This window comes from Mobula hypostoma, chromosome 9, assembly GCF_963921235.1.
Source record: "Mobula hypostoma chromosome 9, sMobHyp1.1, whole genome shotgun sequence".
Classification (NCBI taxonomy): domain Eukaryota; kingdom Metazoa; phylum Chordata; class Chondrichthyes; order Myliobatiformes; family Myliobatidae; genus Mobula; species Mobula hypostoma.
In genome coordinates this window covers 138,593,158-138,737,336 of record NC_086105.1, presented here as the reverse complement: position 1 = coordinate 138,737,336, position 144,179 = coordinate 138,593,158, and the positions used below count along the sequence as shown (strand labels likewise).

At 44.1% G+C, this 144,179-nt stretch overlaps 2 protein-coding genes across 3 annotated transcripts; one reads left to right on the top strand and one right to left on the bottom strand.

Moving 5' to 3' along the window:
- Positions 1 to 67,654: 67,654 nt before the first annotated feature.
- On the bottom strand, positions 67,655 to 114,977 carry cops3 (COP9 signalosome subunit 3). Of its 2 annotated transcripts, XM_063059304.1 has the most exons (14): positions 114,847 to 114,977; positions 110,514 to 110,637; positions 109,564 to 109,818; positions 95,439 to 95,568; positions 94,599 to 94,711; positions 94,452 to 94,501; positions 92,689 to 92,781; positions 88,367 to 88,546; positions 84,831 to 84,971; positions 79,499 to 79,672; positions 76,790 to 76,876; positions 74,024 to 74,137; positions 68,713 to 68,793; positions 67,655 to 67,996 (listed from the first exon to the last, which is right to left on the bottom strand). In XM_063059304.1, exons 3-14 carry the CDS (start codon positions 109,616 to 109,618, stop codon positions 67,943 to 67,945), a joined length of 1,272 nt encoding a protein of 423 aa, XP_062915374.1. In that variant the 5' UTR covers positions 109,619 to 109,818; positions 110,514 to 110,637; positions 114,847 to 114,977; the 3' UTR covers positions 67,655 to 67,942. The 2 variants fall into 2 exon arrangements, with proteins under 2 accessions (XP_062915374.1, XP_062915375.1); XM_063059305.1 differs by lacking the exon at positions 84,831 to 84,971 and having other exon boundaries at positions 114,847 to 114,973.
- Positions 114,978 to 115,236: 259 nt separating this feature from the next.
- Positions 115,237 to 141,250, top strand: LOC134352107 (5'(3')-deoxyribonucleotidase, mitochondrial-like). Its single transcript, XM_063059306.1, has 5 exons — positions 115,237 to 115,856; positions 123,415 to 123,515; positions 123,606 to 123,666; positions 129,059 to 129,173; positions 139,231 to 141,250. The coding sequence occupies exons 1-5, from the start codon at positions 115,584 to 115,586 to the stop codon at positions 139,368 to 139,370; spliced, it is 690 nt and encodes a 229-aa protein (XP_062915376.1). The 5' UTR covers positions 115,237 to 115,583; the 3' UTR covers positions 139,371 to 141,250.
- Positions 141,251 to 144,179: the final 2,929 nt, after the last annotated feature.

Genomic DNA, 144,179 nt, shown 5'->3' with positions numbered 1-144,179 from the left:
ATGACAATATAATGCACACTAAAGAATTTCACAGCTTTAGAGCGTGTCTGCACACTCTCATGCATTGAGTTGTCGCCAGATGATTGGCTGATTCGATACCTATATTAACAGGTGTACCTAATAAAGTGGCCTCTGAGTGTACATTTATGAAATTATCGCCAGTGGCATTAAATACTAATAAGAGATTTTGCAGTCCTAGTTTGACGAGAGTTACATAACACTGAATTTTAGCCGTTAAAACTGATGTAGGATTCAGAAAAGGTAAGACAAGGGAAACATGCACCAGTACTCACAGGGAGATCAGAAGTTGAGAGGGTGAGCAACTTCAAGTAAGGGCGTCATCACCCTCATCTACAAGCAGAAGAGGGAAAGGGAGGACATTAGGAATTGGAGGTCCTGAATGTGGGTTACAAGATCCTGTCCAAGGCTATCGCCAACAGCGTCAAGTCTGCTCTGGGACAGGTGATCCACCCAGACCAAGCCTGTGCTGTACCGGGCAGGAAGATCTCAGACAGCCTCGCGCTGCTGAAGGACACCATTACCTACGTGCAGGACAGGGGGGTGAACACCTGCCTGGTCAGCTTGGACCAGGAGAAAGCCTTCGACAGGATATCGCACACGTACATGGCGGACGTGCTCTCCAAAATGGGATTTGGGGAGGGAATCCGGAATTGGATCAGACTGCTCTACACAGACATCCGTAGTGCAGTCCAGGTCAACGGGTGGGAAACAGACAGCTTCCCCATCAGGTCTGGAGTCAGGCAGGGCTGTCCCCTCTCCCCTGTCTTGTTTGTCTGCTGCATTGAACCCTTTGCGGAAGCCATCAGAAGGGATGAGGGCATAAGAGGGGTGACGCTGCCAGGCAGTGGAGGGACCCAAGTGAAAACCTCCCTGTACATGGACGACGTCACCGTCTTCTGCTCTGATCCAAAGTCAGTTCGCAGGTTGATTGGCACCTGCGAACAGTTCGAGCTAGCGTCGGGGGCCAGGGTCAACCTCATGAAGAGCGAAGCCATGCTCTTCGGCAACTGGCCCGACCGATCCAGCGTCCCCTTCACCATCAGGTCTGACCACGTGAGGGTGTTGGGGATCTGGTTCGGAGGGGCTGAGGCATGCAACAAGAACTGGCAGGAGCGGACTGCCAAGGTGAAACAGAAACTGGGACTGTGGGGAGGGCGCTCCCTGTCGATAACGGGCAAGAACCTGGTCATCAGGTGTGAGGTGCTCTCAGGGCTGCTGTACTTGGCACAGGTGTGGCCCGTCCCCTGCTCCTACAGCTCGGAAATCACCCGGGCTGTCTTCAGATTCGTCTGGGGATCCAAGATGGAGCGGGTGAGACGGACCGCCATGCACAAGTCCCTGGACAACGGGGGCAAGAACATCCCCAATGTCACCCTCGCCCAGCTTCGTGTGTGGCTGCATCAGGTTGTGTGTAGAACCCAGGTATGTGGGCACCAAGTACCATTATGTGCCCAGGTTCTACCTGTCGCCCTGGCTACGAAGGATGGGTCTGGCCCCACTCCCGCGCAACGCCCCAGTCAGCTGGTCGTTGCCGCCATACCTGTCCTTCGTAGAAAAGTTCTTCCAGGAGAACGCCTTTGACCACAGGGCCATCAGGCAGTGGTCAGCACGTAATGTCCTGCAGGCACTGCAGGAGAAGGACGTGATGGACAGAGTGGGGTGGTTCCCTGAGCAGACTGTCCAGTTCACCTGGCAAAATGCCTCATCGCCAGACCTCACCAACAGGCACCAGGAACTCGCCTGGCTGGCGGTGAGAGGGGCCCTCCCAGTCAGAGCCCTCCTATACGTCCGGAACATCGTCTCCGCACCACGCTACCCACGGGAGGACTGCAGTGAGGAGGAGTCTGTGACTCACCTCTTTGCACACTGTCAGTTCGCAGAGAGCGTGTGGAGGAGGATGGACGGGCTAGTGTCACATTTCATCCCCAGCAGCTGCATAACAGAGGGGACTCTCTGATCTACGGGCTGTTCCCAGGGACGCACACGGAGACCAACATCCGGTGCTGCTGGCAGATCATCAACTCGGTGAAAGACGCTCTTTGGTTGGCCCGAAACTTGATGATCTGCCAGCACATGGAGATGTCCGTGGCAGAATGCTGCCGACTGGCACAGTCTCGGCTGCAGGAGTACGTGCTGAGGGACGCACTGAAACTCGGTGCAGCCACCGCAAGGGCCCGGTGGGGAAGGACCACAGTTTAGGTTTCTCCACCCGTGGGAGTGGGAGGGGTCGGTGGGCGGGGAGTATACCCCTCAACAATGATATGGTAAGCTGAACTACTGGAGTGCCACATGGGTGGCTATAAATACGGATATATACTGACTATAATGGAAACGTATGTAAAGGATGGAAAGTTATTGAATGGTTTATTGTATACAATTTATTTTTGAACAAAGCATATTTTGAAATATAAAAAAAAAATCAGTACCTCTGAGAATCTAACCTGGGCCCCACATATCAATGCGGCTACAAGGAAGGCAAGACAGCGGCTATTTTTCATTCGGAGTTTGAGAAGATTTGGTATGTCACCAAAAATACTCGCAAATTTCAAAAAGGTAGCATTTATCATTAAGGACCCCCATCGCCTTAGACATGCCCTCTTCTCATTGTTATTGTCAGGAAGGAGGTACAGGAGCCTGAAGGCACACGCTCAATGATTCAGGAATAGCTTCTTCCCCTCTGCCGTCCGATTTCTGAATGGACTTTGAACCCACGAACAATGCCTCAGTACTTTTTTATTTCTATTTTTTGGACTACTTATCTAACTATTTTATATATACTCACTGCAATTCACAGTTTTTTCTCTATTATTATGTGTTGCATTGTACAACTGCCCACAAAGTTAACAAAATTTCATAACATATGTCAGTGATATTAAACCTGATTCTGGGTTGCTGCCACATGATTGACTGGTTAGCTATTTGCCCTAACAAGGTGTACAGGAGTACCTAATAAAGTGGCCTCTGAGTGTATATTTATGAAATTATCGCCAGTGGCAAATACTAATTAGAGATTTTACAGTTACATAATCCCCAATTTTAGGCGTTAACAGCATGGCATTATTTACGTCTACCTTACCACCTGCCAGTTTCTTGTAGACATTAGCTGCTGATTCATTCACTGGCCATTGAGATTCACACTCCTTGCAATCACCGACTTAAATCAGCCTCTGGCAAAATAAGCCAAGTTCAATCAGACGTGATAGACTGACAAGCAAAAGCGTTGTTGGAAATCTGATCAAACATATCAGTCTGTCAGCCTCAGTTCCATTTGTTTATCTTCGCTGAACGCGTTACAACTTCTATTCCTTCCCTTGTCTCCGCAATGGATATAAACGGCAGGGAGCTGGGGCTAGACCATAAAACACACTGTAGGGGCAGAATTACACCATTCAGCCCATCGAGTCTGCTCTCCCACTCCATCATGGCTATTCTATTGTCCCTCTCAACCCCATTCTCCTGCCTTCTCCAAATAACATTTGGCGCCCTCAGCAACCAAGAACCTACCAACCTCTGTTTTAAATGACTTGGCCTCCACTGTCACCTACAGCAATGAATTCCAGATTCACCACCCTCCAGCCGAAGAAGTTCCTCCTCATCTCTGTGCTAAAGAAACGTCTCTCTATTCTGAGGCTGTGCCCTCTGATCCAAGGCACCCCCCTCTATAGCAAAAATCTCATCCATGTCCACTCTATCTAGGCCTTTCAATATTTGATAGGTTTCAGTGAGACTCCCCTTATTCTTCTAAACTCCAGTTCAGACCCAGAGCCTTCAAAGGCTTAACCCTTTCATTCCTGGAATCATTTGTGTGAACCTCTTCTGGACCCTCCACAATGCCAGCAGATCTTTTCTTAGATACAGGGCCATTTTGATGATCCTGTTGCCTAGAAATGTACCCCCAGTCAGTGAAATGCAACACTTCGCATTTTGTCTGGTAGCCTCCAAACCTGAAGGCATAAACATCGATTTCTCTGACTTCTGGTAACTATTCTCAGGGCCACCCTCCTATTTCCCCTCTTCCCCAGCTCGCTTTCTCTCCATTCTCCTTTCACACCTTCTCTTCTCCTCCCCCAACCCTCACGACTTACTCATCACCTCCCTTTGGTTCCCCGAGTCCCTCACTTTATTGCATGGTCCCCTATCCTCATCTTCTTCAGCCGTTTAACCACTTCCAACTATCACCTCCCGGTTCCTTACGTCATTCTCCCTCCTCCACCAACCCACCTATCCCCTCACCTAGTCACATCTATCATCTCCGAGCTTTTATTCTTCCCCACCACCCACCCCAATCATTTTGTTCCTTTCTTTTCCGGCCTCGGCCGGAGATGTTGACTGTTCATTTCCCTCCACAGATGCTGCCTGAACTGCTGAGATCCTCCAGCAATGTGTCTGTAAGTGGCTCTTAAATTCTGCTCCTCTCTGAAATCTACTTCGATGCTGACAATTGTCACAACCAACTGGGTATAAAGTTCCAGCATTTATTTATCTGTTTTGGTATCAATTTTGAACCTGAACTGTAAAGAATAGTAGTCATAGTCATACTTTATTGATCCTGGGGGAAATTGGTTTTCATTACAGTTGCACCATAAATAATTAAATAGTAATAAAACCATAAATAGTTAAATAGTAATATGTAAATTATGCCAGGAAATAAGTCCAGGACCAGCCTATTGGCTCAGGGTGTCTGACCCTCCAAGGGAGTAGTTGTAAAGTTTGATGGCCACAGGCAGGAGTGACTTCCTATGACGCTCAGTGTTGCATCTTGGTGGAATGATATAGACTGATAATCGACTGGTAATCCAGAGGCATAGGCTTCAAATCCAATGGCAATCCTCAGTTTAATCATTAGAGATATAGAGCACTATAGCATAGAAACAGGCTCTTTGGCCCATCTAGTTTGTACCAGCCTGGTCTTCTGCCTAGTCCCATTGTTGGAGGAATGTGCGTATCCACTATCTCTGCTAACAGTCCACCACCCTCTGAGTGAAGAAGCCCCCCCTCAAATTCCCCTTAAATATTTCACCTTTCACCCTAAACCTATGACCTCTAGTTTTGGTCTCACCCAAACTGAAAGGACAAAAGTCTGCAAGCATTCATCCTATCTATACCCCTCATAATTCTCTATAAGATCTATAAAATCTCCCTTTCCTCTCCCGCTCTCCAGGGAGTAAAGTCCTAACCTATTCAGCTCTCCATGGCTCAGGTCCTGTAATTTTTCTCTGTATACTTTTAGCAATCCTTCAAATTCAGCCTCACTAACATCTCATACAACTTTAATGAAACATCCCAACTCCTATACTCACTGCCCTGAATGATGAAAGCCAATGTGCTCTCTGTGACCCTATCTACCTCTTGATGCCAGTTTCAAGACATTATGAATCTGTATTCCCCTCTGTTTTACCACACTCCTCATTGCCCCCACTGTGTAAGATCTACTCTGGTTGGTCCTGCCAAAGTGACTACCTCACACTTGTTTGCATTAAATTGCATCTACTATTTTTAGCAACACACACAAAAATTGCTGGTGAACGCAGCAGGCCAGGCAGCATCTATAGGAAGAGGTACAGTCGACGTTTCGGACCGAGACCCTTCGTCAGGACTAAAGAAGAGATAGTAATAGATTTGAAAGCGGGAGGGGGAGGGGGGAGATCCAAAATGATAGGAGAAGACAGGAGGGGGAGGGATGGAGCCAAGAGCTGGACAGGTGATTGGCAAAAGGGATATGAGAGGATCATGGGACAGGAGGCCTAGGGAGAAAGAAAGGGGGGGGGAAGGCCAGAGGATGGGCAAGGCGTTATAGTGAGAGGGACAGAGGGAGAAAAAAGAGAGAAAAAAAAAGGGAAAAGAAAAAAATCAATAAATAAATAAATGTAGCAGCATGCTACACACAGCGCTAAAATAACCACACGATTATTCAAACTTTTTATTCAAACTTCGCGGCCTGCTTTAAAGCCTTCCCATTCCCGCACTCCCTGGGCGGGATTGCTGTGGGGAATGCATATTCCCAGACCCTTTCTGCGCGCGGGATTTTCCCCCTGCTGGTGAAGATGGCCTGGCGCCCTTTTTGGGGCCAGCCCTTTGCCTGCGCGCGCTGTTTCGTGAGCCAGTTCGTGTGTGCTAGAAAGTGGGTCGCCACATAAACCCCCCCCCCCTCAGAACCGGCGATACCTCCCCCAATGTCCACAGTCTGGATCGGCCTCTGTTTGGGAGGTCTGCCCCTGCGCCGCGGTGCCTGAGCCTTGACCGGCTGCGCCAAGTCCACATGGGCCGGTTTGAGTCAGTCCACCGTGAAAACCTCCTCTCTCCCCCCAATGTCCAGCACGAACGTGGACCCATTGTTCCTGATCACCTTAAACGGCCCCTCGTAGGGCCGCTGTAGCGGTGCCCGGTGTCCGCCCCGTCGTACAAAAAGAAACTTACAGTTCTGCAGGTCTTTGAGTACGCAGGTCGGGATCTGTCCGTGCTGTGAAGTGGGGATGGGGGCCAGGTTACCGAGCCTCTCCCGTAGTCTGTCCAGGACTGCTGTGGGTTCTTCCTCTTGCCCCCTTGGGGCTGGTATGAACTCTCCTGGGACTACCAGGGGTGCGCCGTACACCAACTCGGCCGACGAGGTGTGTAGATCCTCCTTGGGCGCCGTGCGGATTCCAAGCAGGACCCAGGGAAGTTCGTCCACCCAGTTAGGCCCTTCCAGGCCGGCCATGAGAGCCGACTTCAGGTGACGGTGGAAACGCTCCACTAGTCCGTTCGACTGTGGGTGGTAGGCAGTTGTGTGATGTAGCTGTGATCCTAAAAGGCTGGCCATAGCCGACCACAGGCTGGAGGTGAACTGGGCGCCCCTGTTGGAGGTAATGTGGGCCGGTACCCCAAAGCGTGCTATCCAGGTTGCGATCAGTGCTCGGGCACAGGATTCGGAGGTAGTGTCGGTGAGCGGGACTGCCTCTGGCCATCTGGTGAATCGGTCTATCATAGTTAGGAGGTACCACGCTCCTCGCGACACTGGCAGGGTCCCCACGATATCCACATGGATGTGGTCGAACCTCCGGCGGGTGGGTTCGAACCGCTGCGGTGGAGCCTTGGTGTGCCGCTGCACCTTGGCCGTTTGGCACTGCATGCACGTTTTGGCCCATTCACTGACCTGTTTACGAAGTTCATGCCACACGAACCTGTTGGCGACCAGCCGGACGGTTGTCCTGATGGAGGGGTGCGCTAAGTTGTGAATGGACTCGAAAACCCGCCGGCGCCAGGCTGCTGGGACGACAGGGCAGGGTTGGCCGGTAGCTACGTCACATAGTAGGGTCCTCTCACCTGGGCCTACGGGGAGGTCTTGGAGCTGCAAACCAGAGACTGCAGTCCTGTAACTGGGGATCTCAGCGTCTGCCTGCTGTGCCTCTGCCAGCGCTGCATAGTCCACCCCCTGGGACAGGGCCTGTATGGTCGTTGGAAAGTGCGTCCGCCACGACGTTGTCCTTTCCCGAGACATGCCGGATGTCCGTGTGTGTATTCGGAGATGTAGGACAGATGTCACTGCTGGCGGGACGACCAGGGGTCGGACACCTTCATGAACACAAAGGTAAGCGGTTTGTGGTCAGTGAACGCGGTGAAGGGCCTACCTTCTAAGAAGTACCTGAAATGCCGGATTGCCAGGTATAGTGCCAATAGCTCCCAGTCGAAAGCACTGTATTTGAGTTTGGATGGTCGTAGGTGTTTGCTGAAGAACGCCAGGGGTTGCCAGCGACCCTCGATGAGTTGTTCCAGCACTCCACCGACTGCTGTGTTGGATGCGTCCACCGTGAGGGCAGTAGGAACGTCTGTTCTGGGGTGCACTAGCATCGCGGCGTTTGTCAAGGCTTCTTTGGTTTTAACGAAAGTGCCTGCGGCCTCTTCGTCCCAGGTAATGTCCTTGCCCTTACCCGACATCAGGGTGAACAAGGGGCGCATGGTTCGGGCTGCTGAGGGGAGGAAACGGTGGTAGAAATTCACCATACCCACGAATTCCTGCAGGCCTTTGGTTGTGTTGGGTCGGGGGAAGTGGCGGACCGCGTCTACCTTGGCGGGCAGAGGGGTTGCCCCGCCTTTAGTAATCCTGTGGCCCAGGAAGTCGATGGTGTCGAGTCCAAACTGGCATTTGGCCGGGTTGATTGTAAGGCCGAATTCGCTCAGTCAGGCGTAGAGTTGACGGAGGTGGGACAGATGCTCCTGATGACTACTGCTGGCTATGAGGATGTCGTCCAAATAGATGAATGCAAAGTCCAGGTCGCGTCCCACCGCGTCCATTAGCTGCTGGAAAGTCTGTGCGGCATTCTTTAGACCGAATGGCATTCGGAGGAATTCGAGAAGGCTGAATGGGGTGATAAGTGCTGTTTTGGGGATGTCGTCTGGATGTACAGGGATTTGATGGTATCCCTGGATGAGGTCTACCTTGGAAAAGATCCTTGCGCCGTGTAGGTTTGCTGCGAAGTCTTGAATGTGCGGCACAGGGTAGCGGTCTGGCGTTGTAGCCTTGTTCAGTCTGCGGTAGTCACCGCGTGTCCTCCAGCCCCCCATTGCCTTGGGCACTATGTGCAGGGGGGAGGCCCATGGGCTGTTGGACCGTTGTATGATCCCCAATTCCTCCATCTTCTTGAACTCTTCCTTCACCAGTTGGAGCTTGTCCGGGGGAAGCCTTCGAGCACGGGCGTGGAGGGGTGGTCCCTGGGTCAGGATGTGGTGCTGTACTCCGTGTCTGGGCATGGCTGCCATGAACTGTGGTGTCAGAACTGATGGGAAATCCGCCAGGACCCTGGTGAATTCATCGTCGGACAGCGTGATGGAGTCCAGGTGTGGGGCTGGCAACTTTGCTTCACCCAGGAAGAACGTTTGAAAAGTCTTGGCGTGGACTAATCGCTTTCCTTGCAGGTCGACCAGCAGGCTGTGGGCTCGCAGAAAATCCGCCCCCAGGAGTGGTTGGGCCACGGCGGCCAGTGTGAAGTCCCACGTGAACCGGCTGGAGCTGAACTGTAGCCGCACCGTGCGGGTGCCGTAGGTTTGTATTGTGCTGCCATTTGCGGCCCTCAGGGTGGGTCCCGGTTCTCTGTTGCGGGTGTCGTAACTCGTTGGAGGTAAAACACTGATCTTCACTCCGGTGTCGACCAAAAAGCGGCGTCCCGACTGCTTGTCCTGGACATACAGGAGGCTGTCCTGATGGCCAGCCGCCGTAGCCATCAGCGGCGGCTGGCCTTGGCGTTTCCCAGGAATTTGCAGGGTGGTCTGCAGTGGCGGGCCTCCGTGCCCCACCGCTGGTGGTAGAAACACCATTGTTTGTTGGGCTCCTCACTCCCATCGCCGGGTTTTGTAGGCTCTGCTGCGGGGTCTGGTCTGGTCTGCCGTTGGGCACACGGCTTGGTGATCTGTGCGACGGACGCCCCTCTCTCCACAGCACATCTGCCCGGGCCGCCACCTCCCGGAGGTCGTTGAAATCTGCGTCGGACAGCAGCAGGCATATGTCCTCGGGCAGTTGCTCTAGGAATGCCTGCTCAAACATGAGGCAGGGTTTGCGTCCTTCATCCAGGGCCAGCATTTCGTTCATTAATGCTGATGGCGGCCTGTCTCCCAAACCATCCAGGTGCATTAAGCGGCGTGCTCGTTCGCGCCCTGAGAGTCCAGAAGTCCTTATGAGCAGAGCTTTGAATGCTGTGTATTTGCCATCCTCCGGGGGCGACTGTATAAACTCCTCAACTTGTGCAGCTTTCTCCTGGTCAAGGGAGCTCAGCACGTAGTAGTAGCGAGTGGACTCTGAGGTTTTCTGCCGAATGTGGAATTGTGCTTCTGCTTGTTCAAATCACAGACGGATTCTCAGCGGCCAAAAGCTTGGCAGTTTTAATGAAAGTGTGTGAACAGATGTGGCGTCGGTCATCTCTGGTCCAAATATCGTTTGGGCCATCGGGGTCACCAATTGTAGCGGTGTGCTACACACAACGCTAAAATAACCACACGTAGTCGGTGAGTTAGAGTTGTGATGAAAGAGATTTATTCAAACTTCGCGGCCTGCTTTAAAGCCTTCCCGTTCCTGCTCTCCCTGGGCGGGACTACCGTGGGGAATGCATATTCCCAGACCCTTTCCGCGCGCGGGCTTTTCCCCCTGCTGGTGAAGATGGCCTGGCGCCCTTTTTGGGGCCGGCCCTCTGCCGGCGCGCGCTGTTTTGTGTGTGCTAGAAAGTGGGTCCCCACATAAATAAATAAATAAGGGATGGGGCACGAAGGGGAGCTGGGGCATTAACAGAAGTTAGAGAAGTCAATGTTCATGCCATTTTAAATCTCTTACTAGCTCTTCTTTCAGTTAGTCCTGATGAAGGGTCTCGGCCCAAAACGCCGACTGTACCTCTTCCTATAGATGCTGCCTGGCCTGCTGCGTTCACCAGCAATTTTTGTGTGTGTTGCTTGAATTTCCAGCGTCTGCAGATTTCCTCATGTCTACTATTTTTAGCCCATTTTTCTAGCTGATCCAGATTACTTTGCAGGCTTTGGTGTTCTCCCTCTCTGTCCACTATGCTCCCAGTCCTGGTGTCATCTGCAGATTTGCTGATCCAGATTACCACATTCTCATCCAGATTGGGGATGACAAACAACAATGGACCCAGTACCGATCCCTGCGTCACACCACTAGTCTCAGGCCTCCATTCAGAGGGACAACCATCTACTACCACTCTTTGGCTTAGAAACAGATGCCGTTTGGCCCCTTGAGTATGCTCCGCTATTCAATAAGATTGGGACTTGCAGCCAATCAACCCACCAACCCGCACATCTTTGCGATATGGGAGATGGGGAGAATGACAGTGCCCGAGGTCGGGATTGAACCCGGGTCCGTGGAGATGTGATTCAGCAGATCTACTGACTGTGCCATTGTGCCAGCCTGTTCAGATAATGATGCCTCTGGCTCAGGACCTTTGAGCTTGGAAGCAGGCTGCAGCTCCATGAATAACATGGACAACCAGGGTCATAGCAATTGGTGGCACTACCCAGTACGTTATCATTGGGAAAGGAGCGTGAAGATAGGAGGGGACAAATATCTCATAGAATGAGGAAGTTCCTCCAGTCTGTAAAATAATGAAAGGTTAAAATCCGCTTACCCTCTATTTCTGGATTAAATTCCTCAATAATATGGATTATGAAACCAGAACTGGTAATTTTTTTTTATTTATTCATTTACAGGATGTGAGCATCACTCAGTTCTATCGCTCATCGATTGAGCAGAGGACAGGTGGGTGTTCGGTGCCATCTGTCCGCGTCTGACCGGTCTTCCCCCTCCCTCTCACTAGCTGCTGTCAGAGGAACGTGCGGGAGTCTTGGGATCTACGTTGCAAGGATTGATTAGCGAGATCAGTGGACTCGTCTTGGAGGACTTTGAGGTCCATGCTGCCTGTGCTCTGGATTTTTGTTACTTTTTTTTTCTTCAAACACAAGAAAACCTACAGGTGTTGGACCTCCAAAGCAACTCTCACAAAATGCTGGAGGAACTCAGCAGGTCAGGCAGCATCCATGAAAAAGAGTAAACAGTCAACGTTTCAGGCCGAGACCCTTCTTCAGGACAGAGCTGAAGAAGGGTCTCGGCCTGAAACATCGATTGTTTACTCTTGGTTTTTTTTCGCTGTTTCGGGGCAGTTGATGCAGACTGGGGTGCTTTCATGAAAAATGGCTCTTAGTCCTGCAGTGCGCTAATGGTGTAGAGCTGAACTGAACTAATCTGAATACTACAGGATTCCCGGTTTGATATGCCATTTGTTGTTTGCTCGCTTTTTGCTGTTTGCCCAATTTGTTATTTTTTTTACACACATTTAGTGTTTGATGTTTTCTTGAACAGGGTCGATGGTGATTATTTGTTTCATGGCTGCCTGCAGGAGGACAAATCTCTAAGTTGGATTCTGTATATGTACTTTGATAATAACTGTGCTTTGAATGTCCTGGTGTTTGATCTGTACTGAAATCAGACGGCACACCCAATTTATTTCACGTGTCTCTGACTTCCCTGCTGCATTAAGGGAAATGAACTGCAAACATCAGGAAGCCATCTCCCCAACTCCAACCTGTGCCAATATAAACATAGCTTAAGCCATCTTTCATGACCTGTCCTGCTGTGGATTGTTTCCAAAAGTAGTTTTAGCTATCATTGGTCTTTTGAGTTTCGGGGAAGGAAGGAGGATGCAGGTTCAAAGTTCAGAGATCAAAGCAAATTTATTATCTGAGTACGTTTGCGTTACATATACTACCTGAAGATTCACTTCCTCGCAGGCTTTGCAGCATAGCAGTTAACGCGATGCTATTGTAGCTTGTGGGGCCAGAGTCTGGAGTTCCGTTCTGGAGCTTGTGCGCTGTCACTATGGAATGCGTGGGATTTGTCCGGGTACTCCAGCTTCCTCCCACAGATCAAAGACGTACCTGGTTTGGCACCGTACTGTAGGCCGAGTGGCCAGTTCCAGTGCTGCATCCTTCTGTGTTCCGGGTTGGTTAACCGGTCATTGTAAATTGTCTTGAGATTAGATTAGAGTTAAATCGGGGGTTGTCGGGGGTTGCTGGGCGGTGTGGCCCGAAAGGCTGACAGGGCTTATTCCGCACTGTATTTCTAAATGAGTACTTAAATAAATTTACAGGAAAAATAAGAAATGCAATAGAATTTATGAAAAATTATACATAAACGTACATAGTGTGGCAAACAACCAATGTGCAAAAGAAGGTCATAGTTTAAGAGTGAAAGGTGAGGCAGAGGAGGCGGGGCGAAGTTAAGATGGCGCTAAACGGCGACTTCTTTGCTTGCATCTTCGGAAACAGCTCTACTTCTATCTCAAAAACTTTATTTTTCCCTTTCAGGGTTCTTTTGAAGACTCTGACCTGGAGTTACACACTGACTATGGTTCTCTGCGGGAATGGGACCCGTTCTCGGGGTTTCAGGACTGGCTGTTGTTCGGCACGCCAAGGGTTCGGCCTGAAAGTCTGGCTCGGATTTGGAAGCCTAAGATCTCAGGGCTCTGGAGACGGACGGATCGAGGGTCAGTGTCACGGCAGGAGACCCGTGTGTCATGGGGGGGATTCGGAAAATCTACTGCTGTGTGCCTGAAGACCCGGGATCTTTGCGATCTTCAGGCACGGAGCTCAGAAAAAGCGACGTAATGGACTGTTAACATCATAAACCAGTGAGTTGTTTGTTATGTCTCCCCCCCCCCACTGGGAAAATGGAGACACCTCCTTCTCCCTCATTATGGAGAGAGAGAGCCTGTGGTATGTCGAATGCCGGGTGAAACGTGAAGCCTTTGGGGTAACTGCAAGTCTGTGTCTTTGCTATTGCTTTTCTCACACTCGAGTGCTTGGTGGCGGTACCAATGTTTGCTTCCTCTTTGCCGGTGGGGGGAGGGGGGATTGTTACGCACAAGAGGGAGGGGAGCTGGGGGGGGGGACTTTGGGGTTCTTACGTTTAACTGTCATCCATTCCTTGGGGCACTTCTCTGTTTTCGTGAATGTTTGTGAAGAAAAAGCATTTCAGGATGTACATTGTATACATTTCCCTGACATTAAGTTGGACCTTTGAAGCTTTGAAATGTTTCAGGGGACATGAGAGGGAACTTCTTCAGTCAGAGGGTGGTGAGAGTGTGAAACGAGCTGCCAGCAGAAGTGGTAGACGTGATTTTGATTTCAACGTTTAAGAGAAGTTTGGATAAGTACATGGATGGGAGGGATATATAAGGCTACAGTCCGGGTGTGGTTCTATGGGACTTGCAAGAACAATAGATCAGCATGGACTAGATGGGCCAAAGGGCCTGTTTCCCAGCAGCCGTGCTCAATGACTCCAAGACAAACTGTGCAAACAAAAATAATACCGAGAACATGAGTTTTAAAGAGTCTTTGAAAGTGAGTCTGTAGGTTGTGGAATCAGTTCAGAGTAGTGGTGAGTGAAGTTATCCGTGCCAGTTCAGGAACCTGGTGGCTGTAGCGTAATAACTTCCCGAACCTGGTGGTGTGAGGTTGAAGGCTTCTATACCTCCTGCCCGAAGGCAATACCGAGAAGAGAGCATGTCCTGGGTGTTAGGGTCCTTGATGATGGATGCTGCTTTCTTGTGGCAACGCAACATGTAAACATACTGAACGGTGGAAAGGGCTTTGCCAGTTCTGCCCAGGGCTGCAAAGTAATATGACCTCATTAGGAACTCAAACCAAATTACAAGCATTGATGCAGCTCACTGAATGGCCTCTACTTCAGGAGATTGTAGGTTCAAGACCTCTTCTGACGCTTAAGCATCTAAACAAGGCTGACATTCTAGTCAAGTTCTGACAGTTTCTGCCTTTTAGATAAAATGCTAAACTGAGGCCTTGATTACTGTCTCAGCACAATATAAATAAATCTCTTTGGTCTATTTCAAAGAAAAACATTCCTTTGATGTCCTGACTCATCCTTTATCCAAGTGTTGATACCGCCCCCGCCCCATGATAACATAGCGAGCAATTATCTGTCCTTTGTCGAAACCTGCTGTGCAGGTCTGAATGTTCATTGAACAAAGAGCATAGAACCATACAGCACAGAACAGGCCCTTCGGCCCACAATGTTGTGCCAACCCATTAATCTACTCATGATACAAATGGAACATCACTTCAGAAGCTCATGGATTGCAAAGTGCTTTGGGATATTCTACTGTCCTGAAAGGTCCGATAGAAAAGTAAGTTTTTCATCTGGCAGAACATTTTGAGAGCTGGAGTGTCATTGGTTCCCAAGAATGGGTATTACCAATGATCTGAATGCATAGGTGAAAAAAAATAAGAATTGAATTGCATGAAGATGAAAGCTACAAAGGTTTAAATCCTGTGTTGGTGATTAAATATGCACAATTTGCTTCCATAAAATAAACCTTAGAAACTTTAAGTTAACCGGACATGATGTACCCTTGTAGCCTGACATACTGTCACAAACTCCTCCCCCTTCCCTTTCTTCCATAGCCTTCTGTCCTGTCCCATCAGATTCCCCCTTCTCCAGCCCTTTATCTCTTTCACCAATCAACTTCCTGGCTCTTTACTTTACCCCTCTCCTCTCCCGATTTTACCTATCACCCGCCACCTTGTACTTCCTCCTCCCCTCCGCCCACCTTCTCAGTATGAATCCTTTCCCATGCTGATGAAGGGTCTCAGCCCGAAATGTTGATTCTTTACTTGTCTGATGCTGCCTGGCCTGCTGAGTTCCTCCAGCATTTTGTGTGTGTTGCTTTGGATTTCCAGCACCTGCAGATTTTCTCGGTTTTGCTACGAGATACTTGGTCGAGTTAAAAACAATCACTTCCAGAATGGAACAAGATTTGATCTCTAACCATCTCTACCCCCCCTGCTGGCAAAGTTAACATGACTTTATTAGTCATAGTCATACTTTATTGATCCCGGGGGAAATTGGTTTTCGTTACAGTTGCACCATAAATAATAAATAGTAATAAAACCATAAATAGTTAAATAGTAATATGTAAATTATGCCAGTAAATTATGAAATAAATCCAGGACCAGACTATTGGCTCAGGATGTCTGACCCTCCAAGGGAGGAGTTGTAAAGTTTGATGGCCACAGGCAGGAATGACTTCCTATGACGCTCAGTGCTGCATCTCGGTGGAATGAGTCTCTGGCTGAATGTACTCCTGTGCCCACCCAGTACATTACGTAGTGGATGGGAGACATTGTCCAAGATGGAATGCAACTTGGACAGCATCCTCTTTTCAGACACCACCGTCAGAGAGTCCAGTTCCATCTCCACAACATCACTGGCCTTACGAATGAGTTTGTTGATTCTGTTGGTGTCTGCTACCCTCAGTCTGCTGCCCCAGCACACAACAGCAAACATGATAGCACTGGCCACCACAGACTCGTAGAACATCCTCAGCATCGTCCGGCAGATGTTAAAGGATCTCAGTCTCCTCAGGAAGTAGAGACGGCTCTGACCCTTCTTGTAGACAGCCTCAGTGTTCTTTGACCAGCGCAGTTTATTGTCAATTCGTATCTTGGTCAAAGACAGACCAAGACTGAAAAACTGACAAAAACCACATAATTATAACATATAGTCAACCTACATAAATGTACAATATGTGTATAGGATAAGGTCAAGTTGTCTAACTGTTCGCCACCTGCCTCCAGTTCAGGTCAGTCCGTTTACCTCAAAACAAAGAATCAACTCTTTTTAACGAATTCTCCATCTGACTGTGACCTTTCTTGTAAACACTAATTTAGATTAGATTATTAGATTACAAGGACACGCAGTCCTCTTTTATTGTCATTTAGTAGTGCATGCATTAAGAAATGATACAATGTTCCTCCAGAATGATATCACAGAAACACAAGACAAACCAAGACTGAAAAACTGACAAAAACCACATAATTATAACATATAGTTACAACAGTGCAAGCAATACCATAATTTGACAGAAAAACAGACCATGGGCACGGTAAAAAGTCTCAAAGTCTCTCGAAGGTCCCAACATCTCACGCAGACGGTAGAAGGAAGAAAACTCTCCCTGCCATGAGCTTCCAGCGCCGCAAACTTGCCGATGCAGCATCCTGGAATCACCCAACCACAGTCTGACTCTCAGTCCGTCCAAAAACTCTGAGCCTCCGACCAGCCCTCCAACACCGAGCACCGAGCACCATCTCTGTTGAGCGCTTCGACCCCGGCCTCGGCTGCCAGCAACAGGCAAAGCCGAGGATTTGGGGCCTTCCCCTCCGGAGATTCTCGATCGCACAGTAGCAGCGGCAGCGAACTGGGCATTTCAGAAGTTTCTCCAGATGTTCCTCTGTGCTTCTCACGTCTGTCTCCATCAAATCAGGATTGTGCACGGCCCCTATTTAACAAATACAATATCATTTCACTGGAGAGGCCGCGCGCGCTGCGTCGCGCCGCCATCTTCTCCTCCCTAATTGGAATATCAGAACAATTTTGATGTTGGAAATGTCTCTTTCATCACATAACTCCCATGGTGCTTGCATCCTTAGTGGTCACCTTATTGGACAACTCCTTTATCTAATACAGTGGCCGCTGAGTGCATGTTTGTGGTCTTCAGCTGCTGTACTCCATCCACTTCAATGTTTGACATGTTGTGCATTCAGAGATGCTCTCCCACACACCACCATTGTAAAGTGTGGTTATTTGAGTTAATATCGCCTTCTTGTCAGCTTGAACCAGTCCAGCCATTCTCCTCCAACCTCTCTCAATAGCAGGCATTTTTGCCCACGGAACTGCCACTCTCCGGATGTTAAACACAAGAGATTCTACAGATGCTGGAAATCCAGAGCAAGACACACAAGATGCTGGAGGAACTCAGCAGGTCAGGCAGCATTTATGGAAATGAATAAACAGTCAACATTTTGGACTGAGGCTCTTCATCGGGATTGGGGGTAGGATGACAGAATAAGAAGGTGGAGGGAAGGGATTCGGTACAAGTTAGAAGGTGATAGGTGAAACCAGACAGGTGGAGGAGGGTTATGAGCTAAGAATCTGAGAGGTGATAGGTAGAAAGTGTAAAGGGCTGGAGAAGAAGAAATCTGATAGGAGAGGGGAGTGGACCTTGGGAGAAAGGGGAAGTGGGGCACACCAGTGGGAGGTGATAGGCAGATTAGGAGAAGAGGTAAGAGGGGAGGAAGAGTGGAGAAAAGAAGAAGACAGAAGGGGAGGGGAGAAAATTACCACAGGTTGGAGAAATCAATATTCTTGCTATCAGTCTACATCGAAGTGATTGGGACCCTGAATGGAGGTGAGGGAGGAGGTGAATAGGCAGGTGTAGCACTTCTGTCATTTGCAGGGATAAGTGTCAGGAGGGTGATTAGTGGGGAGGGATGAATGGACAAGGGAATCACAGGGGGAGTGATCCCTGCAAAAAGAGGAGAGTGATGGGGGGGGGGGGTAAAGATGTGCTTGGTGGTAAGGTCCCTTTGAAGTTGGTGGAAGTTGTGGACCCATTAAAGACGGCAGAAGTTGAGGAACTTCACCTCCCCCCTTACATCCTTTCAGGGCCTCAAACGGTCCTTCCAGATGAGGCAACACTTCACTCGCAATGCTTTTTGGGTTGCCAAGTGCTTCCAAACCGGCGTCCTCTACATTGGTGAGACTCGACTTATGTTGGGGGACTGCTTTGCTAAACAACGTCTTTCCATCCATAGGATATCCCAGTGGCCAACTATTTCGGTTCCAATTCCTATTCCCATTCCTACATGACAGTCCATGGCCACTTTGTCTTTCATCATAAGGCCACTCTCAGGTTGAAGGAGCAACCTATTCCATCCAGGTAGTCTCCAACCTGATGGCATGAGCATTGATTTCTCCAACTTGTGGTAAAATTTATCCCCCTCCCCCCTTCCCTCTTCTTCCATTATCCACTCTGCATCCCCCGCCCCCACCTCTTCTCCTACCTGCCTGTCTCTTCCCCGGTGCCCCTCCACCTTCCCTTTCTCCAACAGTCCACCCTCCTATCCCACCAGATTCCTTCTTCTCCAGCCCTTAACCTTTTCTACCTATCACCCCCTCCCCGCATCAGCTTCTTACTTCATCCGCCCCCATCCCCACCCCCCACCTTCTTGTTCTGGTTTCACCCCCTTCCTTTCCAATCCTGTCGAAAGGTCTCAACCCAGAACATTGGTGGTTTTATTCATTTCTATCGATTTTGCCTGACCTGCTGAGTTCCTCCAGCATTTTGTATGTGTTGCTCACTTGGTGCGTTTTGTTTTTAATTAAATTAATCTAATCCCATCTGCCTGCACATAATCCCTCCATTCCCTTCATGTTCATGTGCCTTCATCTTAAATGTCACAATTGTGCAGCTCCTACCACCCCTGGCAGTGCTCTCCGGTCACCTGCCGCTTTCTGTGTATATAAAACTTGCCTCACACATTTCCTTTAAATATTACTTTCCCCCTCCTCGACTTAAACCTACACTCAGTGGCCACTTTATTAGGTACAGCTGTACACCTGCTCATTCATGCAAATATTGAATCAGCCAATCACGTGGCAGCAACTCAATGCATAAAAGCATGCAGACATGGTCAAGAGGTTCAGCTGTTGTTCAGACCAAACATCAGACCCTCAGCATCTCAGAGAGCATCTGATCTGGATTCATAACAGCTTGGTGCGGCAACAGCTCTGCCCGTGACCTCAAGGAACTGCAGGGTTGTGGACACAGCTCAGTACATCACGGTAACCAGCCTCCCCTCTATGGACTCTGTCTACACTTCCCACTGCCTTAGTAAAACAGTCAGCATAATCAATAACCAGTCATTGAAAGTGGGCATGCAGGTACAGCAGGCGGTGAAAAAGGCGAATGGTATGCTGGCATTCATAGCAAGAGGATTCGCGTACAGGAGCAGGGAGGTACTACTGCAGTTGTACAAGGCCTTGGTGAGACCACACCAGGAGTATTGTGTGCAGTTTTGGTCCCCTAATCTGAGGGAAGACATTCTTGCCATAGAGGGAGTACAAAGAAGGTTCACCAGATTGATCCTTGGGATGGCAGGACTTTCATATGATGAAAGACTGGATCGACCAGCTTATACTCTCTGGAATTTAGAAGATTGCGGGGGGATCTTATTGAAACGTATAAAATTCTGAAGGGATTGGACAGGCTTGATACAGGAAGATTGTTCCCAATGTTGGGGAAGTCCAGAACGAGGGGTCACAGTCTGAGGATAAAGGGGAAGCCTTTTAGGACCAAGATTAGGAAAAACTTCTTCACGCAGAGAGTGGTGAATCTGTGGAATTCTCTGCCACAGGAAACTGTTGAGGCCAGTTCATTGGCTATATTTAAGAGGGAGTTAGATATGGCCCTTGTGGCTACGGGGATCAGGGGGTATGGAGGGAAGGCTGGTACAGGGTTCTGAGTTGGATGATCAGCCATGATCATACCGAACGGCGGTGCAGGCTCAAAGGGCCGAATGGCCTGCTCCTACACCTATTTTCTATGTTTCTATGTTTAAAGACCCCACCCACCTGAACATTCTCTCCTCTCCCAGTGGCAAAAGATACTAAAATAAAGCATGAACTACCAGGCTCAAGGACAGCTGCAACCCCACTGATTAGACTCTTGAACTGATCTCTTGTACAATTAGACAGACTCCTGATCACACAACCCTAAGACCCTCACCATTCGGGACATGCCCTCTTCTCAGTACTATCTTTAGGGAAGAGGTACAGGAGCCTAATGATCCACACTCAACATTTTTTTATTTTTTAAGATACTGCGAGGAATTGGCCCAACTGGCCCATCGATTCACACCGCCCAACAATCCCCTACTGACCGGTACGTCTTTGGTCTGTGGGAGGAAACCAGAGCACCTGGAGGAAACCCACACAGTCACGGAGAGAACATAGAAACTCCTTACAGACAGCAGTGGGAATTGAACCCAGGTCACTGGTACTGTAAAGCCCAGTGCTAACCACTACACTACCGTGCCTCCCTCATTTGAGGAACAGCTTCTTCCCATCTGCTGTCCAGATTTTGAACGAACTTGCTGTTTCTCCTTTGCAGGTTTATTTATTCATTTTTAACTGACTGTACTTTGTTATGCCTGCATTCTACCGCCTCCGCAACTTGTGTCAGTGACGATAAACCAGATTCTGATCTGATTCTGATTCTGAAGGGATGACATTGAGTGATAGGTACATTAGTGATGATGTGGTGTCGGTTTACTGCTTGTGCTGAACCTGGTCCATCTCATCAATTAGATAAAGACACAAGAGTACAATAAAAAGGCTTGTTGCAAGTGGTGGTGACTGCTGTGTGTCTCACAGGTCTGTTTGCCTCAGTTCCTGAGGTTGAGCTGAGACGAGAGTGTTAATGGATGGAAACTGTATCCCTGAGTGAGAACTTTTTTTTTAACTACACATGCTGGAAATCTGAAATAAAAATGAGACATGTCAAAAACATTCAGCAGGTCAGGTATTTTTGTTAATCAGTTTATTTATTTGTTTATTTATTTAGAGATACATAGAACATAGAATAGTACAGCACAGTACAGGCCCTTTGGCCCACGATGTTGTGCCAACCCTCAAACCCTGCCTTCCATATAACCCCCCACCTTAGATTCCTCCATATACCTGTCTAGTAGTCTCTTATACTTCACTAGTGTATCTGCCTCCGCCACTGACTCAGGCAGTGTATTCCACGCATCAACCACTCTCTGAGTAAAAAACCTTCCTCTAATATCCCCCTTGAACTTCCCACCCCTTACCTTAAAGCCATGTCCTCTTGTATTGAGCAGTGGTGCCCTGGGGAAGAGGCGCTGGCTATCCACTCTATCAATTCCTCTTATTATCTTGTACACCTCTATCATGTCTCCTCTCATCCTCCTTCTCTCCAAAGAGTAAAACCCTAGCTCCCTTAATCTCTGATCATAATGCATACTCTCTAAACCAGGCAGCATCCTGGTAAATCTCCTCTGTACCCTTTCCAATGCTTCCACATCCTTCCTATAGTGAGGCGAGCAGAGCTGGACATAGTAGTCCAAGTGTGGCCTAACTGGAGCTGAACGACATGGAACAAGCTCTTCCAGCCCGACAAACTGCGCCGCTCACCAACCCACCTATTTAACAGTAGCCTAATCACACTCTTGTATGGTTCAGAATTGTGGCACATGACAAAGAGTGACATTGCCAAGGTGTCCTCATTCCACACTATGAGCCTCCCGAATAAATATCTTCTGTATTTTCCGGCCAAGAAAGATCTCCAACCACGCCCTGCTCCTTCAGTGTCATCAAGGGGACAAGGCCACAATCATCATGAGGCAACATTGGAGATGGACTTGGCACATGATGCGAAGAGACGGCCAACTCCATCATCAAGACAGCACTTCATTGGACCCCAGAAGGGCAGAGGAGACATGGGAGACCGAAGACCACTTGGCACCCATTAGGAGAGGCAGAAATGAGGAGCCTGAACCACACCTGGGGCAGGCACAACAGAGAAGATGGCCAAGGACAACCAGGGACGGAGGACTTCCACTGCTGCCCTAAATGCCAGCAGCATAACAGGCAGTAAGTACTACCTAGCCAACTAGTCACAGTTTACAATGACCAATTAACCTACTAACCAGGACATCTTTGGACTGTGGGAGGAAACCAGAGCACCTGGAGAAAACCCACACACTCACAGGGGAGACATACAAACTCCTTATAGACAGCATTGGAAGTGAACTCCGAACTCCGACACCCTGAGCTGTGATGGTGTCGTGCTAACCACTACGCTACTGTTTTGGAGGCGAGAGAACAGATTTGGAGTCCAGGTTGGCGCACTGGCCAGCGATCCCTGAGGGCAGAGGTCACGTCAGCAGGTGCTGAGGATGTAAACCCGCGTTCCCCGTGGCCAAAGACAGAGGTCAGCAGGCCCCGAGGGTGAGGGCCGATGGTCCCTGATATTGGCGAGTCCTTGGGTCAGAGGTCGTGTGGGCAGAGGGTGATGAGTATATGGACAAGCTGTCAGAGAAAGTGCCAGAGAAAGGGAATAACACCAACATTTAAGGGATAAGTTCAAAGTTCGAAAAACATTTATTTCCAAAGTATGTATAATTATACAACCCTGAGATTCACCCCTTTACAGGCAGCCACAAAACAAGGAAACCTAATAGAACTCATTTAAAAAACTGTCAAACACCTAATGTACAGTAAAATAACAAACACCGCACACTGTTGGAGCAGTGCTGCCAGGATAATCAAGGACACAACCCACCCAGCCAACACATTTTTCATCCCTCTTCCCTCCGGGAGAAGGCTCAGGAGCTTGAAGACTCCTACAGCCAGATTTGGGAACAGCTTCTTTCCAACTGTGATAAGACTGCTGAACGGATCCTGACCCGGATCTGGGCCGTACCCTCCAAATATCCCGACCTGCCTCTCGGTTTTTCTGCACTACCTTACTTCCCATTTTTCTATTTTCTATTTATGATTTATAATTTAAATTTTTAATATTTACTAATTTTAACTATCTTTAATATTTTTAATATATAATATTTGTAATCCAGGGAGCAGGAAGCGCAGAATCAAATATCACTGTGATGATTGTACGTTCTAGTACCAATTGTTTGGCAACAAAAAAGTATAAAGTATAACAGTGCAAACAATAGGATTAAGTAAATAACATTCAGAACTAAAGTTCATGAAAGCGAGACCACAGCCACGAAACCAGTCACAGCCGATCCAGAAACTTGTTAGTTGCAGGCCACAGCCTCAGTTCAGCGCAGTGACGAGAAAACCTTGCAGAGCAGCGAGCTGAACATCAGCCTGACCTTTTCCTCAGGACCCGACACCCTGACCTTTTCAATCTGGCCGGCACTTATAACAGCCAAACCTCGATCATTCCTTGTTCTCCTACACATATAGTAAAAGTTTACAGGGATACAGGCCAAACACAAGCAAAGGCAGCTAGATGGGGACTGCGGCCAGTATGGACAAGATGGGCCAAAGGACACGTGTCTGTGCTGTATTATTCAATAACTCTATGAAAAGGCTAACAGAATAAAAGGACAAAAGTGGGTCTGCTGATATAAATAAAAGAGGGAACCAGTTGGAATGTTAGGGTAGACCTCAGGAGGTGCTGTGCTGAACTTGTATAAATAGTTCCGGTGTTAAACAAGTTTTGAAGTTCCTGGCCAAATCAGTGCAAGTTTGGAGGAACCTAGTTTTCATGACTAGAAATAAAAATCACTGTGATTTATAAGGGATGGTTAAATGAATATTGCTTTGGCACAAAGTCAGTAAGATCTTCCGAGGAATCATTTTATTTATTTTATTTTATTTAGAGGTACAGTGTGGAACAGCCCCTTCTGGCCCATCTGGCACCCCGCAGAAACCCATCTATTTAACCCTAGCCTAATCACAGGACTAGTTATAAGGACCTATTAACCTATCTACCGGTCCGCCTTTGGACTGTGGGAGGAAACCAGGGCACCCAGAGGAAACCAATGCGTCCATGGGAAGAACTCTGAGTCCTGAGCTGTAATAGTGAAGTGCTAACCGCTGTGCTACAGTGGTGCCCAAGGCAGTGAATGCAGAGATCATCCGACGAGGACAACGGCGGCTACGGGGAGAGGATCAGAGTTAATCTCTCAGGTCGGTGAAATTTCACCCAGTTTTGGAAAAGTTTCAGATAAAGAAGATTTAATCTACAGAGAAATTGAAGAAGAGGGATTCTCTTCTCCAGTTAGACTCTGATTCTTTCTACGAGACCATAAGGCATTAGAGCAGAGTTAAGCTATTCAACCCATCAAGTCCGCTCCACCATTCCATCATGGCCATTGTCCCTCTAAACTGAGCAGATACATGGCCGCACGGTAGCTGAAATGCTCCCGCGCTCATAGCCTCTGTAGCCGCGCAGCTGGAATTTTCTTTTACATAATGCTTTATTAAAGTACCGCACAGTTTTTAGGCCATGTAAAAAAATCCCCGCCCAGAGCAATGGTCGTTCCATGCGGCTGTAAAACAAAATTGGAGGAAACGTTGATCATGGCAGATTTATTACCCCTCTCAACTCCATTCTCCTGCCCTCTCCCTGTGACCTTTGATGCCCTTACTAATCAAGAATCTATCACCCTCTGCTTTAAATATGCCCAATGCTTTGGCCTCCACGGCTGACTGTGGCAATGAATTCCACAGATTCACCGCTCTCTGGCTTTCCTCCTTTGTTCCAGTAAAGCACAATGTAAACTTAAGGAACACTGCCTCATCATTTAACTAGGCAATCCAGCCTTCTGTAACTCATCACTGAAACAAAGCACAGCACCCTGTGAGGGAAATTGCCTGTGATATGTGGAGAGCAGTAGACAGTCGCATGACAGGTTAGATGATGAATAAGGAAGCAACTGGTATTAGTAAAGAAATGAAAAAATTATCTAGGGAAGTTATTTGTGAATGAAGTTTTTTAAAATTATGTTATCTGTCCCATTTTAGACATTATACATCTATTAACTACACTCAGTGGCCACTTTATTAGGTATGTGAGTGGAACTCGGTGTGATCTTCTGCTGTTGTAGCCCATCCACTCCAAGGTTCGACATGTTGTGCGTTCAAAGATGGTTTTCTGCAAACCACTGTTGTGACGCATGGATATTTGAGTTACTGTCACTTTCCTGTCAGCTTGAACCCCAGTCTGGCCATTCTCCTCTGATCTCTCATTAACAAGCCATTTTCGCCCACAGAACTGCCACTCACTGGATGTTTTTTTTAGTTTTTCACACCATTCTCTGCAAATGTTGGTGAGTGAAAAATCCCAGGAGATCAACAGTTTCTGAAATACTCAAGCCACCCCATCTGGCAGCAAAAATCATTCTGTGGTCTAAGTGACTTAGATCACATTTCTTCCCTATTTGATGTGTGGTTTGAACAACTGAATCTTTTGACCACGTCTGCATGCTTTTGGGCATTGAGTTGCTGCCACATGATTTACTGATTAGATATTTGCACTAACAAGCAGATGTACAGGTGTACCTAATAAAGTGGACACTGAGTGCTTACAGAAAAATCTGTTTATTTCAGATCATGTATTAGACACATGCCGACCAACAGTAATTAATTTTAAATTTTTTTGTAGCAATTAAGGCGGTCATTTTGTCCTCTTGATGAGCAATGTAAAAGTCAGTGACTGTGAAAGCAGATACGTACTCCGTGATTGTTGGAATAAAACTTTAGATTCCATTTCAAAGGCTGTAAAGCAAACAGGATTAAAATAGAAGTTTTCAGTACAACTTCTCCCAAACATGTTAGGAGCGGAAATGAATTGGATACAAGATAGGCTGCATATGGCACTCTGTATAGAATTAGGAGATTGCTTCTGACAGTCTAAATCATTTACATGATCTTCCTGCTAAAACTGGATGGAGTCCAGGTCACACGTTGCATCTTATTAAGCTTCCAATTTCTTTGGGCGATCTTGTATTATTCATTCCAACATCCGAGCAAGTGAGTGTCTTTTTCAGGATGGTTCTGATCCAAAGTTTCCACACTGACTTTATATCCTGCTTCCTTTTATGGATGCGAACTGTATCTCATCAAATTCTACCCCAAAGACAGGGATATTTTTAAGTAAACTTTGTCAATTCAGGGTTTGGGGTGGTGTCAAGACACGCAGGAACAATTTCTCAAAGCCTGAGTTATGAAAGGAGTTGTTTTATTTTCCTGAAGAGTGGGCCACTGGTACAATATGCAGACTGAGAGAATAGGAAGATCCCATCAATCCCCAGTCTGTGCTGAACTGAGCTATCACAGTAAGACATCCATTCACCACTCTATACTTGGGATTAAAAAATGGGATTTGCTGTTTTCTACACTGCCTGTGCATCTGTGGTGAGTTCAAATAGGATTACTTCAACAAGAGCACAAACAATACATACAGTACTGTGTAAAAGTCTTAGGCGCGCACGCGCGCGCACACACACACACACACATTGTGCTTCATTAACTGCAGTAAAGGAGAAAGAAGTTGGCTTTAAGTAGATAAAATTCTGACTCCCCTCATTCACACTACCCTACCCATATCGGAATTCACAGCACTCCACTCACTCTGAACTAACCTTGTTTAACATTTTAAAGCTGATTCTTCCAATTTTCTCTCTCCCTCTCTCCTCCAAGAGGGACACAACCTTGTTGTGGCTTGGAGGCTTGTGTGCCTGAAAGACCCAGAGAGCTATCATGGCTGGAGTCAGGACAAGATGCTCTGGTTCTTGGTAGGGTCAGCTATGCCAAACAGGTCAAAGGGTAGAGGCCAGATTAGTAATGGTCCTCCAGGTTCAGGGGTTCAGCTCAGGAATAACAACCCTGACTGGTAAAAAAAAATCTTACTGAAGCAGCCAAGAAGAATCCTTCTACACCTGTGTGTGACAGTGTTCCTGAATCTCCACACGGCACTTGCATGGCTGTCAAGGACAGAAAGAGATAGAGGACCTTCATTGCTGCCCCAAACACCAGTGGTGTAATGGGCACATCTTCCTCTCTTTCTCCCTCTCCCTCTCCGTTTCCCTCCCCCTCTCCCTCTCACTTATAAGGAAAGGTTGAATAGGTTAGGACAGTTCTTCCCTGGAGTGTAAGAGAATGAGGGGAGATTTGATAGAGGGATACAAAATTATGGGGGGATGTAGGTAGGATTAATGCAAGCAGACTTTTTCCACTGAGGTTAGGTGAGACAAGCACTAGAGGTCATAGGTTAAGGACGAAAGGTGAAATATTTGAGGGGAACCTGAGGGGAAGCTTTTTCACTCAGAGGACAGCGCGAGTGTGGAGCGAGCTGCTGGTGGAAATGGTGGATGTGGGTTTGATTGCAAGCTGTTTGGATGAGCAGATGGATGGTAGGAGTATGAAGGGTTATGGTCCAGATACAGGTCAAAGGGACACCAGAATAACAGTTGGCACAGACTAGATGGGTTGAAGAACCATTTCTGTGCCGCAGTGTTCTATGAGTCTATTACTCTCTCCCTCTCTCCACCTTAAAGAGGAGGAGAAGATGGTGGCGTGACGCAGCTCGCAGCGGCCACTCCGGTGGTGATGTCTGTTATTTGTCAGGTAGGGTGCCATGCACAATTCTGATTTGATGGAGACGGACGAGAGGGCATGGAGGAACATCTTGCGAAACTTCTGAAATGCCTGCTTCGCTGCTGCTGCTACTGTGTGATCCAGAATCTCCGGAGGGGAAGGCCCCGAGTCCTCGGCTTTGCTTGTTGCTAGTTGGCCGGGGCGGGGTCGAAGCGCTCGGCAGAGGATGGTGCTCGGAGAGGCTTTGTCAGAGGGGCTGGTCGGAGGCTCGAAGTTTTCGGACGGACTCAGAGTCCGCTGCGGTCGGGTGCTTCCAATGGTGCTGCATCGGCAAGTTGGCGGCGTTTGGAGGTTCATGGCAGGGAGAGTTTCTCCCTTCTACCATCTGCATGAGATGATGAGTCTATCGGGACTTTGAGACTTTTTTTACCGTGCCCATGCTCTGCTCTTTATCAAATTATGGTATGCTTTGCACTGTTGTAACTATATGTTATAACTATGTGGTTTTGTAAGTTTTAGTCTTGGTTTGTCCTGTGTTTTTCTTGTGAAATCATTCTGGAGGAACGTTGTATCATTTTTTAATGCATGCATTTCTAAATGACAATAAACGAGGGCTGAGTGTCCTCATAATCTAATCTAATCTAATGTAATTTCCTCTCACTCTGTTTCTGCTCTCTTTCCTCCTCCTCTCCACCTGTCTCCCTCACCCTCGCCCTCCTCCCCCTCTTTCTCCTCCTCTGTCTCCCCATCACCCCTCTCCCTCTCTTTCTTGCTCTCTCTTCCCATTCCTTCTCTCCTCTCTGTCTCTCTCTCTCTCTGACTCCCCTATCATCTCAATTTCTCCCTCCCTCTCTATCCCTCCCTCTCTCTCCCTCCAACTCCACCTCTCTCTCCAATATTTGATTAATTGTCTTCAGGTCATCAGCCATAAATATTAACTCAGTTTCTCTTTCCACAGTTGCTGCCTGACTTGCTGCGTGCTTCCAACATATTCTGCTTTTCTTTTGGGTTTGTAGTAATCTGCATCTGTGTGTTGGTTTCCTCATCATCATTACGTGCCATGTCATATGACGTGGGCAATCATGGTTTGCCATTGCCTTCTGCTGGGTCGTGCCTTAACAAGACGGGTGAACCCAGCCATTAACACTACTCTTCAGAGATTGTCCGTCTGGCGTCAGTGGTCACATAACCAGGGCTTGTGATATGCACCAGTTGCTCAAACAAACATCCACCACCTGCTCCCGTGGCTCCACGTGACCCTGATCAGGGGGCCAAGCAGGTACCACACCTTGCCCAAGGGTGACCTACAGGCTAGCAGAGAGAAGGAGCACCTTACACCTCCTTTGGTGGAGACGTGTCTCCCCCCCCCCCCCCCCCCCCAGCTGAGTAGGTATATGGATGAGAGAAAAATGGAGGGCTATGTGGAAGGGAAGGGTTAGATTAATTTTAGAGTAGATTAAAAGATCGAAACAACATTGTGGGGCAAATAGCTTACACCGTGGTCAACTGCTCTATGTAACATGGAGTAAGATAAAATGGAATCCCTTGACTTCAGAAGCTTAGTGAACGTTTCACAATCTAAACCCGAGTTAATCTAACAACCACATGAATTTACTGTGTATAGACCGTTTAAGGTGAGTAATTATTGGGAAACAAAAGTAAAGATGATTACATTCTATATTACGTTAAATGTGCAATTTGACCCTCCTAAAATTCATAGAAACAGAGTCACAAAATGCAAACATCTGTGTAAGCACGGGAAAAAAACCCTGGTAGGAATATAAATGTCTAACATTCATATCGGTTGCAACATATATATTAAGGGATTATTTCTGCCTGAACATTCCCGCTGACCCTCAGCAGTGATTTGGTCACGGTTTCTAATACTTAGATAGTCCACTCAATCGCAAGGTGTGATGAGCCAAGTAAAAGATCAGAGCCAAACACTTACCTTTCTTGACATTCATTTCTCGCGGAGCAAGTATAACATTAATTTTATATGACAGCCAATTTCTTACTGAGTGACAGCCCTCAGCTATTGTTGGCTGTTAATAAAGTTGCTGTGGTGTGTCCTTGCACAGATGATCTAATAATTCAATCCCAGCTCATTTAGTTCCAGCAAACACGGTACCATCTGTCTACATTGAGCGGCCACTTTATTAGGTACCTCCTGTGCCTAATAAAGTGGCCACTGAGTGTATGCTTTTGGTCTTCTGCTGCTTCCACTTCAAGGTTTGACATCCCATGTGTTCAGGGATGCTCTTCTGCACACCGCTGTTACAATGCATGGTTATTTGAGTTGCTGTCACCTTCCTGACAACCTGAACCAGTCTGACCTTTCTCCTCTGACTTTTCTCCTCTGACCTTTCTCCTCTGACCTCTCTCATTAACAAGACATTTTCCTCCGCAGTGTTGGCGCGTGGCCATGTGGTTAAGGCGTCGGTCTAGTGATCTGAAGGTCGCTAGTTCGAGCCTCAGCTGAGGCAGCGTGTTGTGTCCTTGAGCAAGGCACTTAACCGCACATTGCTCTGCGACAGCACCGGTGCCAAGCTGTATCGGCCCTAGTGCCCTTCCCTTGGACAACATCGGTGGTGTGGAGAGGGGAGACTTGCAGCATGGGCAACTGCTGGTCTTCCATACAACCTTGCCCAGGCCTGCGCCCTGGAAACCTTCCAAGGCGCAAATCCATGGTCTCATGAGACTAACGGATGCCTATTATTATTCCTCCACAGAACTGCTGCTCACTGGATGCTTTTTGTTTTTCACACTATTCTCTGTAAACTCTAGAGATGGTTGTGAAAATCCCAGGGGATCGGCATTTTCTGAGATACGCAAACCACCCTGTCTGGCACCAATGGTGAAAGTCACTTAGATCACATTTCTTCTCCATTCTGATGTTTGGTCTGAACAACAACTGAACCTCTTGACCATGTCTGCATGCTTTTTATGCATTGAGTTGCTGCCACATGATTGGCTGATTAGATATTTGTACTAACTAGTAGGTGTACAGGTGTACCTAATAAAGTAGCCTCTGAATGTTTGTTCTAGACTGGAGTGCTAAAAAGCAAACTGTTTATTTTAAAGTAGAAATGAATAACAATTTTAAATTCTACCTCGCAGTCATATCCCAATAACTGGATAATTGATAGAAAGTGCTCATCACATGGAATCTTTTGAACACTTTTCTGGGATACTGTTCTTGAATTCAGATGGAATAAATCTTCCGGCTTTAGCAGCTGAAAGGGATTTGGCCAGTGTACAACTCTCTGCCCTTTGGACACAAACACTTAATGCAGGATTTTGTTTGTATCCAAAGCACGGTCGCATAGTGGTTAGCCAAACGCTGTACAGTACAGGTGACCTGTGTTCATTTCTCACCACTCTCTGTAAGGAGTTTGTACGTTCTCCCCGTGACCGCGTGGGTTTCCTCTGGGTGATCCCATTTCCTCCCACAGTCCAAAGATGTACCAGTTGGTAGGTTAATTGGTCATTGTAATTATTCCCATGATTATGCTGGGATTAAAAGATCAGGGATTGCGATGCAGCATGGTTCAAGGGGCTGTAAGGGTCTATTCCACACTGTAGCTCAATAAACAAATTTGCCTCAGTTTGACAGTAAATGCCTCATAATTAATAGACTTGACTTTTTAAAATCTGCAATGATGGTTGTTGTGACTAGTGGTGTCCCACAACAATCTGTTCTGGGACCTCTACTTTTCGTGATTTTTATTAACGACCTGGATGTGGGAGTAGAAGGGTGGGTTGGCAAGTTTGCAGACGACACAAAGGTTGGTGGTTTTGTAGATAGTGTAGAGGATTGTCAAAGATTGCAGAGAGACATTGATAGGATGCAGAAGTGGGCTGAGAAGTGGCAGATGGAATTCAACCCGGAGAAGTGTGAGGTGGTACACTTTGGAAGGACAAACTCCAAGGCAGAGTACAAAGTAAATGGCAGAATACTTGGTAGTGTGGAGGAGCAGAGGGATCTGGGGCTACATGTCCACAGATCCCTGAAAGTTGCCTCACAGGTAGATAGAGTAGTTAAGAAAGCTTATGGGCTGTTAGCTTTCATAAGTCGAGGGATAGAGTTTAAGAGTCACGAGGTAATGATGCAGCTCTGTAAAACTCTTGTTAGGCCACACTTGGAGTACTGTGTCCAGGTCTGGTCGCCTCACTATAGGAATGATGTGGAAGCATTGGAAAAGGTACAGGGGAGATTTACCAGGATGCTGCCTGGTTTAGAGAGTACGCATTATGATCAGAGATTAAGGGAGCTAGGGCTTTACTCTTTGGAGAGAAGGAGGATGAGAGGAGACATGATAGAGGTGTACAAGATAATAAGAGGAATAGATAGAGTGGATAGCCAGCGCTTCTTCCCCAGGGCACCATTGTTCAATACAAGAGGACATGGCTTTAAGGTAAGGGGTGGGAAGTTCAAGGGGGATATTAGAGGAAGGTTTTTTACTCAGAGAGTGGTTGGTGCGTGGAATGCACTGCCTGAGTCAGTGGCGGAGGCAGATACACTAGTGAAGTTTAAGAGAATACTAGACAGGTATATGGAGGAATTTAAGGTGGGGGGTTATATGGGAGGCAGGGTTTGAGGGTCGGCACAACATGTGGGCCGAAGGGCCTGTACTGTGCTGTACTATTCTATGTTCTATGTTTGTAGTAAATGGATATAATCACGGTGGTACTGAGAAGGCAGTACTTTCTGAGACTCAAATAACACACTCAAAATGCTGGAAAACTCAGCGAGTCAGGCAGCACCTGTAGAGGGAAATAAAAGGTTGATGCCTCCGGCTGAGACCTTTTATCAAGGCTGGCCCAAATCGTTGACTGTTTATTCCCCTCCACAGGCGCTGCCTAACCTGCTGAGTTCTTCCATCATTTTGTCTGTGTTGCTCAATGGCAGAATCTCTCATGTCTACTTTCTGAGGATTTCCTGCAGAGATATCACCTGGTTAATATAGTTCACATTTAACAAGAAAATCTTGTGTTATTCCAGGGACTGTAACGAACTCGCTTTGACTGACAAAACATGGAGTCACTGACGACCCAGTGATTTCAGTCTCTGAGGCCAACGTGAGAGAACACCTTGGGTGGGTAAACCCATGAAAAGCATCTGGTCCAGGTGGTGTAACTGACTGAGTACTGACGATCTGTGTCATTCAACCATCCGGAGTGTTCACTGAGATCTTCTGCAGACTGAGGTAACAACCTGCTTCAGAAAGACTTCAGTTATACTGGTGCCCAAGAAGAATGTGGTAACCTGCTTCAATGATTATGATCCAGTTGCATTTACATCCACTGTGGTGAAGTGCTTTGAGATGTTTATCAACTGCTTCCTGAGGAGAGACTTGGATCTGCTCCAATTTGCCTACCGGCACAACAGGTCAGCAACAGATGCCATCTCATTTGCTCTTCACTCAATCTGCGCAGTGAAGATGCATACATCAGAATGTTCTTCCTTGAGTACAGCTCTGCATTTAACACCATCATCCCCTCAAAACTAATCAATAAGCTCCAAGACCTTTGCATCAATACTTCCTTGTGTCAAGTCAACTCAAGTTGCTTTTATTGGCATTTCAACCATAAGCTGCTGGTACAGTACACAGTAAAAACAAAACAACATACCTCCAGGACCATGGTGCTATATGAAACAACACAAAACTACACTAGACTATGTGAGACAGCACAAGGCTACACTAGACTACATAAAACAACACAAAAACTGCACTAGACCACAGACCTGCACAGACTACATAAAGTGCACAAAACAGTGCAGGGCAGTACAATAAATAATAAACAAGACAATAGGCACAGTAGAGGACAAATTACAATATATTAATAAATGATGTAGATGTCAGTCTAGACTCTGAATATTGAGGAGTCTGATGGCTTGGGGGAAGAAACTGTTACATAGTCTGGTCGTGAGAGCCCGAATGCTTCAGTGCCTTTTGCCAGATGGCAGGAGGGAGAAGAGTTTGTATGAGGGGTGAGTGGGGTCCTTCATAATGCTGATTACTTTGTGAGTGTAGCGTGTGATATAAGTGTCTCTAATGGCGGGAAGAGAGACCCTGATGATCTTCTCAGCTGACCTCACTATCCGCTGCAGGGTCTTGCGATCCGAGACGGTGCAATTCCCGAACCAGGCAGTGATGCAGCTGCTCAGAATGCTCTCGATACATCCTCTGTAGAATGTGGTGAGGATGGGGGGGGGTGGGAGATGGACTTCCCTCAGCCTTCGCAGAAAGTAGAGATGCTGCTGGGCTTTCTTTGCTATGGAGCTGGTGTTGAGGGACTAGGTGAGATTCTCCGCCAGGTGAACACCAGGAAATTTGGTGCTCTTAACGATCTCTACGGAGGAACCATCGATGTTCAGCAGAGAGTGTGAGTAGATCCTCGATTTCCTCACTGGGAGACCACAGTTAGTTCAGATTGGCAATGACATCTCCACAGCCTTCATCAGAACAGGAGCACAACAAGGCTGTGTGCCCCCCGCTCTACTTGCTTTATGCTTATGACTGTAAGTGTCAGCACAGCTCCAATGCCATATTCAAGTTTGCTGATAACACCTCTGCCGTAGGCTGAATCAAAGGAGGTGACAAATCAGTATATAGGAGGGAGATTGAAAATCTGGCTGAATAGTGACACAACAACAACCTCTCACTCAATGTCAGCAAAACCAAGGTGTTGATATTTGACTTCAAAAGGAGGAAACTGGAGTTCAATGAGCCAGTCTTCATCGAGGGATCAGAAGTGGAGTGGGCCAGCAACTTTAAATTCCTCAGTGTTATCACTTCAGAGGCTCTGTCCTGGGTCCTGCACGTAAGAGCCACTACAAGGAAGACACAGCAGTGCCTCTACTTTCTTAGAAGTTTGCAAAGGTTCAGCATGTCATCTAAAACTTTGACAAACTTCTATAGATGCGCAGTGGGGGAGCATATTGACTGGTTGCATCACAGCCTGTTATGGAAATACCAAAACCCTTGAAAGGAAAAGTCTACAAAATAGTGGATACAGCCCAGTCCATCACAGGCAAAGCCCTCCCCACTGTTGAGTTCATCTACAAGGAGTGCTATCGCAAGACAGCGGCATCCAACATTAACGGCCCCTACCATCCGAGCCACGCTCACTTCTCACTGCCGCCATCAGGAAGGAGCACTGGTCCCCCCAAGCTGTGCAAATGCAAACAGTAACTCAAATGTTCCCACATACGCTGCCTTTGTTGCTATGCATCCGGAATTTTCTTTTATATAGCGTTAATATAATTTTGAAATTATGCCAATATAGTTTTGAAAGCTACATCAACATACCTGTAAAATACCCTGTAATTAATTGTGTCAATGAATATAATCCATAAATTTTCTAAACAATAAATGCACCACAGCCTGTACTTTGAAACATTTTAAAGCTTCAATGTGTTTACATTGTCAGCCTTTCAAGTTACAATACCGTTACAAATTTTAGCAATAAACATAGAATGGAAGTCGGTAGCCCATTGTTAATAAACTGTTGGCCTGCTGAACGCTGTGCGTGTAATCATTTGGATAATGGATTTCCTGACGACGAGTTAAGAGAAGGGCAAGCTTTTGACCCTGTTACTATTGCAAATGCAACCAATTTTGAACTTTGAAAAGAGAATGTTGTACGACTGACAAAAAAATACTCAGCTACTGTTATGAGCTACGACAAAATTGTTGCCTCAAAACTATCGCAGCAATACATGTCCACAGATCCCTGAAAGTTGCCTCACAGGTAGATAGGGTAGTTAAGAAAGCTTATGGGGTGTTAGCTTTCATAAGTCGAGGGATAGAGTTGAAGAGTTGCGGGGTAATGATGCAGCTCTATAAAACCCTGGTTAGGCCACACTTGGAGTACTGTGTCCAGTTCTGGTCGCCTCACTATAGGAAGGATGTAGAAGCATTGGAAAGGAGATTTACCAGGATGCTGCCTGGTTTAGAGAGTATGCATTATGATCAGAGTTTAAGGGAGCTAGGGCTTTACTCTTTGGAGAGAAGGAGGATGAGAGGAGACATGATAGAGGTGTACAAGATAATAAGAGGAATAGATAGGGCGGACAGCCAGCGCCTCTTCCCCAGGGCACCACTGCTCAATACAAGAGGACGTGGCTTTAAGGTAAGGGGTGGGAAGTTCAAGGGGGATATTAGAGGAAGGTTTTTTACTCAGAGAGTGGTTGGTGCATGGAATGCACTGCCTGAGTCAGTGGTGAAGGCAGATATACTAGTGAAAATTAAGAGACTACTAGACAGGTATATGGAGGAATTTAAAGTGCAGGGTTATATGGGAGGCAGGGTTTGAGGTTCGGCACAACATCGTGGACCAAAGGGCCTGTACTGTGCTGTACTATTCTATGTTCTATGTTCTAATACTGTGATTTCAAATTCGTCATTTCTGAGAAAGTTAAGATTGGTTCAATTAAGACATTCCCTGATATGTTGAACCATGTGCTTAGAAATGAAGAACTTGAAGAACTCTTGTTGACATTGTTGTAACATTTCAAGCTTCTAGTGCTGACTGTGAACGTGGATTCAGTCTTATGAAATCAATCAAACTTAAATCTAGAAACAGACTAGAAGTGGACAATTCGGATGATGTAATGAGGATTAAGACTTATCTTTCATCTGGGTGCAAAATTAATCTGGGCAGCCTTTATAGACAATGGGTTCGTACTAAAGACAAATGAGAAAAAGGTTATGAAACGGGAAAGATTTTCTTTGTTGGACTGTATTTCAAAATACCCTTCAATTACTAAATACAATCCAAAGTATGTGATTTTTCATTTTCATTCTAAATATTCATAGTAGAACATATTACAAAAATAAACATTTAATACGCCGCGCAATCTTCAGACCATGTAAGTATTTCCTGCTCACAGCAATGGTTGGTCCATGCAGCTGCAAAAAAAAAATTAGAGAGAACGTTGGAAAGGAGGTACAGGAGCCTCAGATCCCACAGCACCAGGTTAAGGAACAGTTACTACCTTTCAACCATCAGGTTCTTAAACCAGAGTGGATAATTTCACTCATCCCAACACTGAACTGATTCCACAACCAATGGACTCACTTTGAAGGACTCTACAACTCATTCTTAGTGTTTCTTATTTATTTTTTATTATTATTTTCTTCATTATATTTTGTTGTCTTTTCTACGTTGGCTGTCATTCTTTGTTGTGTACAGTTTTTATTGATTCTCTTTGTTTTACTGTGAATGCCCATAAGAAAACGACTCTTAGGGTTGTATATGGTGACATATCTGTACTTCAGTAATAAATTTACTTTGAACTTTGAACTAACTGAGTTCTATGTTAACCGGGGTGAAAAAGGAATGCAAGGACACTTCACTCTGCTCAACAGTGACGTTGGTCACAAGGAGGCACAAGAGATTGCAGATGCTGGAATCCAGAGCCAAACCCAAACTGGAGCACGTCAACCAGCATCTCAGGGGAATAAGGAATTATCGTGATTTTCAGGACTCAATCTGAAATGTCAGCAATGATATTGCTCATTATTATTGCTATTTACTCTTCCTTCAAAACACACTTAGTCCTTGTTATCCTCGGAGGACTTCCTGCAGATAATGAACATCACAAATATCATCACAGGTATCTTCTTTGTCTGCAGTAAAACCCCAGACAGGCATAACTATGCTCCACAAAATGCATTAACATGCATTAATAATCATTAAGTAGAGAGAACAGAACATTACAGCACTGTGCAGGCACTTTAGCACACGACGTTGTGCCAACCTTTTAACCAACTCCAAGAACAATCGACCTCTTCCCTCTCACATACCCTTTACTTTCCCTATCATCCATGTGCCTATCTAAGAGTCTCTAAAATGTTCATAATGTACCTGCCTTTACCACCACCCCGGCAGCGTGATCCACTCTCTCTGTAAAATCTTACCTCTGATATCCGCCCCTATCCTTTCCTCCAATCACCAAAAATTATGCCTTCTCATATTAATTATTTTCACCCTGGGGGGGAAGAAAAGGGTAAGCAAGAGGAGATGTCTGAAAAAAAAGATTTGGGCTCTCCACTGGATTTATGCCTCTCATCATCTTGTACATCTCTGTTGAGTCAACTCCTGTCTCCCTTTCCTCTAAAGAGAAAAGCCCTAGTTTGTTCAACCTATCTTCATAAGACACGCAATCTAATTCAAAAAGTATCCACCTTCTTTTCTTCCTCAGTTTCCCCCGCTTGCTTCTAATGCCAGAATAGGTCACCTCTGGCCCTGTGAGTTTGAAGGTACTTGGAGACCCACAGACATCAGGCCTCTAAACTATAATTTCTCTCAGATTCACCTTCTACCTCCGGACACGCCAACTTCGGTCTTCGGCATTTCAGGCTATCTACGCACGGACTTCGCTGACCTCTTGGTGTTGAACCCAGGGCTCGCCAGTCATGGGTTTGACCTCCAGGCCTCAGCCTACTGACCTCTGGGATTGTTGATCTTCGACCATAGAGTGCCTCAGGTCTCTAATTCCAGAATTGCGTGGACCTCCGACAGAACAACAGATCAGGCAGCATCTGGATTGGGGAAGGGTCTCAGTCCAAAGCATCAACAGTCCATTGCTGGCCATAGATGCTGCCTAATCCACTGAGTTCCTCCAGCTGTTTGCTCTTTGCTGCAGATTCCAACATGCCTCCATTCCTCTGTGTAAACTGGCAGCTCCATGTCCTGCAACTCTGTCATGTAGACCTGAAGATTTCATTTCACACTAGGAACATCCGTGACCTCAAGGACCAGGAACATTCATCAACGGTATAAAAGAATCTTGTGAGCAGTGCTAATAATGTCCATAGCATGCTCGGGCAAATGTCCTGCAGTTCTTCAGAACCAGACTATCACTTTAATTTAGTGTTTCAGTCCATGTGTTTGTTGAGTAATTAATTCTGTTTAAACTATGAACAAGCCTGGTTCCAATGTTCTCACTGAAATGACAGTAATTGTCAGCACAATGAACTAATTATGTATGAAACACCTTGAGTATAAAGTTAATTCAATCTCAGCTAACTGATCAGCTCTTTTTAGCATTGTTTACCTGCACTACATGCATTTTGAATGATATTTTAACTTATTTAGAGTATAATATTTTGGTTTATGTGCTGTGTGTGATATGTGTTGTATGGATACACTGTGGTCTGGAGGAACATTATTTCATTTGGTTGTAAAGCATATATAAACAGTCAGATGACAATAAACTTGGAGCTGAACTTTTTGAATTACATTGAATGTTTCACACAGAAGCCAATCATAAACAGAAGAGATTCTGCTGCAGATGCAGGCAGTCCAGAGTAACAATTTTACTGAGAAGTTTATGGATCTTGGGTAGGACGTAGAAACAAGCAGTGCGGGGTAAGGGAACCACGACGATGGTGACAGTGGACAGGAGATCTCCAGAGTCGAGGAAATTGGTGATGGAGTGGAAAACAATGGGCTGATGTTCTTGAGTGGGGCCGTTTTCAAGGGGTAAGCAAGAGGAGACGTCTGAGAATTGCCCCTCAATATCAACAGAAGAGCTGGTCATTGACTTCCGAGTGCCCATGTTCCTCCACAGAAACAACTCTGAGGTGGAGAGGGTCCAGAGCTTCAAGTTTCTAGATGTAGATATCACCAATGACCTCTTCTGCTCAAACCATGTTGATGTCACAGCCAAAACTCACCAGTGCCTCTGCTTCCTCAGGAAGCTAAAGAAAGTCGGCATGTTCCCCTCAACTTTTTCCAGTTTTGTTTGATGCTCTTTGGAAATCTTTTTAATATTTTTAATATTTAATATTCGTAATCCAGGGAGCAGGAAGCGCAGAATCAAATATCACTGTGATGATTGTACGTTCTAGTATCAATTGTTTGGCGACAATAAAGTATAAAGTATCATTCTGTCTGGAAACATCACGGTTTTGTACGGCAAGAAACTGCAGAGAGATGTGGACACAGCTCAGCACATCACAACAACCTGCCTCCCCTCTGTCCTTTCCTCAGTAAAGCAGCCAGCATAATACAAGTCCCCACGCATCCAGGATATTCTCTCTTCTCCCCTCTCTCACCAGGCAGATGAAAGCCCACACCACCAGGCTCAAGGACAGCTTCCATCCCACTGTAATCAGACTCTTAGGTAGATACCTTGTAGAGTAAGATGGACTCTTGGCCTTATGATCTACCTCATTACGATCTTGCACTTTATCATTTATCTGCACTGCACACTTTATATTCTATTGCTATTGTTTTAACTTATCCTAGTTCAATGCACTGTGTAATAATTTGATACACAAGACAAGTTTCTCATTATATCTTGCTGCATGTAACTTTATCTCACCCTGTCCACACAGCCTTGTTTTCATTTCCCAATTTCTCAACTAATATTGCAATGTCGATGCCTCAGCCATTTCATCTGGGAAGGCAAGGACCTAAGAACATAGAAACCAAACACAACACACACAAAATGCTGAAGGAACTCAGCAGGCCTTTCAATCAAACACCCCTTCAAAGTTCATTTTACTGTCAAAGTATGCATTGTTACGTACCCCGTAACTGGGTTGCCAAACCAGCAGAAATGGATCACTCAGTTGGAGTCTGGATTACTAGAACTAAGAAAGTTTTATTAAAGAAACAAGCAACACAGTACTCTAATCAAAAGGATAATGAATGCAACAGTTCAGCAATGATAAACACACATATACACAGAATTCAGATAACAGGATCAATCAAGCTCTATCGTTGTCTAGGGGTAAATGACCAGGTTCAAAGTGACGCAAAGTTCAGTTCAATTTAGTTCAGTTCAGTTCGCAGTAATCGTTGCCGTGGCGATGGACAGTTGGGGGGAAGGAGAGAGAGAGCAAAACGAATGAATATCCAAGGCTTCCACACAGACCTTCGCAGTCAGCTTTCGGGCGAGTCCTTTGTGATGTCATCTGAGGTCACCGACCGTGACCCCTCCGTTTCCAGATACGATCGTTTCTCTGCGGTGAACCCAGCACCCAGGCAAGGGTGCACACACACCAGGTTCCCGCCGATCGTGCCTTTCCACCCTGTGCGTCTATGGCCCGATACCTCCCACCGACTTGTGAGAGACGCACCGCTTCCAGGGTCTTGTTACCTCGGTTGTCGTGTGTGTCCTGCCTTAGTGAACCTGTCCCTTTTTATCCCCCTGCTGGGGTATCGCCTGTCCATCACTTCAGACAGTTCAGGGTTCAAAGGGGGAGCCGCTCTTGCCAGCTCTCCTTCCTTCATTAACATCTCCAAATACTGCTCCATTGTTTTCCTTATCTCTCTCTCTCCTGAAGACAGGTGGCAGACCAACTGCTGATCCCACCGGTGCCAGCCCAGGCCAGCTACATCTTAATCTATGTGTATTCTTGTCACACTTCCCCCCTTTAAGGATTTTTACCGGGGGGTAAAAATTACAAACATGAATACATTATTTGATACACACAAATATACATCTTTATCAGCTATTTGGCTAATACAGCGAGTTTGAAGTTGTCAACACCTGACAGACAGTCAGCCATCACATTTCCTGTTCCTCTTATATGTGTTGTTAATAATCCCTTAGACCAGGCTCCAACTTAGCAAACTTCATAGTGGCCAAAAACACTGACGAATTGCGATCAATGTAACCTCTCATTTGGTTTCGTCCCGGACCACAATAACAAGGGTCGTCCCATTCCGACTTAGTTTTCTCTCTCAAGGGCTTAGTAGGAGGGGGAGGGGTAGTAACCGCAGAGTCATTGCAAAACTTCCTACAGTACCCCACCATCTCCAAGAGCCTTCTGAGGGCCCTCTTGTCTGTCGGGGTTGGGATGTCAGAGATAGCCCGCACCTTAGCTTGCATCGCTGCCAGCTGCCCCTGTGTCACCGCAATTCCCAGGGAAGTGACCTTCGTGTGGCTGAACTCATTTTTTCCAAGGTTCACTATCAAGCTGGCTTCAGACAGCCGCATTACATCGCCAATACACACCTCTGTGTTCGTCAGCCCTTTTGTCACTGAATTACTCATTCTATAGGCATGGTGCTCGCTAGGCTGGCCTAGTGTAACGTCCCAGTTCTTTGCATCGCCTCGGGACAATCAAACACACGTGTGCGAGTCGTTTAATTACTTCTCCTAAAGAGTCGCTTTGTTCGGGGATTAAGGGAGAGACCTTATCAGCAGACCTGGCCAAAACAATAAGTTTCTCCCATCTGGTCGATACCATACTCATCTTTTCAAAATGGTTTTTTTCTCTTATCAGGGGGACCCTAGCTTCATTGATTTCTGCGCTAACACCGGCTAGGTTTGTTAGCATATCAAAAACCTATGACCGTCTCAGTTCGCGTCGGACATGATCAATAACATCCTTCCTCCTGGGCAGCCGGTAAACCTCTTTCATGATTCCACCAACTGCTTCCTCCAGCACCGCAATATGTCCACCGGGGGGTACCTTGGGGGCCAGGTTAAAAACCTCAACTCCATAACTCTTTTGCACCACCCCCCATTCCTCATCTGCGGGTACGGTACTTGGTTTCCCTTTCTTCCTTAGCACTTCCTCCTCCACACGATAGCCTACTAGTTCCCTTGTTAATTCTGTGTCAGAGAGAGCTGTCTCTGCCAAAACCATCAGCCCCTCGTCTCGCTCCTGGACCTGCACAAATTCTTTCCTGGCTAATACTGAGTCTGTCTCAGCTCCCTCACTACCTCTTGTTTCACTACACTCCTTCTTTTCACTTTCTACACCCTTCTTGTACAAGGCTGGCAGAAATGTCTCAGCTAAATTTACTACCGCAGTCCCGTGATGAACCTGTGAGTCCATGGGCGGGGCCTCAATGCTGGCAGGCTGACCTGTCAATCTCACGGCTGGGAACACGATTTCCCCCGGCGAGGTCATTACTGAGCAAGACTTCCACGCCTTTCATCGGTAATTCGGACCTCACCCCGATCGTGACTAGTCCAGAGACCAGGTTGCTTTGTAAGTGTATCTGGTGCAAAGGGACTGACTCTGTCCCTTCCCCAGCACCTTTGACCTTGACCTCCCCAGTCTGGGTCTCTGAGCTAAACTCTAATACACTCTTCAGTATTAGTAACTGACACGCTCCCGTGTCTCTCCAGATCCGCACTGGAACTGGTTTTAACCCCTCCTTCACCGACACCAATCCGGCTGAGATAAACCTCTCGCGCCCTTCCTGAACTTTGGCAGACCTGTCCTTCCCTAGCGGTTCGTTTACCAGCTCAATACAGCCAGACAAAATCGCCGTTTTTCCTTTTCCCGTCTCCTTCTTTGGGGCAAAGCACCTGGACGCAAAGTATCCGACTTTCCCGCAATTATAACAGACAACCCCAGGAGACTTCCTACCAGACTGCTCCCGGTCTACCTTATCCTTCTCACTAGTCCCCGGCTTACTTTCTGACTTTTCTGGCAGACTCTCCCCGCCGTCCTGACTACCCTTCTGGTAGCCTTTACTCAGGGCAAACTTCATTTTATGCGTCAACGCATACTCATCCGCTAACTTAGCAGTTACGGCTAACATGGCTGCCTCTTTCTCATCTAGGTAGGGTCTCATACCCTCAGGGACACAACCTTTAAACTGCTCAATCAGGATCAGCTGTAGCAGTCTGTCATAATCCCCCTCTACCCCCTTCGAGGTGCACCAATGCTCACAATATGTCTGCATCTCAGGGGCAAACTCTAAATACGTGCGGTCCCACTGCTTCCTCGCATTCCAGAACCTCTGCCGGTATGCCTCCGGGACCAACTCATAAATCCTGAGGATGGCCTTTTTCACCACCTCATACCTCTGGGCATCTTCCGCGGACAAAGCTGAGTAAGCTTGTTGGGCTTTCCCTTTCAGTACACTCTGAAGCAAAACAGCCCACTTATCCCTCGGCCAGTCCTGACTTGTAGCAACTTTTTCGAAATGGAGAAAGTACCGATCCACGTCGGTATCGTCAAATGGGGGAACCAGCCTAGCCTCCTGGGTCGCCCGGAACCCTCCACCTTGGTTCGGCACGGGCCCCTGCTCTGCCCTTATCCTTAATTTCTCCAGCTCGAATTCCCTTTCCCTCTGTTTTTCCTCTCGCTCCCACTGTCTCTCTCTCTCCCTCTCTCTCTCCTGCCTTTCTAACTCTTTCTCTTGCCTTTCTAACTCTCTCTCCTTCTCTTCTCGCTCCAACTGCCGTACCCGGAACTCGTGCTCGAGTCTCAGTTTTTCAAGCTGCACCTGTACCGCGTCTCCGGCAGGTTTTTCAATAGACACCACCTCCAGCTCGCCTTGGGGAAACACACCTTTAGAGACACAGTGCTCTACAATAGCTCTGTGTATCTCCTCTCTCCTCATTGTCGACTTCCCCTTAGCAAGATTCAACCGTTTGGCCACAGCTACCAATTCCGATTTCCTGGCATCCTCTAATGCCTCCAAGGTCAGCGCCTTTATAATTTCCTCAGCCTCCATTTCTGCTGTTTGTCTTTTCTTTCTTTCGGGAATTTTGACCCAACCAATTTACTCCATCCCAAATTTAGCGTTCAAAATCGTGGACGAGAACCCCACTTATGTTACGTACCCCGTAACTGGGTTGCCAAACCAGCAGAAATGGATCACTCAGTTGGAGTCTGGATTACTAGAACTAAGAAAGTTTTATTAAAGAATCAAGCAACACAGTACTCTAATCAAAAGGATAATAAGTGCAACAGTTCAGCAATGATAAACACACACGTACACAGAATTAAGATAACAGGATTAATCAAGCTCTATCGTTGTCTAGGGGTAAATGACCAGGTTCAAAGTGACGCAAAGTTCAGTTCAATTTAGTTCATTTCAGTTCGCAGTAATCGTTGCTGTGGCGATGGACAGTGGGGGGAAGGAAAGAGAGAGCAAAGGAATGAATATTCAAGGCTTCCACACAGACCTTCGCAGTCAGCTTTCGGGTGAGTCCTTTGTGATGTCATCTGAGGTCACCGACCGTGACCCCTCCGTTTCCAGATACGATCGTTTCTCTGCGGTGAACCCAGCACCCAGGCAAGGGTGGACACACACCAGGTTCCCGCCGATCGTGCCTTTCCACCCTGTGCGTCTATGATCCGATACTTCCCACCAACTTGTGAGAGACGCACCGCTTCCAGGGTCTTGTTACCTCGGGTGTCGTGTGTGTGTCCTGCCTTAGCGAACCTGTCCCTTTTTATCCCCCTGCTGGGGTATCGCCTGTCCATCACTTCAAACAGTTCAGGGTTCAAAGGGGGAGCCGCTCTTGACAGCTCTCCTTCCCCTTCATTAACATCTCCAAATGCTGCACCATTGTTCTCCTTATCTCTCTCTCTCCTGAAGACAGGTGGCAGACCAACTGCTGATCCCACTGGTGCCAGCCCAGGCCAGCTACATCTTAATCTATGTGTATTCTTGTCACAGCATGTACAATATACCTCTGATATTTGTCTTCTCCAGATAGCCATGAAATACAAGAAAGTAAACACCGAAAAATGGAAGGAAACCAATATATAGTACAGCCCAATAATCACATAAATCACAGAATAATGGAAACGTCTTTTCATCTGCAACCGAGTTGAGCAGCTGCATGAACTCAGTCCTTCTGTAAAGAGAGTCCACCGACCCAGGTCCTAGCACCTCCAATCCGGGGCTGAATGCACCCATCCGGGTCCGAACGCCGCCAACGCAGGGCCAAACGTGCCAATCCAAACTGCTCTAATTCTTCATTGGGAGCCATCACTGACCTCCCTCCCCATTCACCTCGATCTTGCTCACCTTTTTATCATCCTCAGATTCTGTTTGACCTGCTAAGCTCTTCCAGCAGATCGACTGTTGCTCCAGATTGCCTCTCTCAGATTACCCTCAGGAATCCAGGTCAAGTAGCTCAAAGTGCACAAAGGTCAGCCATCACTGGAAGAGAGCACACCAGGCCAGACTTCAAGCCAGATTAAAGCATCAAGGCCTGAGAGCGGAAAATTAACTGGTCTCACCCAACATAGATTTGGAGACTGCTTTGCCAAGCACCTACAATCTGTCCGCCGGAAAAGCAGTATCTCCCTGTGTCCAGCCATTTTAATTCCACCTCCCACCCCCATTCCAATATGTCTATCCATGGCCTCCTCCACTGTCATGATGAGGTCACGCTTAGGTTGGAGGGGCAGCACCTTATTTTCGTCTGGGTAGCCTCCAACCTGATGGCATGAACATCCATTTCTCAAACACCTGGTAATCTTCCTCCCCCACCCACTTCACCATTCCCCACCCTCTTTGCCCTCTCTCACCTTATCTCCTTTGCCACTCATCACCTCCCTCTGGTGGTCTTTCACCCTCTTCTTTCTTCTATGACCTTCCGTCCTCTTCTATCAGACTCCCACTTCTCCAGCCCTGCATCTCTCTCATCAATCAACTTCCCAGCTCTTTACTTCATCCCTCTCCCTTCAAGTTTCACCAATCACCTTGTGTTTCTTCCTCCCCTTCCCCCCACCATTTAAATCTACTCCTCACCATTTTTTCCTCCAGTCCTGCCAAAGGGTCTCGGCTCAAAACATCCACAGTACTCTTTTCCCATAGATGCTACCTGGCCTGCTGAGTTTCTCCAGTATTTTGTCTGAGTTGCTTCTATTTCCAGCAGCTGCAGACTTTCTCTTGTTGGCGTTCAGACCCACTACTCCATCCCACCCAACATACCCCCAATGAGCACATCACATCATTGACCCATCTCCCTCTCTTCTCACTATTACCATTGGGCAGGAGGTGCAGGGGTCTTAAGGCTGAGGGGTACTTGTGCATACTTGTCCGTAGCCTACGCAAGTGGGCAACGCTGTTGTGAGCATTTATACTTGTGTGTTGGTGTGTCAGTGTGTCTGCGTCGCACTGCAATTCACCACCAAAACGCTGGTTGGCGGTGGGGTTTCTAGGCCACTGTGTTGAGTTTCTTCGTGTTGAAACTCAACATGAAGAAACTTAAACTTCAAACAGTGGCGACTGAAACTGAAGGAGGGTGAATTTTCTGTATTTGTCCGGCCACTGAGAGACGTGGACGAGGAAATGCATTTCAAATATTTTTGGATGTCGGCAGGTAGATTTGACGATTTGGTTCATTGTCTCCAACCATTAATATCACATAAGTGTATGCACAGTATACTCAGAGACTGGCAATCACCATTCGAGTTTTAGCTTCAGGTGGAAGTCAACAGGCTGTAGCAGCTAACTACAAACTGGCGTCAAGCACAAGGTCCTCCATAATTCCGGAGGTCTGTAAAGCTTTATGGAAAGCATTGCAGCCAGAGTTCCTTCCCTGCCCTTCAGTTGCCCAATGGGAAGCTACTGCAGCGTAGGAGGAAATGCGATGCTACCAAGTGGACCAATGACAGTTGTTGCAGTCTGCATCGCCGTAATGCGTAGTTACATTTTGGGAGAGGTGCGCCTTAGTCTACGGCGTAGGGTTTGCATAGAGTACAGCGTAGGGTGCGCCGCTACGCCGTACCTACGGCGTACATTTAACGCACAAGTATAAATCAGCCTTCAGGTCCCATGCCGTCTGGTTCAGGAGCAGTTATTGCCCTGAAGCCATCAAGGCTCCTGGACCGGCTTCATTCACCTCAGTGCTGAATAGACCCCACTGCTGTGTGTTCTGCAACTCACAATCTCAGAATTATTAGTTTTCCTTTTTTATTATTATTTTCACTATTTCTCCTCTTTTACACATTGGATGTGTATGTGGTTTTTCGTGGATACTATTGTATTTCTTTGCTTCCTGTGGGTGCCTGCAAAGTAATCGTAAATTTATTTTGACATCTGCAGTCTCTGGTAAATCAGGATCTGAAGTTGCTGAATAAAAATGCTTGGTTCCCTGCACATGGACAACTTGATAATTAGACACCTACGTAAAACATCAGTTTATTTAGAACTCACTCCAAGCAACAATATTTCCATTCCAGAGCTCCCTGGGATGTCCAAATCACAACAAAATATATTTTAATTGGTGTTTTCGTGAAAGCAACAGACTGTGTAAAGTATTGTTAATCCATTTTTTTTCTTATCTGACAAGAGATATTTCAAACATTGGTGTTATTGATCAAGTTCTCAAGTCCTCAGAATTGGAACAATAAACTGAGCCTCCTGCAATGAATTTTCTTTGTCCTTCAACAGACTTTACCTCAGGGAATTAAACCCCTGCTCCAGAACAAAGAAAGCACTGAAATACCATCCATCAAACCAAAGACCAATCAGAAAAAAACCTTGTGTTTGAAACAATAGCAATGAAATACTTGTGGTCTGCACAGATTGAACGTTCCCTCTTCACAGCAGCTCACAGCTCGACTCTGTTCACTTGTTGAGGTGTGTGTGAACAGGGCTGGTAGAGCCAAGTACAATCGTGGGGCTGGATATGGTTAACTGAGGGGCCTCTTTCTATGTACACAGCTCCGGGCATTGTTGGCGAGGTGAGAGTTTATTGTCCAGCCCTACATGCACACAAGGAGGTGTCTATGAACACAGAACAGTAAGAGGCCCTTCAGCCCATACTGTCTGTGTTGGCCAAATAAAACTAATCCACATCCTGCATGTAATCCGTATCTCTCCATTTCCTTCATAGGTTGCCGCGGCAGTGTAGCGGTTAGCGGGACATTATTACAGCTTGGGGCATTGGAGTTCGGAGTTCACTTCCGGCATCCTCTTTAAGAAAGTTTGTACTTTCTCCCCCTGGGTGCATGGGCTTCCTCCCATAGTCGACAGACAGTCATTGTTAAATTGCCCTGTGGTAAGGCTGGGATTGAATAAGTGGGTTGGTAAACAGCGTGGTTCACTGGGCCGGAAGGGCCTTTCCACGCTGTACCTCTAACTAAAAAACTAAATACTAAAGAAATTTGGCCTGTCCCCTAAAACCCTCACTAATTTTTATAGATGCACCGTAGAAAGCATTCTTCTAGGGTGCATCACAACCTGGTATGCAAGTTGTCCTGTCCAAGACCGGAAGAAGCTGCAGAAGATCGTGAACACGGCACAGCACATCACACAAACCAATCTTCCGTCCTTGGACTCACTTTACACCGCACGCTGTCGGAGCAGTGCTGCCAAGATAATCAAGGACACGACCCACCCAGCCAACACACTTTTCATCCCCCTTCCCTCCGGGAGAAGGCTCAGGAGATTGAAGACTCGTACGGCCAGATTTGGGAATAGCTTCTTTCCAACTGTGATAAGACTGCTGAACGGATCCTGACCCGGATCTGGGCCGTACCCTCCAAATATCCGGACCTGCCTCTCGGTTTTTTTTGCACTACCTTACTTTCCATTTTTATGTTTTCTATTTATGATTTATAATTTAAATTTTTAATATTTACTATCGATTTGTAATCCAGGGAGCGGGAAGTGCAGAATCAAATATCGCTATGATGATTGTACGTTATCAATTGTTTGGCGACAATAAAGTATAACTAAAATAAAATGTTCAAATGTCTCTCTACATGGCATTCAAATGTCACTACCATGCAAGCTTCCACCATCAGCCCTGACATGAGAGATTTTGCAGGTGCTGGAATTTTGGTCCTGTCACCTATAACTCCCTGTGTATAAAACTTGTCCCATATCGCTTCCTTAAACTTTGCCCCTTCTCACCTTAAAGTTTTGGGATGCCTTCTCAAACCAGCGCACTCCTGTAAGATCGTGGGTTATGACCAAACGACAAAATGGTTGGAGTCGCTTAGCACTTTAGTGTAGGTGCGTTAAAATCAAACTTGCTGATATTAGCGGAAACAGTGAAAAGAAAATTGTCAGTATTTACAGAAAAAAAGAATAATAGGTCTGTACTTTGTCCGGTGTGAATCCTGGCAGCCTCTAACCCTCCATCACTGAGGGTAGTGACCTTCTTCCAGCAGCAAGACATACCGTCTTTAATTAATTATCAACAACATTAATTTAGAACTGCACATGAATTAGAATATGATGCACCCCACAATGTAGTTACAATTCTATTACAAAATAAATACCTTAAATACAGTATACAAACAACATATACACATTTACACATTAACCGTTACTAACAGATGGAATACTCCCCCAGGTATGACGGGAAAGACACATAAAGCCAACCCAAGCGCGTCCGCTTGGTTTAGGATGCTTTAGGAAATACATACTGGGGGAAGGCATTGACGTGCGTCCACTCAACGCTACAACAGCAGAATGACAAGGCAACGTTTGTGCGTGTGTAAGGAGTGCGTTTACCCGAGTGCTCTCTGTCACGATCCCTTCTGGTGAAGTGTTCCCAGGTGCTGTTGAGGTGGGATTTCCGCTGATTTGGATAGAGAACTGTTAATATACCCATGCCAGGATGTTAACTCTGAATCTGTAGGGCATGTTGTGCATGCTAGTAGGGGCCAGGGGTTTGGGAAGCACTGTTGGTACAAACTGTCTGAATATCTGCATCATGTTCTATACACATGGCGGGGGGTGTTCCTGGTATAGACTGTCGAGTACCTGCATCATGTTCTGTACACGCAGCCAATGCACCTCAGTACCTCAGTGATGGAGGGAATTAATGTTCCATTTTTTCTGTAGCCCTTCAATTTATTCCCCTGGACACAACCCCATCAAATCCCATTTGATGTATTTGCTACTCACCTACACCAAGGGGTAACTTATAGCCAACCATCTCGCTTACCAACATGTCTTTGAGACGTGGGAGCTAATTAAGAGTACAGTACCTGGTACAATGGTCACAAGGAGAACATACAAACTCCACACAGACAGCAGCTAAGGTTAGGGATGTTGGAGATGTGAGGGAGTGTTGGGGTTTGTCAGGTTGGTTCAAGAACCTGATGGAACTGGGGAAGAAGTAGTTGTTGAAACTTGAGGTATGGGATTTCAGGTTCCTGTGCCACCTGACTGATGGCCGCATCGAGAAGAGAGCATGTCCCAGACAGTGGGAGCCATTAACGATGGATGTTGCCTTCCTGAGACAACATCTCTTGCAGACATCCTCGTGTCCTCAAGCTCACAGGAATGTTTTCTCTTTATTACAAAATCTACTAGATTAATAAAATCAGAATTAACTTGACAAAGCTTTCCAATGAAAGGTCTCTGATCTGAACCTGTCATGGTCCAGTCTGTGAAGTCTGCATTCCGGTTCATGGTCTGGTCCATCGTTCCTTATTCCAGGTTTTCTGGTTTTCCCTTGTCCTGTTGTGTGCCTTAATTGAGGAACATGATTCTCATTTTGGGCTGGCTACATAAACAGCTCCTTGGTTCAACTTCAGTGGCTGGACAGTACCCTTCCCCTTCCTTCTGTAGCCCTTGGCTGAAGCCTTGCCTGCTACCTTTCACCTGAAGCTTTGCCTATTCTTGCTGTGAAGTTCTACCGCCGGAGCAAGACTGGAGCCTTGCTGTGTCTGGATAAGGAACTGTCTTTCGTTGTTTGGAACTGTCTCTGTATCCACGCCTTTGCTAGGTAGGTCCGGCTGTTTGCCACTACCTTGTGTTGGAAACTGTCTCATTATGTTCAGCATTCTGTTTATGAGTCCTGGCCCTACGTCCTGTACCCAAGGAGGGGTCCCAGCTCTGTGTTCCATGTTGCTGTCTCTCAAGACCAAGGCTCTGTGTTCTGCGTTCCTGTCTCCCAAGATTACCAAGGCTCTGCATCCCTGTCTCTCCCTCGACCAAAGCTCTGCGTTCCTGTTCTCCCTCTCTCCATGTGCCTCGCCCAGCCCAGCGCTGGGGTTCCCTCATCCTATGCTGGGATTCCCTCATCCTGTCCAGGAGTCTCTCGTCCAGTCCGGTTGCCAATCCTCGTCCTGTAGCCACGTCTTGTCCGAGCCTGGATCCGGAGTCCGAGCCCGATTCAAGACCCAGGTTCCGGGTCCCTGTCCAGTCTCTGGCTTGGAGTCCTTGTCCAGGTTCCAAGTTCCTAGTTCCTCACCCAGGTCCCGCTTTCCTAGTCTAGTCCTAGCCCAGGCCCTGTATCCTAGCCTCGTCCAGGGCCTGTGTCTTGTCCAACGTCGTTTCTTCCCTTGCTTTCTTGACACACCTAATCCTGTTCATAGTACTTCAGTGTCTGTGTCTTGCATTTGGGTCCACTCCCAGCGCACCCGTTATGACGGAACCATTAACTCTGTTTCTCTCTTCACAGATGCTGCCTAACCTGCTGAGTGTTTCCTGCATTTACTGTTTTTATTTCAGAATTCCAGCATCTGCTGCTGTTTTCAGGATATTGTTAGAGGACACGTAGCTTAGACTGGGATAACGCCTGTGTCTCCACTGAACTGCTCACAAAGTTCAAAGTAAATTTATTATCAAGGTAAGTATATGTCACCATATACTACCTTGAGATTCATTTTCTTGCAGGCGTTTGCAGTAGAACATAGAGGTACAATAGAATCAATGAAAAATTACACACAAAGACAGATGAACAACCATCCTCTAAACAATGCCATGTCCAGCTTGGTTTGAGATCTCGCCCAATGGAAAAACTGCTGGCAGTGAAACATTCCCCTAGTATCAGCTCAAACCTGTTTTGGTCAAATCTCTACAGAGGGACTTGAATCCACAACTTCCTGTCAGGGGAAAAGAGTTAAAACTAAATTTATCACTGTCTCTGCCTTTTCTAATTTGGATTTCACCTGCGAAATATGGACTCCAGCCTTTTATTTAGCGACAACACACACCCACTGTGTTTTCAGCATTGTGAAATAGCATTACGGAGCCACACAGTGGTATACAAGTAGGCAAAGTCTCCAGCACAATAACAATAAACCACAATATCTGATATGGCACTGATAACGTAGGGAAAAAAATAACATCAGGTCTTTACAGAGTCTGAATCAAAATGCCAGCAATACGGTGCCAACCTCAGGGGGTAAATCTGTGCATTTTAAAAGAAGATTGAACCATTTTTATTATCTAGCCTGAATGTGGTGAGAGAAATATGAACAATGGTTAATACTGATAACCTGTGGGTGTATTTGATGCAAAATACATGCTGGCTGTTATCTAGACGACGCAATTCCACAATACAAAGCATTATTGTTCAACACACTAACTCTCCTGAAGCTCACGGGGTTTAGAGCTCAGCCTACTGACTTCTGTTTTAATAGCACCTCAGAATGCAAACCCTTACAGAAGAGTAGAGTGGTTCAATAATGAATGATGAGCTCTGAAGTCTGGGGATTCCTCTTAGTTTATGGAAAAGCTCAGGTTCGAATTAACACCAGAAATACGCGAGGACTTTTGAGTAAAGTCCTTCATTGCCCCCTAGTGGCCGCACGGAAACGTCTCCCCCTCATCTTGCTGTATTGCCATAATAACCGAAGATTAATTTCCCAGATAAAAGAGCTTTTGCCGCTGATATTCCTTGTGGAGATATTTTGCCCCTTTGGTTTCAGCTTCCTTCCAGCGGCTCTATTTCATTCAGGGTTTGAGGAGATTTAGTGTGTCACCAAAAGCAGACATCCCACCCTGCAAAAACTCGTTTCAGGGAGGTAGCACCATCAATCTGCGGGAGGTGGGATGTCTGCAATAGAGTAGCTCCTTAGCAGCTGGCCAGCTAGTTTAAATAACGTTAGCTACGCTAATGAACGAATGACACCTGTTAAACTCACCTCAACATGTCTTAACCCACCATGGGCAATAGAAAAGTCACTGTTGCAAACAGTGCAGCGAGCAACACTGTCATTATTTTGACCCCTGTTAGGCAGGGGTACACTTTAATGTAGTCTGGGGTGACGTATGTTTTATATTTTCTTTTTTTGGAACACTCTCCCATGGTGCTCTCTCTCTTGCTCTCGCGTTCTCTCTCACGCGCACTCTCTCTCTCTCGTTCTCTCCATCTCTCTCGCTCACTCTCAAAAAATCGATTTCCAGGATATTGTATATAATTTGCAGGCATCAGGGAGCCACTATCAATATGCAGGAGACTCCCAGAACTTCCGGGAGAGGTGGGATGTCTGCCAAAAGACTCGAGCGAATTTCTACAGATGCACCATGGAGAGCATTCTACCTGGTTGCTTCGCTGTCGGGAAAGTCGGGGCCACTGCACAGGGTTGGAGAAAGCTCCAGAAAGTTGCAAACACAGCAAGCTCCACCGTGGGCAATCCAGCTTGTCTTCCGCTGACTGAACACTGGAGAGGAGCTTTAACAGGAGGGGGCCAGCCCCCACCCAGCATGGATACTGCATCACATGGCTGGGTCCGCAACCCCTCTGCGGCTTTTCCCAACCCTCTCAGTACTCATCCTGTGCAGAGGCACTTGCAGAGACAAGCAAAAACCAATATTTTACCATTAGGAAACACAGCTAGCAGCCTCACTTTAGATGCTAATCGTGAAAATGTCATCACATGACCAGCTGCTGCCCATTCATCAATTTCTCTCCGTCTCCATGTTTCGTGAAGAACGTGCAGCCGTTTTCCCCTCAGGCTGGGTGACACTGGAACGAGAGATCACAGTTTTAGGGTGAAAGGTGAAATGTTTAAGGGGAATCTGAGGAGAAACTTCTTCGCTCAGAGGGTGGTGAGAGTGTGGAATGAGCTGTCAGCACAAGTGGTTCAGTTGTTACATTTAAGAGAAATCTGGATAGGGACATGGATGAATGGAGGGCTATCATCCATGTGCAGGTAGGTGGGACTATGCAGAAGACCTGGTTGCATGGACTAGATGGGCTGAAGGGCCTGTTTCAGTGCTGTAGAGCTCTATGACTCTAACATGACAAGATTAGGAATAGGCTACTTGGTCCCTCAAGTCTGCCCCATCATTAAATAACATCATGGACAATCTGTCCATCTCCTCAGTCTTTCACAACTGTACCGAATTCTGCTTTAGATGTCCCCTTTGGTTTAGTCTCTATAGTGTTGCAGAGTAAAGAATTCTGGGAATGCACTACCTTCTGCTAAAGGACAGGTCGATTGGAATGCCATTAAACTCTTGATGAATCGACAGATTCGGGGGTTCAGCTCAGAGCTAACAATCCTGACTGGTCAAACAAAACTGTTACAGAAGCACCAATGAAGAATCCTTCTGCATCTGTGTGCGATGGTATTCCTGAGTCTCCACCCGGGATTTGCCTGACTGACTGAAGCCACTGACACAATGAAGGAAGCCATGAGTGTCGCCAGAGATGGAGGACCTTCATTGCTGCCCCAAACGCCAGTGGCGTTATGGTCAAAAGAAAATGAAACAGCAACAGGCTGATCTTCACCATCAGACAACAACCTTTTATCCCTGGTCTGATAAGCTCTCGACAATGAAGCTCTCAATTTTTTTTTTCACAATTATGCTTTTCACTGGCACAGCTGGAGCAGTCTCCTCGAAACTTGGTCTTTCATTCCACTGAAATGCAAGCCAGTTGACATCTCTGTATACACAGGAATAATAATGAGATTAAGGAATAACGTGACTCTGCTGTTAGCCTTCTTCCTCAGTTTATTCGCAATCTGAAAGCAACGAACATCTAACCCAAAGCTGCATTAATGGAGAATAGATATTGAATGACACAGATCTGAAGGAAGGAATCAAACTCAAGAAGTGACCTTTGAAATACTCAGATGTAAAAATCTGGGACGTGTATACTCACTCTCTCAAGGTTTAAAGTACATTTATTATCAAAGTATGTATACATTATAAAAAGAACCCATTAAATGAAAGACTGTCAAATGCTCAATGTGCAGAGAATTGTGCAAATAGCACTCAGTTTACAAAAGAGAGTCCGTTCACAGTCTCAGCTCACCGCAGAGTCGAGTAAATGTCGTTGAGCAGCGAGTTGAACCAACCCATCCCTTGCCTCAGGCCCCGACACCCTGACCTTCTTACACACACATACTTTCACACTTACACACACACACACACACACACACACATACTGTACGTGCACTCACATACTCTCTCATGCACATTCTTTCACAGATTCAAATACACACACTCACACACTCTTACCCACACACACACACTCACATTCAGACCCACTCACTTGTGCTTCACTACACACACATTCATGTACACTCATTCACACTTAAAACACACACATGCCCACTTGCATCCATACAAACACACGCATGCCCACTTGTATCCATGCAAACACACACATGCACACTTAGAAGCACACTCATTCTCACTCATACACGTACACACAGCCTGGCACCCTCACTCTGTCCCTCGCTCCTTCCCTGTCTGTGCGGCACAACAGGATCTGAATGGTTCCTGTGCCAGTTCCCCAACCCAGGCCACAGTCGGCTCTTGCTGGACTAGGTCGACCAACCAGATAATGGTCCAGTCCATTTGAGACCTCTGTTACACTGGCAGATCCTGGAGACGCTCCTGCTCTGCAAGATCCCATGAACAACAAGCAGAAAATAACTGGCCTCAGGGGAGTGATAATAGAGGGAACTGTAACCAAGCGGAGCTGTGTACCGGAAAATGATTAGTGAGCCCGAATCAGGCCTTGACACTCCAATTAATATATTTGACAGCTCTGTAAGACACAGCATCAATTGCACAGAGATTCCATCCGAAAGAGCTGCGCTCGTAAATTATCTCGAGTGCAAGTTCCTTCTTGCTGTGCATGGCTGTCCCTGTGGAAGATTTCATTTCCAACTCATGACTCATGACTAAATCATCATTTGAAAGAGCAACAAGCTCAGAGACAGAGACTGTATGTGTATAGCAACTGTCTATGTTGTCTTTATAAATCTAGCCAGGCAGAATCAAAGTTTTATTCTTTTATATTATCCACACTGCAGTATAAATATCAAACAGTATGTCAGCTTTCGGAAGCAGTAGTCAAAGAGCTCCTGTCAACAATAGGATGTTGACAAAAATGCCACTTTCATACCCAACACTAGGTTGATGCAAGTAGACAATAGCTCAGATAAGATGGTGCAGCTGCCTCACATCTGCAGAGACCGAGGTTGAATCCTGACCTTGGCTGTTGTGTTAGTTTGCACGTGCTCCCTGTGACCACTTGGGCTTTCCTCAGGTGTGCTGGCTTCCTCCCACGTTGCAATCGTAAGCACAAGAAATGCTGCACAAGATCACAAGACAAAGGAGCAGAAGTAGGCCATTCGGCCCATCGAGTCTGCTCCGCCACTCCACCGTGAGCTAAACTATTCTCTCATCTAGTTCCATTTTCCGGCTTTTCCCCCATATCTCCTGATACCCAGATGCTCGAAATCTTGATCAACACAAAGTGCTGGAGGAACTCAGCAGGTCAGGCAGCACCCATGGAGGGGGAGAAACCATTGACATTTTGGGCTGAGACCCTTCATCAGAACTGAAAAGGAAGGGGTCTGAATAAGAACCAGGATAAGACTTGCATGGTGAACAGTGACTGCAGTAGAACACAGAGATTTGGTGTTATGCTTTGGAAATCCAAAACATAAAACTAATTGAAAGAAAACATGGAACCAGGAGAGGAGTATGTTTAGTTTCATTTTTACTTTAAGCAAGGCACAGATGAATGACGTGGTGGCATGATGACGTAAACCATTCACATACTTTTACATATAACCCATAATGAATTATTAAAACAACAAAGAATGCTTAATCAAACAATATATTTACAATATTACTCAAATTTTACCAATATATTAAATACACAGCATACCTCCCTGCTTAGCTATAAACTCTGACTCAATATAGAATGCATTTAAACTTATATACATATATACTGTATACACAGCGTACTATATAATACAACTATTATATAGACATCTACAGCATAGTAAATTTTAAATTGTCCCAATCAGACCTAAAGATTTAATTGCTGTGGAGGATCTCTTGCTTTTCTTGGATAATGTCTTTTTTGATGGGGGTGGGAGACTTTCAAATGCATTAGGGAAAACACATCAAGAGGAATGTCCTCTTCTGTAAAATGTTCAGGTATTCCCTTATCCAAGGGTAAATGGGGCAATCCATCAGCATTTGCAAGATTAGTTACCCTCTTGAATTCGATCTTGTAATTGTGGCCTCCAAGAAACAGAACCCACTTCCACGTTCACGCATCTGCTATGAATGGCACACCCTTCTGTGGATTCAAAACGGACACTAGTGGTTGATGATCAGTAATAAGGGTAAACGCTCTCCCATACAAATGCCGGTTGAAATGTTTTACACCCCAAACCAGACTCAAGGCCTCTCTGTCAATATGTACACATTTAGTCTCTCCACTGGTAAGCGAATGTGATGCAAAGGCCATGGGGCATTCACTTCCATCGCTCATAACATGTGACATGACTGCCAATATACCATAAGGCAAGCTTCACTGGACAATGTGTGAGTACAGTGTCTGACGTCCTCATTTCATTTACCTTTTTGAAAGCCACCTCATACTGCTTTGTCCATTGCCATTTCTTCCCGATCTCTAGTAATGAATTCAAGAGGTGGAGCAGAGTAGCCAGGTTTGACAGGAACCTGTTATAGTGATTGACAAATCCTAAAATGGACCACAACTGTGACATGTCCTTTGGCCTTGGGGCACCCACCACTGCTTGACTTTTTTCAGTCCACTTGTGCATTCTTTGTGTGTCAAGTGTAACCACATTAAGTGATGCTTGGTTTGAAGAATTCACACTTGTTGTGTTGTGCTCTAAACCCATAATCTTCTAATCTTTTTAACACTGGATTGAGATTTTGGAGATGTTTCTTGTTGTTCTCGCCAGTAACCATGATGTGATCCAGGTAACACTGAATGTTTGAGCAGCACCTGGCTCATAGCTTTCTGCCAAAGTGCAGGTGCAGATGCTATTAAAAAAATAAGCCTATTATAGCAATAAAGCCCTTTGTGAGCATTTTGGACTCTTTGTCCATCTCCATCTATAGGTAGGCTTAGCTAAGTCCACTTTGCTGAAGTGTTTTCCTCCAGAAAGGTTTGAAAAGATATCCTCTATCCAGGGCAGAGGGCATTGATCTACTTTCAGTACTGGGTTGATGGTGACCTTAACATCACCACAGATCCTGACATATCCATTCTTCTTGGCTATAAGGACCATGGGGCATTCACTTCCATCGCTCATAACATGTGACATGACTGCCAATATACCATAAGGCAAGTTATCATAGGCAAGCTTCACTGGACAATGTGTGAGTACAGTGTCTGACGTCCTCATTTCATTTACCTTTTTGAAGGTAACCATTGGCCATGGCTTCCACTCTTGGAAAGAATTCCTTCAGCCTTCACGCCATCTAGCTCACTGGCTACTTTATCATGGATGGTGTAAGGAACTGTCCAAAAACTTGGGTGTGAACTTTTCATTTAACGCTATTTTACCCTTGAGCTGTTTGAATTGTCCAATGCCATCCTTGAACACTGCTGTGGCATCGTCCAGTACCTTTTTTAATTTGTTTTCCGTTGACTCTACTGCAGGGGATGTGGCATGCAACTGGTGGATGGATCTCCAATCGAGTTGTAGTTGTCTCGACCACTCACAGCCCCATAATGTTTCTACCACATACAAGCCCAATGTGTGCTGTTGGTTGTTCTATTTCACTGTTATGAATGTCATTTTCACAAGAATAATCTTTTCTTCAGTATAACTTCTTAGCTGGATATCTGCAGGCTTCACTTCCATAAATTCAAAATGCCATTCTGGCAACACATGAGACAGCCTGTCTCACCCCTCTCCCCCACCCTCGGAGGGAGGTAAACCTGGCTCCGTCACCCACTACCCTGGGAGGTGGGGCACCCTCAGAATGTCTGAGATGGCTGAGCCACGGGACGACCTGGCTCCCCTCAGCAGAGCCCTCTCGCCCTGCACTACCCTCACTCGGCCAGGAGCCGGCGGGGAGGTACACAGGACAGCTCGACTCCCTCGCCCCTCTACTCAGCTCCCTCACTGGGGTGGTGGGGGGGGAACGCAGGCCGGTTTCCCCATCCCACTCTCCCGGGGGACAATCGCACGCCCTCTCGCACATCCTCCCACTGTCCTGGTTACTCCGCACCCAAGAGTCGGTGGGTAGACCCACACGGGACGGCCTGGCTCTTTCTGCACCCTCACGCCCCATGTACCGGGAGTGGGAAATGGAGACCATCTGGTGCCTCTATTCCGCGCCTCCCTCCTCCCACAGGCCTCTCCCCTACAGGGGGCTGGCGGAGACAATGGGATGGGGTCAACACCCTCCAGCCTGCCCCTGTTGGGGGTGGTGGTGGGAACGCACCTTTCCCTCTCTGTACCCGGGAGGGGTTTGCCCTCGGGCTGGGCCTGCAGGAGCGTGGGGTAGGAGTGTTGGGGTGGGGGGGATGGGATGCTGGGGGGTGGGGAGAGGGAAGAGGTGGGGTGGGGAGGTGCCATTTGTGAGACTGTTACAGAAATAAACCAGTTCATTGGGAAAAAAAAATGCCATTCAAACTCATTCTGTGGAAAGACTGGAACAGCCAAACTAGTGTCCAGTTACCATTTTAAGTTACTTGCTGTTCACTTCTTGCTGTAAGACATATTGCTTACCTATTGTTAGTTTTCACATTGTAAACCTTAATGCTGCTCAGTTTGTGTCTCTCTCATCATTATCAGATCTTTCATCAACAGCGTGCAGATTAGTGCCCTTTCAGAAACTGCAACTTGACTTCTTATCCTTTTCTTTTCCCCATGCAATCCATTTACTTTTGTCTGCCCAACATGCTCGTTGTATGTGTCCCATTTTGTTGCATTGTCTGCAAGTTTCACTTTTAAACCTGCTTTGTTCTGGTGTATGTGAGTCCCTGCCACAATGGTAACACAATTCTAACACCCAGGCCTTTGAGTTTAGGAGAATAAGGGCTGATGTTACTGAACCATGCAAGATTGTTCGAAGTATGACAGGCTAAAAGAAGGACATTTCCAAAGGAAACGTAAATGAGGAGACATAACACAAAAACAGAGATGCAGATAAACTTCCTCTTGCGTGTGGTAGTAAATCTTTGTAATTCTCTAGTGTTCTGAATGCAGTCTTTGTTTATGTATAGTTTTTTGTAAAATCTATTGTATTTTGTTTTTCGTTGTAAATGCCAGCAAGAAAATAAATATCAAGATAGTTTATGGTAACGTACGTACATTGATAATAAATTTACTTCGAACTTACTAGAGAACATTTTAGCCTAATCAGTATGAAGTATTTCAAAGATGTTTTCAAAAGCAGAAATATTCTTCTTGGGTAGACTATGTCACTGACAATGACATAATAACATCTCATGCCAAAGCTTATTACTGATTGTGCTTCTATAGATAAAAGTAAATGTATTTGGAAATGGAAAAATACCTCCTGTACCTAATAAAGTGGCTACTGAGTGTGTTCATGGTCATCTGCTGCTGTAGCCCATCTGCTTCAAGGTTCGATGTGTTGTGCGTTCAGAGATGCTCTTCTGCACACCGCTGTTGAAACGTGGTTATTTGAGTTACTGACACCTTCCTGCCAGCTTGGACCAGTTTGACCATTCAGCCTCTGACCTCTCTCCTTAGCAAGGCACTGTTGCCCACAGAACTGCCGCTCACTGGATGTTTTCGGTTTCTCGCACCATCCTCTATAAACTCTGGGGACTGGGTGAGTGAAAGTCCCAGACGATCAGCATTTTCTGAGGTACTCAAACCACCACATCTGGCACCAACAATCATTCCAAGGTCAAAGTCACATAGATCACATTTTTCCCCCATTCTGATGTTTGGTCTGAAAAACAACCAGAACCTCTTAACCATGTCTGCATGTTTTAAGCATTGAGTTGCTGCTACATGATCGGTTGATTAGATATTTACATTAACGAGCAGGTGTAAAGATGTACCTAATAAAGTGGTTACTAAGTATATAACTGCTATTTAAATGAAAACTTTAACAATATATTTCTTTCTCACCTAACATCAACCAAATGAAGGCTTTGAGAGTCATACCCATAGTGCCCACAGATGATCTGGAGATTCCTAAAAATAACTTTTGGTTATACTTCATTACTTCAGTCCTTCCTTATCGTTTTAAATCCCGGGATCAACAATTGTTACGTTGATAAATCCAGGGAGGAGGATCCACACAACATTAACAGATCACCTCAGGATTCTAGACAAGTGCAGTGCAATGCACAAAGTATTTAATTTACAAAGCATAGCATTCAGTATACCAATATGAAGGAGATTAATGAAGGAAAGGGTCTTTGGAATGAGAGGCTAGGTAATTTGTTAGAAAAAACAAATAACTTTGTACTTAGCCCTTGAAATGTTCAAGAGCCTTCTGAATATCCCGAGATAATTTTGCAGTCCTTATCCAAGCCACCAGATGGACTGCTCCCAGACAGTATTTAATCTCAAGAGTTTGACCACGTAAATTGACAACATCAGGGCTGAAAATGAACAGTGGTTGATAGGTGTTTGTTGTAGGCAAGCAATCTTATCAAAATATAATAACCTAGTCAGAAGTAATGAATGGATTTTTTTTTCCAATATATTTTCCTGGACCCTGAGATCTCTAGTAATCGAAGATAGTTCCTTCTCATGAAAATGTAACAGGTACTTAGAATCGTAAGACCATAAGACATGGGAGCAGATTTAGGCCATTCATCTCATCGAGTGCTCTGCTATTCCATCATGGCTAATCCCCAATCACACTCAGCTTCATACACCTGCTTTCTCACCACAGAACACTACAGAACAGAAATAGGCCCTTTGGCCCATCTAGTCCATGCTGAACCATTCATCTGCCAAGTCCCACTGACGTGCACCTAGACTATAGCTTTCCATACATGTGCCTTTCCTAATTTCTCTTAAATGTTGAAATCAAACCCACATGCACCACTTGCACTGGCAGCTTGTTCTACGCTCTCACCACCCTCTGAGTGAAGAAGTTCCCCATCATGTTCCCCTTAACCATTCCATCTTTCACCCTTTACCCATGATCTCTAGTTCCAGTCTCTCATAAGCTCAGTGAAAAAAAAACATTTACCTTATCTATACCCTAAATCATTTTGTGTACCTCTATCAAATCTCCCCTCAATCTTCTATGCTCTAAGGAATAAAGTCTGAATCTATTCAACCTTTCCCTATAACTCACGTCAAGTCTCGGCAACATCCTTATGAATCTTCTCCATACTCTTTCAATCTTATGTGCATACTTCCTTAGGTAGATGACCAAAACAGCACACAATACTTTAAATTATACCTCACCAATGTCTTATACAATTTCAACATAACACCTCTATTCCTGTACTCAATACATTGATTTACGAAGGTCAATGTTCCAAAAGCTTTCTCTATGATCCTACCTACCTGTGACACCACTTTCAAGGAATTATGGACTTGTATTCCTAGATCCCTCTGTTCTACCACACTCCTACCGCTCACTGTGTAAGACTTGCCCTGGTTGGTCCTCCAAAATGCAACACCCCACACTTGTCTGCATTAAATTCCATCTGCCATCTTTCAGCCGATTTCTCCAGCTGATCCAGATCCTACTGATCCCTTTGAGAGTTTTCCTTGCTGTCCACTACACCCCCAAGTTTGGTGTCATCCACTAATACCACAAAATCATCCAGATCACTGATACAGATGACAAACAGACCCAGCACTGAACTCTGTGGCACACCACTAGTCGCAGGCCTCCAGTCAGAGAGCAAGCATCCATTACCACTCTCTGGCTTCTCCCGTGAAGCCAATGTCTAATCCAATTTACTACCTCATTTTAAAGCTCCCATGCAGGACCTTGTCAAACTCCATGTAGACAACACCCACTGCCTTGCCTTCATCAACTTTCCTGGTAACTTCCTCAAAAATGTCTATAAGATTGGTTAGACATGACCTACCATGCACAAAGCCATGTTGACTATCCCTATCTATCAATCCCTGTCTATTCATTTCTGATATCAACAAAATTGGATTTTCTCCAATTTAGATTCTCAATCTGAGGACCAGACCTATTCATTTCCATAATTACCTTGAAACTAGTGGCATTATGATCACTAGGTTGAAAGTGTTCCCGACACAAACTTCAGATTGGAGGCTTCATGCCATCAGGTTGGAGGCTACCCAAACGGAATATAAGGTGTGGTCCCTCCAACCCGAGTGTGGCTCCAACCTGATGGCATGAACATTGACTTCTCTCTCCAACCTGATGGCATGAACATTGATAGATAGATAGATAGATAGATATACTTTATTAATCCCGAGGGAAATTTGGTTTTGTTACAGCCACACCAACCAAGAATAGAGCGTAAATATAGCAATACAAAAAACCCCAACAATCAAACACCAAAATGCAAACTACGCCAGATGGAAAATAGGTCCAGGACCAGTCTATTGGCTCAGGGTGTCTGACCCTCCACGGGAGGAGCTACACATTCAATGGCCACAGGCAGGAACGACCTCCTGTGCCGCCAAGTGTTGTATCACGGTGGAATGTGGCTGAAATCCAACAGTAAAAAGTTCAATATCCAGTCTGCAAACACATTCCTCGATCGTAATATACCCCAGATTTCACCATCCGTTGTTAGCCAGAACAGTAAGCACCCAACTCCTTTACGCTTACCGCTCTCATTGCACTTCCGGTCAGCCGGAACGGTATTACCCACCGAACTCCTCTTCTTCAAAAGTCTCTGTTGCCTCAACCTGGTCCTCTTTTCTCGGCTTTGTGATCCCCCTCTGTGTGTTTTCCTCTGGATTTCAGCAGGGGTGTCCGCCGCTCTGTTTGCTAAGCCGGCCAGTATTTGCTGGCCCGTGGAATACATGATGCGTCCTTGCTTCTGTCCTGCGTGCCAGGATGTAACCATTTCCAGCGCTAAAGAAAACCCAAATTGACTTCTCTCTCCAACCTGATGGCATGAACATTGACTTCTCTAACTTTCGCTAATGCCCCACCTCCCCTTCATACCCCATCCATTATTTATTTATATACACACATCCTTTCTCTCCCTCTGTCCCTCTGACTATACCCCTTGCCCATCCTCTGGGTTTTTCCCCCCTCCCCCTTTTCCTTCTCCCTAGACCTCCTGTCCCATGATCCTCTCATATCCCCTTTGCCAATCACCTGTCCAGCTCTTGGCTCCATCCCTCCCCCTCTTCCTATCACTTTGGATCTCCCCCTCCCCCTTCCACTTTCAAATCTCTTACTAGCTCTTCCTTCAGTTAGTCCTGACGAAGGGTTTCAGCCCGAAATGTCGACTGTACCTCTTCCTAGAGATGCTGCCTGGCTTGCTGCGTTCACCAGCAAGTTTGATGTGTGTTGCTTGAATTTCCAGCATCTGCAGAATTCCTCGTGTTTGAGGTAAATACATAACTAGTTAAATAAATAAATTAGAAAAAAAGGTTTGGTCTGCTTATTTTAAAAAGAACATTTGATTATTGAGATGGGGAAGGTACAGAGAACCTCAGACAGTTTCAGGGAGGAATTAATTTTGGGGGCGGTGTGGTAATTTAGCGGTCAGTGTAATGCTAACACAGTGCCGGCAACCATGGTTCGTTTTCCATTTCCCACCACAGTCTGCAAGAAGTGTGCACATTCTCCTTGTGATTGCTTGGTTTCCTCCGGGTGCTCCAGTTATCTCCCACATTCCAAAGACGTACAGATGAGTAATCGGGCAACACAGGCTTGCTGGACTGAAAGGACCTGATACTATGTTGCCTCTCTAAATTTAAAAGAGTTAACATTGAGAGATGGGCAATTATTAGTAAAATACAAGGTACAGATTAGCAGTATATTATAGGTTATGAAAGTAAACTTCTTTGAGTGCTTTCAAAGGAACTAAACTGGCTAATGGGCACACCTGGGATTCATAGTTATTGAAAAAGCACCAATAAAACTAACATGGGTAAAGTGTTGTAAATAAATGCTACTACCTAAAACAGTTGTTAAATCAATGGAAATATAGACTATATTCAACTTAAGCTAGTAGAAATAAATGTGCGGACTATTTTCTAAATGGGGAGAAAATCCAAAAATCTGAGATGCAAAGGGACATGGGAGTCCTTGTGCAGAACACCCTAAAGGTTAACTTGCAGGTTGAGTCAGTGGTGAGGAAGGCAAATGCAATGTTAGCATTCATTTCAAGAGGTCTAGAATACAAGAGTAGGGATGTGATGCTGAGGCTTTATAAGGCACTGATGAGGCCTCACCTTGCGTAGTTTTGGACTTCTCATCTTAGAAGAGATGTGCTGGCATTGGAGAGGGTCTAGAGGAGGTTCACAAGGATGATTCTAGAAATGAAAAGGTTATCATGTGAGGAACGTTTGATGGCTTTGGGTCTGTGCTCACTGGAATTTAGAAGGATGAGGGAGGATCTCATTGAAACCTTTTGAATGTTGAAATGCCTAGACAGAGTAGATGTGGAAAGGATGTTTCCCATGGTGGGGGAGTCTAAGACAAGAGGGCACAGCTTCAGGATAGAGGGGCATCCATTTAAAACAGAGATGCGCAGAAAGTTCTTTAGCCAGAGGGTGAATTTGTGAACATGCAGCTGTGGAGGCAAGGTTGTTGGGTGTATTTAAGGCAGAGATTGATAGGTTCCTGATTGGACATGGCATCAAAGGTTACGGGGACAAAGCTGGGAAATGGAGTTGAGGAGAAAAAAAAGGATCAGCCATGATTGAATGCCAAAGCATACTCCATAAGATGGGCCAAATGGCCTAATTCTGCTCCTATGTCTTATGGTCTTAAAAAATTTTAGAACATTTTGGCTGATTAAAGGTTGGCAACTTGAGGCATGACCAGAACTAATTGCCACTCTTAGACTGGAGGTACAGTACATACTTGCTGAATAGATAGTCTCCCAAAATTAGATTGTAAACATTAACTCAGCATAACTGCCTAAACAGCTATTGATTGCTTCTGCCTAGGTCATTACATGTTGACAAGATTGTTCTGGCTTTAGCCAGCTGCCTATAGCAAGCAATTTAAATTCATTTTCTGCACTGTTAACTCTTTCAGGGTGGTCTCCACTTTGTGGCTTGGATAGAAACTATGGAAAATTGTTCTAAAATCTTCAGAATCAGAATAAAGTTTACTATCACTGACATATGTTGTGAGGGTTGTTGCTTTATGGTAGCAGTACAGTGCCAGACATTAAAATTTCTGTAAGTTACAAATAGTGCAAAGGAGGACGAATGATAAAGGACATTGGTTCATGGACCATTTAGAAATCTGATGGCAGAGGGGAAGATGATGTTCCTAAAACATTGGGCAAGCGTCCTAAGGCTTCTTAATGATGGATGCCACCTTCTTGAGGCACTGCCTCTACATTGATGGAGTGAAAGGAAGAAAGCTTAAATGTCATTTTTTTAAAACACAACGTGCAGGATGTCCCTGGAATGCAAAGCCAGGGGTGGTGGTGGGAGAAGCAGGAACAATAGTATTGCTTATGAGAAAGATGTGTGAACATGCAGGGTATGGAGGCATATGGATCACATGCAGGCAGACAGGATTAGCCCAAGGGCTTGTTCCTGTGCTTCTGTCTTAATTTTTTCACCCAGGTGTTCCTCAAGGCATCATCCCAAAATAAGCAAATGTATTCTAAGAGAAACCCAATATCCATTTTGTAGTTGTCTATTTTGTTTAGTTACCATTCAATTGAATAGTGCAGCAAAGCTCCAATAATCTGCTGTCCCTCACTCACCATGTACGTTTGCTGCATTCACAGGGCTCCCCCAACACCTGCACTCATTTTCCACTTGTCAAGTTCTGCAGAAAATTCATTATTGCACTGTGTAACATCTAATTTGAATTGAATTGACTTTATTACTTACACCCTTCACATACATGGAGTAAAAATCTTTACGTTACGTCTCTGTCTAAATGTGCAATGTGCAATTTATAGTAATTTGTAATAAATAGTATGTACAACAGGACAGCCAATATAACAGAAATACAACTGTATCAGCGTGAATTAATCAATCTGATGGAAGAAGCTGTCCCGGAGCCTGTTGGTCCTGGCTTTTAAGCTGCGTTACTGTTTCCTGGATGGTAGCAGCTGATTGTGGTTGGGGTGACTTGGGTCCCCAATGATCCTTCGGGCCTTTTTTTAATGCACCTGTCTTTGTAAATGTCCTGAATAGTGGGTTCATCTACAGATACTACAGATCTTAAAAAGTGAATTAAAAACGTGATGGGGAATAATATCAAATGATCCAGAAAATCTGCTTGTCTTTGTGTTGTTTTAATGTATACAGAATCTCACTTCATGAATTGAGTTGACCTTTTAAAAAATACTTTCCACTGGAGATTGAAAGAAAAATAAGTAGAGAAACAAAATGGAGAACCAAAGATCAGTTTTATTTAACACAGTTTTGGTGTTAACCATGAATCAATGATATATAAAGCAACGATAGATTTATTCCTACCGATAAGATTCTTTTGCCAAGATAAACAGTTCTGAAAGCATTAACAACAGAGGAATCACTCATCAAAACAGTTGATTTGTTCTCCTGATGTTCATGCAACTAAATCCATTCCCCTCAGTTTCCTTGTTTTAATCCTGCTGATCCACCTTCTTCACTTGCCTCCTTTTGTTACTATTGCTCTTTCCCACCGTCTTCACAATTTCTTTTATGAATAACTTGAAGCCTTGCTTCCTACGTCATCTTCCTGCGTTCCCATACTCTGCAAGAAAAGGCAATTTAAAGGGTTTTCTCCTCCGGTCCATGGATCTACTGCAGCATGGCACTTAACTTCAAGGAATTTTAATCATACTGGGCATCTCATTTTATTAAAAACAAACATTGTTATGCTGAGTGGATGCTGTAATTTAAGGATCATGCAACTAAAAGAAAGTATCAAGGGCACATGTAAACAATAATCAGCGGAGATAATCCTGAATAAGACTGACTTGAATGCACGATCTTCATTATTCTATAATCACTAGATCAAAGTCCTGTATTTCTCTACCAAACAGACTGGAACTAGAGGGCATGGGTTAAGAGTCAAAGGTGAGGAACTTGAGGGGGAACTTCTTCACTCAGAGGGTGGTGAGAATGTTGAACGAGATGCCAGCAGAAGTGGCGGTTCAACTTCAACATTTAAGAGAAATTTACATAGGTACACGGATGGGAGGCGTATGGAGGGCTATGGTCCGGGTATAGGTTGTTGGGACCAGGCAGATTAACGGTTCAGCATGGACTAGATGGACCGAAGGGCCTGTTTCTGTGCTGTAGTATTCTATGACTCTGTGACTCTACATCCCATATTGGCATTTAATGTGGCCCAAGGACTACAATAGTTCAAGGAAGTAATTCAGTTCTATCTTCCAAGAATACTTGGGGCTAAGCAACAAGAGAAACAATGCAATAAGTTGCACAATCTCTCTAACCATTTCTTACCTTCTGTACAAACTGTGGATTAACAGTGATTTCCTGATCCATTGCTTTAAGCTTTTCATCTAATTCTATACATTTTTGCATCTGGAAATTAAAATGATAACATAATAAGTTAAATATCAACATGACAACTGTATATCATTATCCTCAGGATTATGTCTACTGATGAAAAAATCTATCAAAAATATTAAAACTTTTTTAACACTCCCCACTTACCCCTTTACCATCTCACCTACCTACCACCACCCCCTTTCTTTGCTTCCTTGGTCCACTCTCCTCTCCTATCAGATTCCTTCTTCTTCAGCCCTTTATTTCTGCCACCTATCGCCTCCCAGCTTCTTACTTCATCTCCCCTTCCCCTACTTCCTTATTCTGGCACCTTCCCCCATCCTTTCCAGTCCTTTTGAAGTGCCTCAACCCAAAATATTGACTGTTTATTCATTTCTGACCTGCCGAGTTCCTCCAGCATTTTGTGTGTGTTAGTCTGGATATGCAGACACAAGAGTTTATTGAAACTCTTTTGTGGTCGTGCTGATATGTAACGAGTGAAAGCAACACACTGAGTCGAGCAGGGTCTGGTTGAACTGTTACTGTTTCAATACCCGCACGTTTAAGTCCCCGCTCCCAGCATCCCCCGCTCTTTGCGGGGTGGAAGTGACGTCGGCTTCCAGGCCGAGGTCTGCTCCGCACTCAGAGCCCTCTCGATTGTTGCTGGCTGCGGAGTCGCCCGCGGCTGCTGGAGCCGGTTCGCTCGCCACTTGGGCGAGCCGCCACATGACCCCCCCCCCCACACCGAGAACCAGCGCTAGGAGGTGCAGAGTCCACACTGTCAGTTCTTTTAGGTGGCCGGCCTCGTCGTCGTGGGGGTGGTACCGCAACCGGGCGTTCAAGGTCTAGATGCGCCAGTTTGAGACGGTCAATGGGGTAAAAGTCTCTTCACGACCGCCGATGTCGAGAACGCAGGTCGTCCCATTATGGTGCACCACCTTGTAGGGTCCTTCGTTTGGTCGCTGCAGGGGTGGTCTGTGGGTGCCTCAGCAAATGAAAACATACTTGCTCTGTTGTTGGTCCTTGGGCATGAAAGAGGGTGTTGTTCCATGATGGGACGTCGGGACTGGGGCAAGTATTCCAAGCCACTCCCGGAGTTTAGTTAGGACTGCCGTAGGTGTGTCCTCCTGGCCACGGGGTGCTGGCACAAACTCACCGGGGACTGTGAGCGGGGCACCGTAAACAAGTTTGGCCAATGATGTGGCCAGGTCCTCCTTGGGTGCCGTGCGGATGCCAACCAGCACCCAGGGGAGTTCGTCAACCCAGTCTGGCCCTCGTGCCATCAGGGCTGACTGCAAGTGCCTGTGGACACATTCCACCAGGCCGTTGGACTGCGTGTGGTAAACAGTCGTTCGGTGGAGCTAGGTTCCGAGGACTTGTGCCAGTGCAGACCACAAAGCCGATGTGAACTGCACACCCCTGTCTGAAATGATGTGGGCTGGAAGGCTGAACCGTGCCACCCAGGTAGTAATCAGGGCTCTGGCACATGTCTCCGTGGCCGTGTCAGCGAGTGGGATAGCTTCCGGCCACCTTGTGAACCTGTCGCTCCTCTCAAAACCGGCAGTGGGCCAACAATGTCCACGTGGACATGTTCAAACCTCCTATGTGTCGGCTGGGAGGGTTGCAGTGGGGCCCTCACATGCCTCTGGATTTTGGAGGTTTGACAGTACGTGCATGTCCTGGCCCAGTGCCCGACCTGCTTGCGTAGGCCGTGCCACACAAACCTGTCTGCGATCAGCCGGATGGTCGCCTGGATGGAAGGGTGGGCTAAACTGTGCAAAGCGTCAAAAACGTGGCACCTCCAAGCGGTCAGGACAATGGGCCGAGGTTGCCTGGTGGACACATCGCAAAGGAGCTCATTACCTTCGGGCCCAATGGGTATGTCTTCGAGGCGGAGTCCTGAGACTGCGGTTCGGTACGCCAGCATCTCGCTGTCCAGTCGTTGCACTTTAGCTAATGCCGCATAACCCACCCCCGGAGACAGACAGTGCACTGATTGGACAGAGGCGCATGACAGCGCGTTGGCTACCACGTTGTTCTTCCCGGAGATGTGCTTGATCGTGGTGGTAAACTCCGAGATGTATGACAGGTGGCGTTGCTGGCGGCCCGATCACGAGTCCGACACTTTGGCAAACACCAATGTGAGGGGCTTGTGGTCTGTGAAGACCGTGAACTCCCTCCCTTCCAGGAAATACCTGAAGTGCACTGTACTTAAGTTCCGGGGGTCGTAGGTGCCGGCTGAAAAAAGTGAGTGGCTTCCACTGGCCTTCGATGAGCTGCTCGAGCATGCCGCTAACTGCCGCGTCGGAGGCATCCACAGTGAGGGCAGTGGGGACGTCGACCCGGGAGTGGACCAGGAGCTTGGCATTTGCTAGTATGTTCTTGGCTTGTTCAAAAGCCACGTCGCCTCCTCTGTCCAGGTGACCTCTTTGACCTTGCCAGACATCAAGCCAAAAAGGGGCTGCGTGATCCGGGCCGCCGAGGGCAGGAAATGGTGATAAAAGTTAACCATCCCAACAAATTCCTGCAGGCCTTTAACAGTGCTGGGTCTGGCAAATTGGCGGATGGCTTTAACTTTTGCTGGCAGGGGCACAGCTCCATGGCGGTCAATCCGGTGTCCCAGGAAGTCGATGGCGGGGAGACCGAACTGGCACTTGGCAGGGTTGACAGCCAGGCCGTAGTCGCTTAGGCAGCAGCACAGCAGGCGTAAATGTGCTAGATGTTCCTGGCAGGAGCGGCTGGCGATAAGTATGTCATCCAAGCAGATGAACAGAAAGTCCAGATCTCGCCCTACTGCGTCCATCAGGCGCTGGAACGTCTGCGCCGCGTTTTTGAGCCCGAACGGCATCCTGAGGAACTCGAACAGGCCAAAAGAGGTAATGAGGGCCATCTTGGGTACATCATCTGGGTGGGCTGGGATCTGATGATACCCTCAGACCCGGTCAATCTTCGAAAAGATGCGCGCCCCATGCAGGTTGGCCGCGAAGTCCTGGATGTGCGGTACCGGGTAGCGGTCGGGCGTGATGGCGTCATTCAGCCTCCTATAGTCGCCACACGGTCTCCACCTTTCCCTAGAGTTGGGCACCATATGGAATGGGGAGGCCCACGGGCTGTCGGAACACCGCACAATCCCCATCTCCTCCATCTTTCTTGAATTCCTCCTTCGCGAGGCGGAGCTTGTTGGGCGGTAGCCTGCGGGCCCGGGCATGAAGGGGAGGTCCCCGTGTGGGGATGTGGTGCATCACGCCGTGCTTGGGGTCTGTTGAGGAAAACTGCAGCGTGATGATAGATGGGAACTCCGATAACACTCTGGCGAACTCGTTGTCGGAATAAGTGACGGAGTCCAAGTGCGGGGCCGGTAACCTGGCCTCACCGAGGGAGAAAGACTGGAACGTCTTCGCATCGACCAATCGTCACCCCTTCAAATCCACGAGCAGGCAGTGTGCGCGGAGGAAGTCCGCACCCAGCAATGGCTGTGATACTGCGGCCAGCGTAAATGTCCATGTAAGGTGGCTGGAATTGAACTGCAAGGGGATGGTTCTTCTGCCGTAGGTGTGGATGCTGCTGCTGTTGGCTGCCGTAAGTTCCGGTCCTGTTCTTCTAGTTTGGGTATCGTGGCTCGAGGGGGGTAGGACACTGATTTCCGCCCCCGTGTCCACTAGGAATCTACACCCAGAGTGCTTGTCCCAAACGTAGAAGAGGTTATCACGGTGACCAGCCGCCGTAGCCATCAGCGACGGCTGGTCCTGGCGTTTCCCTGGAACGAGCATGGCGGTCGGCAGCGGCAGGCCCCAGAACCCCTCCTTTGGTGATAAAAACACTAAGACTCAGAAGTGGTGCCGTCCCTTGGTGTGGGTGTTTCGTGCTCCGCTGCTGGGGTGTGGGAGGGCTGGACTTTCAGCCGTGCCGCAGCACTAATTTCGATGGTGGTTCCGCCATTTTGTTTGGCGCGCCAAAGCACATCCATGCGGGCAGCCACCCTGCGCAGGTCTCTGAAGTCCTCATCTGCTAGCAGGGGGCAGATGTCTTCTGGCATTTGCTCCAAGAAGATCTGTTCAAAAAGCAGGCAAGGCTTATGGCCATCTGCCAGTGCTAGCATGTCACTCATCAGGGTTGATGGCACACGGTCACCTAGGCTGTCCATATGCAGTAACCCCGCGGCCCACTTGCGGCGGAAGAGGCCAAATGTGCGGATTAACAGGGCCTTGAGTGCCTCGTACCTGTCTGTTGCCGGGGGCTGATGCAGAAAGTCAATAACGCGGCCCGCTGTCTCCTGGTCGAGGGTGCTCACCACATAGTAATACCTGGTGGTGTCTCAGACAATTTGCCTGACCTGGGAACTGGGCCTCTGTTTGCTCAAACCAGACCAGGGGTTGAGTGGTCCAGAAGGTTGGCAGTTTGACAGAAACTGCATTCTGCAGAGCTGAGTTGTTCATGCTGGGTCCAAATGCTGTTGGACCGTTGGGGTCACCAATGTGGTCGCACTGATACGCAAAGAGTGAAAGCAACACACTGAGTCAAGCAGGGTCTGGTTGAACTGCTTACTGTTTTAAATCCCCGCGCACTTAAGTGTCTGCTCCCAGCATCCCCTGCTCTTTGCGGGGCGGAAGTGACGCCGGCTTCCGGGCCGAGGTCTGCCCCACACTCAGAGCCCTCTCGATTGTTGCTGGCTGCGGAGCCGGTTCGCTTGCCACGTGGGCGAGCCACCACAATATGTATCATTTATCTGCATGTTCCTGTATCTTGTTACATTTATTTTCAGGAGAATAAATATCTCCAGAAAGTTAAAATGTTCTTTTGTCTCCATCTATCACTTTGTTGTATCTTGTTACAATGAATGTACCACATAGCCATCTGTTTTCACAATAAATGGTTGCATAAATGCGGCTTCAGGAAGTGTAGAGGCAACAGAGAGGTTTGTGAAGTCCCCACGAGGACTGGGTCATTAAACTGTGAAATTCCACCAACAGTCAGAAAAGCAAGGACGGACAGCAGTGCCATGAAGAGACAAATCTCCCTTCAAGTGGCATGTCCCAAATTGGATTATACATCACCTTTTGTTCATCATTATATGTAAACCCTACTAATACCACCAAGGGGAATACATCACCAGAAGGACTGCAACGGTTCAAGAAGAGAGCTCACCATTACTTCATCAAAGACAATGGCTAATAAATGCAAGTCTTGCCAGTAACATCCAAATCCCATAATAATTGAAGCAAAATGTCAACATCACATTCACCAACTATAATAAATTAGTTGTTACCTCGTGGTCAATGTTGAGAAGCATAGCTGGGTTATTGTACTTCTCTGGGTTGTCATGGAAACTAACCATGCCATCCTTCTGATTAATACTAGCATAAATTTCCCCATCATCAATCTGAAAGAAAATTTGTTTCATGAAATCAAAGATCAATGATTCTCATCAGTAAGTGTAATGATATCATTTTACTAGACTAGATCAGCTAGATAAAAAGAAGAAATAATTTTCCCTGAAGTGAAGATAAATTACATTCTATAAATCGGCAGCATTCTATTTTGTGAAAAGTTAAATCCTCAGTATAAACATCCGGTGAATAAAATCTGTTCTTTTTCAAGATACAGCACGGAAACAGGCCCCTGCCGCCCAATTACACCCATATGAACAATTAACCTATTAACCCATATGTCCTTGGGAGGACGCAAACACGAGGAAATCTGCAGATGCTGGAAATTCAAGCAACACACACAACAAATGCTGGTAAACACAGCAGGGCAGGCAGCATCTATAGGAAGAGGTACAGTTGACGTTTGACAAAGGGTCTCGGCCCAAAACGTCGACTGTACCTCTTCCTATAGATGCTGCCTGTCCTGCTGCATTCACCAGCATTTTTTGCACGCGTCCGTAGGAGGAAACTGCAGCACCCACAGAAAACCCATGTGGTCAGGGGTGAACATACTAACTCCTTACAGACAGCGGCGGGAATTGAACCCAGGCTACTGGCATTACAATAGCGTTACACTAACCATTACATTACTGTACCACCCCTGTTGTTCACAAAACTGCAATGACTTCATCTCCATCTCCCAACTACCTAATGTCCATGTCCTAAGATTATCCTCAATTCTACTTTGAAAAACAATCCAAAGGAGTTTGCTTCTTCTATTATCATGTACTTACAACCCACAAAAGAACATTTACTACATCTATATCCAATATAGATTATAATTCTAATATTGTAATCTAGGTTGGATATACACACACTAAATAGAACAATATTAATAGCATTACCAGCAAGGGTTATCCAATTTTGCAGGAACACCACTTTTTGATAAAGTAGGCTTTACATTTGCAAATGAACCCACTAACCCCGGAAAACTGAATTGTCAATTCCACAACATCAGGGAGAGAAAACTGGAGGAAAATGGATGCTGAAGGACTCAACCCCTCTAGCAATGACATGGCAGCAGCTATCTGCTGGATAGTATAAAATTTAGATCAAATCTATCAAAATAATTTAAATTACTGCTTCAAGGAAGGAAATCTTTCAGTCTTTTCCTATGCACTGCTTCAATAATTGATTAGCCATAGTTATATGCAACAGCTAGAATAGTTACCACATTGCCACTCTATGTCCCCAATATTTGAGCAAATGTATTCAGACCTCAATTTCAGAAAATCCTAGCAATGACAAGTAGCCTCCAGAATTGCTGTCAAGATTCAATTTTCCACCTCCTGGTTGGAAGTACGAAAGGTCAGATGGAAGAGGAGAAAAGCTAGCCTCATCATTAATGTCAGGCAACACCTTCTAAGTTTTGAGATGAACAAATGTATTTGGAGAGCCTGTTAACTGCTGTTTTAACTCCTATGGAATCTATTAGGAACTGGTAGAGGTATTCAGTGGGCCTGTCACTTCATGGCTGGGTCTCGAATGCAGGATTTCTGATTTATTTCCCTTGCACTGCCTTTTTCCAATAACCATGCATTTCCCTTTCCTCTAAGGACCAATTTAGCATTCTGTTAAAACATTAAATAATCTGCTTCAATAAGCAATTCTGTCAAAACATCCTAACCTCAATTGGCAAGGAAATTTCAAATCTCTTGTTAACAATTTTAAAATAATGTCATGATACCAATTTGTTTATCTAGGTCATATCTCTCTTTCAAAACCCCTTCAGGTTTCAGAAAATAACTTAATTAAATCTTCTTAGATAGTCCCAATAGTTCAAATCCCTCCCCATTATAATTCGCATCTTTAGAACCAAGTTGAATGAACATGGTGCATTTCCTTTAACAAAGTCCTTTCTTCAATGGAACAGTCACACCTGCTCGTTAGTCTTTCATGTGCTTAACCTAAATTTCACAAGCATTTACACTCAGTGGCCACTTTATTAGGTGCAGGAGTGGAACTCACAGTGGTCTGCTGCTGCTGTAGCCCATCCACTTCAAGGTTCAATGTGTTCTACATTCAAAAATGTTCTTCTGCACACTACTGTTGTAATGTGTCCTTATCTGAGTTACTGTCGCCTTCCTGTCAGCTTGAATCAGTCTGACCTCTCTCATTAACAAATGTTTTCACCCACAGAACTGCCGCTCACTGGATTTTTATTTTACCGCACCATTCTCTGAAAACTGTAGAGACTGTTGTGTATGAAAATCCCAAGAGATCTGAGATATTCAAACCACCCACCTGGCACCAACAATCATTCCATGGTCATTCACTTAGATGAGATTTCTTTCTTATTTGATATTTGGTCTGAACAACTGAACCTTTTGACCATGTTTGCCCGCTTTTATGCATTGAATTGTTGCCACATGACAGGCTGATTAGATATTTACATTAACAAGCAGGTATACAGGTGTACCTTTATAAAGTGGTCACTGAGTGTATTTTCCCTTTGTTTTTTAAACTTACTGCTCTAGTTTACAAAATACAATATGTTATTGAGCTCTATGACTCTTGCTCCTCGTTTTTAACAAATTACACAGTTGATTCCTCAAGTCTCTGTTAACCTATAATCTTTTAAACCGTTTTCACACAAAAAGCCTTACCATGTGAAGAACGTACTTCTCCGCTTCCTGGGCACCAGATAATTGTACTCTACTAGCCATGTCTTGCAAGGACAACGTCAAAAATGTCTGCAATTAAAAAGAGGATAACGCTTAATGTAATATCAGAAAGCGTCAGTAATGCATTGTAGACCAGTTGTCTCGACAATTAAATTGTATATGTGTATGCTCTCCACTAAACTCAATATAATCTACAGCAGTGGTTCCCAACCCGGGGTTCACAGACCCCTCAGTTAATGATTGGGGTCCATAGCATAAAAAAGGTTGGCAAACCCTCATCTACAGCATTAGAACTACCTTCCTGTGAGGAAAAAAAAGACATAAATAACATTAGATATTTGATATAAAGATCAGCGCTTCCTGTAAAAATTAAGTTCTTTTAGAAATCAACCCAAAATTTTCAGGAGCTATTCAGATACCAGATCTAAAAGTTTGACAACCAAATCAATTCCTATGGATGATTTTGAACTTTCAATGAATCTATTCACCAATACTTATGCGGTTAATCAGTGAGAAACACGTATCACAAAGGTCTTAGCTTCATTTAAATTCTTTGTGTTGGATTAGGCAATAGATAATGCAAGTAGTCTTAATTTCCCTGTCCTCTGCAAATTTCAGCAGTTGTTTTCTCCTCTCTTAGGTCCCTTTATTAGTGTGAAAATATCCATTAAATTGGGGAACTGCAATGGCACATGTATATGCCCTATATATTTGCATCACATTGAATGGTACAATAATTTTATCTTTTGTGGAGCAGTCTCCTTAACACAGATATCAATAGCTGATTTTTTTTCAATACACATGGTTTTGTAATGCTTTTCCACCTATTTTCTCATCCAAAACTTTTGTTTCTTTATTGACAAACACTCCTCTACCCAGCAGAACCAATGCGGCAGATGCCCTTATCTGACAATACACAGAGTTCTAATGACAATTTCTTCTAATGGTCATAAGCACTTGCACTGGCCAATTTCACCTGAAGCACAGATCAGTTAATTCAACATCAACCACACAAGCATGAACGTAGGAAAAGCATCACAGGCATAGCCTCCCCAAGGGCACCTTCAAGGGGCAGTGTCTCAAGAAGGCAGCATCCATCACTAAGGATCCTCAATGTATGGGACAAGCTGTGGTCTTGTTACTATCATCGGGGAGGAGATACAGGAGCCTTATAACCCATACTCCCTGATTCAGAAACAATTTCTTCTGCTCAGCCATCAGACTTTGGAATGGTCAATGAACACTGCCTTGTTATTCCTTTCCTCTGCAGTGTTTTTTTTATTTATAATAATTTTATGTCTGCACTGTACTGCATTTACAAAACAAATTTCACATTAAATGAGTCAGCAATATTAAATCTTATTCTTCTTTGCTCCCCATCCTGATAGCCTTGCCAAACAGATATAAATGCCCATATATGAACAACAACATAGGAGGCTGCCACTCAGCCCATCAGATTCATGATGGCTCTTGAGGTGTAATGACATTCACTTCATTCACCCATTTCTTATTTCCCCATCCCCTGCAACTTAATGCTCTTTCACACATACTCAACAACTTTCTTTTTATTATATTTTCAGTAACCTACACTAGAGATAATTTCCGGTAACCATTTAATGCACTAGGATGTGGAAGAAAACTTAAAGAAAACATGCAAAAAACTCACAGACAGCACCAAGGTTAGGATTTAACCTGGGTCTCAAGAATGGCAAGTTAGCCACAGTAACTACTGCACCACTGTGCTACCTCTAATGATGAAATGCAGAATATCATTGCATTGAAAAGGCCACTCACTGGATAGGCATTTGAACATGAGAAGATCGCAAACATTTGAGTATTTCCATAAAGAGAAAAAGTACATTTTCATTGACAACAGGTGCAAATGACAATTTGGAGTCCAGTATAGATGAAAAGCCCTTTTGCTTTAATGTATAACTCTTTATTTACAATTTACAAATTACAGTTAACTCTTTATTAACTATTTACAAATTACAGAGAAGTTGTTAGTACTACTACCATCCCTCCCTTTCTCTCGCTTGTCAACCACGTAAACACACTTTTCATGTTTCTTTCTTCTCCCATAAAGTTACTTATCTTTTTCTTAAAGTTATTCCTCAAGTTTGCACATCTCCTTGCAGATAACAATCCTAATAACGGTTAAAGCCTCAATTTCTATGCAAATAACACACGCCCAACTTCCAATTAGAATCAGGAGAGGTCATCCACCAATTCTAGTGCTGCAATGCAGATGCAGTTGCGAGGATACACCCTTCAGAAGTGAAATGAAACATTGCAAAAAATTCCCCAGCTTTTTTTTTGGGCTGTTTGCTGAGTAATAATTTTATTCTATTTTCTTGAACAGCTTTCTCACTGAAAAGAAGCTGGTCTTAGCCATTAATGCATAAACAGGTTGACGCACCTTTTAGTGATCTCTTATACCTGTTGCATTTCTGAGTCCAGTATCTGAGTTAATTGAGAACAAGTTACAAAGTCTACCTATGATCAAGGTAAAATATTTCCAGTAGATTAAGACTCTGAATGGGGGAAATGGGGCTACTTCATAAGAATTGTAGTATTATGCTTCCACTGCAAGAATTTGTACTTTTAAGTACACTGAAAGAAAACAACAGTCTGATTTATTTTATTGTCTCTGTTTTGACGTATAGTGCAATTTATACACATATGCCTTACCTTTGTTAATCTTTGAATGTTCTTTTTATAAAGAGAAGACAAGCACTGTTTGACCAGTCCCATATTATTATCTCTTGTGAATGTTTCATTGTGCTTGTTCACAACATTTCGAAGTTCTGCAGGATTATTTGTTGCATACACTTGTGCTAATTCATGGTAGGCATTACTAAGAGGCTGTTGAAGGATGGACAACATAAGATTTCAGTTATCTTGATGCAGAAACATAACTATAAAACTATAGACTGTAAAGATGAATGGTTTAACAAAAAAACCATCCTTACATCAAATTAAGATGGTTCCCTTAATAATCATACATATTTTAACATTTAAGTATTTCCTCTGCTGTCATTTGAACTTCTCCATTATGAGGGCACAAGTTGAAGATGCTTTTGTGAGCAGCACAGCTAACAATAATCACCCACCACCTAAATCATAGCGTGAATCTGATGAGCGTCGAACTCTAGAGAATAAAACTGATGAGTTGTACAATCTGGAAACACAGTAAAAAGGAGCACTGTCAAAGGCGACATCAGTAATTTATGAAATTATATTGGTCAATAGAATATTGAAATCATTATTCTAAGATGATTTGTTAAATTAATAATAACCTTGCTAATTCAGAGGAAGAAACTACTTTTCCCTAAACTTGGGTTTTCCACATAAATGTACTTGTCTATACTCTTTCTAGTCCAACGTCTTCCCCATTGTAACTTAACAACAGCTACATGAGAATGGCTGTGTATTTGGAATTCAGCTCATATTTGGACCAAAGCAATAATGTCTGAGGTCATGTGGTTCTGGTGGAACTTCAAACAAAGTGTCTTGTTCAGCAAGTGCCCTACGATAGAAAAACCAAAGACTGAAATGCATTAATGTTAATGTACAATTAAGATTATAGTCATTTACCTCCTCCTGTTCTTAGTTTCCCTAACATGGGGAAATCTCCTCTTATTCATAAACCTCACTTCCCGTGTTTGTTTCAGCAACTGCAAATCACTAGCTCTGTATTTCCTGTTACATTTTATTGTACTGATTATAATCTCTGAAAAACTTTTAGAGCAATTCTGAGAATAGTGAAATATAAACACAGTGAACGTTAGATTTTCCCCATTAATGATTATTCTTTTAATACAAAAGCAAGTGTGTACGCTTTCTCATGTGTAAGACACATTTAGACAGTATAGTCTTTCTGTACAATGTCTCCAAAGCTCTTTCAATTCTTCTATTTAAGAATCTAGGTCAAAGGCACAAAGACCATCTTTGATGACAGCACATATATATTATCATTTATATTAAATTTCAATTTCTACAGAACTACACTAATTCTAATTTTCAACAAAACCTCAAAAATAATTGCCGCTCCTCATTACTAACAAAATACATTTCGCATTCACACTGTGCATGAATTCAATCGCCCTAAAAGATTCTCGAGACTGCAAAAACCAACCCCATCTCCCAATTTTGATGCTAACACACTATCCCAAAACTGCTGAACCTCAATTTCTCCTCCCTCTCCAATTCAAATATAAAAATAGAAAGTGAGTAGTCAAGATGTTAAAGGGTAGAAGAACAATAGGAACTTTCATACTGAAAAGAGTTTGATACATTTTGAATAAGTCACTTTCAGATTTCTTCAATATGTGTAAAAGCTCCCAATTATTCCTCAAAACTAATATTTCTGCCTTCGGTGCATTTCACACTCAATTATCAGCTACTGGGAAGGATGCTTCCAATTGTCATTTTTTTCTGCATTTATAAAGAATTATAAATTTGAATCACTTTGAATCTTTTTAACATTTGCAAAAATTAGTGATTAAACAACCAATTTCAATGTCCAAATGCAGAGGGAAGTGGCTAAGTTCTCTTCCCTAGCACAATCCTGCAACTCCAAATGAATGACTTTAAAAATAAACTCCTCTCCTTCCCCTTTGGACGGTTCCCCATGAGGAATTTGTACCTTAAGGTCAGGACAAAAAATGGAGAAAACTGGCATGGAAGTTTCCACTGCATTAACTAACCAGCTTTTCCTATTTTTTTGAAAATGCTTTTGCCCTTTCCAATCTTTTTTCTATTAATTTTGTATTTGGAATAAATTAATTTCCTTCATCAAATCAAACCAAAGTTGAATTATAAGTCCAAAATAAAAACATTCCTTGATATGACAATTAAATTGTCCACTGAGTCTGTAAAACTACAGACTTCTTTTGTATGATCTGTGCTGTATATTCTATACAGACCAAGCCCAGTTTGTGTTGGTGTGCATAAAATGGACACTGATAATTTCCTATGGTTTATTATATAAACATGAAAATGAATGGGGATGATACTAATAGATACAACAGAACCAGAAAGGAGAGAAACCTTTAAGTAGCAACACAGTTGTAGAACGTTCAAATGGTAACTTTTAGACTTTACCATTGTAGGCACCATCTCCCAGTCACTTTTTCCTCAGCACTACTATCATCATGTCAGTCGTGCTGCTCACAAGGTGTTCAACAGTTTACATCATATGCCAGTCCACATCTGAATTAAATCAAACCAAAGGGCAGCAGGGGAAAGAGCACAAATATTAAAATAAATAGTCAAAATTAACCAAGTAATGGACACGCTTAGTTAATTTGATGTACAGCCATTCTTTTTAAATTTAAAAAAAACTGAAGTATAAACAAACAGCATAATTTTGAATAAAAATTTTATAAAGAATTGCTGATGCTGGAAATCTGAAACAAAACATTCTGCATATCAGGCAGTATCTGTGGAAAGGGAAACATGCTCCAGTTCAAAGCTTACATACTTCAAATGATAATGCTACTAAGGACCTTCAATGCAAACCCTGAACTCTGTTTCTCTGCCACAGATGCTGCCTGACCTACTGAGCATTTACACCATGTTCCATTTTCAATCATTATATTAAATTAGTTTAAATTACTGCTCTAAATTTACATTTAGTCTATTCACAGGATGTAGACATTGCTGACAAGACTAGCATTTATCCTGCATCTCCAAATGGCCTGAAATTAAGTAAATAGCTGGACTAATTCAAATGCATCTATCAACTACAATGGTACATACAGTGTTGGAATGACAAGCAAAACAGGAAATGGCAGCAGATTATCTGCATTATAAGTATCAGCAGATGGACTCTGATAATCTGGAGTTTAATAATTACCAATACTGCTGCTAACTTTATATTCCAATCGTTTAATTAACTGAATTTAAATTCTGTTTCTGTAGTCAGATTTGAACTTTAGTCTCATCCTACAAAGGTGATGAGCATGCCTGCGTTAATATCTCCATATCATTTCAGCACTGTGTGCAACTATAAGACATAGGATCAAATCAGGCCATTTGGCCCATCCAGTCTGCTCCACCATTTCATCATTTAGTATCCCTCTCAACCCCATTCTTCTGCTTTCTCTGTGACTTTTGACACCCTTACTAGTCAAGAACCTAGATTTAAATGTAACTACTGACTTGGTTATGGGGTGGGTGGGTGGGTGGGGGGGTTAGAGGAATGGGATTTGTTTTGCTAATGTTTTGTTCCCTGTTGTATTCTGTGTTGTTCTGCCAAGCACCGTAGGCTTGCTACGTTGGCGCCAGAATGTGTGGCAACGTTTGCAGGCTACCCCAGTATACCCTTAGGTGAATTTGTTGTAATGCAAAAGATAAATTTCATTGTATGTTTCAATGTACACCTGATAAATAACTGAATCTGAATCATTAGTATATCTCTGGTTTCCTAATCCACTAAACTAATTCTTAAAGTAGTCTTAACATAAAGAATTAGGCAGCAGGCTGTTGTGGGTGATTTAACAAAGCTAATTAATGTTACGTTTATCCAGTTATGTTATATGGCTCAGAATGTTGGACAATATCTAGTAACATGAGGAAATGTATTGAAGCAGCAGAGACGAGGAATTCTGCAGATGCCGGAAATTCAAGCAACACACATCAAAGTTGCTGATGAACGCAGCAGGCCAGGCAGCATCTCTAGGAAGAGGTACAGTCGACATTTCAGGCCGAAACCCTTCATCAGGTCTGACGAAGGGTCTCGGCCTGAAACGTCCACTGTACCTCTTCCTAGAGATGCTGCCTGGCCTGCTGCGTTCACCAGCAACTTTGATGTGTTGCTTGAAGCAGCAGAGATGTGGTTTTTGAGGAGGATGCAAAGAATATCATGGACGAAATGAATATCTAACAAGGATGTCATGAACAGAGCAAGCACAAAAAGAGAAATAATGCATGACACCATGAAAAGGCAATGTACCTTCACTGGACATGTGATTAGAAAAAAGGAGTTAGAATGCACAGTAATTATGGGAAAGATTGAAGGGAAGAAAGCAAGAGGAAGGCAAAGACAAATGATGATGGAGACAGCAGCCAAAGAACTGGAAATGAACACCAATGAATTGATCCACTTGACCCGAAACAGGAGTGTGTGGGCCATGGCAGTCAAAGCTCAAACTGGTCATGGCACCTGATGATGATGAATTAATTGGAGAAGCTGTTAAATTCCTTGGCCACATGTATTCAATGTGCAATATAATGGTCAACGTCTTGGATGTTACCTCAAAATTTAGAAATTGGGATTTCAAATAATTTTGAAAGCACAGTTCAACACCTATACTTTACAATTTCTTGACTTTGGCAGGACTGACTAAGGTTGAATTCCTGAGACTCTTGATATTAAAGGTGGATTAGGTGGGGCATCTGAAGTGCCCAGCAACTAGCTTGGAAGACGGGTGTTAAGAGCAAAATGCATAAAGGAAAAGCAAGTCGTTTTTGGGATTAACCCCTGTTCAGTTGGAGGTGATGAGTGTTTCAATAGGCTCCTCAAAGTACAACAATGAAAAGAAAGAAGGCAGCTGTGGACTTAACCATCCTGACTGTTCGGTTAAGTGGTACAGCAACAGTAAAGACAATTAACTGCATTTAAAAAAATGCAGAGTTTGATTCAGCTCCCATGTACCATGTAGATCTGCATCTACATCAAATCACCCTAAATGTTATTCCTAACTTCCTAATCTTAATCTTTTATAAAACATTTGAAAGGTTCTGACTTAGAGCATGAATTGGTTTTGTTGGATTTCAATAACCAACTGAAACTAAGCAGCATACATCAAACAAATCTTCATTTTTTCATTTTAAATAAACAATTTAAATGAATTGTAAATTGTAAATCAATATTTACCTGCAAACACCCAGGATGAAAGAAGTTAGCAGGTAATATCTAAAATATGTGACGTATTGTCAAGAGATCCTGCTACTAAAATAAATATTCTCCCGGTAACCATTAGTCAAAGTTAGGTTCCTCCAAAAAATGTGTTCTCACCTTAATGAATCTTCCCACTATCTGTGATGTGTACTTAGGCAATTGCTGAACCTTTCCATGCAGAATCAAGGAGACAAGTATATACTTTTTGTAAGATTCCAACATAATGTGACTGACTGCCATGGCAGGAGTCGTTATAGCCTGAAGGGGAGAAAGAGCTTCCATTTGTTAACGAGTACTTCCAACAATTTAATTTCACATTTACATGTAGGTCAAGCCATGAACTGGAATTAACAATGAAGCATATTAATATAGTCAAAGACAGCCTTCCCCTGCTGTCTTCAATGCTAGTCCCAGTCTTTCAGTAAGGACAAACCATTACAGCAGTTTTCTTTTCAATCATCCTTGACATAATGTTTCACCTCACTTACCCCTGCTTCCTACAGAGGTAAAACTTACCTACAGTGGGATGCAAAAGTTTGGGCACCCCAGTCAAAATTTCTGTTACTGTGAATAGTTAAGTGAGTAGAAGATGAACTGATCTCCAAAAGTCATAACGTTAAAGATGAAACATTCTTTTCAACATTTTAAGCAAGATTAGTGTATTATTTTTGTTTTGTACAATTTTAGAGAGAAAAAAAGAAAAGGAGCACCATGCAAAAGTTTGGGCACCCCAAGAGATTTGAGCTCTCAGATAACTTTTAATAAGGTCTCTGACCTTAATTAGCTTGTTAGGGCTATGGCTTGTTCAAAGTCATTGTTAGAAAAGGCCAGGTGATGCAAATTTCAAAGCTTTATAAATACCCTGACTCCTCAAACCTTGTCCCAGCAATCAGCAGCCATGGGCTCCTCTAAGCAGCTGCCTAGCACTCTGAAAATTAAAATAAATGATGCCCTAGAAGGCTATAAGAAGATAGCAAAGCGTTTTCAGGTAGCCGTTTCCTCAGTTCGTAATGTAATTAAGAAATGGCAGTTAACAGGAACGGTGGAGGTCAAGTTGAGGTCTGGAAGACCAAGAAAACTTTCCGAGAGAACTGCTCGTAGGATTGCTAGAAAGGCAAATCAAAACCCCGTATGACTGCAAAAGACCTTCAGGAAGATTTAGCAGACTCTGGAGTGGTGGTGCACTGTTCTACTGTTCAGTGACACCTGCACAAATATGACCTTCATGGAAGAGTCATGAGAAGGGAACCTTTTCTGCATCCTCATCACAAAATTCAGCATCAGAAGTTTGCAAAGGAACATCTAAACAAGACTGATGCATTTTGGAAACAAGTCCTGTGGACTGATGAAGTTAAAATACAACTTTTTGGCTACAATGAGCAAAGGTATGTTTGGAGAAAAAAAGGTGCAGAATTTCATGAAAAGAACAGCTCTCCAACTGTTAAGCACGGGGGTGGATCAATGGGCTTGTGTTGCAACCAGTGGCACGGGGAACATTTCACTGGTAGTGGGAAGAATGAATTCAATTAAATACCAGCAAATTCTGGAAGCAAACGTCACACCGTCTGTAAAAAAGCTGAAGATGAAAAGAGGATGTCTTCTACAACAGGATAATGATCCTAAACACACCTCAAAATCCACAATGGACTACCTCAAGAGGCGCAAGCTGAAGGTTTTGCCATGGCCCTCACAGTTCCCCGGCCTAAGCATCATTGAAAATCTGTGGATAGACTTCAAAAGAGCAGTGCATGCAAGACGGCCCAAGAATCTCACAGAACTTGAAGCCTTTTGCAAGGAAGAATGGGTGAAAATCCCTCAAACAAGAATTGAAAGACTCTTAGCTGGCTACAGAAAGTGTTTACAAGCTGTGATACTTGCTGTGTTGCCCTTAAGGCATTTATTTGACTTTGTTAAATTTCTGCTTTAAACAATTTGTTTGTAACTATTTTCTAGTTAAAGATAAAATTCATTGTCTATGGTATATCATGGCATGTGATGACATCACCTCTGGTTTCTCCGCGCTTTGGGGGTAACTTTCTGGTTCGGAGAAGATGAAAAGGTGGGGCCGTGCGTGCAGCATGAATGTGAAGAGCTCCATATCTACCCATAAAGAAACATTATGGAAGCAACACTGTAAGTTCATATAACAGTATTTGAAGTAAAAATATTAATGCGAATTCTGTTAAAGGAACCGGCGCGAGTGGTGGCTTTTCAAATTCAAACGCAGGGTCGGCTCGAGCCTGGCGGGGGTTTGATGCAACCCCCTCCCTCCCTACTCTGGGCAGCTGAAGACACTCGCTAAAAAAGAGCGTGCGTGGTCTCAAGAATGAAACAGACGCCGTATATGTTTGTATTTTTTTATCAACAGTTTTCACCATACGATGTTAATGTGGAAAAGTGAACAGTAAATGGTTAACCTAAGACTCTGTCTTCATTGGCTCCGGTTTAACTTGGTGTTTAGTCAGAGTTTCAACACACTGCACGAGAACACCACACTTGCCAAAGGGGGTGTTACTAAGTACTGACCATGCAGGGTGCCCAAACTTTTGCTTCCAGCCCTTTTCCTTTTTTGTTATTTTGAAACTGTAAAAGATGGAAATAAAAAAAGTAATCTTGCTTAAAGTATTAAAGAAATGTGTCATCTTTAACTTTATGCCTTTTGGAAATCAGGTCATCTTTTACTCGCTTAGCTATTCACAGTAACAGAAATTTTGACCAGGAGTGCCCAAACTTTTGCATGCCACTGTACATGACGAATGGGAAATTGTTCAACTACATCTATGCCAGAACCAAGATTAGCCCAACCAGTTATCCAGTTAGATTAGCCCAACCAGTTCTCCAGTTACAGTAAAAAGACAGTACTTGTGAATGCCCACAATCAGAGGCTGAGCAGCAAACAATCCTAGCTACCCTCACCAAAGGGCATGAGAGAATAGACCCCACATTACAGACATGAAAGACGCTGGAAATCCAGAGTAATAGATACAAAATGCTGAAGGAACTCAGCAGGTCAGGCAAGATCAATAGAAAGGAATAAGCAATCTCTGGAAGGACAAAAATAGTATTTCATGGATATTTTATTTTATTTACTTAGAGACACAGCGCAGAACTGGTCTCTGCGGCCCAATGAGTCATGTGGCACAGCCATCCACTTATTTAACACTAGCCTAATCACACGACAATTTACAATGACAAGTTAACCTACTAATCAGTAAGTCACGGGGAGGACGTACAAACTCCTTACAGGTGATGCTGAAATTGAACTTCAAACTCCAACACCATGCTGTAATAGTGCCGTGCTAACCACTATGCTACCATGGCACTCGAATTCTTTTTTTTAAAGAAAAGCATAACATTCCTAGTAAACTCACAGGAATATTGGCCTATGCCTTCTCCCCCAAGTGGAGCAGCAATGTTCAGAGAGGCACCGAGAACCTCAAGTCTATTTGTTTGGAGAATAAAGAAGCTCCTCTTAACCAGCAGAAGGACTATCTACCCACTAGCTAGCCATCAATCATTGTAACTATAACAGAAATGTTGCATAGCAGTTTTACAATAATTGTAATATGATGCACCCTATCAGTAATTTTTCGGCTTTGTTCTTTTTAGATGTCTTCTTTGAAGCAATCAGACAACTTTATATCAATTTTTACCTGTTCATAGAAATATAGGGCCCGCTCAAAGTTCTTGAGTCCTGTATAGATCATACCACCATAATAGTAATAACATAAAAAGTGCTTTGCATCGTAAGCTCCATTTTCTTTGCAAATATCAGTCATATCCACTTCCAGGTAGGGAACAGCAGGGTTGAAGCATTTCGCTAGGAGGCAAAGCTATAAATAGAAAGAGAAAAACCAACTTCATTTTTTTTTTAAAAGTCTTTTACTCAACTTTAGAACCAAGAACCTCATCTACGTAAGCAACATCAATGCAGAAGCCAAATCTCATTTATTAAATTACAGATACAAGTTACACAGCAGATTTTGTTTGTTGAACTAAAAGGCTATATAAATTAATTAAACTTGAAAGCATAAAAAGAATTCTGAAAAGTAGACTTCTTCAGTAGATAAATTAAGATGGCTTATTTGGAAAGAAATAACAAGATTGTATGAAATTCTCTACTGATCAAGTATCGTGTGCTTATATCCATGAAGTGCACCTAGGTTTACTATTTATGTGGAAGAGGAACGCTGTGATATTAAGTAAAATTTTCACCATTGCTAAATGAAACAAGATACAGAAATTGATAAGGAATCGTTTAAAACAAGGGGAGTAGGCTTAAGGTGCAAGGGGGTGATTTAAAGCGGGACCTATAGGGTAGCATTTTCTGCATAAAGTGTAGTTACTGCCAGAGGAGATGGTGGAGACAGGGATAGTAACAACATTTAAGAGGCATTTGGACAGGCAAGTGAACAAGTGAAGGATAAAGGGATATGGAATTAATATAGGCAAGTGGGATTAGTAGATAGGCATGATGGACAACAGGGAAACAGTGGCCTGAAGGGCCTGTTTCTATGCTCTCCAATCCTATGACCATCCCACTAGTTAGAACATCTCAAGATTTACCTTGCTATACCCACTTGGGATCTTAAAAGATCACCCTTTCATTCTAAATACTTTAATCATTCCTAAAGGAAAATAGTCTCAAACTAGGAATTAATCAATATCTTTTGAACTGTTACTGATGTTAGTACAGTGGATTCCAGTTAATTGTGATTCATCGGGACCAGTACATTTGGCCCCAATTAAGCGGCTGTCCCAGTTAGCTGGTTCATGGAAATAGTTTGCGTCAAAAGCTCCATTTTCTTCACAAATATCAATCATATCCACTTCCAGGTAGGGAACAGCTAGGTTGAAGGAAAATGCTATAAAAAAAACACCAATTAACTGAGGAACAAATTATGTATTTATCTGAAAAACAGAACAAATTAGAACACTACAAATACTACTACAATGCTATAAAACAGTGTATTAGTTCCTAGTATTTATTGACAGAGGAATTAATCCAGTGTACACTGCATGTAGGGTAATTTTTTTCTGGCTAGTGTCAAATCTTTTCCAGTCATCTTGGCAAGAGTCTGAAATTTTTTTAAAAACTCAAAATAACTAACAAAATTATCAAAAATCACTGCATTTGAATTGACATCCGTCAGTCCAACTGGATTACGTAACACAAGCACACACAACTGACGCTATTTAAAAGCTGTTCGCTCTAAGCACATGTGCATGTGGCTGATGCTAGTTAGAAACTGTTTGGCAACATTTCCTGTTCCAATTAAGTAGCATAAATGAAGGGTATCCCAGCTATTTTCTCAATTAGTTTTTGTTCTTTAAGAGTTGTCGCAAATAAGCAGCTGGCCCAATTAACTGGAATCCATTGTATGTTTTCTTGCAGAACACCAACACCTGGTACATTTGTAACAGTACTCTAATTTTCTAAACTCCAATACAGATCAATATTCCATATGCTTTACCATGTAATCACTGAATTTCCCTGCTAACTTGTCATGATTCTTGCACCTGAACAACATTGATCTCTCTGTGCTTAACTCATTCGCAAACTCTCCTGACTATTTAGTTCCATTTACCAATTTTTTCCCCACTCACTCAACCCTGCTACATCTTACCACAAGCATCCTCAATGCAGCCAGCTCCCCCCGAAACATTAGCAAAATTGGATAGCATACACTCTGCACATCTTCCAAATCATTAATATAGATAGAAATAACTGAGGGTTAAAATTGTTACCAGATCATTTCATGACTTACATCCTTCTAGTCTGAAAAGAAAGTATTTATTCCAATTTTGTCTTCAATGTGATAGCCAGTCTTCAGTGTACATCATCATTCCCCCCAGCACTACAAGCTTTTATCTAATACTGAAGCATTTATTGCAGGACCATGCTAAATGTTTTCTGGAAATCCAAGTACACTATATCCATAGATTCCGCTCTATCTCTATCGTCATTAAATACTCTACATAAAACCTTTTATAAAACCCTAGACTTGTTTGGTTGCATTACATATTAATTGCAATTGTAAAGAATGTATTCAGAAATAAATGATCCATTAAGGTCAATCAAATACTTGTGACATCATCTCATGCAGACTAAAAGCAAGAATCACTTTGGGGTCACAAGAGTGACACACAACAGGAACAGCTCAGTTGTGCGATACAAAATGACTCCCAAGTTGTCATTATCATGTTTTATTAAAATTCATTCAAGGGATGTGGGCTTCACAGGCTGAGTAAACACTTAATTGCTGATCATTAGTTGCCCTTGAGAAGGTGCTGGTGAACTGCCTTCTTGAACCACTGCAGTCCTTGAGGCGTGGGTATACCCAAAATGCTGCTAAGGAGGACGTGGGCTACCTTAATGACTATCGCCCAGTAGCACTCACATCTACAGTGATGAAATGCTTTGAGAGGATGTTCATGACTAGACTGAACTCCTGCCTCAGCAAGGACCTGGACCCACTGCAGTTTGCCTATCGCCACAATAGGTCAATGGCAGATGCAATCTCAATAGCTCTTCGCACAGCCTTAGACCACCTGGACAATACAAACACCTATGTCAGGATGCTGTTCATCAACTATAGCTCAGCATTTAACACCATCATTCCTAGAATCCTGATTGATAATTTACAGAACCTGGGTCTTTGTACCTCCCTCTGCATTTGGATCCTCGACTTCCTAACCAGAAGACCACAATCTGTGTGGATTGGTGATAATATCTCCTCCTCACCGACGATCAACAGTGGTGCACCTCAGGGGTGTGTGCTTAACCCACTGCTCTACTCTCTCCATACCCATGAATGTATGGCTAGGCATCGCTCAAATACCAACTATAAATTTGCTGATGATACAATCATTGTTCGTAGAATCTCAGATGGAGACGAGAGGGTGTACAAAAGCAAGATATGCCAACCAGTGGAGTGGTGTCGCAGCAACAATCTGGCACTCAACGTCAGATGAAAGAGCTGATTGTGGATTTCAGGAAGGATAAAACGAAGGAACATACAGCAATACTCATAGAGGGATCAGAAGTGAAGAGAGTGAGCAGTTTCAAGTACCTGGGTGCCAAGACCTCTGAGGATCTAACCTGGTCCCAACAAATCGATGCAGCTATAGAGAAGACAAGACAGCAACTATACTTCATTGGGAGTTTGAAGGGATTTGGTATGTCAACAAATACACTCAAAAACTTCTATAGATGTACCATGGAGAGCATTCTGACAGGCTGCGTCACTGTCCGGTGTGGGAGGTCTACTGCACAGGACTGAAAGAAGCTGCAGAGGGTCATAAATTTAGTTGGCTCCATCTTGGGTACTAGCCTACAAAGTACCAAGACATCTTCAAGGAGCAATGTCTCAGAAAGGCAGCGTCCATTATTAAGAACCCCCAGCATCCAGAGCATGCCCCTTTCTCTTTTACCATCAGGTAGGAGTACAGAAGCCTGATGGCACACACTCAGCAATTCAGGAACAGCTTCTTCCCTCTGTCATCCAATTCCTAAATGGTCATTGAACCCATGAACACTACCTCACTTTAATATCCATTATTTCTGTTTTTGCATGATTTTTAATCAATTCAATATACATATACTGTAATTTATTTTTTCCATCTATATTATGTATTGCATTGAACTGCTGCCGCTAAGTTAACAAACTTCACAACACATGCCAGTGATAATAAACCTGATTCTGATTCTTCCGAGAAGGGAATTCCAGCAATAGTGAAGGAAAGGTGATATGGTGTATGGCTTGAAGGGCAACTTCCATGCGATGGTGTTCCAGTGCTTTTGCTACCCTTGGGTTTCAAGGTGATGGTGGGTTTGGAAGGTGTGTCTAAAGAATCTTCACTTCAATTGTATAACACTAAAATTACATGTGATATGATTGAATTTCTTGGCACATTTTTAAACCTAAAACAAAGAATATTTGACATGAGAAAATGAACAAAGTAGTCACCTTACCTGGCAAAGATCAGCATGAACTGAGGTAAGCTGGTTAGTATTCATTTGCATCTTGTCTATGGCCTGTTTCAGAATGCTAATGCCCCGCAATGGCTTTAAAAAAAACACTATTTGTTACCAAGTATCGACTTATCCGATGTCATTACTTAAAGACATAACTTCCCACTAATACCATCAGTTATGCAACCATGTTCCCATTGCTGATACTTCAACCCAATGTGCATGTGGACATTTGCCTTGATGTGTTTGCCTTGGCAAAAATGCTCAAGGACACCAACCCACTGACACATAGAACCAAACTGGATTCATGTTCTAGGTATTTATTGCTTATTTCTTTTTGTATTTGGATTGACACACTATGTTGTCTTTTGCATACTGGTTGAACGCCTAAGTTGATGCAGTCCTTCACTGATTCTGTTATGGTTATTATTCTATAGATTTATTGAGTATGCTTACAAGAAAATGAATCTCAGTGTTGTATATGGTGACATATGCGTACATTGACAATAAATTTACTTTAAACTTTGAAGATAACAAGAGAAAAAGTACCAGTGGAACTACATTCAACAAAAAGAGTGAAAAACTGGCCAAGAATCAACATGTTTTTAAATCTACAAAATGTTATTTCATTTACTACATACTGTACAATACAAATTTGAATTTCATGTGACATTTTGTATGAATAACCCACTTTATTCACCATGTAAGCCATTGAGAAACAAAATCAATGTTAGGAGAAAATTTGACAATCTAAAACAATAAGCCCTTTACATCACAATTGAATGCCTGGGGAATTGGGGTTCAGCCAAATGAGCTGTATTTATTCATTCTGTACTCCAAAATTATTTGTTTTTATACAATACAAATAAATGCATATTTCATATCACTTAGACTCTTGGCATCCAAGTGGAAGAATCCAAAAATGGAATCATGATGCAATTTTCTATGGAAAATCTCCATGAGAAAGATGCATTGCAAATGGTTCATTTACATGATATTCCTTTGGGGGAGGGAAGGCACATTAATGTGCATGGAAATTGTACATTCTGATTTATGGACATGGCAGAAGTCATTCCCCATGGCTCAAATCACTGAAATTCATCAAGCAGAAAAATCATCTGCGTCCATTAAAAAAAAACTTCTACTCAATTCTGGGACTGAGATAAAATAAATACATATTTTTTTCAAAGACATTTTGAAAAAAAGCTTAACATAATTCATCCACTACAGTCAAACCCATCAAATCTTGGGAAATAAACTAAAGCTTTATATAATAGAATCATAGAGCAGAGAAGCCAGTCTGCACAGGTTCTTAGTTGATCATTTCTGTGCCTCTGCAGATGCTGCTTGACCTGCTGAGATTTTTCCAACAGTTTATCTTTTGCTCCAAACTCTAAAAGAGGGATCCAGTGTAATTATTTCCATTTTCCACTCTTTCTTCAGAGCACATTTTTTAAAATAGTTTGGCCCAACATACCTGAATTGGCTGGAAATTACTTTTAAACTTTTGCTGCCAATTCTCAGTTCCCCCCATTGAATCAAGTTCCATTGTGAAACTTAGTTAGTGTACACCATTCCTATACCAATGCTCTTTTCAACCAACTTCAAAAATACAACAAATGTTTGCAAATCTCCAACCATATAGAGAGATAAAAGTCAAACATGAAGCAGACCAAGTATCTAAGAAAAATATTTCAATCATTTCTACATAATTTGATTTGAGGCCAGAGACAAATTTTAAACATTAAATATTAGAAAAATACCTGTTTTCTTTCTACTAAAGCATTTGTCAACTGATGACAAAGACCTGCAACTAGAAAAGAAAAAAATAAAATGCATGAGCTGTGTTAAAAGTTGCATCCATTTACTTAGCAAACATTCACTGTAGATGTGAAAATAGAGATACTTACAGGTGTCTGTTGCATATCTGATATGTTCACCATTACAAGTGCTAATGAAAAGCTGAACTTGGGAGAATAATGTTTCAAAATCTGGGATACTGGGCATAGAAAATTTCACATACCTGCAGAACAAAAAAATTTTAAATTGTAATAAGAAACATCATTTGATTTTTATTGGAGGCATATCAAATCAACCAAATTTTACTTAGAACTATGAAATACGAGCATTTACAAAAGGGGCATCCTTTTAGAACGGAGATGAGGAGGAATTTTTTTAGCTGGAGAGTGGTGGATTTGTGGAATTCTTTGTCACAGGCAGCTGTGGTGGTCAAGACTTTATGTATATTTAAGGCAGAGGTTTGGTCAGGGCATGAAGGGATACAGGGAGAAGTTGAGGCTGAGAGAAAAATTGGCAATCAGTCATGATGAAATGGCTAAGCACACTTGATGAGCCAAATGGCCTAATTCTGCTCCTATATCTTATGGTCTTATTTCCTTTAACTTGCCCATTCTTTCTCACCTGCACATGAAACCCCCACCCAACACCATATCATGATTCTCCAACCCAAGGTTAGAATTAAACTGCGTTGCTGGAGTTATGCAGCATCAGAATTATCCTCTGTGCCTCTATCTCCTCTTCTGCTAATTCCCTACTACACAGCTAAGAAGCCAATATAAAGATATTACTTACTTGAATGGGCAAGCAGAATGACTGTGCCTAGGAACCTTAATGTAGCGAAATGCCCCCAAGACTTAACAATTCACTTTGGTCTCAGAACAAGGATCGAAGTTTAATTACATAAAAACAACTATGCTCAATGTATACAAAAACAGTCATTTGAAACTTACAATACTGCCAAGACTCCCAGAGAATGTTCCTGTACATCCAATGCACCTAGCACTGTATCCAAGTGAGAGAGATTTTTAGCCAGCAGCTCTCCACTCTTGTTAATGAGGTCACAGAGCTGAGTCATCTGTCCTAAATGGAAACAAATTTAATTCACACATTACATCTAATAGGTCAAATCTTACATGCATCCTCGTAGCATCACAACTTCCAAGCATACACACTTCAAAAGACAAAGATAAGCTGGTATTCTGCCTAACCGTTTACCCTCCCTGGTACTTAAATTGTCTGCAGTCAAACAATCTCTAAGTTATACTAAAGCTATGATAACTATGAACACTGCTGTATGAAAAGAAACGATTTCAACACAAAGCAATTTATTGCCTAATTAAGCCACCACAATGCCCCTCAATGTCTTAAATGTTATTTAAAAAGCCCGTAGAAGCTATCCATTTCAATTCTTTTTTTTATCTATGCACTATATTATTCCTTAATGACATTTTTCAAACAGCACTGGTTAATTATTTTATACATTTTCTAATGAGTATAAAATGCATTTAATATGAAAGTCACAGTAAGCTTTTGCACTGTAACACTAAGCTGTCTACAGCTTAATTTATAACAGCCTGTTACACTGTTGTGCCTTGGAGAACTTCTAAAGATTAGCACATTATTTTCTCTCCTATTGATATCAGCAATTCAAAAAGGCTATGCTTTCTCCAATTTGATCTACACTTAAACAGAATGGAATTGTAGGAATATTTAACAGTAAAATTGAGTTCATTGCAATTTTCTAAAGGAAAAAAATAAAACTGTGACTAAAATTCACAATTTATGGAAGGTTCCAATGACACACAGTCTGTCGCCCATAAACTGGGCAAAACAGTTACGTTCAAAGATCAAAGTAAAATTTATTATCAGAGTACACACATGTCACTACATACAACCTTGAGATTCTTTTTCTGTGGACATACTTAGCAAATCTAAAGGATAGCAACTTTTAGCAAATCTATAGAATAGCAACTTAAACTGCAAACATTAAAAACTGTAAACAAACTACGCAAATGCAGATATAAATAAATAGCAGTAAATAACAAGCATGAAATAACAATATAAAAGAGTCCTTAAATGAGCATAGCTATTCCCTTTTGTTCAAGAGCCTGATGGCTGAGGGGTAATAACTGTTCTTGAACTTGGTGGTACAAGTCCTGAGGCTCCTGTGCCTTCTACCTGATGGCAGCAGTGAGAAAAGAGCATGGCCTGGGTGGTGAGGATGGTTGAAAATGGATGCTGCTTTTCTATGGCAATGTTTCATGTAGATGTGCTAAAGTCAAGTCAAGTCACTTTTATTGTCATTGCAACCATAACTGCTGGTACAGTACACAGTAAAAACGAAACAACGATCCTCCAGGACCATGGTGCTACATGAAACAACACAAAACTACACTAGAGTACGTGAAACAACATAAAACTATATTAGACTTCAGGCCTACAGGGGACTACATGAAGTGCACAGAACAGTACAATGATTAATAAACAAGACAATAGGCACAGTAAAGGACAAATTACAATATAATACTAAATGATGTAAATGTAAACATGAGGAAATCTGCAGATGCTGGAAATTCAAGCAACACACGTCGAAGTTGCTGGTGAACGCAGCAGGCCAGGCAGCATCTCTAGGAAGAGGTACAGTCGATGTTTCGGGCCGAGACCCTTCGTCAGGACTAACTGAAAGAAGAGCTAGTAAGAGATTTGAAAGTGGGAGGGGGAGGGGGAGATCCGAAATGATAGAAGACAGGAGGGGGAGGGATGGAGCCAAGAGCTGGACAGGTGATTGGCAAAAGGGATATGAGAGGATCATGAGACAGGAGGCCCAGGAAGAAGGAAAAGGGGGAGGGGGGGAAACCCAGAGGATGGGCAAGGGGTATAGTCAGAGGGAGAAAAAGGAGAGAGAGAAAAAGAATGTGTGTATAAAAATAAGTAACAGATGGGGCACGAGGGGGAGGTGGGGCATTAGCGGAAGTTAGAGAAGTCGATGTTCATGCCGTCAGGTTGGAGGCTACCCAGACGGAATATAAGGTGTTGTTCCTCCATCCTGAGGGTGGTTTCATCTTTACAGTAGAGGAGGCCGTGGACAGACATGTCAGAATGGGAATGGGATGTGGAATTAAAATGTGTGGCCACTGGGAGATCCTGCTTTCTCTGGCGGACAGAGCATAGGTGTTCAGCAAAACGATCTCCCAGTCTGCGTCAGGTCTCGCCAATATATAGAAGGCCACATCGGGAGCACCGGACGCAGTATATCACCCCAGCCAACTCACAGGTGAAGTGTTGCCTCACTTGGAAGGACTGTCTGGGGCCCTGAATGGTGGTAAGGGAGGAAGTGTAAGGGCACGTGTAGCACTTGTTCCACTTACGAGGATAAGTGCCAGGAGGGAGATCAGTGGGGAGGAATGGGGGGGACGAATGGACAAGGGAGTCGCATAGGGAGCGATCCCTGCAGTAAGCGGGGGGGAGGGAAAGATGTGCTTAGTGGTGGATCCTGTTGGAGGTGGTGGAAGTTACAGAGAATAATATGTTGGACCCGGAGGCTGGTGGGGTGGTAGGTGAGGACCAGGGGAACCCTATTCCTAGTAGGGTGGCGGGAGGATGGAGTGAGAGCAGATGTGCGTGAAATGGGGGAGGTGCGTTTCAGAGCAGAGTTCTGTAAATGTAAATAATGTTTTAGCAGAAGTTAAGAAAGAAATGAGCAAAAATTGCAAAGGGAGTGGAGTGGTGTTCTGTTGAGAGAGAGAGAGAGAGAGAGAGAGAGAGAGAGAGAGTGTTTTTGTGTGTGTGTGTGTGTGTGTGTGTGTGTGTAGGTAGGTTGGTGTCAGACTAGACTCTGGGAATTGAGGAGTCTAATGGCTCAGGGGAAGAAACTGTTACATAGTCTGGTCGTGAGGGCCTGAATGCTTCAGTACCTTTTGCCAGATGGCAGGAGGGAGAAGAGTTTGTATGAGGGGTGCATCCGGTCTTTCACAATGCTGTTAGCTTTGCGGATGCAGCCTGTGGTGTAAATGTCCGTAATGGCAGGAAGAGAGATCCCGATGATCCCTTCAGCTGACCTCACTATCCACTGCAGGGTCGTGCGATCCGAGACGGTGCAATTTCCAAACCAGGCCATAATGCAACCGCTCAGGATACTCTCGATACATCCTCTGTAGAATGTAGTGAGGATGGGGGATGGAAGATGGACTTTTTTCAGCCTTCGCAGAAAGTAGAGACGCTGCTGGGCTTTCTTGGCTATGGAGCTGGTGTTGAGGGACCAGGTGAGATTCTCTGCCAGGTGAACACCAACAAATTTGGTGCTCTTAACGATCTCTACAGAGGAGCCATTGATGTTCAGCGGAGAGTGGTCGCTCTGTGCTCTCCTGAAGTCAACAAACATCTCTTTTGTTTTGTTCACATTCAGATACAGGTTGTTGGCTCTGCACCAGTCCGTTAGCCACTGCACCTCTTCTTTATATGCTGACTCGTCGCTCAATGGTTGAGAGGGTTTTACCTGTGATGTACTGGGCCATGTACACTAGTTTTTGTAGGAATTTCTACTCAAAGGCATTGGTGTTCTCATACCAGGCTATAAGGCAACCAGACAGCACACTTTCCACCACAAATCTACAGAAACTTGCTAAGGTTTTTGACGACATGTTGAACCTCCAGAGATTCCTGAGGAAGTAGAGGTGCTGTTGTGCTTTCTTCGCAATAATATGATGAGTCCAGGTCAGATCTTCTGAGATAGTGACATCCAGGAATTTAAAGTTACTAACCCTCTCTACCTCTGATCCTCCGATGATTACTGGCTCATGAATCTCTGGTTTCCCTCTCCTGAAGTCTACAATCAGTTCCTTGATTTTACTGACATTGAATAAGAGGTTGTTATTATACCACTCAGCCAAGTTTTCAATCTCTTTCCTGTATGATGATTCATCACCAGCTTTGATACAGCCCACAACAGTGGTGTCATCAGCAAACTTGTATATGGTGTTAGAGCTGTAATTAGCCACACAGTCATAGGTGTAAAGCAAGTAGACCAGGGGGCTAACTACACATCCCAGTGGTACTACTGTGCTGATGGAGATTGTGGAGACTTTTTTTGCCAATCCGAACTGGCTGGGGTCTGCAAGTGAGGAAGTCCAGGATCCAGTTGTACAAGGAGGTATTGAGGCCCAGGTCTTAGAGTCTACTGATTGGTTTTAAGGGAATTATGGTGGTAAATGCCAAGCTATACATGATAAAGAGCATCCTGATAGATGTACCTTTGCTGTCCAGATGTCCCAGGGTTGCGTGAAGAGCCAGCGGGATAGCACCTGTTGCTTTGGCAAGCAAATAGGAGCTGATCCAAGTTAACACTCAAATGACAGAAGATCAGTTAAAAGAATTTAGAAAATTAAACAAAGTGAAAGAGAAACTGAATGGCAAGTCTCAGACACTAAGCAACACCCATAAACTGGTATGGAAATAAGAGCAACTTTAAAGACAGGACAAAAACCAGTGCTGTACCTGGTGACTGAGAAATACAAAGAACAATAACAGATTATAAAGCAGACAGTAAAGACCACAAAATAGTTTGAAAGGAAACTTATAACAGATATATTAAAAAAATGATGTTTGCAACTCTTTGCAAAAGAGGATAATTCTGGAGAAAAGTAAGGCTGTGAAATTTTTAATGAAAACAAGGAAATGACAGACATGTTGCATTTATATTTACTTGTTATGTAACCGGCAACAATGAACATCAATCGAGACAGGTTATATAAAAACAACCAAACATTTATGAAACACAGATAAACGATAAGGAAAAGACAAACAAAAACTTTAACCGGAAGTTAACTGATATGCAAGCAACATGCATAAAAGTTGCTGGTGAACGCAGCAGGCCAGGCAGCATCTCTAGGAAGAGGTGCAGTCGACGTTTCAGGCCGAGACCCTTCGCCAGGACTAACTGAAGGAAGAGTGAGTAAGGGATTTGAAAGTTGGAGGGGGAGGGGGAGATCCAAAATGATAGGAGAAGACAGGAGGGGGAGGGATGGAGCCAAGAGCTGGACAGGTGATAGGCAAAAGGGATACGAGAGGATCATGGGACAGGAGGTCCAGGAAGAAAGACAAAGAGGCGGGGGGGGGGGACCCAGAGGATGGGCAAGGGGTATATTCAGAGGGACAGAGGGAGAAAAAGGAGAGTGAGAGAAAGAATGTGTGTATATAAATAAATAACAGATGGGGTACGAGGGGGAGGTGGGGCATTAGCGGAAGTTAGAGAAGTCAATGTTCATGCCATCAGGTTGGAGGCTACCCAGACGGAATATAAGCTGTTGTTCCTCCAACCTGAGGGTGGTTTCATCTTTACAGTAGAGGAGGCCGTGGATAGACATATCAGAATGGGAATGGGATGTGGAATTAAAATGTGTGGCCACTGGGAGATCCTGCTTTCTCTGGCGGACAGAGCGTAGGTGTTCAGCAAAGCGGTCTCCCAGTCTGCGTCGGGTCTCGCCAATATATAAAAGGCCACATCGGGAGCACCGGACGCAGTATATCACCCCAGCCGACTCACAGGTGAAGTGTTGCCTCACCTGGAAGGACTGTTTGGGGCCCTGAACTTCCGCTAATGCCCCACCTCCCCCTCGTACCCCATCTGTTACTTATTTTTATACACACATTCTTTCTCTCACTCTCCTTTTTTCCCTCTGTCCCTCTGAATATACCCCTTGCCCATCCTCTGGGTCCCCCCTCCCGCCTCCTTATCTTTCTTCCCGGACCTCCTGTCCCATGATCCTCTCGTATCCCTTTTGCCTATCACCTGTCCAGCTCTTGGCTCCATCCCTCCCCGTCCTGTCTTCTCCTATCATTTTGGATCTCCCCCTCCCCCTCCAACTTTCAAATCCCTTACTCACTCTTCCTTCAGTTAGTCCTGACGAAGGGTCTCGGCCTGAAACGTCGACTGCACCTCTTCCTAGAGATGCTGCCTGGCCTGCTGCGTTCACCAGCAACTTTTATGTGTGTTGCTTGAATTTCCAGCATTTGCAGAATTCCTGTTGTTTGCGTTAACCGATATGCAGCTGTTCAACAAATCGTCACTCGGCACTGGTTTCTTAAAGCGTTAAATGCGAAAACAGTTCTTAAAGCAATAAAGTCAGATACAGTTCTTAAAATGGTAAATTCAAAAGTCCAACAGATTTATACGTTCATTGGGAGAGACTTCTCCGGAGAAGGATTTCTTCACAGACGCAACTTTCCTGCTGGTTCTGTCCACAGAATTCACGTGGCGGTAAATAAACAGTTTAAACCAACTGACCTTAAATTCTTTTAGAGAGAGAGCAAACCTTTGCATGAACTCTTTGCTCTTTTTGGCAAGAGTTATCTCAATGCAGGTCACTACTCCTCCAACAAAGACTCAATAAGGTCGATCCTTTATTAAACTGCCAAACGATGCCGACTCCTCTCGATCCTTCAGTCCTGCACTTCGATAAATTCTTCACTCTCCCTTCTACTGTTGGAATTGGGTAAATCAGCAGATCTAGCTAACAATTTCCGGTCCAATAATATGATACCTTGCAACAGAACACAACACTCCTTTTTAAAACTGAAACTGCGTCACAAAAACAAACACGCAATAGAAACGGAGACACGGCACATTCTACCTGGAAATCTACAAACTAAAAACTAACTGCGTCACCCGGGATCTTTCCTTATACACCCATGGTGCACATGTCATCACGTGACCTCACATCAGCGGGAAAATCACATCAGGTGACCTCCAAAAGACCACTACATCATTCTCACAAAAAAAATCACAGATCTCCTTAAGCATGTAACATACTTCAAAAGTCAATAGAGCAGCAGGAAACAGAAAGCAGAAGTAATGGATAACTATTCAAGTTGGAAGGCTGAAACTAACCCTTTCCTGCAGAAACTACAGATGCAACTATTTCTTGTATTAATAAACCTGAATAAGTAGGTCTTTTATCGCATCGTCTATGTTTGCCAATGACCCCACAATGGCCTTGTAAAGGAATTAATTAATTACAAAGTTAGGAAGTTTATCTTGACAAACGACTCATTTCTTCTAGTCAACTATTATTTTAAAATGTGACATTGAAAGAAATGAATGGAAAAGGAACAGAGGTGGACAAATGGAATGACAGACAAAACAATGAATTGCAGAATGGGCTTGAGGGGTTAACTCTTGTTCTTTTTTTCCAGAATTTATTTTCAGTACTATTTGTCCAACACCTCTCTGACGGTGGTGTCTGAAAAGAGGATGCTGTCCAAGTTGCATGCCATCTTGGACAATGTCTCCCATCCACTACATAATGTACTGGTTGGGCACAGGAGTACATTCAGCCAGAGACTCATTCCACCGAGATGCAACACAGAGCGTCACAGGAATTCATTCCTGCCTGTGGCCATCAAACTTTACAACTCCTCCCTTGGAGGGTCAGACACCTTGAGCCAATAGGCTGGTCCTGGACTTATTTCCTGGCATAATTAACATATTACTATTTAATTATTTATGGTTTATTACTATTTAATTATTTATGGTGCAACTGTAACGAAAACCAATTTCCCTGGGGATCAATAAAGTATGACTATGACTAACTAGTTATTAGTTGCTATATTGTATTTTACTTTCATAGTAAGTTAAGGAAGATCAGCCTGTCACTGAATATTCTATCAAACTTCCACAGATGGACTACTGAAAGGCTCCTGACTGGTTGCATCATGGTACAGTGTGGCAATTCGAATGTGCAGCAACATAACATAGATAGATACATAGATAGACGTACTTTTTTGATCCCGAGGGAAATTGGGTTTCGTTACAGCTGCACCAACCAAGAATAGAGCATAAATATAGCAAGACAAAAACCACAAACAATCGAACAACGATATGCAAACTACTGCAGATGGAAATAAGTCGAGGACCAGCCTATTGGCTCAGGGTGTCTGACCCTCCACGGGAGGAGCTGCAAAGTTTGATGGCCACAGGCAGGAACAACCTCCCATGACACCCAGTGTTGTATCTCGGTGGAATATGGCCTGAGTCCAACAGCAAAAAGTTCAATATCCGGGCTACAAACACGTTCCTCGATCGTAATATGACCAGGATTGCACCATCCGTTGTTAACCAGAACAGCAAGCCTCCAACTCCTTTACGCTTACCACCCTCAGTGCAATTCTGGTCAGCCCGAACGGTCTGGAAGCCCTCCATGGAAAAGTTTTGGTCGGCTATGTCCTCGTGCAGCCACGTTTCAGTAAAATACATAACACTGCTCTCCCGAAATGTTCTCTGACTCCTGGCTAGCGCCGTCAACTCGTCCATTTTATTACCCAGCGATCTCACATTGCCCATAATGAGAGAGCACAGCTTATAACTCTTCTCCATAAGTCTCTGTTGTCTCGACCCGGTCCTCATTCCTCGCCTTTTTGATCTCCCTCTGCATCCTCTGTGTGTTTTCCTCCAGATTTCAGCCAGGGTGTCCGCCGCTCTGTTCGCTAAACCGGCCGGCATAAGCGCAATAAGCTGGTCCCTGGAATAAACAATGCGACCATACTGCTGCCCCGCTAATGAGACGTGTCCGAATGTAACTATTTCCAGCGCTCAAAACCCAAATAAAACTCTCTCCACCAGCATGTTAGAGAGGGTGCAGCTTCAACATGTTACCGTGAAAAAAATACAACAAATAACGTAAGTTAAAAAAGTAATAAGAAAAAAGTAAGAAAACTAGTCGGAACGGCTGTAACAGGCTGCATGCATGACCGGCACATGCGCAAGCTTTAGAGAGAACAAGACTCCACTCAATACATCATGGGCATATCTTTCCACTGTCGGTAGCATCTACAGGAGGTGCTGCCTGAAGAAAACAACATCCATCATTAAAGATACCCACTATTCAAGCCATATTGTCCTCTCACTGCTACCATCAGGCAGGACGTACAGAAGCCTGAAGTCCCACACCACAAAGTTTAAAAATATCTACTTTCCTTCAAACATTCGGTCCTTGAACCAACTGGCAAAACCATAATCATGACAATTAAGCAACAATTTGACAATTGGCATTTTGATCTCTTCACGCTAACAAAAAAGATATTTTTTATTGTCATTTTTCTTCTAATTGTATTCATTCTTATAAAAACTATGTATAATTTCCTTTATGTTTTTCTTGTGAATGTTGCTTTTAAGATGCTATGTGCTTGTGATACTGTCGCAGGTAAGTTTCTCATTGCACCTGTGCTTACATGTACTAGTAATTGACAATAAACTCGACTTCGACACTTTTCCCCCCACTCACTTCAGATGATCAAAGCAAAATATCTGCCTCCCCAAAAAAGAATTATATTCATCTTAAATCTACTTTACTCATTCTTGATTTTTTTACATATACCAAGAAAAGCCTTAACAATTGTTCTGTATGCCATTACATTTTTTTCCATATCGATTCAGCCTGGTGTAATTCTGATTTTCATTATGAATGTTTTGGAAGTCTTTTAATTATCATTTCTATGCTTCTTCAAACTTTTATGCTTCAGTTTCTGTGCAATAACATCCAATCTGTACTGCATTTGGCTCTTATTTGAATTTTCCATTGGCATTTGCATTATTTTCCAAATCAACTTTCAGACAAATTTATTTTAACCAGTACCTCTTGATTTTAAGTCTTCAAAATACCAATTAATCAGCTGCCCATATCTTTTGTTCATTGTGCTTTTAAAATTGTCATCCACACTTCTTGCATTTCCAAACAGGCCCATTTCATTTCTGAGAATTAAATGGCAGTAAAGAAAATAATTTTTGTGTAATCTATACAAACACAGAAAGCAGCACCAATACATTCATTGATGCAACAGAAAGGAATTAAGGGAGGAAGCAATAGGATTGAAACAATGTTTCATATATCCCAGCTTGAGACCAATGCAACTTACCATACCCTCACCTCTGACCCGGAGAAAGTGAGGGGAATTGTTCAGTGTGAGGGTAAGTTCAGCAAGGCAAAAGATTGGGCCAAAGTTGGCCAGCAACTGATTGGGCCACTGTTCAAGGAAGAAGCAGTGGGCACTCCAACCCTCCTGATGATGGGATGGAGTTGCAGAAGGATAGTATGCCCATAATAAAGATGAGCCAGCTGGTACAAAAACTGGAGGAGGATGCATAAAGTGCCATGGATGCAAGTAGGGAAAAATGAGACAGGCAAGAAAGAATGAAGTTACGTCAGTATATTCAGTACAGCAAAAGCAGGCTGCAACAATGGGTCTGCCCAGGCAGTCCCTGTGGACCTTGCGGAGAAGATAGAAATTGTCTATGCATGGTTGAGGCACTGTAAAGTTGGAAGATGTTCGAAGTACACATATGTCACCCTGAGATTTATTTTCTTGCAGGCATACTCAATAAATCTATAGGATAATAACCATAACAGAGTCAATGAAAGATCACATTAAATTGGCCATTCAATCAGTATGCAAAAGACAACTAACTGTTCAAATACAAGAAATGATAATAATAAATAAATAATCAATAAGTTTTGAGAACATGAGACACAGAGTCCTTGAAAGTGAGTCCATAGGTTGTGGAATCTTTCAATGATGAGGCAAGTGAAATGAGTAAAATTATCCCCTTTGGTTCAAGGGCCTGATGGTTGAGGGATAATAACTGCTTCTGAACCTTGTGGTGTGAGTCCTGAGGCTCTTGTACCTTTTTCTTGATGGCAGCAGTGAGAAAAGAGCATGACCTGGGTGCTTGGGGCTTCTGATGACAGATGCTGCTCAATGGTGGGGAAAATTTTACCCATGATGGACTGGACCATATCAACTACTTTTTACAGGATTTTCCATTCAAGGGTATTAGTGTTTCCATACTAGACCGTGATGCAGCCAGTCAATATATTCTCCACTACAAATCTATAGCAAGGTTTAGATGTCATGCGAATCACTGCAAACTCCTAAAGTAGGGGCACTGCTGTGCGGGGCCCCATGACGGGTTCTCAGAAACAGTAACACTGAGGAATTTCAAGTCACTGACCCTCTCCACCTCTGATCCCCCAACGTGGACCTCTGGTTTCCTTCTCCTGAAGTCAATAATCAGCTCTTTGGTCTTGTTGACATTTGAGTAAGAGGTTGCTGTTACGACACCATTCAGCCAGATTTTCAATCTCCTTCCTATATGCTGTTTTCAGCAAACTTGACTGTGGCACTGGGGCTGTGCTTAGCCACACAGTCATAAGTGTAAAGCAAGTATAGCAGGGGGCTAAGCACACAGCCCTCAGGTGCACCTATGCTGATGGAGATTGTGGAGGAGATGTCATTGCCAAACCAAACTGACTGGGGTCTACAACTGAGGAAATACAGGATCCAATTGCTCAAAAAGGTATTGTGGCCAAGGTCTTGTTAGTTTTGAGAGGATCATAGTATTGGATGACGAGCTGCAGTTGATAAAGAGCAACCTGATGTATACATCTTTGCCGTCCAGGCATTCCAGGGTTGAGTGAAGAGCCAATGAGATGGCATCTGCTGTGGACCTGTTCCTCCTGTAGGCAAATTGAAGCAGGTCCAAGTCGCTTCTCAGGCAGGAATTGATATGTTTCAGCACCAGCCTCTCAAAACACTTGCACAACTGTCTGGGAGTCTCTGATCCAGAGGAATGTAAGATGATATGTCTAAAACCTGACATTTGGCCTTAGCAGGATAGAGATGTGTTCACCAGACCATAATAGCATCACCCTTCTTGACAGCTTTGATGAGTGAGTGAGAGTGTGTGTGTGTGTGTGTGTGTGTGTGTGTGTGTGTCCCATGCGAATGTCACAGTGTCATGGCACCAGGCTTTCCCTCAATGTCAACAAAACAGCTGGTCATTGCATAAACGCTTAAGAATCTAGCTGTTTTAATACATATTACAGTATGTCCATGTCTAACCGCTTTAGTAAACATTGGCTAAGATATTGGGAATAAATGTCCTGCTCTTCAAAATATATATCCATAACCATCTTGATTGGAGAATTCCAAAGATTTTCTCACGTCTCAATCCTAAATACCAACTCTCTTTTCCTGAAACTCAAGCACTTGCTTCACAATACCCAGCCTGAGGAAATTACTTAGGAGCATCCACTCTATCATTCATAGAATACTACAGCACAGCATAGGCCCTTCAGCACACATGTTACACCAACCTTTTTAAGCTTCACTATCATCCTAACCCTTTCCTCCTATATAGCCCTCCATTTTTCTATTATCCATGTGCCTAACTAAGAGTTTCTTAAGTAACCCTACTATATCTGCCACTACCACCACTCTTAGCAGTGCATTCCACACACCTACCACTCTCTATGTAAAAAAAATCTCTGACACTGCCCTACACTTTCCTCCTTATGCACCCTTGTGCTAGCCATTTCGGACCTGGGAAAAAGTCTCTGTCTATCCACTCAATCTATGCCTCTTATCATAAGATCACAAGATAATGGAGCAGAATTAAGCCATTTGGCCTGAGTCGAATCTGTCAGTTCATCATGGCTGATCCATTTCCCTGTCAACCCCATTCTCCAGCCTTCTTCACACAACCTTTCACACTCTGACTAATCAAGAACCTATCAATTTCTCCCAATGAATTGGCCCTGAAGCAACAAATTCCCACAGATTCACCACCCTCTGGCTAAAGGAATGCCTCCTCATCTCCATTCTAAATGAATGTCCCTCTATTCTAAGGCAGTGCCCTCTGGTCTTAGACTCCCCCACTACAGAAAACATCCTTTCCACATCCACTCTATCTAGGCCTTTCAACATTCAATAGGTTGCAATGAAATCCTCTTTCATTATAGAGTCATTTTGTACACCAGTATTATTCCCCCTTGCCTTGGCCAAGATTTATCACCACCATCTAAAATTGTTATATTCTGTACCGTTTTCATTAGAAAAGTGGCTACATTTCAAAAAATATGTTATGCATTTAAAACGTTCTGAAATGGACATGAGAGGTTTAAAACAAATACAAGATTTATCACGCAAACAAGAGGAATTCTGCAGATGCTGGAAATTCAAGCAACACACATCAAAGTTGCTGGTGAACGCAGCAGGCCAGGCAGCATCTCTAGGAAGAGGTACAGTCGACGTTTCAGGCCGAGACCCTTCAGATGCTGCCTGGCCTGCTGCATTCACCAGCAACTTTCATGTGTGTTACCACCTCTTTATTGAATTCTTAATTCTTTTCTGATTACACAACACTGTTCATATTGTTGGCTATCCTAATTGAAACAAAGACCAAAGAGAATGCAGATGCCGGAATCTGGAACAACACACAGCGTGCCGGAGCGATGGAGGTACTTAGCTGCTCAGGCAGCATCTATGGAGGGAGAGTCAACGATATCCTGATGATGGGTCTTCACCTGGAACTTCAACTGTCCATTTCCCTCCACAGATGTTGTCTGAACAGCTAAGTAACTCCATCGCTTCGTGTGCTACCCTTAATTGAAACTGAATGAGTGTACAACCCGGTGACACATGCGTTTGTGTAAACTGATCATTGTGAGTTGGTGTCATCCTGGGGAAGCAACCTATTGTAGCAAGAAACTGGCACTGCAACATTCACTTACATGAGGAATTACATTGATATGCTTTCCAAAAATAAGGCATCCACTGCCTCCTCGTACAACTGGTACATAGCTAGGCCCAACATCAATAAATTAAATTATGAACCGGAAGTGGGGCTAAGAGGACTGACAACCGCCAGAACCAATGGGCAGTGTTCCGCCCACAGATGCAAAAGTCAATCTTCCATGAGCAGCCAATCGGCCAAGGACGGAGGCGGGGTTTTCCTGTGCTGGGCTCTGAGGTAAACAGGCCGCGAAGACAACCACCGCCACCAACCCCTCTCCCCCTTGAAGGAGGCGGGTGGCGGGGGACCAGAGGGCTGCTGCCCACTCTTTGGCCGCCTTTATCATTATTCAGAACCCCATTAGTGAGATGAAGCAAAAGTTCAGCAAGTGGCCCGGCGTTGCCGGCACACTGACGGCTACTGGCCGCCTCTCGGGACAGTGATGGTGGGCAAGGTAACCGCATCGCCGCGCACACGAGGGACTCGGGCGCCGCAGACTCGCCGTCTCTTACCCTGCGAGGAGAGCTGCCTCACGCTGTTGACAAACTGCTCCAAGGCGGACGCCATTTCGCCAAGCCGCCTCCCTGTCGCCTCATTCAAACGCGGCTCTCCGGATGGTTCTCGCGAGATCTCGCTGCGTGCTCGCGGGCGACGCCAAGCGGCGGGAGGTAAAGGCAGAAGCAGAGGGAGCCCAGGCTGGACCAACCTTCCATTCAGATCAGGGTCATTATCACCAACATGTCGTCAACTGTGTTATTCCGCAGCTACTACAAATTACAAAATAAATAATGCAAAGGGGAGATTTGGTATGGCACTAATGACTGTAGCAAACTTAAACTACAGCACAGCAACGCCCTTCAGCCCATCTAGTCCATGCCAAACCATTTAAGCTGCCTCATCCCATCCATCTGCACCCAAGCATAACCTTCCATCCTCCTACCATCCATGTAGCTATACAAACTTCTCTTAAATGTTGAAATCACATCCACCACTTGTGCTGCCAGCTTGTTCCACACTCTCAGAGTGCAGTTTCCCCTCATGTTCCCTTTAAATATTTCACCTTTCACCCTTAACCTTTAGTTGTAGTCTTCCCAACCTCAGTGGCAAAAGCCTGCTTGCATTTACCCTATCTATCACCATCAAAATTTTGTATTCCTCTATCAAATCTCCCCTCTATCTCTTATGTTCTAGAGAATGAAGTTCTAACCTACTCAATCTTCCCTTCTAACTCAGGTTCTCCTGCCCTGACAACATCCTTGTAAATTTTCTCTGTACTCCTCACGAGCGAAAACATAGAATGTAAAACACAAAATCAAAAGACATATTTCAGTTCAGCCCAGTGTCCTCTATCTGCAGGCCACCCTGATTTAAAACTCGCCCAAGAATTAGCAAAAAAAAACCAAAAGGAGCAATCAGAAACTGGAACACATCATAAACGTGAATTAGAGTCCAATCTACAAACCACGTTGATTAAACCTTGCTCCGGCACCATCCTCCGACAGCATCAAGGAAGAGAGAGGTCACTCAGACGCAAGGACGTTCCCTCAGGAGCAGTGAGTGAGAGGAAGAGAATATGTCCTCATTAGCTGGAAGGGTAGAGCACTCAAATCACCACCATGCACATGTCTTCATAGTACCTATACGTATCTCTATACAAATTCTGAAAGACCAGTATTTTTTTAATGATGGTTTTCAGAATCAATCAGAATCAGGTTTATTATCCCGGCATGTGATGCGAAATTTGTTAACTTAGCAGCAGCAGTTCAATGCAATAAAAAAGTGAGGTAGTGTCCAAAGCTTCAAAGTCCATTCAGGAATCGGATGGCAGAGAGGAAGAAGCTGTTCCTGAATCGCTGAGTGTGTGTCTTCAGGCTTCTGTACCTCCTACCTGATGGTAACAGTGAGAAAAGGGCATGCCCTAGGTGCTGGAGGTCCTTAATAATGGACGCTGCCTTTCAGAAACATCGCTCCCTGAAAATGTCCTGGGTACTTCGTAGGCCAGTACCCAAGATGGAGTTGACTAGATTTACAACCTTCTGCAGCTCCTTTCGGTCCTGTGCAGTAGCCCCTCCATACCAGACAGTGATGCAGCCTGTCAGAATGCTCTCCACGGTACAACTATAGAAGTTTTTGAGTATATTTGTTGACATGGCAGATCTCTTCAAACTCCTAATAAAGTATAGCCGCTGTCTTGCCTTCTTTATGACTACATCAATGTGTTGGGACCGGGTTAGATCCTCAGAGATCTTGACACCCAGGAACTTGAAGCTGCTCACTCTCTTCACTTCTGAAGCCTCTATAAGGATTGGTATGTGTTCCTTCGTCTTACCCTTCCTGAAGTCCACAATCAGCTCTTTTGTCTTACTAAGGCAGGAAGAGAGAGGCAGCGCACCGCGCGTGTGCATAGCCCTCCGGTGAAAATGATATTGTATCTGTTAAATAGGGGCCGTGGACAATTCTGATTTAATGGAGAATGGACGTGAAAGCACAGAGGAACATCTGGAGAAATCGCTGAAACGCTCGTTCGCTGCTGTCGTTACTGCGTGATTGGGAATCTTTCAGAGGGTAGGCCTCAAAATCCCTGGCTTTGCCTGCTGATGGCGACCAAGGTTGAGGTCGAATCGTTCGGACAGTGGTGGCACTCAGTACTAGGTGTCGGAGAGCTGATCAGAGCTCGAAGTTTTCGGATGACCCAGAGTCGGACTGTGGTCGGCATGGCAGGGAAAGTTCTTCCTTCTCCCGTCTGCGTGAGATGTGGGACATTCGAGAGACTTTGAACTTTACTGTGCTCATGGACTTCTTCATCAAGTTATGGTATTGTTGCACTGTTGTAACTATATGTTATAATTATGTGGTTTTGTCAGTTTTTTCAGTCTTGGTCTGTCCTGTGTTTTGTGATTTCACACCAGAGGAAGTATTGTATCATTTCTTAATGCATGCATTACTAAATGACAATAAAAGAGGACTGTGTGTCCTCACAATCTAATCTAATGTTGAGTGCCAGGTTGTTGCTGTGACACCACTCCACTAGTTCGCATATCTCACTCCTGTATGCCCTCTCGTCACCACCTGAGATTCTACCAACAATGGTTGTATCGTCAGCAAATTTGTAGATGATATTTGAGCTATGCCTAGCCACACAGTTATGTGTACACAGAGAGCAGTGGGTAAGCACACACCCTAAGGTGCACCAGTGTCTGCCAAACTATTCATCCATTTGCATGCAGAAGTGGGCTTAATCTCTGGCGGAAGAAATCTTCCTTTTCCATTTAATCATGTGACATGAATGTAGAAATAATTCTAAATATAAAAACGCAACAGATGCTAGAAATTTCAAAGTAAGTAATTTTGTCTGCAATGCTGGTTGTGTCATTACAAGAAAAATGTTGAAATGGAATGGTACAGAAGAGGTTTACCAGGATGCTGCCTGGTTTAAACTGAAAGAAGCTGCAGAGGGTTGTCAATCTAGTCAGCTCCATCTTGGGTACTAGCCTACAAAGTACCCAGGACATCTTCAAGGAGCGGTGTCTCAGAAAGGTAGCATCCATTATTAAGACCTCCAGCACCCAGGGCATGCCCTTTTATCACTGTTGCCATCAGGTAGGAGATACAGAAGCCTGAAGGCACACACTCAGTGATTCAGGAACAGCTTCTTCCCTTCTGCCATCCCATTCCTAAATGGACATTGAACCCTTGGACACTACCTCACTTTTTTTTAATATACAGTATTTCTGTTTTTTGCACTTTTTAATCTATTCAATATATGCATTTACTTATTTATTTATTATTTTTATTCTATTTATTATTTTTTTTCCTTTCTCTTCTATATTATGTATTGCATTGAACTGCTGCTGCTAAGTTAACAAATTTCACGTCACATGCCAGTGATAATAAACCTGATTCTGATATCAGCCACAGTATATGGAAATATGTTTTCTCAGGAGCGTCAGAGCCTGTGAGGAGACCTGAAACAAAGTTTATAAAATAAAGGTTGGCAGGCGGAATAATATTCCCATTTAATCTGAGAGGGAGGAAAATTTTTAAAAATATGGGACGAGTGCTTTTTATACAGAGGGTGATGGGTGGGGATATGATAGTGGCTGTTAAGACACTGTTAAGCCAACAGCCTCTGATAAGAGGCTATTAGACTCATGAATATGTAGGTTTGGAGTAAAATGCATCCTGCACAGGCAGAAAACACTTAGCCTAATTCAACATCACCTTTGGTGCAGATATTGTGGGCCAAAAGACCCGTTCCTTACCGTACTGAAAGGCCTAGATAGAGCGGATGTGGAGAGGATGTTTCTAATAGTGGGGGAGTCAAGGACCAGAGAGCACAGCCTCACAATACAAGGATGTCCCCTTCTGAACTCTACCTCACTACTTTTTGGCACTACTTATTTAATTTAACTATTTTATATATGTGTGCGTGTGTATTTTTATGTATATTTTCTGTAATTATTATCCCAGTTTTTATTATTATGTATTGCATTGTACTGCTGCTGCAAAAACAACAAATTTTATGACATATGCCGGTGATACTAAACCGGATTCTGATCCTGAAAATAGAAAAGTGTGGAAGTACCTACCATCAGGGCTCAAGCACAGCTTCCATCCTGCTGTCATAAGCGTAATAAATCGTTCCGTTATTGACCTCACAACCTACCTCATTATAATCTTGCTCCTTACTATTTACTGCACTGCAGTTACTCTGTAGCCGTTTCACTTTATTCTGTGTTTTTATCGTGTTACCTCGTTCTCCCTCAATGCACTGTGTATGAATAGAATGCAAGACAAGCTTTTCGCTCTATCTCAGTACGTGACAATACTAAACCAATCCCAATTCCAACTAGGATTTAAGTGAGGAAAAATAATCATCGCCAAATGGTGATAAACCCTTGTTACTCTGTACCACATCAAGTCTCTGAATCTATTGTAGTAGGTAGGTAGATGTAAATGAAGGAATATGCAGAGAGAGTGTGCATATCACATTAAGATACAGAATCAGCCATTATACTGCATCTTTGAATGGTAGAGAAGGCTCGAAAGGCCAAATGGCCTTCGCATGCTTCAATGTTCCTGTGTGATCAAGTAAAGAGGCGATTGAGTAAAGCAAAGGACAAGACTGACCAACTGACCCCTGTCTTGGAAAACATTCAGTAATTATTCCACTGTAAGAGTTAGTGTGTGTGTGTGTGTGTGTGTGTGTGTGTGTGTGTGTGTGTGTGTGTCTGTGTCTCTATATATGAGAATACACACACACACACAGGGATTAACGTTAAACAAATCTAACCTACGCTGTATGTTTAAATAACATCCAAAATATTATCTGCCGCATGAAATTTCCGTAATGTCTTTTTACAAGTTGTCTGTCATTATTTGACAATATATTCAAAGGTTCAAAGTAAATTTATTATCAAAGTATATATATATGTAACCATATACAACACAGATGTTTTCTTGCAGGCATACTCAATAAATCCAATAACCATAACAGAATCAATGAAAGACTGTACCAATAGGGCAGACAACCAGTGTGCAAAAGACAACAGACTGCAAATACAAAAACGGGAAAAATAATAAATAAATAGGCAAGCAATAAATAAAGAAAACATGAGTCGTTGAAAGTGAGCCACAGATTGTGGGAACAACTCAGTGCTGTGGCAAGTGAAGTTATTCCCTTTGGTTCAGGAGCCTAATGGCTGCGCGTAATAACTGTTCCTGAACTTGAGAGAGTCCTGAGGCTCCTGTACCTACTCCCTGATGGCAGCAGTGAGAAGCGAGCATTACTGTACCTGGCGGATGGGATCCCTGATGATGGACGCTACTTTCCCGCGACAATGCGCCTTGCTGATGTGCTCAATGGTGGGGAGGGTTTTACCCGTGAGGGACCGGGCTGTAGGCACCACCTATGGTGTTCTCCATTCAAGGGCACTGGTGTTTCCACACCAGGCTGTGATGCAATATACTCTCCAACACAGTTTGTCAATACAAAATTTGTCCATAGAAAGTCAGTGCATTTCTGGAGAAGGACATTTTCGTGTTTATTTCCTGTTAGCGATTAAATATCCAGCATTTTGTCTCATGTTGTTTTTAACATCCTCACATGGAAATTTCTGTGCGTAAAGGAAACAAAACAAATTGATCCCGCCTACCGATTCGGCTGCCTTTATTGGTCTTACGGCAAACACTGAGTGCTTGTTCTCGGGCGTAATTTCCGGAGAGCCGGGGGACACAGTGCAACCCGAGACTTTTCCCAATAACCTGACCGGGTCCTTCAGTCAGTGTTGTTGTGGGGTGGGTCAGACCGGGTTTGTTTCGCATTACATAAGCGAACTCCCACTGCAAAGCGAGGTCCTCGCAAGCAACCATTGAACCCACTGGCCAAAGTGCATTCAAGCATTGGGGTATTCATCCGGTAGTTTGCATTATTGGCACGTGGCTAAATAATATATTTATTTCTCTCTTTTCTTCCCCCCCGTGCCTTGATGCAGAAGGCTATTTTGGGCACGTTGCTCTCCTTTGACACAGCATGATTTTCGGGAGCGGGTTTGCAACTCTCCGGAGTTCGGGGAGCAAGCTGCTTTGCGCAATGGCCAGGTCGTTCGGCGCAGTGCCGCATTATGCCGGAGGGAGCAAACGGCTGCGGGTGCTGGTGGACATGGACGGAGTGCTGGCTGATTTTGAGGGCGGTTTCCTGCAAAAGTACAAGGTCGCGTACCCCGAGGAGCCGTTCATTGAGCTGGCGGATCGCAGAGGTTTCTGGGTTTCCGAACAGTACGGACAGCTGCAGCCCGATCTGTGTGTAAGTGAAATGTGACACAAAATTAAATATATACAGTATTGCATCAAGCTGGTCAGTTTGCAAATTGAACGGAGCGTATCCAGATCTTCCGTCTACAATATCTTTGATCAAATTTATTGATAGAAAAAATTAAAAGGAGCAATTGATAAAATTTAGCGGTTTAAAGATAGCGCAGATGCTGGAAATCTGAAATTAAATGTATATCAGGTCGGTTCAAGTTCAAAGTACATTTATCATTAAAGTATGTATGCAGTATACAATCCTGAAAATCGTCTTCCCCTGAGACAGTCACTGAACAGCATTGAGAAATCTTATTGCCGGCCTGCGGATTTTCACAGCGTGTTTTATTTAATTACACTTACAGATACAGCATGGTAACGGGCCCCGAGCCGCCCTGTTACAACCATGTGACCAATTAACCTACTAACCAGTGTGTCTTTGGAATGTGGGAGGAAACCGGAGGGGGCTGGCGTTGGGCACGATGACGGGCTGTCCACTTCTCCCTCATCAGTGTGTTTAGTTCATCTACATTAGCTGCACCGCTGTCTTCTAGGAGTGTGTTGACCATAGTCTTGGGAGGGCCCCCAGGGTTCATCCTCCCATATGTTGACTAGGCTGGCAGGTAGCTCGGGTTGGCGTAGACAGTGCCCCGCTAGTTGCAGAATTCTCACTTTGATTTTAATGGACATCAACCCCAAAAATCCTGCCATTAACCTTGTATTCAGCCTGCAAATTCATCTTTCCAAAGTAAGTCACTTCACAGAGAGCTGAGCTGAGAAATGGCAGGTGGTTTAACCTCCATCTGCCACTTCTCAGCCCAGCTACGCATTCTGCCAACGCCCCCTTGGAAATGATGACAACCTTCTACGCTAAATGACGACTGAGTGTAAATTGATGTTATTAAGGAATGAGCAGTGTTGTGGGGAGAATGGTTGAAATGTTCAGGATTCAGGATGAATTAGTATTTGAAAAGGATGGAAGCTGGCAGGTCAATCACATGCTGCTGTGAGATTTTGAATGTCAAATTCCAAGTACATTTATTATCAAAGTATGTATAATATATCCAACCTTGAGATTCATCTCCTTAAAGACAGCCACAAAACAAAGAAACTCAATACGGCCCATTTAAAAGAAGATGGTCAGACACCCATGCAGGGAAAAAACAAATCGTGCAAACAACAAAAGTGAGTCCACAGCCACGAGGCCAGTCATTCATTGCAACGGATTCAGGAGCCCGTCAGTTATGGGCCACAGCCTTGGTTCCGTGTAGAAACGAGTTAGCCTCACAGTGCAGCGAGCTAAACTGGCCTGTCCCTTGCCTCTGGCCCTGACACCCTGACCTTTCCAATCCGGCCCGGTTCTTAAATTGTCCAAACCTCTGGTGGCTCCTCACTCCCCGTATCAGGCTTTGTCCACTGCTGGTACCTTCAGTGCTGAGTGAAAGCTTTTAAAGTTCAAGCTCCACTGTGCAGAATCTTGGTGACGTTTCTAAGCCACGTGGTCTGTTTAGGACCTGAAGCTCTTGTCTACCCTGTTGGGTAGGTATAAAACATTGCAATCATTACTGGTACTTGCTATTTTGCATGTTGCAAAGTGACCGTGGCTCAAAGGTACTTTCTTAGCTGTAAAATCTTTTGAAAGACCAAACTTGTGAAAGTGGAGTTTATTCTCATGTGCATGGGTGCAATGAAAACCTTACTTGCAGCAGTATCACAAGCACAGTGCTTCCGTAATTTTATATATTGCACTGTACTACTGCTGGGGGAAAAAAAACAAATTGTGATATACGTGAGTGATGATAAACCTGATTCTGATATGGGTCTCTATTATGGACTGAGAGTGGGAAGGGGCAATGAGAGAGGAATCAGGATCTTGCCTGGTGACTCAGGACTGTGTGCCAGCACTTGTGCCACCCCCCACCCCGGCACTCCTCCTCTGCTCCCGTCCCAGATCCCTTCCACGACACTCCACCCTCGCCATTCCTAACGTCCTTTGCGCTTGCCAGATTTACTAACTCGCTTTCTGCTCCACATTGACAAATACAGTAATGTGTAAAAGTCTTAGACACCCTGTTGATGTATGTGTGTATATAAGACTTCAATACAACTCCAATAACCACTGAAAGTCGGACCTGAAGATGGAAACATTGAAAACCAAAAGCTATTTTGAATACATCTTTGTAAGGATGCAATGTTAACAAAATAAGGATGGGTGATTTGTTTTGGTCTTTTAAAGATGAACTGTTATAGTTTATATGGAGCTTTGAAAGCGAAGGATTTTTGCTGCTTCCCCTGTCTAGTCTACAGATCCTCACAGTACCTCTACTTCCTCAGAACTACGTGTGGGTTCAGAACGACACTAACAATCACTAAAGATGCACAGTGGAGAGTATCTTCACTGGCTGCACCACAGCTGGGTATAGAAGGGAAACGTCTAAGAAAGGGTTAATTTCAGCTCAGTCCATCACAGGCAGCGTAGCAGGTAGCATGACGCTATTACAGCACGGTGCGTCTGGAAAATCGGTGGGTTGCCGGGCGGCATGGTTTGTTGGGCTGGAAGGGCCTGTTTCGTGTGTTATCTCTAAATAATAGGGAAAGCCCTCCCACCATTGAGCACGTTTACATGGAGTGCTGCCACAAGAAAGAGCATTCATCATGAAGCACCCCCTCTCTGTGCCATCCAGGCCAAACTCTCTTCTTGTTACTACCGTCGAGCAGGAGGTACAGGAACTTTGCATCTCACACCAGCAGGTTCAAGAACAGTTAATACTCTACAACCAACGGATTCCTGAACCAGCGTGGGTAACTTCTCTCACCTCAACTCTGAACTGATTCCACAACCTGTAGGCTCACTTTCAAGAATTTTACAACTTGTGTTCTCAGTATTGTTTTATTTGCACAATGTGTCTTCTTTTGCGCATTGGCTCATTATTAGTCTTCGTATGTTTTTTCATAAATTCAGTTGTATTTCTTTATTTTCTTTTAAATGCCTATAAGAAAATGAATCTCAAGATAGTATATGATGACATATACATACTTCAGTAATAAATTTGACTTTGACTTTGATCAAAAAATTCTCCATGTCTCGCCCACAATTCAAGTCGTCACTTTTTATTGTCATTTCGACCATAACTGCTGGTACAGTACACTGTAAAAACAAGACAATGTTTTTCAGAACCATGGTGCTACATGAAACAGTACAAAAACTACACTGAACTATGTAAAACAACACAAAAACTACACTAGACTACAGAACTACCCAGGACTGCATAAAGTGCACAAAACAGTGGAGGCATTACAATAAATAATAAACAAGACAGTAGGCACAGTAGAGGGCAGTAGGTTGGCGTCAGTCCAGGCTCTGGGTATTGAGGAGTCTGATGACTTGGGGGAAGAAACTGTTACATAGTCTGGTTGTGAAAGCCCGAATGCTTTGGTGCCTTTTGCCAGATGGCAGGAGGGAGAAGAGTTTGTATGAGGGGTGCGTGGGGTCCTTCATAATGCTGTTTGCTTTACGGATGCAGCGTGCGGTGTAAATGTCTGTAATGGTGGGAAGAGAGACCCCGATGATCTTCTCAGCTGACCTCACTATCCGCTGCAGGGTCTTGCGATCCGAGACGGTGCAATTTCCGAACCAGGCAGTGATACAGCTGCTCAGGATGCTCTCAATACAACCTCTGCAGAATGTGGTGAGGATAGGGGGTGGGAGACGGACTTTCCTCAGCCTTCACAGAAAGTGGAGATGCTGCCGGTCTTAAATTAAGTTAAGCCCAGCAGCGTCTCCTCTTAAATTAACAGTAGTAAATCCTATTCTGCTTATCTCCTTTCAGGTGCTTTACCCATTGAAAATTGATGTTAATCCACACAATGCGATTCTGGGTCTGAGCACTCAGGAAAAGAGAAGTGGAGAGAGTGAATTCCAGAATTTAGGCGTTCAGTAGCCAAAGATATGGCCATCAGAGGTGCAGTATTTACTTTGGGATAACCAAGAAGTTGGAATTAGACTTCTTAGTTTCAAGATGGGATTAGGTAACAGAGGTGAGGAAAAACAAGCTCAAAGCAATTTGAAAGCGGGGTTTCTGCCTTGCTTTAATGTGTAGGGCAGCCCGGTAGTGTAGCGGTCAGCGCAATCACTTTATGGCGCCAGCAATCACTAGTCGGGGGATGAATCCTGCCACTCTCACTAAGGGGTTCTCTGAGACCATGTGGGTTTTCTCCGGGTGCTCTGGTTTCCTTCCACATTCCAAAGACATACGGTTAGGGTTAGTGAGTTGTGAGCGTGCCGTGTTGGCGCCAGAAGTACGGCAACACTTGCTGGGCTGCCCAGCACAATCCTTGCTGATCTCCCCTTCCCTGTTACCTAATCCCACCTTGTAACTAAGACGTCTAATTTCAACTTCTTGGTTATCCCAAAGTAAATACTGCACCTCTGATGATGCATATAACTCATTTCACTCTGCTTTGATGTACAAGTGACAAATAAAGCTAGTCTTTAAAGTACCTGTATGTTGTTCTTTTGCACTACGGCCAACCCCATCCATGCACAGCTAGCACATGTTGGAATGGATGGCGTGTTCCAATGACAGAGGGAATAAAATTGTTGACATATGACCGTTTGATGGCTCTGGGTCTGTACTCACTGGAGCTTAGAAGACTGAGGGGGGATCTCATTAAAACCTGTCGAATATTGAAAGGCCTAGATAGAGTGGAAATGGAGATGTCTTCAATAGTGGGAAGAGTGTAGGACCAAAGAGCACAGCCTCACAATAAAAGGAGCTCTGTTCAGAACAGAGCTATGGAGCAATTTCTTTACTCCAGCTGTCCCAACCTAGAGTCTACGGACCCCTTAATGAACCATTGGTCCATTAAAAAGGATGAGACCCCCTGCTTTAGCCAGAGGTGGTGAATCTGTGGAACTCATTGCCGTAGATAGTGGAGACCTGGTCGTTAGGTATACTTAAAGATGAGTTTGATACATTTTTAATTTGTAATGGTGTCGTAAATACACGCCACAGGTGGCTATGGAGGACAAGTCAAAGGGTATATTTAAAGTGGAAGTTGAGGGGTTCTTAATTATTAAGGGCATCAAAAGTTACAGAGAGAATGGGTTTGAGGGGGAAAATAAATGAGCCACGATGGAGTGGCAGAACAGACTCAATGGGTCAAATGGCCTAATTCTGCTCTATGTCTTATTGGATGAACCCACAACCTACTGGCTCACTCCCAGGAATGCAATGAGCCAAGTCATGCCGATACCAATTGCTTCCTATTCTGAATCCTAGCAGTATTGACAAGCAAAAGTAAAAAAAAGTTCTTGCTGAGTTTTGCCTTTTGACATCCTGTATCTAAAAGAACTTCAATTATGTTAATTACATTATATCATATGCTGTATTCAAGTATTATTTTATAAAAACACAAAATTCAGCAACGCAGCAGGTCCAGTAGCATCAGTGGAACAAAAAACATGGTTAATGTTTCGGGTCAAAGACCCTTTGAGAGAATTGTTCGGAATGAATTGTCTTTGATGTGAAACATTTAACTCTGTTTTTCTTTCTACTGATGCTGCTTAACCTGCTGAGTGCTTCCAGCATTTTGTTTTTATTTCAGATTTACAGCACCTGTTTTTGCTTTCATTTAATACTCCCTACACTCAGTGGCCACTTTATTAGGTACAGTACACTTGAACACCTCGTTAATGCAAATAACTACTCGGCCTATCATGTGGCAGCAACTCAGTGCATAAAAAACACAAAGACATAGCCAAGAGGTTCAGTTGTTGTTCAGACCAAACATCAGAATGGGGAAGAAATGTGATCTAAGTGACTTTGTCCTTGAAATGGTTGCTGGTGCCAGACAGGGTGGTTTGCGTATCTCATAAACTGCTGATCTGGGATTTTCACACACAGCAGTCTCTAGAGTTTACCGAGAACGGTGTGTTAAACAAATCCAGTGAGCAGCATATCTGTGGGCAAAAATGCCTTGTTAACGAGAGAGGTCAGGAGCATATCAGACTGGTTCAAGTTGACAGACAGGAACGCCCACAGTAACTCAAACAACACTGGTATGCAGAGGAGCATCTCTGAATGCACAACATGCTTGACAATGAAGTGGACAAGCTACAAAAGCAGCAGAAGACCACACTGACTTCCACACCTATACCTAATAAAGTGGGTACTCATTGTATTTGTGGCACGGTAAATAGGCTTATTATTGTCACATGTAGCAAGGTACTGTACTGTGAAAAAATTTGTTTTGGACGCCATCCACACAGATCTTTTCATTACTGTAGTACAAAGGAAAACTATTCACCTGGGACCGGCCTTCTTCTGGTTACTACCATCAGGAAAGGTACAGGAACCTGAAAACCTTACCTTAACAATTCAAGAACAGTTTCTTCCCCTCTGCTGTTCAGATTTCTGAATGATCCATGAGCATTATTCATTTTATTTGCACTGTTAATTTTGTAATTTACAGTGATGTTGTGTCTTTGCCTTGTAATGCTACCACAAAGCAACAAGTTTATTTATTGAGATACAGTGCAGAATAGGCTCGTCTAACTCTTTGAGCCTCGCCACCCAGCAACCCCCAATTTAACCCTAGCCTAATCATGGGACAACTTACAATGACCAATTAACCTATCAACCGGTAGGTCTTTAGACTGCGGGAGGAAACCGGAGCACCCGGGGGAAAACCCATGTGGTCACGGGGAGAATGTACAAACTCCTTAGAGGCAGTGGCAGGAACTGAACCTGTGTCGCTGGTATTGTAAAGCTTTCTACTAATCACTAGGCCACTGAGTCAGTGATAATAAACCTAATTCTGACTCAGAAAGGGCATTGCAGGCAGAAAATAAGGTGCAAGATCACAATGGTGTAGATTGTCAGGTCAAGAGTTCTCCCTATTGTAGTAGGGAACTGTTCAATGCTCTTATGACAGCAGGATAGAAGCTATCGTTGAGCATGGTGGCACAGTTTAGATGGAAATACTGTGTGCAATTTGTAGGTCACATCCAGTGTAAGTAGATTGAAGTTCAAAGTAAGTTTACTATCAAAGTACATATGTCACCATATACAGTATTATCCTGAGATTCATTTTCTTGCGGGCAATCACAGTAAAAAGAGACCCAATAGAATCAATGAAAAACCGCACATGAACAAGATGGTCAAACAACCAACGTACAAGAGAGAACAGACTGTGCAAATATATGTACAAAAAGAAGACAAAAAACAAATAAAATAGTAATAAATAAATAAGCAATAAAAATTGAGAGCATGAGATGAAGAGTCCTTGAAAGTGAGGTCATAAGTTGTGGGAACAGTTCAGTGTTGAGGTGGGTGAAGTTCTTCCTTCTAGTTCAAGATCCTGGTGGTGTGGGTCCTGAGGCTCCTGTACCATCGTCCTGTTGGCAGCAGTGAGAAGAACAATATTTCATATCCAGCACCCCACGTTGAATTCATTTATTTAGTGACAATGTAGGGGATAATAATTGTATTACTGGCACCAATTGAACTTGACTTCTAATTAAACTATACTTGGATTTTTAAATTAAAATCACACAGGAGAAAGCGATAAGCATATGGGAGTCGAAGAACTTCTTCATTGAACTTGATCCCCTTCCAGGAGCAGTGGAGGCAGTGAAAGAGATGGCCAACATGAAAAAGTAAGTCAAGTCTCTAAAACAGTTTCACTTCTTGCTGAACTCCACCAGATTTCTGCAGTGATATTATGTGTCTGCTTTTCTTTTTCACAGCACTGACGTGTTCATTTGCACCAGCCCTATAAGGAAGTATGATCACTGTCCTTTTGAAAAAGTGAGTTATGCAAAAATGTCAACCAAGAAAACAGATTAAATATTTACCAAAGTATAAACTGAAATGGTGGAATTTTCGCTGGAGTTTAGTAAAATGATGATGGGGGGGGGGGAGAATCTCATTGAAAGCTATAATGGTATTGAAAGGCCTAGACAGAGTGAATGTGGAGAGGATGTTTCCTATAGTGGGGGAGTCTAGGACCAGAGGGCACAGCCTCAGAGTAGAAAGAAGTCTCTAGAAAAGCGATAAAGAGGAATTTCTGTAGCCAGAGGGTGGTGAATCTGTGGAATTCAAACTCATTACATATATTTAAAGCAGAGGTTGATAGGTTCTTGATTAGTAAGGGCATTACAAGTCACAGGGAGAAGACAGGAGAATGGGGTTGAGGGGAATAATAAATCAGCCATGACTGAGTGGAGGAGCAGACCCGATATGCTGAATGGCCTAATTCTGCTCCTGTGTCTTATGGTCTCATGGAAATATGAACGTTGTCCCACGCATGCATCTAGCAATAAAAAAATAGACTGGCTGTAGAATGCTTGAAAGAAAATGCTGTTTGCAAAAAGAAATTCAGTTGTAAATAAAAGTACTTAAAACCTGAACACGTTTAGGAAGAACAGAATTACAGATATTCTAGATGCATTGTGGATATGTTTTCCCTTGATAACCATTTAGAGCTTAAATAAGTAATTTTGTAAGATTGATGTGCAGGAACTCGTGCTAGAGAATGAGACTAGAATCCAAATGTCCTTTTTGTTTTGGCCATAGTTTATGAGAAATAAAATTCACTGTGGATAAATGTGAGGTATATTTTGATAAGAATAATAAAGTAAATCAATTATTCAAAGGCAAGTAGATGTCAAAATCATTTGGAGGAACAGAGCTTTCTGCAGACACACACCATTAAATGTAGCAGCATAATTGAACAAGGTCATTGAAAAACAGAACGTACTGATATTCAACTCTAGAGAGCAGTGAATGCAGAGCAACGAAGTTCTGTAAAATATTTAGAATATTGGTTAGACCACATGTGCTACTGTTTACAGTTCTTGTCTCCACATTATACAGTGATAAAAAGAAAAGATAACGAAAGAATTGGCAGAATGGTAATAAGAGCCAACTTGTCTGTTGGTAAAGATAAACAACAGGAATTCTGCAGATGCTGGAAAATCAAGCAACACACATCAAAGTTGCTGGTGAACGCAGCAGGCCAGGCAGCATCTATAGGAAGAGGCGCAGTCGACGTTTCAGGCCGAGACCCTTCGTCAGGACTAACTGAAGGAAGAGTGAGTAAGGGATATGAAAGCTGGAGGGGGAGGGGGAGATGCAAAATGATAGGAGAAGACAGGAGGGGGAGGGATAGAGCCGAGAGCTGGACAGGTGATAGGCAAAAGGGGATACGAGAGGATCACCCCATCTGTTACTCATTTTTATGCACACATTCTTTCTCTCACTCTCCTTTTTCTCCCTCTGTCCCTCTGAATATACCTCTTGCCCATCCTCTGGGTCACCCCCCCCCCCCGTCTTTCTTCCCGGACCTCCTGTCCCATGATCCTCTCGTATCCCCTTTTGCCTATCACCTGTCCAGCTCTCGGCTCTATCCCTCCCCCTCCTGTCTTCTCCTATCATTTTGCATCTCCCCCTCCCCCTCCAGCTTTCAAATCCCTTACTCACTCTTCCTTCAGTTAGTCCTGACGAAGGGTCTCGGCCTGAAACGTCGACTGCGCCTCTTCCTATAGATGCTGCTTGGCCTGCTGCGTTCACCAGCAACTTTGATGTGGGTTGTTGGTAAAGATGGGATTTTTCTCTTGATAAGAGAAAACAAACAGGGTGACCCAATGGGGGGTGGGGAGGGCGGCTTTAAAATTCTGTAGGTGATTGAAAGGATAGGCATGGACCATCCTCACCCAACTCATCAGTGTTTCTGGCAAATATTTGGTCAAAGTTGGGGAGGACTCCTACAAGTGGAATAAGATTTAACATGGCAGTGCTGCACGGCAGTTTTTCGGAGTTGGACTGCAACCAGTCACTGAGCAGCATTCATTAGAAAGAGCGAATAAAAATAAGGCAGGTGTGGGCGGAGCGGCCATTCATGGAGTGGCCGTTGTTTTGAGCGTACCAGTGTTGGAGTGGCTTTGGCTTATCGGGCTGGGGAAGGTAGGTATCGGGTAAGTTTCTTTCTTCTTTCTTCTTCTTTCCTCATCTGTTAGGGCACAGTTAGTGTAATGGGAATGGACCGGGGGCAGTTTTGTTCTGTGTATTGAAATGTAGGAATTCTGAGAGACCTCCAGCCTCCCCAATAACCACATCCCCACTAGGCGTACCAAGCTGCAGCTTCTCAGAGAACGTATTAAAGAACTGGAGCTGCAGTCTGATGACCTTCAGCTCCTACGGGAGAATGAGAAGATGATAGATAGGAGCTACAGGGAGGTAGTCACCCCTTGGTTGCAGGAGGCAGGTAATTGGGTGACTGTCAGGAGAAGGAGGGGAGATAGGCAGCCAGTGCAGAGTACTCCTGTGGCCGCTCCCCTCAATAATAAGTAGACCATTTTGGAATCTAATGAGATGGATGACCCACTGCGGGGAGTTGCAGTGACCAGGTCTCTGGCACTGAGACTGGTGCTCTGACTCAGAAGAGAGATGAAGAGTACTGCAGTGGTGATGGGAAATTCCATAGTCAGAGGAAGAGAAACAAGATTCTGTGGGCATGATAAAGACACCGGATGGTTTGTTGCTTCCAGGTTTCCAGGTGCAAGGATCAGAGATGTTGCTGATTGAGTCTACAGCATTGTAAAGGGGAAGAGTGAGCAGCCAGAAGTCTTGGTACCAATTGGCACCAATGACAGAGGTAGGAAAGGTAAAAGGGTCCTGAAAAGAAATTTTGGGGAGCTAGACTGAAAGCTGGAAAACAGGACTTCCAGCATAGTAATCTCTGGATTGCTGCTTGTGCCATGTGACAGTGAGTGTAAGAATAGAATGAGTTGGCAGGTGAATGCGTAGCTGAGGATCTGGTGTAGGAGGCAAGGGTTCAGATTTATCGATCATTCGGATCTCTTCTGGGGAAGGTATGACCTGTACAAATGGTACGAGTTACACCTGAACCCAAGGGGGAACCAATATCCTTGTGGGCAGGTTTGCTAGAGCTGTTTGGGAGGGTTTAAACTAATTTGCTAGAGGGCTGGGAACTGGAGTGACTGTGCTGAGGATGAGGTAGTTCACTTGCAAACAGAGGCAATGTGTAGTGAGACTGCTAGCAAGGAGAGGCTGATGACTGGGCAAAATTGCAGTCAACAGGATGGGTTGCAATGTAAAAGGCCGACAAAATTGAAAAGGATGAATACAGGACTGAAGGTGTTGTATTTGAATACATGGTGTACGGAATAAAGTGAACTTTTACCACAGTTATAGATTGGTATGTATGATGTTATGGGCATCACTGAATTGTGGCTGAAAGATTATAGTTGGGAGTTTAATTGTATGGAAAGGACAGGCAAGTAGGCAGAGGGCGTGGCATGGCTCTGTTGGTAAAAAATAAAATAAAATCATTAGAAAGAGATGATATCGGAAGGTCTTGAATTGTTGTGGATAGAGCTAAGGAACTGCAAGGGTAAAAAGACGGTAATGGGAGCTGTATACAGAACTGCAAACGATAGTAAGATTGTGGTCTACAAATTACAGTGGGAGAGATAGAAAATGCAAATCAGAAGAGCAATTTTACAATAGTAATGAGGAATTTCAATATGCAGGTAGGTGCTGGATTCCAGAGGGGGAGTTTCTAGAGGCCTATGAGATGGCTTTTTAGAGTAGTTTGTGGTTGAGCCCACTAGGGGATCAGCTGTTCTGGATTAGGTGTTCTGCAATGAACTGGAATTGATTAGAGAGCTTAAGTTTAAGAATAAGGGGTAGACCATTTAGAACGGAGTTGAGGAAAAACATTTTCACCAAGAGAGTGGTGGATATATGGAATGCTGTGCCCCAGAAGGCTGTGGAGGCCAAGTCTCTGGATGCTTTCAAGAAAGAGATGGATAGAGCTCTTAAAGATAGCGGAATCAAAGGTTATGGGGATAGGTCAGGAACTGGTTACTGATTGTGGATGATCAGCCGTGATCACAGTGAATGGCGGTGCTGGCTCAAAGGGCCGAATGGCCTACTCCTGCACCTGTTGTCTATTGTCTATTAAGGTAAAGGAACACTGAGGGCCACTGATCATAATATGATAGAATTCACTCTGCAATTTGAGCAGAAGAAACTAAAGTCAGATGTATCAGTATTACAGTAGAGTAAAGGGAATTACAGAGGCATGAAAGAGGAGCTGGCCAAAATTGCTTGGAAAGGAACACTAGCAGGAACAATGGTAGAGCAGCAATGGCAGGAATTTCTGGGAGCAATTCAAAAGATGCAGGATAGATACACACCAAAGAGGAAGAAGTATTCTCAGGGCAGGATGACACAACTGTGGCTGACAAGAGAAGTCAAAGCCAATGAGAGGGTACATAATAGAGCAAAAATTAGTGGGAAATTAGAGGATTGGGAAACTTTTAAAACCAGAGGCAACTAAAAAGTCATAAAAAATGAAAAGATGGGATACAAAGCTAAGCTAGCCAATAATTAAGAGGATACCAAAAGTTTCTTCAGATATATAAAGGGTAAAAGAGAGTCAAGAGTAAGATATTGAACCACTGGGAAATGATGCTGGAGAGGAGGTAATGAGGAACAGGGATATGGAGGATGAACTAAATAAGCATTTCCTAGAGATTCCTTTGCAGGTTGAGTTGGTGGTGAGGAAGGCAAACACGATGTTAGCATTCATTTTGTGAGGACTGGAATATAAAAGCACTGGTGGGGCCTCACTTGGACTATTGTGAGCGGCTTTGGGCCCCCTTTATCTAAGGAAGGATGTGCTGACTTTGGAGAGGGTCCAGAGGAGCTTTACGAGAGTGATCCCAGGAATGAAAGGAAGGGCACTTGCTGACTCAGCCTGTACTTGCTGGAGTTCAGAAAAATGAGTGGGGGGTCCCATTGAATATCGATAGGTGAATACGTGAAGAGGAAAGGATGTAGCGGGTCTAGGAACAAAGGGCACACACTCAATGGGCTGAATGGCCTAATTCTGCTCCTGTGTCTTCTCGTCATAAATGCATTTAAGGGAATGCTGGAGAAACAGAGAGAAAGAACTATAAGAGGAAAAGGATTGGAAGGGGCATAAACACTCCTATAGTCCTTACAGGTTACAGGCATGTTCCTTTGCTGACAATGTGCATGGTTAAAAGGGGAAAAAAATGATACCACTGATTAAAAAGAACATACAAAAATTCGCAGCTTCTTGCATCAATCTGATGATTTTCTAATAGTGCGATAAGAATGAAGTGCTACGTTGACTCTGTTTTCACAGTACGCGTGGGTAGAGAAACATCTCGGGAAGGAGTTTCTGGAGCTGATGTTGCTAACGCGGGATAAAACATTGATATCCGGCAGCTTGCTGATAGACGACAAGCCAGATATATCAGGTAATGTTCTCAGTTTTACAAGGTACATTTAATTCAGAATTCAGGGGACCTTCAGTAGAACCAGGAAATTCAGTCGACCTTCACTAATCCGACTACCTGTAATCCAGTTCCTTCGATAATCTAGCACTGATTATGCTTCATGTGATCCTTCTGTAATTTGGCATTTTTACTAATCCGGCACTCCTCAGATCCAGTGGTCCCAGTGGTGCCGGATTAGTGAAGGTCGACCTGTATCACTAGGACTTCCTGTGATGAAAGTCTTGAAGCCTTTCCTGGCAGTGCTGTGACATGATTATCAGTTACAAGCTGGGTATGGTTGCTGGAATTTATCAAAATGTTAAAATGTTCTGCTGATCTGATCACATGGTTCATTCATAAATTACTTCCGTCGGACATAGATAAAGCTAAATATACGAGTTTGCTCGACAGTTGCACAGGGCTTGAACGCCATCACCTCTTGTAAAGTAAAATCAAGCAACGTAGGCAAAACAGAGCTTCACTTCCAGATGAGATCAACGCCTTCTATACTGGCTTTGGCTGTCAAAGCTTGGAGGAACTATCACAAACACCCATAACCCCGATGACCCTGTGATTTCAGTCTCTGCCAACGTGCGAGCAGCCGTCAGGAGGGTGACCCCACCACCTGGACATGGTACCTGGCCAACTAATAAAGACCTGTGCTGATCAAATACTGGTATGCTCACTGAGATCTTTAACCTCTTGCTTCAGCAGTCAGAGGTACCCACCTGCTTCAAGCAGACTTCACTAAGAAGAGCATGGTAACCTTCCTCAGTGAGCATCATCCAGTAGCACTTACATCCACCGAGATGAAGTGTTTTGAGAGTTTTGTGATGAAAGATATCAACTCCTGCCTGAGAAGCGACTTGGATCTGCTCCAGTTTGCCTACCAGAGCAACAGCTCCACTGCAAATGACATTCATTGACTCCTCATTGAATCCTGGAACATCTGGACAGTGACAATGCATGCGTCAGGATGCTCTTCATTGACTACAGCTTGGCATTCAGTACCATCATTCCCCGAAAACTAATCAATAAGCTTCAAGACCTTAGCCCCTATACCTCCTCCTGCAATTGGATTCTCAATTTTCTCACTTGCAGACCAAAGTCAGTTTGGATTGGCAACAACATCTCCTCCACAATCTCCATCAGCACAGGTGCACCACAAGGCTGTGTGCTTAGCCCCCAGCTGTACTTGTTTTACACTTATGATTGTGTTACTAGGCACAGCTCCAATGCTCCTGTTTGCTGAATCGAAGGTGGTGACAACTCAGCATATAGGAGTGACATTGAAAATCTGGCTGAGTGGTGCCATAACAACAACCTCTCGCTCACTGTCAGCAAGACCAAGAATCTGATTATTGATTTCAGGAGGAGGAAACCAGAGGCCCATGAGCCAGTCCTCACTGGAGGGTCAGAGGTGGAGAGGGTCAGCAACTTTATATTCCTCAGTGTTATCGTTTCAGAGGACCAGTCCTGGGCCCAGCATGCAAGTGCAATTATGAAGAAAGCACAACAGCACCTCTACTTCCTTTGGAGTTCGCGAAGATTCGGCATAACATCTAAAACTTTGACAAACTTCTATAGATGTGTATAGGAGAGTATATTGCCTTTCTAGCATGCATGCTCAATAAATCTATAATCGAATAATAACAATAACAGAAGCAACGAAACACCAATGCCCTTGAATGAAAGATCCTATAGAATCTTTGTGGATGAGCCCAGTCCATCACAGGTAAAGCCCTCCCCACCATTGAGCTCATCTTCACGAAGTGTTGCAGGAAAGCAGCATCCATCATCAGAGACCGCAACCACCCAGGTCATGATCTCTTCTCACTGTTGCCATCAGGAAGAAGGTACAGGAGCCTCAGGACTCTCACCATCAGGTTCAGGAACATTTAATTATCCCTCAACCAAAAGGCTCTTGAACCAAAAGGATAACTTCACTTGCCCCATCACTGAAATGTCCCCACAACCTATGGACTCACTTTCAAGGATTTATCTCATGTTCTCGATATTTATTGCTTATTTATTTATTTATTTATTATTATTTCTTTCTTTTTGTGTTTGCACAGTTTGTTGACTTTAGCACACTGGTTCAATGCCCGAGTTGGTGCGCTCTTTCATTCATTCTGTTTTTATTATTATTCTATTATGGATGGACTGAGTATGCCCACAAGAAAATGAATCTCCGGGTTGTATATGGTGACATAAATGTATTTTGATAATACATTTGAACTTAGAATAGTAAGTTCAGAAGTCCAAAGTAAATTTATTATTGAAGTACATTTGTTGCCTATACTACCCTGAGATTCATTTTCATGCAGGTATTGACAGTAAACATGTAGAAACACAATAGAAGCAGAGCAAATCTGCACACAGCAAAGACAGACTACAAATTGTGCAAAATAGGAAATAAATAGACAGCTGAATAACAAATATTGAGAACATGAGTTGTAGAATGCTTGATAGTGAGCTCAAAGATTGTGGATTCTGTTCAGTGTTGAGGTGAGTGAAGTTGTCCACGGTGGTTCAAGAGCCTGATGGTTGTGGGGTAGCAACTGCTCCTGAACCTGGTGGTGTGGGTGCTGAGGCTCCTGTACTTGCAGCAGCGAGAAGAGATCGTGTCCTGGGTGGTGGGGTCTCTCATGATGGATGCTGCTTTCCTGCTGTGGTGCTCACTGTGGATGAGTTCAGTAGTGGGGAGGGCTTTAACTGTGATGGACTGGGCTGTATCCACTACCTTTAGAATGCACAGATTTACAGGTTGGCACTGTGTGGCTGGAATTTTGTAGTGTCTGATTCAGACCCTGTAAAGCCTTGATGTTATTTTTCTACGTTGTCAGTGCCGTATCAGATATTGTGGTTTATTGTTATTGTGCTGGAGACTTTGCCTACTTGTATACCACTGTGTGGCTCCGTAATGCTATTTCACAATGCTGAAAACACAGTGGGTGTGTGTTGTCGCTAAATAAAAGGCTGGAGTCCATATTTCACAGGTGAAATCCAAATTAGAAAAGGCAGAGACAGTGATAAATTTAGTTTTAACTCTTTTCCCCTGACAGGAAGTTGTGGATTCAAGTCCCTCTGTAGAGATTTGACCAAAACAGGTTTGAGCTGATACTAGGGGAGTGTTTCACTGCCAGCAGTTTTTCCATTGGGCGAGATCTTAAACCAAGCTGGACATGGCATTGTTTAGAGGATGGTTGTTCGTCTGTCTTTGTGCGTAATTTTTCATTGATTCTATTGTATTTCTAAGTTCTGCTGCGATTGCCTGCAAGAAAATGAATCTCAAGGTGACATATGGTGACATATACTTACTTTGATAATAAATTTACTTTGAACTTTGTGAGCAGGTGACTTATTATTCCAGTGGAGACGCAAGTGTTATCCCAGTCTAAGCTACAACGTGTCCTCAAACGATATCCTGAAAACAGCAGCAGATGCTGGAATTCTGAAATAAAAACAGCAAATGCAGGAAACACTCAGCAGGTTAGGCAGCATCTGTGAAGAGAGAAACAGAGTTAATGGTTCAGGTCAGTGACCTTTCATTGGAAAACTTTGTCCAGTTAATTCTGATTTTATCAATCTAGTAGATTTTGTAATAAAGGGAGAACATTCCTGTGAGCTTGAGGACACGAGGATGTCTGCAAGAGATGTTGTGTCAGGAAGGTAACATCCATCGTTAATGGCTCCCACCGTCTGGGACATGCTCTCTTCTCGATGCGGCCATCGGTCAGGTGGCACAGGAACCTGAAGTCCCATACCTCAAGTTTCAACAACTACTTCTTCCCCAGTTCCATCAGGTTCTTGAACCAACCTGACAAACCCCAACACTCCCTCGCATCTCCAACATCCCAAACATCCCAAACTTTGGCTGCTGTCTGTGTGGAGTTTGCATGTTCTCCTTGTGACCATTGTACCAGGTACTGTACTCTTAATTAGCTCCCACGTCTCAAAGACATACTGTATTGGTGAGTGAGATGGTTGGCTATGAGTTACCCCTTGGTGTAGGTGAGTAGCAAAAACATCAAACAGGATCTGATGGGATTGTGTCCAGGGGAATAAATTAAAGGGCTACAGGGAAAATGGAACAGTAATTCCCTCCATCACTGAGGTACTGAGGTGCATTGGCTGCGTGTACAGATCACGATGCCAATACTTGGACAGTCTATTCCAGCAACACCTCCCGTCGTGTGTACAGAGCATGATGCAGGTACTCCGACAGTCAGTATCAGCAGCACTTCCCAGAACACTGGTCCCTGCCAGCAGACACAGGTTCACCAACTTGCCCTGCAGATTCCCCTCTGAGTTACTCAACATTCTGGCATGAGTATATCAACCGCCCTTTATCTAAATCATGGAACTCCTCCCCACAACAGCAACTGGGAACACTTCACCAGAAGGAATGCACTGGTTCAAGAAGGCTCTAAGGTTGGAAGGAGCAAAGTTTAAGGGAGCGGTATGGGGCTAGTTTTATACATAGAGAGTGATAGGTGGCTAGACCAATATTCCAGTATCTGTAGAAACTCTTATGTCCATGATAGTTGCCTGGAACTCACTGTCAGGGCAGATGGTGGAAGCAGCCATTGTAGTGATGTTTAAAAGCCATTTAAAGAGATATCTGAACCTTTTTTTAAGTTAGATATACAGCAGGCCCAACAAGCTGCCTAGCAACCCACCTATTTAATCATAACATAATTACAGGACAATCTAGAGTGACCAATTCTACTCATCAGTATGTCTTTAGACTGTAGGAGGACAATTTAGAACGACCAATTAACCTACTGATTGGTATGTCTTTAGACTATGGGAGAAAACCAGAGCACCCAGACAAAACCCACATGCACATGGGAAGAACATACAAACTTTCTTTACAGAGGGTGCCAGAAATAACCTCCAAACTCCAACGCTCCAAGCTGTAATAATGTCCCGCTAACCGCTACACTGTTGGGCAACCTAGGAAGGAAATGGAGGGATACGGATTACATGCAGGATGCGGATTAGTTTTATTTGGCCAACACAGACAGTATGGGCCGAAGGGCCTCTTACTGTTCTGTGTTCATAGACACCTCCTTGTGTGCATGTAGGGCTGGACAATAAACTCTCACCTCGCCAACAATGCCCGGAGCTGTGTACATAGAAAGAGGCCCCTCAGTTAACCATATCTAGCCCCACGATTGTACTTGGCTCTACCAGCCCTGTTCACACACACCTCAACAAGTGAACAGAGTCGAGCTGTGAGCTGCTGTGAAGAGGGAATGTTCAATCTGTGCGGACCACAAGTATTTCATTGCTATTGTTTCAAACACAAGGTTTTTTCTGATTGGTCTTTGGTTTGATGGATGGTATTTCAGTGCTTTCTTTGTTCTGGAGCAGGGGTTTAATTCCCTGAGGTAAAGTCTGTTGAAGGACAAAGAAAATTCATTGCAGGAGGCTCAGTTTATTGTTCCAATTCTGAGGACTTGAGAACTTGATCAATAACACCAATGTTTGAAATATCTCTTGTCAGAAAAGAAAAATAATGGACTAGCAATACTTTACACAGTCTGTTGCTTTCACAAAAACACCAATTAAAATATATTTTGTTGTGATTTGGACATCCCAGGGAGCCCTGGAATGAAAATATTGTTGCTTGGAGCGAGTCGGTAACCCTTCTAAATAAAGTGATGTTTTATGTAGATGTCTAATTATCAAGTTGTCCATGTGCAGGGAACCAACATTTTTATTCAGCAACTTCAGATCCTGATTTACAAGAAACTGCAGATGTCAAAATAAATTTATGATCAAAGTATGTACAACCTTGAGATTTTATTGCAGGCACCCACAGGAAAACAAAGAAATACAGTAGCATCCACAAAAAAACGCACATAACGAAGACTGACACACATCCAATGTGTAAAAGAGGAGAAATAGTGAAAATAATAATAAAAAAAGAAAAACAAATAATTCTGAGATCATGAGGCCAAATTTATTTAGCCTCCTGAGGAAGCAGAGGCACTGGTGAGTTTTTTTTGGCTGTGAACATCATCGTGGTTTGACCAGAACAGGTAATTGGGATGTTCAGACCTGGAAACATGAAACTCTGAACCCTCTCAACCTCAAAACCATTGTTGTAGAGGAGCACGGTCACTGGCTCACTTTCTGAAGTCAATGACCAGCTGTTTTGTTGACATTGAGGGAAAAGCTGGTGTCACGACACTATGACATTGGCATGGGTGGACAAAAGAGAGGCAGTGGATGTCATTTCCTAAATTTTCAGAAGGCATTCAATAAAGTGCTTCAGGTGCAGCTGCTTAACAAGATAAAATCCTATGGTGTTACAGGAAAGATACTGGCATGGATAGAGGAATGGCTGACAGGCAAGAGACAGCGGATGGGAATAAAGGGGACCTTTTCTGGTTGGCTGCCAGTGACTAGTGGTGTTCCTCGGGGGTCAGTATTGGGACTGATACTTCTCACATTGTCAATGATTTAGATAGTGGAATTGATGACACGAAGGTTTGCAGATGATACGAAGATAGGTGGAGGGGTAGGTCGTGCTGAGGAAGCAATGTGATTGCAACAGGACTTAGACAAATTGGAAGAATAGGCAAAAAAGTGGCAGATGGAATAGAGTGTTGGGAAATGTGTGATAATGCATTTTGGTGAAAGCGACAAAAGTGCAGACTATCATCTAAATGGGGAGGAAATTTAAACATCTGAGGTATAAAGGGACTTAGGAGTCCTCGTGCAAGACTCCCAGAAGGTTAATTCATAGGTTGAGTTTGTGGTAAAGGCGGTAAATGCAATGTTGGTATTTATTTCAAGGGGAATAGAATATAAAAACAAGGAGATAATGCTGAAGCTTTATAAGACACCAGTCAAGCCACACTTGGCATATTGCCAACTGTTTTGGGCCCCTTATCTCAAAGGATCTGTTGTCATTGGAGAGAGTCCAGAGGAGGTTCACGAGTATGATTCCAGAAATGAAGGGGTTAATATATTAGGAGCGTTTGGCAGCTTTGGGCCTGTACTCACTGGAATTTAGAAGAAGGCGTGAGGATCTCATTGAAACCTATTGAATGTTGAAAGGACTAGATAAGGTGGATGTGGAGAGGATGTTTCCTATTGGGGGGAAGGGGTATCCAGAACTAGAGGGCACAGCCTCAAAATTGAGGGGCAACATTTTAGAACAGAAGTAAGGAGGAATTTTTTTAGCCATAGAGTGGAGAATCTATGGAATGCTCTGGCATAGACTGCAGTGGAGGCCAAGTCTGTGAGTATATTTAAAGCAGAAGTTGATAGATTCCTGATTTATCAGGGCATCAAGGGATATGGTGAGAGGGCAGGTATGTGGGGTTGAATGGGATCCAGGATCAGCCATGATGAAATGGTGGAACAGACTCGATGGACTGAATGGCCCAATTCTGCTCCTATGTCTTATGGTCAGGCGGCAATTCTCAGACACCTCCTCTTGCTTACTCCTTGAAAAGGACCTCACTCAAGAACATCAGGCCATTGTTTCGCACACCATCACCAATTTTATCGACTCTGGAGATCTCCCATTCACTGCCAGCAACATCACGGTTCCCTTACCTTGCACTGCTAGTCTCTACTTCCGACCCAAGATCCATAAACCAATCAGTAAAATTGTTACTCTGGGTTTCCTGCATCTGCAGAATTCCTTCTGTTATGATTGGCTTGGGACAGATGGCCAGTTTCTGTGTTTAAAAAATTACTGTAATTCAAAAAGTGGAGTTTATTGTCATCTGACTGTTTATATATGCTTTACAACCAAATGAAATAATGTTCCTCCAGACCACAGTGCATCCGTAGAACACATCACACACAGCATATAAACCAAAATATTATACCCTAAATAAGTGAATAAAATATCATTCAAAATGCATGTAGTGCAGGTAAACAGTACGGTAAACAGCTAAAACAAGCTGATCAGTTAAACGGGATTGAATTAACTTTGTCCTCAAGGTGTCTCATAAATAAGTAGTTCATTGTGCAGACAATTACTGTCATTTCGGTGAGAACATTGGGGCCTGGCTTGTTTATAGTTCAAACAGAATTAATTACTCAACAAATACATGGACTGAAACACTAAGTGAAAGTGATAGTCTGGTTCTGAAGAACTGCAGAACTTTACCCGAGCATGCTATGGACATTATTAGCACTGCTCACAAGATTTCTTTTATATTTATAAGAAGGGTGGGAGGCAGCAGAAAGGAAACTATAGATCTGTTGGTGTGACATCAGTGGTTGTGAAGTTGTTGGAATCGATTGTTAAGGATGAGATTACGGTGTACCTGGAGGCACATGACAAGCTAGGCCAAAGCCAGCATGATTTCCTGAAAGGAAAATCCTGCCTGACAAACCTACTGCAATTCTTTGAGGAAATTACAAGCAGGGTAGCCAAAGGAGATGCAGTAGGCGTGGTGTGTTTGGATTTTCACATGGCCTTTGACAAGGTGCTGCACATGAGGCTGCTTAGCAAGATAAGACCCCATGGTATTACAGGGAAGTTACTAGCGAGGGTGGAACATTGGCTGGTCGGCAGAAAACAGAGAGTGGGAATAAAGGGATCCTATTCTGGCTGGCTGCTGGTTACCAGTGGATTTCCACAGGGGTCAGTGTTGGGACAGCTGCTTTATACGATGTATGCCAATGATTTGGACTATGGTATTAATGGATTTGTGACTAAATTTGCCAATGATACAAAGATAGGTGGAGGAGCGGGTAGTGTTGAGGAAACAGAGAGCCTGTAGAGAGACTTAGGTAGTTTAGGGGAATGGGCAAAGAAGTGGCAAATGAAATACAGTGTTGGAAAGTGTATGTTCATGCACTTTGGTGGAAGAAATAAATGGGCAGACTGTTATTTGGGTGGGGAGAGAATTCAAAATGCAGAGGTGCAAAGAGACTTGGGAGTTCTTGTGCAAGATACCCTAAAGGTTAACCTCCAGGTTGAGTCTGTTGTGAAGAAGGCAAATGCAATGTTGGCATTCATTTCTAGAGGTATATAATATAAGAGCAGGGATGTGATGTTGAGGCTCTATAAGGCACTCGTGAGACCACATTTGGAGTATTGTGTGCAGTTTTGGGCTCCTTATTTTCGAAAGAATATACTGACATTAGAGAGGGTTCAGAGAAGATTCACAAGAATGATTCCAAGAGTGAGAGGGTTACCGTATGAGGAACGTCTGGCAGCTCTTGGGCTGTATTCCCTGGAGTTCAGGAGAATGAGGGGGGATCTCATAGAAACATTCCGAATGTTAAAAGGCCTGAACAGATTAGATATGGCAAAGTTATTAACCATGGTAGGGGATTCTAGGACAAGAGGGCACGACTTCAGGATTGAAGGACGTCCTTTGAGAACTGAGATGCAGAGAAATTACTTTAGTCAGAGGGTGGCAAATCTGTGGGTTATGTTGCCATGAGTGGCTGTGGAGGCCAAGTCATTGGGTGTATTTAAGGCAGAGATAGATAGGTTCTTGATTAGCCAGGGCATCAAAGGGTATGGGGTGAAAGCAGGGGAGTGGGGATGACTGGAAGAATTGGATCAGCCCATGATTGAATGGTGGAGCAGACTCAATGGGCTGAATGGCCGCCTTCTCCTGTATCTTATGGTCTTATATTGTTGACGAATGTTCCTGGTACTTGAGGTTGGGGATGTTCCTAGTATGAAATGAAATCTTCAGGTCTACATGAACAGAGTTGCAGGACATGGAGCTGCCAGTTTACACAGAGGAATGGAGACATGAGAGACTACTGATGTTGGAATCTGCAGCAAAGAGCAAACAGCTGGAGGAACTCAGTGGATCAGGCAGCATCTGTGGATGGCAATGGACTCCCCTCTCCAATCCTCTCTTGCTCCCCTGTCAGTCTCCCCACCCCCATTGTCTTGTCCCCTCACTGACCCCGCCCCCAACCGTGATTGTGATTCTGAGTTTGTTAGCCTGTTGGAACATGGGCCTTGTATTATTTGTACTGTTTCCACGGCGACATCCAAGTCCTGCCTGTTAATAATATTTCCCCTTGTGTTTTGTAGGTGTGGAACCCCATCCTGAGTGGGAGCATATACTTTTCTCTGCTTGCCACAATATGCACGTACAACTGAGAGCACCCAGAAGGCGGCTACACTCTTGGGCTGATGACTGGAGACTACTCCTGGACGGCAAGCGGCAGTGATGGCCTGCATGCGGCCTTGGATGTTTCAGTTGTTGTGGAACAATGAACCTTGACTGTGTGATGCAGAATTCAAACCACGCACATGGCATGTGATGATCAGTTATCAACTTGGACTGCAAACACGTTACGAGGTTCTAGCTCCTGTAGTTTTCAGATATTTTTTGGGGGTGCGTTTCAGTGAAAGAGACATTAAACAGGCGATAATGTAGATTGGATTGGGACCCAGTGACACACTAGAAATTGCTTCCGTTGTATCCCTTGCTAATTCTGCATTCTATAACGCACACAAATGCTGGAGCAACTCAGCAGGTGAGGCAGCATCTACGGAGAGGAATTAACAGTTGACGTTTCAGCTGGGACCCTTCATCGGGACTGGAATGGAAGGAGGAGGAAGGCAGAATAAGAAGGAGGGAAAAGTGCAGGTGATGGGTTAAGCCTCCAACATTTTGTGTGTGTTACTCTGGATTACCACCATCTGCAGAATCTAAACACAAAAGATTCTGCAGATACTGGAAATCCAAGAGCAACATAACACACAAAATGCTAGAGGAACTCAGTAGGTCAGGCAGCATCTATGGAGAGGAAGAAACAGTCAACATTTCGGGCCCAAACCCGTCATTAAGACTGGAGAAGAGTCTCGTCCTGAAACGTTGCCTGTTTATTCCTTTCCATAGATGGTGCCTGACCTGCTGAGTTATTCCAGCATTTTGTGTGTGTTAATCTGCAGAATCTTGTGTTAATGATATGCACTCTATTAATATTGTTCTCGCTGTTTCAGGAAAGTCGAATCTAAAGTAGTTACAGTGATACATGACAGATTGCAGATGAGTAATTTTTAAAGTCCCAGTAATAATATTTGACAGAAAATAAATAATGCAAAATTGGCAACGCACAGATGTGTTCATTTTGTTTGACCTGTCTGCTGCTTTTCACTGTTGGACAGAAATAGTTCTGGTGTCACTGCAATGTTTCACAGTGAAAACTAACATCATTGAGAGAAATAGAAGTCATGAACCATTGTTTCTAGATTTGCTGTGTCTGGTAATACAAAAGCACTTTTATGATGGATTACATTTACCTTTGACAATGCTGGTGCTACACGTGCTAATTTTTAATCTCTTGCTGTATAGACTGTGGTAACTAAAATTCCTGATTCAGTGATCCAGGGCAATATTTGCATGCAGAACAAGATTTTATACCATGTTTTGGGGTTAGCCTGATGTTAACCTAAATTTTCAATATAAAGTGGCATTAACTTCTAAACAGACTCCTTCGGTGAATTATCTTCGAAACAGGTGGTCCTTCTCACTAATTCTGCAACTGACTGTTTTAAGTGTCCAGAGCTCTTGCAGATTCCAAAGAATTGAACGACTTGGATAAATGTTTACTTTTAAACCTGGTAGAGTTCGTCACTTGATTTGTCAGCTCATATTTCCTTTGGGCTTAACAGATATTAGCAATGGATGTGCAAAGAAAATAGAAACCACTTTAGGCCTGAAATATTTAGCTAACATGGCAGCTAACATGCAAGTGTATTTAAATCTACAAGAAGGTTGTTTAAAATGTTATGTATTTTAAATATTTTCATTTTATATTGCTCTCTTAATGGTGACATTGTAACTTACATCATTATGATAGACACAGACTGCAATTATTCCAATGTTCTTTTATGATGATGTTAGTTTTCAGGATAATGTAAGCAGTACTCACAACAGTAAATTCCATGCTTTCCTCGTCTTGCCATAAATGAAACTGCTGGCTTAATAATTGGTAAAATGTTAGTAAAGATCAAATATACAAGTCACTAGGTTTACAGTGATTATTGCAAAAGTAACAATGCAAATTGTTATATTAAATACTAAGTGTTTATATCTACATATAAAATTGGTCTTGATTTTCTGCTTTACATAACTATAAATCTCTTAACTACAATTGTCTCTAGAGGTTTAGGGAATGTTCTGTTGCTCATGATATCCAATTTTGTAAGTCGGATGAGAGGGTTGTATTAGTACTACAAAACAAACTGCACTCAAGCATTTTTGAATGAAGACCAATCTTATTAAGCTTTCCATAGCAACCCATAAATGCCTGCTATTCTACAGACGAGCCACAGACCAGTTAAACCACCAGCCTGAATTAATTGTGGACCTCAGGAAGGGGAAGTCGAGGGATCAGAAATAGAAAGGGTAAGCAGTTTCAAGCTCCTGGGTGTCAATACCTCTGAAGATCTATCCTGAGCCTAGCATATCGATGTGGTTATGAAGAAGACACGGCAGTGGCTATATTTCATTAGGAGTTTGAGGTGATCAGGCATGTCACCCAAGACTTTTGCAAATTACTACAGATGTACCGTGGAGAGTATTCTGACTGGCTCCATCACTGTCTGCTGTGGGGGGTGCGACACTGGATTGAAATAGGCTGCACAACTTTGTAAACTCAGTCAACTCCATCATGGACACTAGCCTTGCCAGTTTCCAGAACACTTTCAAGAAGTGATGCTTCAAAAAAAAAGGCAGCATCCATCATTAAGGACCCCCATCACCCACAACTTGCCCTCTTGTCATTGTCTTGTCAGGGATGAGGTACATAAGCCTGAAGGCACACACACTTAATGATTCAGGAACAGCTTCCTCCCCTCTGCCATCTGATTTCTGAATAGACAGTAAACCCATGAACACTACCTCATTACTTTTTTCCCCCTATTATACTACTTTTTCTTTACACAGAGAGAGGCAAGTGAAATGCACTGCCAGGGGTGGTGGTGGAGGCAGATACATTAGGAATATTTAAGAGACTCTGATGGACACATGGTTGAAAGAAATATGGAGAACAATGTTGGGGGGAAGGTTAGATTGATCTTGGTATAGGTTATGCAGGGGTTCCCAATCTGGGGTCCACAGACCCCTTACTTAATGGTACTAGTCTATGGCATAAAAAAAAGATGGGAAGCCCTGGGTAAATGGGTCAGCATAACATCATTGCCTGTTCTGTTTTTTGTTCTATAATAGCAAAAGTAAACCACTTATGTATTTTGGTAATAAATTTACTTTGAACTTTAAATATGGTATTGACTTTCAATTTTCTGTCCGCAGTTGTTGCTGTCACCTCTGGGAGAATCGATGACATACTGAAAATATGAATACTTGAGCAGTAGATCACATTTAAGAAGTGATTGACATCAACTTAGCAAGAAAATGGTCCACACACAAAGGTCAGAAGATACTCATTAAGATGAAGTTTGAATCTTAACTTTTAACAAATGTATTTTAAAACCCATCACTTTAATCCAAGTAGGAAAGATAAATGTCGTGAGGAGAAGATTAAAAGGGAAAACTAGGTGAGGAATAGGATTCCACTGTCAGCCAACAAAAAAAAGTGCCAAATTCATTCCTATGATTAAGGAAATATAAAATATTTGGCATTACAAACCACATACAGTGCAAGTAAAGTAAAATTATTCTATATGGTTGCATCACAGCAAGATATAGAGGCTCCAATGCATGGGCTCCCGAGAGGCTGCAAAGGATTGGAAAGTCAGCCAGCTCCATCATAGGCACAACCCTCCCTACCATCAAGAATATATTCAGGAGTTGGTGCCTCAGGAAGGCAGCATGCATCATTAACGCAAAATACTCTGCAGATGCTGGGGTCAAAGCAACACTCGCAACATGCTGGAGGAAGTCAGCAGGTCGGGCAGCATCCGTGGAAATGATCAGTCAACGTTTCGGGCCGGAACCCTTCATCAGGACTGAAGAGGGAAGGGGCAGAGGCCCTATAAGGAAAGTGGCGGGAGAGTGGGAAGGAGAAGGCTGGAAGTTTCCGGGTGAAAAACCAGTGAGGGGAAAGATAAAGGGGTGGGGGAGGGGAAGCAGGGAGGTGATAGGCAGGAAAGGTGAAGAAGGAAAAGGGGAAAGCCCAATGGGTAGTAGAAGGAGGTGGAACCATGAGGGAGGTAGTAGGCAGCCGGGGGAGGGGGCAGAGTGAAACTGGGATAGGGGAAGGGAGGGGGAGGGAATTACGGGAAGTTGGAGAATTCGATGTTCATACCAAGGGGCTGGAAACTACCCAGACGGTATATGAGGTATATCCATCATTAACACCCTCACCATCTAGGGCATGCCCTCTTCTCATTACCACTAGGAACAGTTGCCTGAAGAATGAGATGCATTTTAGAAACAGTTTTTTTCCCCTCTGCCATCAGATTATCAAACAGTCCATGAACATTACTTCATTATTCCCTTCTGGACTATTTATTTTGTAATTTGTAGTAATTTTTTATGTCTCTGCACTGATTTGCTGCCATAAAACAACAAAATTCATGCCATAAAACAGCGATAGTAAACCTGATTGATTAATTTTTAGCTTGACAGGAATTGCCAAAGAGTAAATAGGCCTTACTTGCACTGAGAACACATTTGTATCAAATGCTGCAAACATATTTTCTATGTAGTTTATTAAAAACTAATTTGAAAATAATCAGTCTTCAGTTCATTGCTTTGTATTGATTACATTCGCGTACTCTGTACAGGAGCATCAAGATAGCAATTCATTTTCATGATAAACTACACAATGAAAATCCCAGCATTTCTCTGTGAACAAACATTTATAGTATCATTATTACAACATTTGTAAAGTCCAGATCATTGTGCTCTTGTCTTCCCACTTTCTTAGTTCAGTTTTTTTTTGAACAAACACCTGTAAGAATTTGATAGCTTATTGGTGGCAGATGAAGTACACAAGATAGCTTGATTTGCCATCTGGTTTTCGCACCTCTTGGAAAGAGCCTGACGGTAAAAAGCTGCCATACTT

What these genes read in the sequence shown, in the direction of transcription:
- cops3 (XM_063059304.1), bottom strand. Translation starts at nt 109,618, where the DNA reads ATGGCGTCCGCCTTGGAGCAGTTTGTCAACAGCGTGAGGCAGCTCTCC. An exon ending in TAGTGGGAAGATTCATTAAG is followed by an intron (nt 79,673 to 84,830) that starts GTGAGAACACAT and finishes ATCCTTCAACAG; the next exon opens with CCTCTTAGTAATGCCTACCA. An exon ending in TTCTCAACATTGACCACGAG is followed by an intron (nt 68,794 to 74,023) that starts GTAACAACTAAT and finishes TTTAATTTCCAG; the next exon opens with ATGCAAAAATGTATAGAATT.
- LOC134352107 (XM_063059306.1), top strand. Translation starts at nt 115,584, where the DNA reads ATGATTTTCGGGAGCGGGTTTGCAACTCTCCGGAGTTCGGGGAGCAAG. An exon ending in GAGATGGCCAACATGAAAAA is followed by an intron (nt 123,516 to 123,605) that starts GTAAGTCAAGTC and finishes TCTTTTTCACAG; the next exon opens with CACTGACGTGTTCATTTGCA. An exon ending in CGACAAGCCAGATATATCAG is followed by an intron (nt 129,174 to 139,230) that starts GTAATGTTCTCA and finishes TGTGTTTTGTAG; the next exon opens with GTGTGGAACCCCATCCTGAG.